The sequence below is a fragment of the Oryctolagus cuniculus genome, chromosome 4 (genome assembly GCF_964237555.1).
Source record: "Oryctolagus cuniculus chromosome 4, mOryCun1.1, whole genome shotgun sequence".
Taxonomy (NCBI): Eukaryota; Metazoa; Chordata; class Mammalia; order Lagomorpha; family Leporidae; genus Oryctolagus; species Oryctolagus cuniculus.
Window position 1 is genome coordinate 13,058,178 of NC_091435.1, and position 143,746 is coordinate 13,201,923.

Sequence of the window (143,746 nt, forward strand, 5' to 3'; positions counted from 1 at the left end):
AAAACACAAGCACGGGGCAGGCATGTGGCATAGTGGGTAAAGCTGCTGCCTGCAGTGCTGGCATCCCCCATGGACGTCAGTTTGAGTCCCAGCTGCTCCACTTCTGATCCAACTCTCTACTATGGCCTGGGAAATCAGTGGAAGATGGTCCAAGTCTTTGGGCCCTGCAACCATATGGAAGACCCAGAAGAAGCTCCTGGCTCCTGGCTTTGGATAGGTCTAGCTCCTGCCGTTGCAGCCATTTTGGGAGTGAACCAACAGATGGAAGATCTCTCTCTCTCTCTCTGCCTCTGCTTCTGCCTCACTGTAACTCTGCCTTTCCAATAAACAAATAAAGCTTTTTTTATTTAGCTTCCCCAAAGGCCCAAACAGGCAGAAGGAAGGCCCAAGCCAGGAGGCTGGAGGGAAATGTTTGATCCCAGGTGGGTGGCATGGGGAGGTGAGGAGGTGGGGCTGCATTAGCAGGAAGCTGGAACTTATAAGCCACTCAAGAGGCTTCCACCCTTAGCTTATAGTTCTGTGCAGATCAACTCATTCCATTGAGGGAGTTTCACCACAGAGTGGCTGGAACAATAACCCAGCGTCAGGCCCAAACTTCAGATTCTAAACAGAAGCACCTGTGTGGGACTAGGATTGCTGAGTCACCCTCCCAGGACAGGAAAACACCTTCCAGGTTACTACAACCCCCACAGCACAGCAGCACGACAGGCCCCTTGCCCAACCCAAACCACACCAGACCTTGGCGTTACTCGGTGCCCGCCCAGCACAGAGAGGGCCAGGTTGCTGCCACCACCTCAGGACATGCCGCTCAGCAGAGCAGCCGGCGAAGAGGTGGGATATCCCAGTGAGGCTTCCTCGGCAGTGATGAATAAAGCTTAAAAAAATAAATAACACAAGCACACTGAAAATATTGTATAAAACTACCTTCAGGGGGCTGGCACTGTGGCATAGCAGGTTAAAGCCCCGGCCTGCAGCACCAGCATCCCATATGGGAGCCAGTTGGAGTCCCAGCTGCTCCACTTCCAATCCAGCTCTCTGCTATGGCCTGGGAAAACAGTAGAAGATGGACCGAGTCCTTAGGCCCCTGCACCTGCATGGGAGACCTGGACAAAACTCCTGGCTCCTGCCTTCAGATCAGGACAGCTCCAGCCTTTGCGACTACCTGGGGAATGAACCAGCGGATGGAAGACCTCTCTCTCTCTCTCTCTCTCTCTCTCTCTCTTTCTCTCTCTCTCTGTAACTCTTCCTTTCAAATAAATAAAATAACTTTAAAAAAAAAAAGGGCATTGCTTGACTAGGTAGGATTTCTTTGGGCCCTGAATGTACTTTATCTGACACTATAAAGGTGGTAGAAATCATTATACATGTGTCCAAACCCAAAGAGAGTACACCAGGAGAGAATTCTAATGAAAACTACAGGCTTTGGGTGACAGTGAAGCACCATTATAGATTCAGCACTTGTAACAATTGCACCACTCTGGTGAGGCTGTGCATAAGGGGGTGGAGGTGCATATGAAAAATCTCTGTACCCCCTGCTCAGTCTTGCTATGAATCTAAAGCTGCCCTAACAAATGAAGTATTTTAAGAAAATAAAATAAAATTACCTCTAGGCAAAGTGCATAAGATACCTATGAAATAAAAATTAACTTGGTGTATATACTTGGGTCCCCTAACCCCAAAATATCTCATTTGGCACGTTAATATTCCAAAATCTAAAAAAAAAATCCAAAATTCTTTTGGTGCAAGCATTTCAGATAAAGGATACTCAGTCTGTATATACATATGCACATGTCACTTAAAAACAAAATTGTAACATTTCATAGCCAGCAGCGTATTAAAAGAATAATACAAAAAGCTCATGCTATGAGTGTAAAGATGCTTCAACATTAAGAATCTATTAAAGTGGCTGGCGCTGCAGCTCACTAGGCTAATCCTCCACCTGTGGCGCTGGAACACCGGGTTTTAGTCCTGGTTGGGGCGCCGGATTCTGTCCCGGTTGCTCCTCTTCCAGTCCAGCTCTCTGCTGTGGCCCGGGAAGGAAGTGGAGGATGGCCCAGGTCCTTGGGCCTGCACCCACATGGGAGACCAGGAGGAAGCACCTGGCTCCTGGCTTTGAATCGGCACAGTGCGCTGGCTGTAGCAGCCATTTGGGGGGTGAACCAACAGAAGAAAGACCTTTCTCTCTGTCTCTCTCACTGTCTAACTCTGACTGTCAAAAAAAAAAAATCTATTAAAGAGATCCAAGTAAAAACGATATGATTGTGTTAATAGATGTTTTAAAGACATTTGCTAAAATGCGGTAGCCATTCATGATAGCAAATCAGCAAAAAGAAAGGTCTTAAAGCTGACAAAATGTGTTAGCAACCTGAGCAAGCATCATTTTATGGGACAAATATTACAAATGCCTCCCTCAAAAGTCACAGAGAAAGCAAGATTGCCATTCAGTATTGTACTGCAGGCATCAGATAACACATTAGACCAGGAAAAGCTAATACTATGCATTGACAGTCTTTGGATAGATAATCAAGTCTATACATGAGTTTGCACTTCACAGTGTACAAAAGATTTCCATAAGCAGTGGGAGATCAACTGTGGCCCTCACAGTAACCAGGTAGGAGGAGAACAACTGTTGTCATCCCAGCTTCAAGAATGAGCAACCTGAGGCTGATAGACTGTAGGTTTCCCTAAAGACATGTAACTGGGAAGCAGCGATGATGGAACCAAGCCCAGGTTTGCTTACTCTTACCTTCTACACGCCAGGCATTCTCAGTAGACACACAGCCACCTCACTGCTGCCAGTGACTAACACCACCCCAGCCACTCCTCTATTCCCCTTCCCCGTTTTTAAAAGCATTACAGAGAGAGAGGGAGAGAGACAGAGCCCGAGAGAGAGAGAGAGAGAGAGAGGTCTTCCATCTGCTGGTTCACTCCCCAGATGGCTACAACAACTGAAGCTGTACCAGGCCAAAACCAGGAGCATGGGACTTCATGCAGGTCACATGGGTGGCAGGGGACCAAGCACTTGGGCCATCTTCTGTTGCTTCCCCAGGCACATTAGCAGGGAGTTGGCTTGGAAGTGGAGCAGCAGGGACCCAAACCAGTGCTCATATTGGATGCGGCTTAACCCTCTGTGCCACAATGCCGCCCCCAAGGTTGTCACTATTATTATCAACCCCTCTTGCTTTAGAGATGAGAAAACTGAGACACAGACATTGCCAAGTTAACTCCTCTAACATAATTTTAGTAAGTGACAACACCAAGATTCAAATCCAGCAGCTGGCTCTGGTCTTGGCAATTAACCAATACTTGGAGTGTGCTTAAGCTAATGCCCTGATTCTTCCTGTAGCTGAAAGCAGAGACCAACCTGCCGTGTGTGTGTGTGTGTGTGTGTGTGTGTGATACAAAATTCATATCACTTGGCAGGCACTTGGTGTAGCAGTTAAGACCCAACAGGAAATGCCCACATCCCATATCCAAAGACCTGAGTTCAAATCTCTGCTCCATTTCCAGTTCCAGAGTCCTGCTAATGCTCATCCTGGGAGGCGGCAGGTCATTACTCAAGCATTTGGTTCCTGCCTTCCAGGTATGGGACCCAGATCTGAGCTCTTAGCTCCCAGCTTTGGCCTAACCTAGTCTCAGCTGTTGCAGACAATTGGGGAGTGAACCAGCAGCTGGAAGCTCACGCTCTCTCTCTCTCTCTCTCTCTCTGCTTCTCAAAAAATAATAATAAATGAAGATAACAAAGATAACATCAATAATAGAGAAAAGCATTAGTTTTCTTTTCATTCAGTTGTTTCGATACTGCATGAGGCCAGAAAGCAGGCAAGGGCTTAACACACACACACACACACACACACAATCTGCTTAGAAACATCCGTTTTGTTCAGTATCTGTTGTGCTGCTTCCTAAAATTAGACTTCACCCACAGAAATAAAGGAAGCAGTGTTCTCCCCAGCGTGCTTCCTTCAGCCTGTGGCCCTGTGCGCTAAGTAAGGGTCTTACCCAGTAGAACCATAAAGGGAAATCAGAGACATCTCTGATTGCCCAGTTAGGAACCATACAGAAGTGAGTCATCTCTCACAGATCTGCCTGTGGAGTTTACCCGTCAGCCCCCCAAACCTCTTTTATGTACACTAGTTCATTTCTTGCATTGGAGGTCTCTGGTCCCTTTCCATCCCCCAGGCTGCTTCTGGGCCTTGCTGCAGTACCTGGAGAAAGGCTGCTGACACTCTGGTTTGGTACAGCTTTTCCCTAGGCTCATACATTTGTGAGTGTGGAGTTAGACCATCACAGCTCCATAGACATGTGCACCTGCTACAGATTACCCAACAGAATTACTCGACTTTGCACAACTGTTCCTTCCTCCTGGGATACTTTTCCTAATCTTGTGCTTTCTTTAAGGCCTCGCTCACCTCTTCCAGGAAGCCCTCCCTCAGGACATCATCACACGGTAGAACCCAACCGAAACAGAAGCTCTTCCATGTTGTAATTTTTGTCAGACTCATTTGAAATTGCAAGCTCCGTGAGGGTAGGAATCTTGCCCCATTCAGATCTGTGTCTCCACTGCCTTTGGATTAAGAAATAAATCTGTATTTCAAGTTTTACAGTTTGTCATGAAAATCAAATGTCAGTGTTTCAAAGCTAGTAAAAATACGTTATAGTCTGTCTTTAAACTAGAGTTGAAAGTGTGGGCATTTGATATAGAGGTTAAGATGTTGGCTAAAACACCTGTATCCCAAGTTGAACTGTCTGGTTCCATATACACCGCCAGCTCCTGACTCCAGCCTCCTGCTAATGCAAACCCTGGGAGGCAGCAGTGGTGACTCGAGTAAGTGAGCATCTGCCGACTACATAGGAGAGCTGGACTGAGTGCCTGGCTCCCAGCTCCAGCTCAGTCCAGCCCCATTGCACTGGCGCTGGAAGAGTGAACCAGTGCTTGGGAGCGTTTTCTCTCTCTTCCTTTCTCTCTCTCTCTCTCTGTCTCTCTGACTTTCGAATAAATAAATCTTTTTAAAAGGTTTAAAATTGTTAATTTCTATAAACATTAAACTATAGATAAAGGTACCTAATAAGCAATTTATAATATTTCTAATAGGGACATTATAAGTAATGTTTATAAGGTATTAATTGAAAAATGGTCCTTTAGCATTAGCAATATATAATGTTATCAGAAGATTTCCTTACATTTTTGGTGTAAAAAAAAACTATAAGTGCTCAAAAAATCATGCAGACAGTGATCGGAACAGGTGTCTTTTAGTTGATGATATCTCTTTAATAAAGTGATTCTTAGACAAAAAAATATCCAAGGAAACCGGCTTAAAAGAGAAGTCTTCAAATGGATACTCTGTGTAGGGGAAAGGGAAGAGCGGAGATCTGAAGGATTCTGATAAATGGGCGGAGGAAGAATCAGGAAGGAAATGTCATCCGGGCTGGGATGGTAATAATGTCACTTTGCAAAGAAAGTCAATGAAAATGTCACAGATAAGAAGCACAAAATCTGTCAATCTGAATAGTAACATACATTACAGATTTATGAAGCGGTGTCATTGCATTATAAAATGATGGGAATTATGTCTAGGGGAGACAGATTCCTGGAGTGGCAAGAATTGCAGGAGCATGCTAGGATCATTTTGAAAAGCTGTAAGACAAATTGCCTAAAAAGATCTGTGTGGACAGAGGCCCTGGAGAAAGCAATTCCACTGCAAGAACTAAGTGTGTGATAAGTCCAAGACAGCCACTGTCTAATAGATCACTGTAGAATATCAAACATCAGAACATTAAAAACACACACTGGGGCCGGTGCTGTGGCAGAGCAGGTTAAGCCACCATCGGCAACACCAGCATCCCGTAAGAGCGCCAGCTCGTGTCCTGTCTGCTCCACTTCCAACCCAGCTCCCTGCTAAGAGTCTACAGCAGATGGTTCAAGTGCTCGGGCTCCTGCCACTCATGTGGGAGAACCAGATGATGCTCCTGGCTTGTGTCTTCAGCCTGGCTCAGACCTGGCCATAGTGGCCATCTGGGGAGTGAACCAGCACGTGGAAGATTCTCTCTGTCTCTCTCTTTCCCTCCATAACTCTGAGTTTCAAATAAATAAATTTATAAACACACACACACACAGACACACCACCTGCCAGGCTGCTGAATCGCTTCTGTGTTGGCATGCGCCCCAAACTCTTTCCCTCAGGGGCATCTCATAATGCTTTTGACCTGACCCATCCCAACTCTTCTTGAATTCCTCACAAGCATAGATTTAGGAGACAAGTACCCAAGAGTAAGGAGGTGAAACACAGTCATGAAAGAGTGGAAAGCAGCTGGTACAAGCCAGGAATTGATACCAGTACCCAGGAACTGCTCTTCTCCAGGAAGTATCAGCAAGGTGGGGGCGGGGCCAACCCAAAGCTTTGATCTGATCCTGGGGGGGGAGGAAGTACTACTTTGATCTCAAGGGAGAACCCCTGACCAGAAGTCATGTTTGGGGAGAAAAAGGAGCCTCCTCAAAGACAAGAACCAAGCCCCAAATTTCTTGGCAGGCATGGGCTAACCAGTAATAGTCTACAAGTGATATCACAACAGGTTAATGATAATAAAATAATTGTCTCTCATCTGTGGTTAGAGTGGATGAACAGTTTTGTAGGAATCATTTATACTTGTTACCCAGTAGGAACAAGGAAGGAAATAGCCTTTTTGAACTTATTTTTATTATTTATTTATTTATTTATTTATAAGATTTCTTTATTTGTTTGAAAGGCAGAGTTCCAGAAGGAGAGGGAGAGACAGAGACAGAGAGATCTTCTAGCTGCTGCTTCACTCCAAAATGACTTTAATGACCAGAGCTGACCAGGCCAATGCTAGGATCCTGGAATTCCATCTGGGTCTCCCACGTGGGCGGCGGAGTTCTAAGTTCTACTGCTTTCCCAGGAGCATTAGCAGGGAGCTGGACTGGAAGCGGAACAGCTGGGACATGAATTGGCACCCATAAGTGATGCCAGCACCACAGACAGTGGCTTAACCCACTGTACCACAACGCAGGCACCTCTTTAGATTTATTTTTATTTTTATTTTTTTATTTGACAGGCAGAGTGGACAGCGAGAGAGAGAGAGACAGAGAGAAAGGTCTTCCTTTGCCGTTGGTTCACCCTCCAATGGCTGCCGCGGCCGGCGCGCTGCGACCGGCGCACCGCACTGATCTGATGGCAGGAGCCAGGTACTTATCTTGGTCTCCCATGGGGTGCAGGGCCCAAGCACTTGGACCATCCTCCACTGCACTCCCTGGCCACAGCAGAGGGCTGGCCTGGAAGAGGGGCAACCGGGACAGAATCTGGCGCCCCGACCGGAACTAGAACCCGGTGTGCTGGCGCCGCAAGGCGGAGGATTAGCCTAGTGAGCCGCGGCGCCAGCCTACCTCTTTAGATTTAAAAAATGTAGAATTTCCTTTCTTTAAGACCTTAAATTCCAAGTATGTATCTAAAAAATATGTATTTAAGAACAGGAGTCAGTAAACTATTTGTGTAACGAATATTTTATGTTGTGTGAGCTGATTATTTTCTGCTGTAACTACCCAACTCTGCCTTTATAGCAGCCAGAGACACTATGCAAATGATGGAGGTGTCTGTGTTCCAATAAAACTTTATTTATAAAAGCAGTCTATAAGGAGGATTTGGCCACAGTCATACCAGCCCATGATCTAAAACCCTGTATGAGGGAGTGGGTGTTTAGCCTGGCAGTTAGGATGCCCACTTTCCCTAGCAGGTACGTATGTTCCATGCTGTGCTCTCGCTCCTGACTCCAACTTCGTGCTAATGCAGGCCAGGGGCTGGCAGAGGGAACAGCAAGTGACTGGATTCCTGCCACTCACATGGCAGACTTGGATTAAGCTCCCAGGTCCCAGCTTTGGGCGCTGCCCAGCCCTGGCTACAGTTCAACTACTGCAAGTATTCCAAGAGTAGACCAGTGGGCAGAAGCTCTCTCTCTTTCTCTCTGCCTCTCTAAAGATAATAATAAAAAAAAAAAAAAAACCTGTGGTCCTAATTTTTTAAAATTAATTAAGTTAATAATTAATTAAATAAAATAAAACCCTCTATAAAACACCTTCTAACATAAAAACAACACTTTGTGACATAAAATATTCTTCTGTATAGAATACTAAATATTCTATACAGTAGGAAAAGACGAACTCGATCAAGATGACATGTTAGAGGAGATACACCTAAAGTAAGAACTTTTTTTTAAGGTTTATTTATTTATTTGCAAGGCAGAGTTAGAGAGAGAGGTTCCATCTGCTGGTTCACTCCCCAAATGGCTGCAGTGACTGGAGTTGGGCTGATTCAAAGCCAGGAGCCAGGAGCTTCTTCCAGGTTTCCCATGGGAGTTCAGGTCCCAAGCACTTGGGTCATCTTCCATTGCTTTCCCAGGCCATAGCAGAGAGCTAGGTGGGAAGTGGAGCAGCCAGGGCTTGAACCGGTGCCCATATGGGTTGCCGGCACCACAGGCAGAAGCTCAGTCCACTTTGCCACAGCGCTGCCCCCTGAAAGGGTGATAGCAGCAGGGGAAGGAAAAAGAACATATTTGCTTATTTTTTAAAAAACCAGATACATAGGGGCTGGTGCAGCACGTAAAGCCACCCCCTGCAGTGCCGACATGGCTGCAGTTGCAGCCAATTGGGGAGTGGATCAGTACTCTCTCTCTTGCTCTCCCTCTCGCTCTCTCTCTCCTTCTCTCTGTATGTAACTCTGACTTTCAAATAAATAAGTCTTTAAAAAAAAAAAAAAAAGGTACATAGTGCTTAGAAGTAGCAGGTTCTGGTCCAAATGATAGAGAGACAGACTTCCGGCGAGGTAGACAGGGATGGAGGTGCATCTGGAGGTGAGTCTCAGGACCTGAGAAAAATCCAGCAGTCAGCTTGTGCGCAGGCTGTCGATGCCAAGTGCTAGGCCCCGTGATCAAGCTTTCTCTGTGCTGTTGCAGCTCACCTAGGTAACAAGAATTCCATGCATCTTGGCGAAATGCGGCAATGTGTTCTCTGTTGTGAGCCCCAGTTGGAACTAAACAAAACCCTCTCCTGGACCAATCACTAGAACTTTCCCTGTTTACAGCCTATTAAAAACTCCTGTCAACAGTCTTCAATAGCTCTCTCCTTCAGGAACCACTCTTGGCATCGCTGCGAGCTTTTTTCGTTTAAGTTCTCGGCTTTCTTTCAATAAACAACTTCTGCTTTACACACTCTTCCTAATCTGTGCTCCTCATTCTCTTTGGACACGAGACACGAACCTGGTGGAGAAGAGGAATTGTGCTAACTGCAGACTCCTCTGACACAAACATTTTATAAATATGGGTCCTTAGCTCCTTGAATTCTCCAAGTGACCCATCTTACAGATAAGGAAGTTAAGGCTAGCTAGTGTGCCCAAGATCACAACACTAGTAGTGAGGGGGAAATCCACACAAATGCCAAAACAGACTCTCACAGAAACACTAGAAGACACCATCAAAATTCTCCCTTGAGAACTAAGTAGGCGTACACACTTGGTACACAAAGTTGTGATCTTAACACACTGCCCTCCGTCTCCACTGCAGATATCTCAAATGCAATTGTACATCTCCAAGTGCTTTATTACTGCTGTTCACTCTCATGAAATGCTTGTGGTTTTGCTTTTTTTTTTTTCAAAATGCAAGTTTATTGAATAAAGCTGAGAAGAGCAGTAAACAGACAAAAAAATGCATCCACCTAAATAAAAAATGTACGTATTTGCAAAGTTCGGTAACTGTTTTCATATGCAGGGGTTATGCACAGGAAAAGGTTGGTAGTATTCTTGAGAGATCTGGAAATACTAAAAACAGTGAACAGACACAAACACATCAAGGTTCAGCTCTTGGCCAACAAACAAACCTATGCAGTCCCTGCAGAGTCACACCTTCTGGATCCGGTTCCTCCTTGCAGGCGCAAGCACGTTGCCATGTCCTGTGTAATGGTTCCAGTGACCACCAATGGTGTCCAGCTGCAGCGCCACGTCTGGACGCCCCGTCACACACAGGACCATCCACCCATCGGGGCAGTACACTTCTGAGAAGGGGAACATGAAAAGCCCCAGTTCTGCTCGTTAAAAATGTGAATGGAGAAAAACAAGTAGTGTTTGTGCCACATGGTGCAGTACTTTTACAGAGTATGTTTAAGGCCATGGCAGTCTATAAATTAAACTGGATTCCTTAAAGAACCTGCTGTTGACTACACTCTGAGCACTCAACACAGGAGGAGATGCACAGTCTACAAAGTGCTGTTTAACACAAAAAACAAAATCACACACAGTGCGAGGCAACGTGGAAGCAGGTGTCCCACCGGCTTTCCTACTACAGCAATCTACTGTGACAATCCTGCACAGATGAACCAGTGTCAGAAGTCCCTTTATGGACGTGGAGATCACCAACTACAATGTGGATTTGCTTTAATGTTGTTGTTTGAGAGGGAAAGAGACAGAGCTCCCAACCTCTGGCTCACTGCCCCAAATGTCCACAACGGTCAGGGTTGGGCTGGTCCATCCTGGGAGCTGGGAGCTCATTCCAGGTGTCCCCACACAAGTGACATGAATGCAATCACTTGAATCGTCACCACTGCCTCCCAGGGTCTCCATTAGCAGGAAGCTGGAGTCGGGAGTGGGAGCGAGAGTCAGTTATCAAATCCAGGCTCTCCAATGTGGGACACAGGTGTCAACCACGAGGCTAAATGCCATCACTATTAGCACTCTATTATCCACCAAATATACAGAGAATACCAATTATGAAGCAGCTGTGTATGACGAAACACACCATTGATTTATTATGTGTTTTAAATATGAAAATCAGCAACCAAAAATAGGAAATGAGGAATTTTGACTGGACCTAAAATCCATTAATGATCATTGTGACCATTTCAGTTCTCCAGAATTTAGACAAACATAAAACCTGTCTCTTCACTGCTCTGGGCTTTATGGTGCTTTTTCATGTACATTAATTAATTTGAAATTAATAAATATTGTTTTGCAGACTGGAAGCCTTAAGAATCAGAAAAGCAAACTGACCTGCCTAAGGCAATATTACAAATCAGTTCTCCTGACTTATTATAATAAAGCAGCTCACTGGGAAGGAAAAGGTGAGGAGAGGTATAAAAATGCTTAGCATTCCACTGTACTTGTGTAAGTATTTTCTACTTAATATACCTTATTTATTTACATTACATGGAATTGAATTGTCAATGTACTTACTTTTTGGCAGCTAAGGCTTATCTTTTTCCATTATTGAAACTATATAGTGCAATCATTCTTTCATTCAATCAGTATTTACTCCCTTTCCTATCAATGCTAATATTTGTTATACTGCCATCTGAGCTACATTGCAGCCACATCCAACTCACAGGACAACAGTGATTATTATAAAGAAACATCAGTTCTGGAGAGTGCAATTAGGAACCATAAACACAGAAGATTCCACATGGACTCTATTAGGATACTTTCAATCCCAAATGCCAGAAAACCCAGCTTGAATCAGCTTAATAAGGAAATATGTTGGCTGTCATAACTGCAAGACCAGGAATAAGGCAGGCTCCAGGGCTGGCCTAATTCAGCAGAGCCAGTCCAGTGTCCCTAGGATCCTCTTGGCCCTGCCCAGCAAACTGAGGCTGCAGCACGCCCATGCTGGTGTCAGGATGCTTGTAGGGTATCACACGCAGAAGATACGATTGTCTTTCTCCATTTCTCTGGAACATGAAAAACTTTGTCCCCAGAACCCCTCTGAACAGACCATTTTGCATTCTATTAGACCAAAGTGTATCAGCGCCTATTCCTAAACCAACCCCTGAGCCAGAGGAAAGCTGTGTGCTGACTGGTTTAGGTCTGACTCTCTCAACAAATCACTAGGCAAGAGGACTCTATTATTCAACTTGGTTTGGATAAAGTACAGGCTACCTTTGGAGCTGGCATGAATCTTCACAAAGTCACAGTTGTGAAACAATAGGAGACAGCAAAATGGATCAAGGAAAAACATTTGTCATTGTTTTTGGTTGAACAGCCTCAGAACCTCCTGCCTATGTTTGGAATAAAAATCTGGATTTATTGCCTGATTTTAAATCCTTAGAGAAGGCAGATTCTATTTCCCATGATTGAGACTGAACATGCCAGATTTGTGACTCCCCAGGCTCTTCAACAGCTAAGTTATAGACTTGGCCACCAGGACTCAGAAGTGAGGGTCCCAAGGCAGTGGGCCACAACAGAATCAGAAAGGTCTACCTGACATGGTCTCTCACTGTGGCTGATTGGCCACGGTGTTTCTAGAACCAGAATCATTAAGAAGCTCAAGTAGGACTAATAAACGGAGGCACGGACTGAGCCCCTGGGCTAGAGAACCCCAGTTCCCTGACCTTATATTAGATCACAGACCGATAGCCTCTGAGTGAAAGAAGAACATTACAATAAGATCATACATATATAGTGGAAATCTGCATTTTGATCTTCCCTGACAACAGCTACCCCCTTTAATCAGGGTAAATATGCACTAGGGAAGGGAAATGTTTGGGTCTTTGGAGGATTATTAGAAATGTTAATTCCTATGGACGCAGAATGTCAGGGTTGTCTTGCAGTTAGTGAAGGGATTTATAACAACTAAGGCAATAGATTGAATTCGGGCTTGAGTTTGTCTTCACCAGGTTCAAGGAGCCTTCAAACCTGTATTAGTTTCCTTAACTCATAAGGGTCTAGGTGAAAGAGATACAGCAAACAGACAGTAAATGCCCACATTGGCTCTCTCTTCTCTGAGGAATAAAGGCCATATGATGATAGGTAGGGCTGGCCAAGTGTGTAAACTCAACAAGCTTTCTTAAGCACAGTGGCACATCTTAGGTTGCTCCACCGGTCCTAGAGAATTTCAGAGACTTGTAGACTTGAAAGAGGATTTGTTTGCTGTCATATCTTCATTTTAACTCTCTAGTTGGGTCCATGAAGAAAAGCAGGGGTTCTTGGGGAATGACAAGGCAGCATGAGAAATTTAATCAGTTACACCTGCTTCATTTAAGCTGCACCAATAGACAGAGCCTGCGGCGCTTGGTGTGCACCCACGCATTTACCCACAGCTCGTTTTCTCTATTCCAACACACGGAGAATACCAGAAACAGATTGTTTGTATGTTTGCTTGCTTCACCTGCCAAGAACAATTCTGTGTATTTTCCTTCCTGCAGTGTTACCTTACTTGTCTGGTGCTGCATTCTGGTTGGGTCTGTGGGAACCTTGGTCATCTCAATGACCATCAAGCAGATGCAACCCAGGGAGCTGCAGTAGCAAACACCAGGATGCCTGGGTGAGACTATTAACACCAAGGGGCAGGTAAATCTCACAAAGCTTCAGCAGATTGAGGGCAGTGGATTTGGGGCAGAGATGGAGGGAAGTGTTCCGTGATCCAGGTCATATAGGGTTCTCTTTCTAAAATGAAGAGTGAGGGGTTGGACGTTGCAGACCCTGTCACCAGGAATCTGGTATGAGATGTGTGGACCTCTGCAGGATGCTAGATATGTGTCATACCCTTGGGTGTGCTGTCTGACTTGATGGGGGACTCCAGTGACTCGAAGCTTCGAGAACCAGGGGGACTAGCAGTGATCAAGCCACAGTATAAGCAAGCCTGCCACTTACCACTTGTGATCTGCTGATATACTGAAGCCTAAGGGGGTCTCTGGCTGATTTGGGATGCAGTAAGGAACATGTGGCAAGCTCTGAAGGGAGAACCAAAGTAGAAAATCCTAGGATTCCAGGGGAAGTCAGACCTCTCAGCAAATAGCAGCCTTCAGAGACGCAGCCCTGGGGTTGCTGGGCTGTAAGGCAGCAAGGCATATGGAAAGCCCTCTGTATCTGTGTGTTCTGCATTTGTTAAAGTCTGAACAGGAGTTGGCTCCCTGAACTCAGGCATATAATTACCCCCCAAAGTCTTATGGTAACAGTTAATGGGTTAATGTGCCTTTGTAGGGCCCTGGAGAGTGACTGGATTAGATTAGTTTGCTAGGAGAGGCCCCATGACTATAAGGGCAATATAAAGGGACCATGCAGAGTGTAGGCAAAGAACCTGGTCCTGGTATCTATCTGCTTCCTGGCTCACCATGTCACTCTCACGCCATCATCCTTCACATGCCTGAACCAATGGGGACACCCAATTGTGAACCTCCAACCTGTAAGCCCAGATACCTTTTCTCTTGCTAAGAAGCTCCCCTCAGATATTTTAAAGTAATGAAAAGCAAACACGATGCCATTTTATATAAGGGACTAGAACATTCACCGATTTTACTATACATGGGGAGATTCCTAGAACCCACCCGCTGTGAATACTCAAGTACAACTGTAGTGTCAAAGAAAGAACCTGGGCTCTGAGTTTGAATCTCATTTATGCCACTTATTAGCTGTAAGGCTCTGCACCATCGCCTACTTTCTTTTGCTTCTGTTTTCCTTCGATATAGCTAGCCTCATAGTAGAGGCTTGTTGGGATAACTGACTGTGCTAATGCTTGGAAAGTGTTTGGCACAGCTCTAGCACACGTTAGCACTTAATGAACATTACTCATTGGAGCCAGTCTGTTGAATGAGCATAAATCATGCCCCAAACAAAACCTGAACTCTGTGTTTCCCTCTTTAAGTTCTCTTCAGTAGAGTCTGCCACAAGTCTGGCAGAAATTCTACTAGGTTCCAAAGCTTTCTACTCATTGCTAGGTAATAAATGAGTCCCATTAAGTCATAGGTAGCTTCAATTTAGTAATTAGAATATCAGAACACCAAACCCCACAGTGTTAGAGCTTCTCCCTTCCCCACCTTTTTGGCTGGGAGCCTACTGTAGAGAAAATGTCCTGGCCTTCCCTCTCTCTGTTCATGTCTTCCCCAACTTGCCAGTCTTTGGTGCAATGGCACCAGAGTGAAGCACAGGTGCAGAATGGGGAGAGATTAGGGTCTAGGCCAGCTCTAACTCGGCTGTTGGCTTCAGCCTTGGTCTTGGGCCTGGTGGACACTTATAGAGATCTCTCTCTCTCTCTCATGTTTTGTTGAGCTCTTCAGAGGTTCTCTTTTGGGTTCTTTTCTCCTCTCCCTTTCTTTAACCACAAAGCATGCACCTATTCTGAGGGGTCTCCTGCTATTCCTTCTTGCGAATTAGAGATTCTAGCAGGGACCACAGCTACTCTTAAGCCCTTGACCACTGACCGGTCCTCCTCTAGTGGGGAAGGTTATTCTCTTCCACAGCTTTGGGAGGAACACACATGGAGCAGTGAGGGAGGAAGGGGACACCTGCCTAGCCAGCCGGATCAGCCAAATCAACCGTGGTGATCCATGGGGTGACAGATGTCACAGCCAGATTGCCCTCACATCCTATTCCTTCTTTAATCCCTGAGCAGCCAGTGGCCAGCTCCAGCCTCTCTCTGCTGAAGTCTGTAGGTGGCCATTCAGGGTTGAGTGGAAGAGAGAGCACAGTGGCATGGTTCCTTGGGTAATACTCAGCATTACTTTTCTTCTTCACCCTGGATCCCAATGTCACAGCACTGGTTATGCCACCAGAGCGTACCTTTTCTCACCCTCTGGATTCCCTAGGAACATGGCTGTAGAGCCCAGGGGCCAGCATTGTGGCACAGTAGGTTAGGCTGCCACCTACGACATCCGCATCCCATATAAGTTCAAATTCTGGCTGCTCTACCAGCTCCCTGTTAATGCACCTGGGAAAGCAGCAGATGATGGTCCAAGTGCTTGGGTTCCTGCCACTCTTGTGGGAGACCTGGATGGAGTACCAGGCTCCCAGCTTCTACCTGGCCCAGCCCTGGGCCATTGCAGCCATATGGAGAGTTGAATCAGCAGATGAAAGATCTCTGTCTCTCTCTCCCTTTAACTCTGCCTTTCAAATAAATCTTAAAAAAAAAGGGGGGGGGAGGTGGTGGTGAGCGTCCAGTACACAGCCAAAAGCTATGCCTTGAAAGTCACAAAGATGAATTGGCCATGGTTCCTTTCTCAGATAGGCATAGACATTGTCCTCTATTCTATCACGCACTGCCTAGGGACATGGCACACTCTCGCGTCCCTTGTTAACTTGGGTCTGACATGTAGAGCAGTCTTACTGTGACTTGCTGTAAAACTAATGGCCCTGGGGGTTATGGACGTGGCTGGGACTCCTGTTCTTTAAACTGCATGTTCCAGATGGCTTCGCCTTTGTGAGTTCTGTGTCACTTGTCAGTGGTCACCTCTTGTGGCTGTCAGCTTGCAGGCTCTAATAACCTCCTTTGGCATCCTGCTACTTTTAATGTGCTTGGATTTAGAAGAAAGACTCAAGGTGTTGTAATTGTCAGATAATAATACTAGGAGTGAATGCCAAGTGGCTGTCTAGGACAAGCATGATCTTAATGTGTGGACGAGACATTTATTTTGACTGCCCAGTGGCTTATTTCTGTTTGTTTAAACAGGGCATCAGGCATCCTGTGTGGCTGCTTATAGATGTTTTTGTTCATCCCTTCATCATTTAAAAAATATTTTTGCTTTCACACAGGTGCTCGGTCACAATGCTGTATGTTGCCAAAGAGAAATAAACTTTTAAACACTATATTTGTGCTGGAGTCAGGAGAAGGCCTCTGTTTTAGCAGCTTAGCCTCCCCTCTAACTTATTGAGAGGAGATCTTAACTCAGAGACAGCTGGTTTAACAGTTGTGGGCGGGGGCAGGGAATCAGCTTACTAAATGCAGACTCCTTCTCCAAGCTAAAATAACAGAAAAGGACCAGTACTGTGGTATAGCGGGTCAAGCTGCTGCCTGAAGCACCAGCATACCATATGGGCATCCATATCAGAATGCCAGTTCAAGTCCCAGCTGCTGCACTTCCCATCCAGTTCCCTGATAATGTGCCTGGGAAAGCAGTGGAACATGGCCAAAGTCCTTAGGCCCCTGAACCCATGTGGGAGACTGGGAAGAAGCTCTTGGCCTCTGTCTGGCCCAGCTCCGGCCACTGCAGCCATTTGGGGAACGAACCAGCAGATGGAAGATCTTTCCCTCTCTTTCTCCCTCTCCCTGCAACTCTTTCAAATAAAATAAACCTTTAAAAAATAAATTGAGAGCCCCATAATTTTAAGCATGGCCCAATTAACAAGGGCAATTTTTCCTCTGCTTCAGGTGAAGCAAACCGAAGGCCCTGGGCGTTGAGGCACCAAGCATTTGACTAAGGATTGCATCTCCACATGGGAACCTTTTCTATCACATCATTTATGTGGGCTGAGTGAGAGGGGTGCTGGTTAGAGCACAGTGGCCAGCAGCTTGGGGGCAAAAATTATTTTCAGATGTGGTTACTTACCCTTGAAATTGTTCGAAAGCAAACAGACTAGTAACATACTGTCTTGAAGGAAATGTGTTGGGGGAAAAAAAAAGCCGCGAACCTGGCAGGACCCTAAGCCAGTGATTCTCAGCAGTGGCTTCACTTCACAATTGAATCCCCTGCGGGGCATTGCCTTTTTTTTTTTTTTTAAAGATTTATTTATTTATTTGAAAGGCAGAGTTATAGAGGGAGAGGGAGAGGGAGATGAAAGAGGGAGTGGAGAGGGAGAGGGGGAGAGAGGGGAAGAGAGAGAGATTTTCCATCCACTGGTTCACTCTTCAAATGGCTGCAATGGGTGGGGTTGGGTCAAAGTCAGAAGTCAGTTTCATCCAGGTCTCCTATGTGAGTGGCAGGGGCTCAACCACTTGGGACATCTTCCACTGCTCTCCCAGGGAGCCAGATTGGAAGTGGAGCAGCTGGGACATGAACCGGCACCCATATGGGATGCCAGTGTTGCAGGTGATGGCTTAACCCACTGCACACACAACACTGGCCCCACCTGTGTTGAAAATCACTGACACCTGGGTCCCTGAGGCTCTGCTTTCATTGGTCTAATGCGTGACCTCATGTTAAGCTTTTCAAGTCTCTATGTGGCCAAGTTTGAGAATACCACCTTAGGGTGGTTTCTTAGGTCAGAAATCACATTAACAAAAAGATTACGAAAGCTGTGTACAGTAGTCCCCTCCCCCCAGATCTATTCTGAAGCCCCCAGTGGATTCCTGAAATCATGATACACCAAACCCTATATACATGATGTTTCTTCCCATAATGCTCTCCTAGGATAAACTGACCTTTTCACCTAAAGGAAGCACTTGATGGGTACTCTTTGGCATCAGTCACTCTTGCACTGTGGCCCTTTATTAAGTAAAATAAAAGTTACCTGAAGAGGAGCACTGTGACACTACGTAGATCTGATCATGGGACAGCTACTGGGTGACTGTGGGGCAGGCAGCCTATGCAGCGACAAAAGCATGACTCAGGTGCCAGGCGGGACAGAACTGCATGGCATGAGACTTCATCACAGTACTGTTTCTGAAACTTTCCATTTAATATTTTCAGACTGCCACTGACCGCAGGTAACTGAAACCATGGAATTTGCAAAACCACTGCTAAGAGGGGACTGTCGGATTACACAGCACATATATCCTCCCTTGTTGGGTGAAACGGGAAGAAGGAAGCAGGGAGAGCCATCCAAGAGCAGAACTAGGGGCTTCTGGGTCAAGTAGGCATGGAAATAACACCAAAGTAGGTCAGGGAGCCATCCCCATTCCCATCCAGCAGGTTCGACACGCGCTATGGACCAGCAGCTGCTGGGTTTTCCCCATCCTCTCTTTCTCAAATGGGAGTTTTTAATGCACCTATTGCGTTCCCTTTCCATCATATCTATGGGAGTGTTGGGAGCAGATAATTCAGCGTTGAGCTAGATGCAACCAGATCATGAGGAAGCATGTGAGAACCTGACGGAAAAGATGCAGCGCCAGGCCGTCACGCTGACACATCCGGATCAGGGTTTGGAGCTGTGCCCTTTGGTTAAAGAATTGTTCCCATAAGCACAGGACTGGGGAGTTGGCTGGGAGCTGAACTCCGTTCACTAGTTTTGTTTAGAACAAGAGAAGACAGAGCTTCGTATAGGACTGCACATGATCTGGTAGAGAGAAAAGTTGATGCAAATGAGGAAAGAGATATACCAAGCAGGAAAGGCAGGCTAGGATCCACGGCACAAGTGGAGGAACAAGGCCTTGGAAGGGAGCAGGTAGCTCATATGCAGTAACAGGAGACAAAGTGGAGTCTGCACACAGGCTGGTGAACAGGTGGACATGCTGGTGAGAGCCCGAGGATGTTCTTCAATGTTTCAGTTTCTCAAAGAAACGGAAATCAAGTCATCATTTGAAAGTGAGACTAGAGGACGTGTTGGAAGCATGAGCAGAGAGGGAAAGGTATAAAATAACTGGGAGGACAGAAGACTGGATGAACAGGGGAAATGTCATGTTGCTGGATTTCAGGGTGAGCCCACTTGAGACTGACAGTCATGAACACCAACGGAGAACCAGAAACCTCAATCAAAACACCCAAGAGGGGCCGGCGCCGTGGCTCACTAGGCTAATCCTCTGCCTGTGGCGCTGGCACCCCGGGTTCTAATCCTGGTTGTTCCTCTTCCAGTCCAGCTCTCTGTTGTGGCCCGGGGAAGGCAGTGGAGGATGGCCCAAGTCCTTGGGCCCTGCACCTGCATGGGAGACCAGGAGGAAGCATCTGGCTCCTGGCTTCGGATAGGCGCAGAGTGCTGGCCGTGGCAGCCATTTGGGGGATGAACCAACAGAAGGAAGACCTTTCTCTCTGTCTCTCTCTCTCACTGTCTAACTCTGCCTGTCAAAAAAAAAAAAAAAAAAAAAAAAAAAAAAAAAAAAAAAAAACACCCAAGAGGGTTGGTTTGTTCTCCAAAGTTGATGAGCTTATGCAAAAGTATGAAAGGAAATGCAAACAAACTAGATTAGTCAACATACTGAATTAAAGCAAAGCAGGGAAACTTACACTCAGTGATTTCAAAACATCTTATACAGGTACAGCGCACTGTTCATGATTGAGGAAACACAGGCGTTCAGAACAGTCACAGGCATGCAGCTACTGAAGTTTTGACAGAAGTGCCAGTGCAGTTCAAAGGAGGCAGAATGAAGTTTTTCAACGAAGGAGAATGGAATATTTTTTAACAATTATTTATTTGAAAGGCAGAATTACAGAGAAATGGAAAGACAGATTTTCCATCCACTGGTTCACTTCCCAAATGGTCCCAACAGCCAGGACTGGGCTAGGCTACAGCCAGGAGCCAGGAGCTTCATCTCAGTCTCCTACATGGGTGAAAGGACCCAAGCACTTGGGCCGGCCTCTGCTGCTTTTCCAGGTGCATTACCAGGGAGCTGGATTGAAAATGGAGCAGCCAGAACTCGAATCGGTGCTCATATGGGATGCCAGCATTGCAGGCGGCTGCTTCACCAGGTATGCCGCGACACTGGCCCCTGGAACAACTTTTTTTTTTTCTTTTTTTTTTAATAAACCTTGGGGGCTGCGCCATGGCACAGGTTAATCCTCCGCCTGCGGCACTGGCATCCCATACAGGCTCCAGTTCTAGTCCCAGCTGCTCCTCTTCCGATCCCGCTCTCTTGCTATGGTCTGGGAAAGCAGTAGAAGATGGCCCAAGTCCTTGGGCCCCTGCACCCATGTGGGAGATCCGGAAGAAGCTCTTGGCGCCTGGCTTTGGAACGGCGCAGCTCCGGCTGTCTCGGCCATTTGGGGAATGAACAAGCGGACAGAAGACCTTTCTCTCTGTCTCTCTCTCTCACTGTCTGTAACTCTACCTCTTAAATAACTAAAATCTTTAAAAAAAAAAATAAACCTTGAACCACACTTCCTATGCACACAAAATTTATTTGAGAGGAATTATCAACCTAAATATGAGCAGTAAGACTGCAGTGCTTCTATCTTAGCACACACCAAGATTCCTTAGAACACAAAAAAGGTTTTAAATAGAAAATAAATTAATAATTTTATTCCATAATAATTATGATCTTCAGGGAACTTTTGCTTCTGGTCATAAGGTAGTAACAGGGTCCCCCCCAAAAAAACTAGAAACCTGGAAAACACATGGGAAATAACAATTTTCAGACATTGGAAAAAAGGTTAATTATTGACAAAAATTAGAATGATAAGGCTTCTCATGAGAAACTATGCAAGTCAGACAATGATAGATGAACACACTTAAAGTACTGTGGGGACAAACCTTGTAAATGTAGAATTCTGTACCCTCCAAAAATAGCTTTCAAAAATACACAGGAGGGGCTGGCACTGTGGTGTACTGGGAAGCTGCCGCCTGCAGTGCCGGCATCCCATATGGGTGCTGGTTCAAGTCCAGGCTGCCCCACTTCCGATCCAGTTCTCTGCTATGGCCTGGGAAAGCAGTAGAAGATGGCCCAAATCCTTTGGCCCCTGCACCGGCATGGGAGACCCAGAAGAAGCTCCTGGCTGCTGGCTTCAGATTGGTCCAGCTCCAGCCATGGCGGCCACTGGGCAGTGAACCAACAGATGGAAGATCTCTCTGCCTCTGCTTCTTTGTAACTCTGCCTTTCAAATAAATATATTAATTTAAAAAAAAAAAAACAGATGTACAAGGATACTTCAAAAAAGTTCATGGAAAAATGGAATGAAAGGATAAATTTATTTTGATGCAAAAAATTTTGAAATCAATACAAAAGAACTTCAAAAAGTTTGTGGAAAATGTGTATTAGAAAAAATGTATGGTTTTCAAAATATTTTTTGTACCAAAATAATCATTTAATTTTGTGTTTCCACAATCTTTTTTTTTTTTTTTTTTGACAGGCAGAGTTAGACAGTGAGAGAGACAGAGAGAAAGGTCTTCCTTTGCCGTTGGTTCACCCTCCAATGGCCGCTGCAGCCAGTGTACCGCGCTGATCTGAAGGCAGGAGCCAGGTGCTTCTCCTGGTCTCCCATGGGGTGCAGGGCCCAAGCACTTGGGCCATCCTCCACAGCACTCCCTGGCCACAGCAGAGAGCTGGCCTGGAAGAGGGGCAACCGGGACAGAATCCGGCGTCCGGAACGGGACTAGAACCCGGTGTGCCAGCGCCGCAAGGCGGAGGATTAGCCTAGTGAGCCGCGGCGCCAGCCTCCACAAGCTTCTTGAAGTGCATGCATAGAAATAGAGAACAACAATAGGCACAGTGATTACAGAAGACATAAGGGCATAATATAAAGATCATACATTGCATGTGAAGTGGTATAAATTTATTTGAAAGTGGATTTGACAGCCCTAAAGGCATTCGGATCCAGCTGAAAAGCCCATGAGAGTATTTCAGGCATGGAAAGCCAAGACACTCTGGCAAAAAAAAAAAAAAAACAAAAAAAAAAAAACAAAAAAAAAAACAAAACCCTAAATGAAAGATCTCAGTGAGTGAGATCCCAGTGGAAAGAACAGGTCTTCAAAGAAGGAGGTACCTTTCTCTGAAGGGAGGAGAGAACTTCCACTTTGACTATGACCTTGTCTAAGTAAGATAAGAGTCGGTGAACTCAAAAGGCTTCCATAGCCTTGGAAACTCATGACTGGAGCATAGGGAGATTACTGATGCCATAAACAGGAGTGTCAATTTGTAAAGTCAACAACAGGAGTCACTGTGCACTTACTCCTCATGTAGGATCTTTGTCCTTAGTGTGCTGTACATTGAGATTTAATGATATAACTAGTACTCAAACAGTATTTTTCACTTTATGTTTCTGTGTGGGAGCAAACTGTTGAAATCTTTACTTAATGTATACTAAACTGATCTGTATATAAAGATAATTGAAAATGAATCTTGATGTGAATGGAAGGGGAGAGAGAGCGGGAAAGGGGAGGGTTGCAAGTGGGAGGGAAGTCATTGGGGGGGAAAGCCATTGTAATCCATAAGCTGTACTTTGGAAATTTATATCCATTAAATAAAAGTTAAAAAAAAAAAAAGAAAGTGGATTTGATAACTTAAAGCTGCAGAGTGTAAGCCTTAGATCAATGACTACAAAGAGAGATACATGTACTAAGCTCCTGAGGAAAACTTTAATACTAGGAGACAGGCTTTTGGTGTAGCAATGAAGATGCCAGTTAGGATGCCTGTGTCCCACACTGCAGTTCCTGGGTTGGAGTCTGGCTCCCGATTCCAGCTTCCTATTAATGCACACCCTGGAGGCAGCAAGTGATGGCTCAAATAACTGGGTCTCTTCTACTCACATGGGGTAATGGTGTTGAGCTCCTGGCTCCCAGCTTTGGCCTGGCCCAGCCCTGGCCATTTTGAGTATCTGTGGAGTGAACCAGTGGATAGGAGATCTATCTGACTGTCCACATCTCAAATAATTTTTTAAATACTAAATAATAGAAATTTCTATGCCAAAAGAAGACATATAGGAGGAAAAAAAAACAGTGAGGAGCAGATAGGAAAAATAGGAAACATGTATCAGAACAGTAGATTTAAACTCAACCATCGGGGCCAGCGCTGTGGCACAGCAGGTTAAATCCCTGGTCTGCAGCGCCGGCATCCCATATGGGTGCCGGTTCAAGTCCTGGCTACTTCACTTCTGATCCAGCTCTCTGCAACGGCCTGGGGAAAGTAGTAGAAGACAGCTCAAGTCCTTGGGCCCCTGCACCTGCATGGGAGACCCAGAAGAAGCTCCTTGCTCCTGGCTTCGGATCAGCTCAACTCTGGCCATTGTAGTCATTTGGGAAGTGAACCAGTGGATGGAAGACCTCTCTTGCTTTCTCTGGCTCTGCCTCTCTCTGTAACTCTATCTTTCAAATAAATAAAATAATTCTTTTAAAAAATAAACTCAACCATACTGATAACTACATTAAATGTGAATGGTCTAAATAATTCAGTTACAAGTCAGAGTTGTTAGATTGGAATAAAATCCAAGGCCCAACTGCATGCTGCCCATGAGAAATCCATGTTGACTGTAAAGACTCAGGTAGGTTAAAAGCAAAATGATGGAAAAAACATAGCATGCAAATACCAGCCACGAGAAAGTCAGAATGGTTCTATCAATAGCAGACAAATCAGATTTCAGAACAAAGAATAATGTTGGAGATACACAGAAAATTACTCAACGATAAGAGGGTCAGTTCATGAAGGAGAAATGATAATCCTAAATGTGTATGGACCTAACAACAAAATATTGACAGAATTTAAAGGAGAAATAAATGCATAATTACAGCAGAGATGTCAAATCTCCTGAGTAATTAGCATAATAAGTAGGCAAGAAATGAATAGGGATAGAGAACTCTTATATGCTATTAACCAACCTGATCCAAGTGACATTAATAGAACATTCTACCTAACAAGACCAGGGTAAACATTAATTCAAGTGCACACATACAACAACCCACTAAATAGATCACAGGCTGAGCCACAAAACACGTCTCAATTAGTGATCAACCACAGAAAGATATTTGAGAAATTCCTAAATGTTTGGAATTAAAAGAATATACTTCTAAAAATAATTAAGAGTGAAAAATCAATAAACCTGAAAGTACACAAACAATACAGCTAATCAATTAAACTGAAAGCTGTTTCTCTGAAAATCAGCAAAACAGATGAATCTTTAACTAGACCTAACAAGAAAATAAATAAAAGAGAAATTACCAAAATCAGAAATGAGGACAAAGAAATGAGGAATCTCACCACAGACTAAAAGACAACATCATGAAAAACTTTATGCCAAGACATCAACAACCTTTAAATGGACAAATTTCTCAAAAGATAGTAATTATCAAAACTATCTAAGAAATAGAACACCTGGAGAGCCATATATTGATTTTAAAAAACTTAATTATTAACATGAAACCTTCTTATAACAAAAACTATAGGCCCAGGTGGTTTCACTGGTGAATTTTAACAAAGTCTTAAGGAAGAAATATCAGTTCCACAAAACTCTTTCCAGAAAATAAAAAATGAAATACTTCTCAAATCAAGCTACCATGACACCAAACCCATTCCAAGAAGGCACAAACTACAGACCAATATCACACATGAACATAAGAAAATATTTTTAAGGGAATCATTGCAAATTAAATCCAGTAGTACATAAAAAGGGAAATATCTCATGTCCAAGTCAGTGTATTCCAGGAATGCCAACTGACTTAACATTCTAAAATTAAGCACTATAAGTCATCATGTTAACAGAATAAAATACAACAATCATATGTTCATCTCAATGTATATGGTAACAGCATTTGATAAAATTCAATATTCATTCATGATTTAATAGAATAAAAATATTCCCAGGGAACTACTTGAAGGAAACTTCCTCAACCTGTTACAGGGCAGCTAAGGAAAACCCTCAGTGAACAACACAAGAAATGGTGTAAGAATGTTTTGCTTTGGAGATCAAACACAAAATAAGGAAGTCTATTCTCACTGCTTTTATTTGTAACACTGTAATGGTGGATTGGTCAGTGCAAACGAGAAAACTAAACAACAGACTTACACAGTGGCTGTCTTTATTCCCAAAAGACATAATCACATCCATAGAAAGTCTTGAGGAAATAACTTAAAAAAAAAGCTCCTAGGACTAATAAGCATATACAAGATTGCAGAACACAAGATGAATATACAAAGTCAATAACATTTCTCTATTAGAAACAAATAACTGGAAATAAATTTTAAAAACAATATAGCACACCAAAACATGAATTATCCTGGGATAAATTTAGCAAAATATGTGCAAGACATGTTGAGATCTCAGCAAACATTGCTAAGAGAAACTGAAGATCTAAATAAATAAAAAGATAAATTGTCTTCACAGATAAGAAGACTTAATATCTCCCAAACTGATTTATAAATTCAATGGAAACCGAATCAAAATCTCAGCAGGCTTCTTGTGTTGTCTTGTTTTCACTTACCATTAACAAGCTGATTCTGAAATTTTCAAAGAAATTCAAGATTATGGAATCATAAACAGATTTTTTTAAAAGAAGAACCATGTTGGAGATTTACACTAATAGATTTACTTGAATTACCAGAGAAATTAAGACATGTGGCATTTATATGTGAGATGGACATATAGATGAAGGAACCACAGTACAGAAACAGATCCACACATGCATGACCAATTATCAGCTTTTTCAACAATTAGTGCTGGGACAACCGGATATCCCATTGGTGGGGCTGGGTGGGGGACGACAAAGCTCCACATTTACTTCACATCATATGCATAAATTAACCCAAAATATGATACAGACCTCAACATAAATGCTAGATCATAAAGACTCAAGAGGAAAAATGAGAGGGAACCATTTAGTACTCTGTGGGTAAACCAAAATTCTTCAGTATGACAGAAAAGCATAAACAACAAAAATTCTTCTATTCATCAAAATTAAAAATATATGGCAGGGCCGGCATCATGGCTCAATAGGCTAATCCTCTGCCTGCAGCACCGGCACACTAGGTTCTAGTCCCAGTCGGGGCGCCGGTTCTGTCCCGGTTGCTCCACTTCCTGTCCAGCTCTCTGCTGTGGCCAGGGAGTGCAGTGAAGGATGGCCCAAGTGCTTGGGCCCTGCACCTGAATGGGAGACCAGGAGAAGCACCTGGCTCCTGGCTTCGGATCAGCGCAATGCGCCGGCCGCGGCGGCCATTGGAGGGTAAACCAACAGCAAAAAGGAAGACCTTTCTCTCTCACTGTCCACTCTGCCTGTCAAAAAAAAAAAAAAAAATATATATATATATATATATATATATGGCAGTAGGTGTTTAGGCTAGCAGTTAAGACACCCACATCCCACTTGAGTAGCAGAGCACCTGGTTTCAATTCACTCCTTTCCCAACCCTGCTAATAGGCACCCGGGAAGCAGCAGGTGAAGGCTGCAGGGGTTGGGTCCCTGAGGCCAATGTGGCTAATTTGCATTTTGGCCTCCAGATTTCAACCCCAACCCAGATTCAGCCATTGTGGCCATTTGGGGAGTGAACCAGTGGATGGGATTGCTGTCTCTCTGTCTTAAATAAATAAACTATTTTTAGAAATTGAAAACATCTTTTCAAAAGAAAATGAAGGCCGGCGCCGCGGCTCACTAGGCTAATCCTCCGCCTAGCGGCGCCGGCACACCGGGTTCTAGTCCCGGTCGGGGCGCCGGATTCTGTCCCGGTTGCCCCTCTTCCAGGCCAGCCCTCTGCTGTGGCCAGGGAGTGCAGTGGAGCATGGCCCAAGTGCTTGGGCCCTGCACCCCATGGGAGACCAGGAAAAGCACCTGGCTCCTGGCTCCTGCCATCGGATCAGCGCGGTGCGCCGGCCGCAGCGCGCCGGCCGCGGCGGCCATTGGAGGGTGAACCAATGGCAAAGGAAGACCTTTCTCTCTGTCTCTCTCTCTCACTGTCCACTCTGCCTGTCAAAAAAAAAAAAAAAAAAAAAAAAAAAAAAAAAAAAAAAAGAAAATGAAAAGGCAAGTCACAGACTGGAAGGAAATATTCCCAATATGTGTACCTAACAAAGGGTTGAATCCAGATAAATAAAGAACTCACACAATCCAATTAGATGACAAATGATCCCTTTTTTAAAAAAGGGTAAAAGATTTGAATACACATTTAAGAAAACAAAGTGTATAAATAGCCAATAGACACTTGAAAAATACTCGAAAACAACACAGGGTGTCAGACTGGGGGTGGGGGGAGCTCCAGGAGGAAGGCATTTACCTGCTTTTGCTCACCCCACAATGCCTGACCATAACAGATGCTCATATTTATTTTGTGAATGAACAAAGGGCAAGTGTTGGATTGGGATACCCCAGTTCCAGAAGTGACATTTTCACTTAAGACTGGATTTTTAAAGCTTATTTATGTATTTATTGATTATTTGAAAGGCAGAGCAAGAGTGAGATCTTTCATCCACTGGTTCACTCCCCAAATCCCTGCAACAGCCAGGTGGTGGGTGGGCCAGGCTAAAGTTGAGAGCCAGGAACTCCATCAGAATCTCACACATGGGTGGCAGAGACCCAGGTACTTGAGCCATTATCTGCTGCCTCTCAGGGTGCACATTAGTTTGAAGCTGGATAGGAAGTGGAGGTGGGATTCAATCTCAGGCATTCAGAAATGGGATGTGGGCAAAATAACCTGCTGTACCACAATACCCACCATATCCCCCTTTTTAAAGTTTATTCTTTTTTGAAAGGAAGAGCAAGAAAGAGCACCCTATCCAGTGGTTCACTTCCCAAATGCCCACAATTGCCAGGGATGGACTGGGTTAAAGCTGGGAGCTGGGAACCCAGTCCAAGTCTCTCATGTAGGTGGCAGGAACTCAATTACTTGACCCATCACCTGCTGCCTCCCAGGGTCTTTTCTAGCTGGAAGCTGGAATGACTTTCTAGAAGCAGGAACTCAAACTCAAGCACTCAGATACAGTAGGTGGGCATGCCCAGTTCCTTCCCCCATCCTTGCCCTGGCCCCCTTGCCAATTCCTATTCTTAGGTAAGATAGGAAATGGTCAAGATAAAATGTTTTCCTTTATTACTGACTCATAGGCTCACTGTTGTACTCATGACCACAATTACCAATGCATACTTTCTTGCATGATTTTTGAAATGAGTTTACTTACTATAAAAAGTAAAACATTTTCTACAGGGAGTCTGGGAAGTACTGAAAATTTAAGGAAAAATGAAGAATCCCTAAAAGCCCATCACCCAACTGCCACAGGCTTGTCCTTCTTGGAATTCCTGTTTTCTTCATTGTCCCACTATCCTGGCATCAACATAAGGTGCATGAGACAGAGGCTGTCAAGAAAAAGAGGTGGGTCCCTTGGAGATGGAAGGGACATATGTGGAATTTCCCAGGAGGCAGTTGGAAAGACAGTTCCAAACCAACAGAGTTGAGGTCCCTAAGTGTGGAGGCAGAGGAAACACAGAAGTGTAAGGTGAGCAACAAAGAGAGGAGAAAGCTGGTCGGAGAAAGAAAGCAGACCAGGGAGAACGACGTCTCATTCAACATATTTTTATACTTATTTTTATTCAGAGGATATAGGAAATATTAAGAAGAACTAATTTTCCCCTGGATCCTGATCTATACATGTCCTCTCTCCATGTTCTCTATACCTGGGGATTGTAGCCAGCTCCTTTCAAGAAAAGGTTCTGACATGTGAAGGGCACAGAATTTACCAGAATATCACTTCTTGAAGGCCATCTTTTCCATCCTCTGAGTAGGGATTTGACCAACTTCTTTTCAAATGTCGATGTTTAGAACAGCTCTTCAGTGCTGTCTATTTTCACATCCACATCATGAACAAACGGATCTGTTTAATTCCATGTTCTTTGGAAGAAGGTAAGTTTGCAAGTGGATAAAATATCTTGCTGATTTTTGTCAGGCACATCCATTTATGATCCTCCTTTTCAAGAGGCTGCATCCCTACTGGTTCAAGGTCTCTAATCACAAAGGACAGTTTTTCACAAGCTTTTTCACTTGCCAAAAATTTCCTATGGGAAGATCTGACTCATCTGCCTGGAGAGGTAGAGGTGGAAGTCCAGCAGCAGCTGTGCAAATGGCTGCCAGATGTCCCAGAGCAGGTAGAGGTGCAGCTGTCTTCAGAATGGAAAAATGCTAGAGAAAGCTGCCCAGGTGCCCAAAGTCTCGCTGATAACACAGTCTCCAATAGCTTGTAAAAGCTTCCTCCTCAGCACTCTCAACAGAAAAACAAAACCACCTTACCCAGAAAAGAGCCTCTTACATCTAAGTTATCTACCTTAAACACTTGGATCTTAGAAGTCAAATCTTGTTCTTTGTGCTTTCAAACCTCAGCAGGCTGATACCCAGAAAAATATCATTCCCTCATTCAAAGATCATTGCAGAGCTCAAAACTCAACACCTTCCCCAAAGACCTTTTCCAACCTCGAGACTTTATCCTGGCCTTAGGCCAAATCAATTCCCCGATGCACAGCAGGAAAGAAGACTGCTTGTATGAACTGGGGAGAGGGGGAAAATCTCATTGGTTTCTGGGTCCCTTTTTAAGTTCCACCACGGTGCACAGAAAGAGGTAGGAGTAGGCAGGACCACATGGTGTGAAAATGCTGCAATGCTTTTTTTCAAATAGCAATACAAGCTACAAGGTAAGAAGCGCCACAGTGCATCATGGGAGCATTTTTTAGTGGGAGATGTTCAGACCAGCTGGGAGGAGAGCAGGAACGTTCTTTAGCGTGGATCCTGGCACGAAGAAGGTTCATCTGAGACAAAAAGGTAGTAATAAGTGATGAACGAGCAAAACAAATGATGTCCCAACATCAACTAGGTGCAAATCATGCCTGCCTACAGGGAGAGGCAGGGAGGGCTCTTCTGTGAGAACAAAGGCCCAGTGTATTCGTTTCTTTAAGAAGTATTTATTATTATTTATTTGAAAGGCAGAGGTACAGAGAGGCAAAGGCAGAAAGAGAGAGGTCTTCCATCCACTGGTTCACTCCCCAGATGGCCACAATGTTAGTAAAATGGTGCCATCTTCCCAAGCCCAGCCTGGCTTACTAGAAGTCAGATGACCAAATGGCCCAATTGCAAGCATCAGCCCCACCCCCACCCTAACGGGATTCACCGCTCCCACTTCCTTACCTCTGCAAAGCTATACGAGACCTGTTCTCCGAATACAGGCTGCTGCTCTCTCATGCACGGAGAGGCAGCCTGTAAGGTTTCCTCCACCCGACAATAAACCTTTTCCCTTACTCCAGTGTTTGTGTTTTGTGGGGACCTTCCCTTTCACAGAACAGCCAGAGCTGGACCAGTCCAAAGCCAGGATCCAGGAGCTTCTTACAGGTCTCCCACACAGGTCACAGGCCCAAGGACTTGAGCCATCTTCCTCTGCCTTTCCAGGTCATTAGCAGAGAGCTGGATAGGAAGAGGAGCAGCCAAGACTTGAACCAGCACCCATATGGGATGCCCGCACTGCAGGCAGTGGCTTTACCCACTATGCCACAGTGCTGGGCCCCCATGTTTGTTTCCAGATATATCCAGCTAACCACACAACTTAGATTGTGTCCTGGCACTAGGCTGGAAACATGCTGTAGGTATCTTGGACTGCAACTGGTAGACAACAGGGACCTAACTCTTTGAGCCATTACTACTTCTTCACAGGGTCTGCATTAGAACCAAGCTGGAGACAGGAGCTGCAGCTGGGGATCAAATCCAGGCACTCCACCAGAGGATGCAGGCATCTTCAGCAGTGCCTTAACAGCTCAGCCAAGGGCACTGTCTAACGCAACATGGGTAGTGCTGAGGATGACAGCATGGGTTTGGAAATCATAACTCATGGGGGAGAGAGAGTAATAATGCAGAGATAGAAAGTGAACCTTGGGGCCAGTGCTGTGGCACAGTGCACTAAACCTCTGCCTGTGGTGCCAGCATCTCATCTGGGAGCCGGTTCTAGTCCCGGCTGCTCCTCTTTCAAATCAGCTCTCTGCTGTGGCCTGGGAAAGCAGTGGAAGATGGCCCCAGTCCTTGGGCTCTTGTACTCGTGTGGGAGACTGGAAGAAGCTCCTGGCTCCTGGCTTCGGATTGGCATAGCCCCGGCTGTTGCAGCCAATTAGGGAGTGAACCAGTGAATGGAAGACCTCTCTCTCCCTCTCCTGTGTTAACTCTTTCAAATAAATACATCTTAAAAAAAAAAAAAAAGTGAACCTCAGCATAACCATCTGGGGTCTGTCGCTCTGGGAAATGATTAAGGGTATCTTTCTTTCACCTTAAAAACGAAACAAAACAAAACAAAAACAAACAAACAAAAAAAACAAGCAAAGTCTTGCAGCTTCCTGGTGTCCTGACAGCCAAGTTTCTGTCTAACGTCTCCTGCCTGCCTTCCCCTCTGCAAAGCTCAGCGGTTCAGCTTCTGCGCTTGCCCTCGCCACTCCAGCCACATGCAGGATGACCTCCACGACTAAATGCAGCAGGCACCTTCTCATTCTGATCTTGCTGTGCGTCTCCCAGGCCTTTCTCCACCTCTTCTTACCCCTTCCCTACCTGCCTTCCCACGAGGACACCCAGAGGTCTACACCCTCGAAGCCATCTCTCTTCACTCCACACCTGTTTACCCAACTGCCTCCCAGACATCCTCCCGCACGTGTCCCAGGGGCAGCTCAAACTCCACCGGCCCCAGGCGGAACTCACCAGGCTGTGTGACCTTGGGCAGGTTACTTAACTGAATGAGGACTCACTCCCTCAACTATAAAACCAGGGCGGGACTAATAGCCACCTCCCACAAAGCTTGAGGCAGAGATCAAACAAAAGACAGACTAGCATGCCAGGCAGGCCCTGGCACCGGGTAACCGGTCCACAAGGAGTCACCATTACTCCGCCTTCCCTCCAACTCGCGTCTTGCACTCCATAAATTCCCTAGGTGGCCGCATACACCACAGCCTCCGCCACTCCTCAGCCCAGAAGCCCTTGGCATCCTCCTTGACAATCCCGCTTCCAGGGGCCAGGGCCGAACCCCCCCCCCCCCCCCCCGCGCCACTCCTCTGGGAACATTCAGCACAACCCCATCTTTCTCAAATCTTTCAGTGACACCCGCCCCCCACCGCCTTGGGGATAAATTCCAAACTCTGATGAAGGGCAAAGACCCCCTTAGGGCCTCATCTCATGGCTCCCCCCTCTCTTAATCCACCTGACAGATCTCCTCCCTCCTCCTCCTCCAGGTAGCCTAGGTCCGAGCTACCTCCTCCGGGAAGCCTTCCTGGACTTGCAGTCGGGTATCTTCTTTGTTCCCCAAGGCTCTGCTAACCACTCTGATAATTATCTGCTCGTTAGCCTGCCCTCTCTCCGCTACACTGAGGTGTCCGTAGGCAGAAACACTCATTCAAGTCCAAATCTCCCAACACCTCCTACGGTGCCCGGCCAACAGCAAGGAGAGCGAATTAAGGCCCCGTTTCCGCCAGCGAGGAACCGACTCGGTTCCGCGAACCCACTCCTCCCCGCGTGGCACACGGCCGCCCCGGGGCCCCCTCAGGCCTCTGTGGAAACCCAGCCCCGGCGCCTCAGCCGGAGCACAACCAGCCGCGCGGACAAGGGCGGTCGCGGGGCCGCCTCGGCGCGGGCTGTTCCTCCGGCGGAGCGCACGGGAGCCTGCCCATGCTCGCCCGGCGGGCCGGCGTGAGGTCCCTGCGCCCTTTGTTCCAGGCCGCGGAGCGCCGGCGGCCCCGCGTCCGCAACGACCGGCTCACAAAAACGCACCCCGGCGGCGCCGCGCGGACGCAACCGCTCGTCCCCGGCAGCCCGCGCGCTCGCCGGCGCCCTTCACCGGGGCTCGGCGCCAGCGCCCCGCAGCCTCCCGGCCCGCGGGCACCGCCGGCGGGAAAGCGCCCGGCCTCCCGGCGTCACGCGCCAGCGGCCGGGCGCGCGGGGCGGGGCCAGCGCGGGCGGGCGGGGCGGGCGGGGCGGGGCGGGGCGGGGCGGGCGCCCGGCACAGGAAGCGCCGGGAGGCCCGAGCCGTCCCAGGGTGCCCCGCGCGGCGTGGACTCGGGCCGCTGCCGCCATCCCGCTGGCGAGAGGGAGAGAGAGGAGAGAGAGAGAGAGAGGCCCGCCCGCTCGCCGGCCGGGCCAGTGTGGGCCAGTGCGTGAGGGCGCGGGGGCCGTGTCAGCGAGACGCAGGGCGCAGCCGCCGCCGCCAAACGGACATGTTGGAGCCCAGCGCCGCCGCCGCCGCCTCCTATTCCTCAGCCAGCGAACGGGACTGAGTGCGGGCCCGCCACCCTCCGCCTCTGCCTCCGCCGCCTGCCTCGGCCGCAGCCCCTTCCTGCTCAGCCTCGGGCTGCGCTCAGCTCGTCGCCTCCCCCCAAGCCCCTAGGCCCGGCCGGTTCCTCAGCCCCGCTCCGCCGCGGCGCGAGGTCTATGTGACCGGCGGGCCCGGAGCAGCCGCCGCCGCCGCAGCGCGAACATGGACGCCGTCAACGCCTTCAACCAGGAGGTGAGGGGTGTTCGGGGGCACGGGGTGCCGGGCCTGCTGCGGAGCCGGGGCCCGTTTCTCCCGCCGCCGGAGGTTTAAAGCTTGGGTCCGGGTGGGGACGCTTCCTGTCCCGGTTCCGGGGCGTCGGGGCCTGCGCGGAGCGGCCTTGTGGCCCAGGAGCGGTCGGGGCGACCACGGGAACTGACCCCACACCCCTCCCCCACCGCCCACCCCGAGGGGGCACCGACCTGGGGCCGCCCTCCCTCGCCCGGCCTCGGCTCCTCGAACTTCTCCCTCTATCGGATCCCGGCGCGCTCGCTCGCTCGCTCTGCCCCGCTGCCTGCTCCCAGCCGGGTGAAAGGCTTCGCGGTGCCGGGAGCCGGCCGGAGCGCGGAGCGCGGGCGGGCGTGTGGGGTTGGGGGCGGGGAGCGGGAGCATCTGCCGGTCGCGGGGCCGGCGGAGCGGCGGCCTGGGCTCTCCTGTTGCTCTGGCCGCGCGGCGCGTCGGCGCTTGGACTCTGATCCCGGGCGGCGGAGGGCGTGCGTCCCCCTCCTCCAGGAATCACACACTTTGGAGATGGAGTTAATAAACGCGGGGTGGCGGTGGGGGGAGGCTCCGTATCTTTCCAAGTTGCGAGCGTAACCCTCTTACAGGCTCTGTGGCCCCAGCGTGACACTTAACAAAGTTGAATGGGAGAGTACTTGCTCCGCCTTGGTCGGCGGGAAAGCCGGCGTTGGCCTCCCGTTCCCCACCCTCGCACCTTCTCCCGAGGTAGTTAATCCCAGCCCCCTCCTTCGGGAACATTTGCATGTGAAAACCTCCCAAAAGCGGGAACCAAGCTGCCTGCCCTTTTTAAAGTTCTCGGGTTGGATCCCTAATCGTTCCAGGTGCTGCTTTTGGAGGGCAGAGTGGATCCGACCCGTTTATCCGGTCGATTTGGGGGGAGAGGGCTTGACCATTGATGCTTTAAAATGCGGTTGCAGAATGGGAAACCGTCGTCACGGGTTGAATTGGATTATCCTCCTTTTTCAAGTACTAAAGAAAAATCAGATGTAGTAGTTCGAGAGGTGTTGATGCGGCCTTAAAAACTTGCTGCATCTTTAAGTGAGATATACTATAGTTCCACTTGTGAATTTTCGTGCCATAATTTTCCTACCGATTTGCAGTGACGTAATAAGGGACCCTTAGTTGTGAGCAGTTGAGACCATTTATTGCCATACAGATTATACAGAAAATGCTTTTTCTTCCGCTGATGGGTACATGAAAAGTCTTAAAGGTAATAATTGGGACTGCTATTGGACAGTGTCTTGTAGAAGGTGAATAGTGATGATTTTCAAAATAAAATATTTCCTGATTTTTGACTGCCAGGGACTTTGGGATAATGCTGCATATATTTCAGGGTTCAAAGTTGAGTTTGTTTCTTAAAGGTAAAGTTTACTGGAATGTTGGCTCATTGAGGGCAGGGAGTCCCCCCTCTCCTCCCCACCAAAAAGCCAGCACCCATCTCACCGTAGCAGGTGCCTGACAGATACTTGAGTGAGTGAGAATTAATGCAGATAACACAAGGATTGTTAAATGATTTCAAGCAGATTTTTCTCACAGGTTAGAAACTTAACTATTGAATGTTTTTAAATGAGTGAGGCTGCTTTTAACTGTATCCTTAGGATCAGAAATGTTTAGTTCTGGTTGAGGTATTTTTGAGGTTGATATCAAGCACATTAAACAGAGTATCTTAATCCTGAAAAAGTTTTTACTTTTGAAAAGCCAAAGTTAGGATTGGTATTGGCTCCTTGAAAAAAGAAATGCTATTGTGACCTTTCTTTTAAATGTCCGAAATGAGCGTTTTATTGTTCATTATTCATTTTCATTTCTATTCCTAGTGTATATGAATTCAGATTGCTTTTACTTTATGTGTATGCTGCGAGTGCACCTCTCTTGCTAAATTGCAAGTTTCTTTTAGAGCAGTTATTCTAACTTTAAAACCCATCTTTTTGTACCTGTTTGAGTTGTCGTGCTTTTCTGCCCTTTATCAGATATTATTGGTCCGTTCCCAAATCATTTTCATTTGACATACTTTTGAGAGCCTGCTCAGCTGTACAGCTGTATCCTGAATACTGAATACAGAGACTGCAGGTCCCTGTCACTGAGGTGTCTAATCTAAGGACTGAATACATAGGCAAATAACTTTAATAAGTGTTAGAAGAGCTTCCTTTGGGACCCATGTAATGTGCTGTGGCATGACCATGGAGGATCAGTGAAGACTTGGGGAGAGAATGTATCAGTTTCCCAAGTTTTCAATAATATTTTTGTTTAGACAAAATGAGAGGGAGGAGGGGAGACAGCACACAGCCCCTGCCCCCATCAACTAGTTGGGTCCCTAGCTGCCCACAGTGGTTCTGGGTGTTGGGTGGCTGGCACAGAACTGGGAACTCAGTTAGGTCTATCACATAGGTGGCAGGAACCTTCAGCCACTTGAGCCATCACTGCTGTCCTCCAGAGTCTGCATTAGCAGTAGGCTGGGGCCAGAAACCAGGCATCCTAAAAACCAGAGGCTTAACTGCTAGGCCACCATCCTCTGTCAGTTTTGGCATCTTCTGTCAGATATCGGCAAGTTAAGAAAGGGAGATTGAAGGGCAAACTGAGAAATAACTAGTAGTTTGTTTCCTGAGCCTGCTGGAAAGTAAAGGTGGTAGTTTGGGGCCTGACAGTTTCAGATCTATCTCATGTGTTTGAATTCCTTCTCCTTTCCTCCTCCTCTCTTCCCCCTTCTCTTCTCTTCCCCCTTCTCTTCCCCCTTCTCTTCCCCCTCCCCTTCCCCCTCCCCTCCTCTCTTCTCCCCTCTCTTTTAGATTCATTTATTTGAAAGGAAGCACCACAAAGAGAAGGAGAGAGAGAGAGAGATCTTCCATCCTGTGGTTTGCTCCTCAAACGGCTGCAGTGGCCATGGCTGGGCCAGTTTCTATCCAGGTCTCCTGTGTGGGTGCAGAAACCCAAGGACTTGGGCCATCTTCTGCTGCTTTCCTAGGCACATTAGCAGGAAATTGGATTGGATGTGGAGTAGCAGAAACTCAAACTAGAGTCTGTATGGGATGTTGGCATCGCAGGCTGTGGGTTAGCCCAGTGTGCCACAGTGCTAACCTCAAAGGCTTTAAGTAGTAGAGTGATATCAGAACTACTCGATTTATAGTGTTGCAGGAGGCACAGACTTGAGGAAGACTAGCAGATTGGGGACTGAGGTAGGAGAGGTTAGTAAAGCCTGAACTTGACAAGTCTGTAGTGGAAATGGAGAAGAGGGAATCCTTGGCTTATGGTAGGGTATAGACACCTTTTGCCCCTAAATACTAAGTCCTAAGAGAATAGTGATACCATTAATGCAAGTCAGGCAGTCATTAAAGGTATAGTTAATGGAGAAGAAAATGTTTGATTTTTGAACAGGTTGACATGTATCAAATAGTCATATGGAAATTTTTGGCAAGCTATTGGACATCTAGAACTCAAACTTGGAAGCAGCCAAGAGATAGAAAGGAGATGACCAGGAAGCACTTGGATGCACATGGGAGAAAATTGAGAAGGGGGAGAAAAAGGAAATCAGAACATTTATAGCCTGACACTTTGTATATCCAAAACATTAACTGCAGATTTGTGTCTGCTCCATTTCCAATCCAGCTCCCTGATAACGGGCTGGGAAAAGCAGCGGAAGATAGTCCCACAACTCTCTAGATGCCCAGTTATAGATGAGGAAACTGATTTCCAAGGAAGTTAAATAATAATTCACCTAAGGACATACTGCTAACTGATGATAGAGCTAGGATTTGAGTGCAAATTTCTCGATCGCAATTGCTCCCTAAAGATAGAATTTTGCATGATACCAGAAGAGTCATTGTAAGTTAAAGACTTCAGAAAAGGATACTGAAGATTTTGAGATTAATAAAGTTTTAGTTGAGAGATGATGGGCGATGAGGAAATATGAGGTAGCAGATAGTCTCTTTGGAAGTTTGGTTTTGAGGGAAAAGTTGCTACAAGGATAGAAAGAGGAGAGAGCAGGTAACAATGTAGAGTGCGCTGGTGCCAGGCAATTCATGGGCTTTTACTGTGTATGCAGGGATACATCATAAAGTTCACCGAAAAGTGGACTTTAGAGATCATTTTGATAGAAAAATTTGAAATCCATCCATAGGTTTTGTCATAATACACATTTTGCATTAATTGTTTTGGATACCCCTTGTATTGTAAGGTTTTAGTTTTAGTGATGTTCAAACCTTGGTCTCTATTAGATTGATAGTAGAAGCTTGAGCATTTGGAGGGAATGGGGTTTAGAAAAGCAGTGTCAAACAAACAGCAAAGAGGCTGTGGTTAATTTGGAGCAAAACTAGATAAGAGGAAAGAGAAAGATCAGAAGCATAGGTAAAAGGAAGTCTGTCTTTGATACACAATAAGAAAGGTGAGATTTAAAAAATTATTTGAAAGAGTTACAGAGAGAGGGAGAGATGCAGAGAGAGAAATCGTCCATCTGCTGGTTCACTGCCCAAATGACTGCAACTGCCAGGAGCCAAGAGCCTCCTGCAGATCTCCACCATGGGGTAGCAGGGGCCCAAGCACTCAGGCTATCTTCTGCTGCTTTTCCCAGTCCGTTATCAGGGAGCTGGATTGGAAATGGAGCAGACACAAACCTGCACCCATATGGGATGCCATCAACTCAGGCAATGGCCTCACCAGCTATGCTACAAGGCTGGCCCCAGTGTGTTTTGTTTTGGAAGATTATTTATTTGAAAGATAAGAGTGACAAAGGCAGAGACACAAAGTGATCTTGTGTCCTCTTTACTCCTCAACGTGCCCACAACAGCCAGGGCTGGGCCAGGCTGAAGCCAAAACCAGGAACTCAGTCCTGGTCTCCTACATGTGTGGCAGGGACCCCAGTTTGGGCCATCCTCCAGTGCCTTTCCAGGTACATTAGCAGGTAGCTGGATTGGAAGTGGAGTGGCCTGGACTGGAACCAGCACCGCCAAGTGAGATGCTGGTGTCAAACAAGTGGCAGCTTAACTCACTGTATTGTACCAGCCCCAAGAAAGTTGAGATTCTTAAATATTTAACAGGATATTTGGAGAATTTTTGCAGCAAGGCATTATATTAAGTGTTGTGAAAGATCAGAAGATGAATGAAGCAGAATCAGGGATCAGTTTTGCAGTTAATGTTTTTGGTCAGTGACTGATGCAATATATGAAGGTGGTCTCAAGATTGCATTGCCTAGTAGCATTGTAGCTGTTTGTGTTAGTGTGTTCTGTGGTGTTCACACAACAATATAATAAACGTTGAGTCTTTAATTCTGTTTATATACTTAATGTGAAGAGTATGGTGTTGGTAGAATGAACAAAAGTTATGGATTGGAACTCATTGTATTTTTAGCCTTTATTCAGTGTTCCCTTAATCCAGAAGAATGTCTTGCCCATCCCACTTTTTTGCACCACCTATAATTTTATTTTAAGCTGTTAATTAAAATGCAAAAATAGTACAGAGGAAAGAATTGACAGTTGTCCTGCAGTGTGCTTTTTTGGCTCAAACATTAACACTTTAGATTTAGTTCCTCTTTTGCTGACAGACTACAAGGAACTTTCTCAAACGTTATCTCCTTGTGTACATGTAAGAATTTCTCTAGGACGAGTCTTTTCAAACTTAGTTTTTTGACCCCTTTAAATTCATAGAAGTTCAGGAGCACAGATTTTTTTGTTAATTACTATTTGTGGGTTTTATCTACTATTTGCATAGCTTAAATCGAGAAATGTACTTAATTCATTAAAATATTAAAATAAAATTGGTAAAATAGTAATTATTAAATAATTACAGATTATCATTACACATTAGCATAAATATAATTTTTAATGAAAAATAATGTTCCAAAACAAAAAATTAGAAGAGTGGCATTGTTTTTCATTTTGCAAGTTTCATATGAACTTTGATTTAATGAAACCTTTACTCTCACATCTACTTTTCCATTCTCTTGTAATAACACATATCAGGTAGCCCTTGGAAAATATTATTTTATAATATACTTGTGAGAAAATTAATTAAAAAGACAGGAAGTGTCTTAGTTACATTATAAAAACAGTTTTGACCTTAGAGACAACTGAAAGGGACTCAGACTCTGAGGGTTCCTTAGATTACTTTTTGCAGTATTGAGGTGCTGAAGTGATGCACATTTAAAGCTGTGGTAAAAACAAGAAGAAAACATACATAGTAATTTACCTTTAAAATCGGACATAAATTATACTTTGTAAATATTTAATGTACTAATCAACTCTGGAACACTTATCCAGTTGGACTTTCAGTCTTGACCCATTCCCCTGACCAAAAGGAACAGTTGAGTTCTGCATCTCAGTGGGGGATTTGCTGCCCTCTACTATTTTCACTGTAAATTGTTATGTGTGGCTATTAACATATTTGACTTGTTGATGACTGTCTTGTAGAGTTTAGATAATCTGATGAGGATGCCTTGTTAGATAAATTTTTTAACCTGTAATTTTATTTATTTATTTTGAACATTTCTTCTCTAAGAAATGCACAAAGAATTCAGAGTTCTTATTGTGGAAGAGTGTGGAAGAAGACTAGGTGAACAGTTAAAGTAAAAATTGGAAATTGTTCTTGTCACCATGTTGTGCTGTTCCTTGGAATTTTTCTTTTCTTTTTTCGTTCAAGAGACAAGAGAAAGCTCAGGAGACTCCCAAATGCCTGCAATGGCCAGGACTGAGCCAGGCCAAAGCCAGGAGCTGGGAGAGCAATCTAGGTCTCCCACAAGGGCAGCAGGGACCCAATTACTTGAGCCATCACTTTTTGCCTCTCAGAGTCTGCATTGGCAGGAAAAAGGAATTAAACCTAGATGTTCCAATATGGTGTATAAGCATCTCTCTCTCTCTCTCTCTTTTTTTTTTTTTTTTTTAAAGAGAGAGAGAGAAAGGACTTCCATCCACTAGTTCACTCCTCAGATGACCATGACGGCCAGAGCTGAGCCTATCTGAAGCCAGGAGCTTCTCCCAGGTCTCCCACGCAGGTGCAGGGGCCCAAGGACCTGGGCGACCTACTGCTTTCCCAGGCCGTAGCAGAGAGCTGGATTGAAAGTGGAACAGCTGGGGATTTAACCCATTGTGCCACAGCGCTGGCCCCAAGGCATCTTAACTACTAGACCAAATGCCTACCCTTCAGGAGTTTTTGGATAATTAAAAGTTAAAGTTTTCTTCCTCTTGAATCTGAGGAAATTCTTAATCTCTTTCAACATTAAGTCTTTTTTTGGTTTGTTTGTTTTTAAGATTTTCTTTTGAGAGATAGAGTTACAGACAGAGACAGAAAAAGGTCTTCCATCACTGGTTCACTCCCCAAATGCCCACAGCAGCCAGAGCTGTGCTGATCCAAAGCCAGGAGCCGGGAGCTTCTTCTGGATCTCCCACATGAGTACAGGGGTCCAAGCACTTGGGCCATCTGCTGCTGCTTTCCCAGGCCATAGCAGAGAGCTGGATGGAGAGAGGAGCAGCCGGGACAAACCAGCACTCATGGAATACCAGTGCCACAGGCATAGGCTTAGCCTACCACACCACAGCACCAGCCAGAAGTCTGGTTTTATAGTGAAGTCTGGTTTTATAAAGAATTAGCTGGCTCTTCAGAGCATTCTCTAGCATCATTTATTCCTGATGTTCTTTGTGAAAATATCCCTCTTTTTAGACTACAATTTTGTTGAATATTTTGTATCAGAAAAAATTACATGCACAGTTAGCAAGGGATTGAGAAAGAGATAGGGGGTGGATTTGGTTACTGAATCTTATGAAACAGAATTCAGGGGGCCGGCGCTGTGGCACAGTGGGTTAAAGCACCAGTCGGCAGCACTGGCATCCCATATGGGAGACCCGGAAGAAGGTCCTGGCTCCCAGCTTCGGATCAGCACAGCTCCAGCCGTTGCAGCCAGTTGGGGAGTGAACCAACAGAAGGAAGACCTCTCTCTCTCTCTCTCTTGCTCTGCCTTTCTGTAACTCTTGACTTGTCAAATAAATAAATAAAATCTTAAAAAAAGAATTGAAGATAAAACTGTATGTAATAATAGGAAATTGTATTGGTTTGTTTTACTTTTCCCAGATACAAATTGCAGGTTATTCTCTGCTATTGATCATAAACCAGTGTAATTTACCTCAGCATTCCAGGTAACTTTTCTCTAGATATCTTCACACATTCACATCTGATTTTAAATAGATGTTGGTAATATATGAAATTATGAACCTTTAGTTTTACTCATTACATTTGTTGAGACAATATGCTAAGTCATTTTTAATCCTACTTCAGAGCAACAACATACTGCTTTAATGATAAGTTAAAAACAAACTGTATTAGGTTGTCAGGTAAATAGAATAAGCACCCTACCTGTTAACAGTTCAAAATTTTGATAACATTGGTGGTTAATTAGTATTGTATTCTTGCCAAGCCACAGAAAAGGTAGAAATGGGTAATTATTAAATTTGCTTTAGGATAGGTCTTACTGGGATCTGTTTTGAACTTAGACTAAGAACTATATTTATGTGTTTAAAGAAATATTTAAAGTATAATTAGCAGTGTATTGCGATTTGTTTGAGAACTAGAAGAGATTTCACAAACAGTATTATAATTGTACCTTCATCTTGTTTGGTATTTGGTTTATTGATTACATTTCAAAGAGCTCTTCACTTGTAAAGACAGAGATAACTTGCATATAGAAATCTTGATACTCTAATGAAGCACTCAACACAGTAGTAAAGAATTAGAAGCTAGGGTATTTGCAGGAGTGGGGCAAATTCTTTTTTTTTTTTTTTTTTTTTCTTTTTTGACAGAGTGGACAGTGAGAGAAAGAGAGAAAGGTCTTCCTTTTCCGTTGGTTCACCTCTCAATGGCCACCAAGGCCGGCGCACCGCGGCTCCGAAGCCTGGAGCCAGGCGCCTTCTCCTGGTCTCCCATGCAGGTGCAGGGCCCAAGGACCTGTGCCATCCTCCACTGCACTTCCGGGCCACAGCGGAGAGCTGGATTGGAAGAAGGGCAACAGGGACAGAATCCAGCGCCCCGACTGGGACTAGAACCCGGAGTGCCAGCGCCACAGGCGGAGGATTAGCCTTGTGAGCCACAGCGCTGGCCTTGAGCAGATTGATATAAATCTGCATGCACCTGTAATCCCAGTTGAAAGATACCATAGAACAGTGGTGCAATAAATATATTGACATCCAGAGCTGATTTTTTTTCAAATACACCCCTTCAACAGAATTGTCAGAAATAATAAAATGAATAATAAAAGTGTCCAGAAAAGAAACTTGATTTTTTATACATGTAAACACACAGAATAATACCAGTTACAAAAAAAAAAATTGTAATGGGGGAAAAGTAGTTAATACTTGTGAAATGCATTAGTATGTTTTTTCGAAAAGTAAAATAGTATTCATAACTGGTCTGTCAGAATAATGAATGAAATTAATATTACGGGTTTTTTTTGTTTGACAGGCAGAGTGGACAGTGACAGAGAGAGACAGAGAGAAAGGTCTTCCTTTTTCCGTTGGTTCAGCCCCCAATGGCCGTTGTGGCCAGCGCACCGTGCTGATCCGAAGCCAGGAGTCAGGTGCTTCTCCTGGTCTCCCATGCGGGTGCAGGGCCCAAGCACTTGGGCCATCCTCCACTAAACTCCCGGGCCACAGCAGAGAGCTGGACTGGAAGAGGAGCAACCGGGACAGAACCTGGGACAGAACCCGGGGTGCCAGCGCCGCAGGCGGAGGATTAACCTATTGAGCTATGATGCCGGTTTATTTTTAAGCCTAAACTTACAAAGATTTGTCAATGACCATTAAAACAGATCTTTGCATAGTTGTATTTCCATTCAGTAGACAGTTATAGCTAGGTTTATTAATCTGCCTTATACTTAAAGAACACTTTTTGTTTTAATTATAAAAAGTTGCACAGTGAAGCAACAGATGTACAAATGATGAGGAAGGCTTCGGCATAAGGTTATGTTTGGCAGGCATTTATATAGCAGCCTGTTTCACAATACATTCTGAAATCACAATGTTACCCACCATGTTTATGATTCTAGTGACTTTGACATATTTCTTCCCTCAAAAAATTTCTCTGAAAGGACTTTTTCCACTCAATGTAAATTTCTGTCATACCTAGTAAACACTTTTTTTGTAAGTGTCTACTTCCATGCACTTTGTTGTTTAGTAATGAAATTCTCTAAAGGTTCTTTGCTTTTACAGCTTTGTATTCTACTTTTTATTTGTTCAAGGTTGATTCTGGCTGTTGGTAAATATTTGTACCAGGAAAAAATACATCAGGGAAGAAAAATGGCACCCAACTATCATATTTTAAATGCACTGTTTATCACAGGATATATACTGCAGGGTCAAGTACAGGCGGAGCCTGAGGAAAATTCAAGAGTCCTGAAACTTTCTGCGCTGACTCTCCAAATGAGCAGGGAATCCGCATGAGTGGGGAACTGACCATGTGACTGGGAAGTTTCCCAACAAACTTCACTCAGAATTGATAGCTTATTAAAGGATATGTAATAAAAATGCAAATTTGACATTTATAACGTTAAAAATTCAATAATAACCACAGCAATAATTTAAAACTTAGTCTCGGGCTAGCGCGGTGGTGCAGGGAGTTAACGCCCTGGCCTGAAGTGCCAGCATCCCATATGGGCTCCGGTTTGAGTCCCAGCTGCTCCTGCTTCCTATCCAGCTCTCTACTATGGCCTGGGAAAGCAGTAGAAAATGGCCCCAGTTCATGGGCCCCTACACCCGTGTGGGAGATCCAGAGGAAGCTCCTTGGCTCCTGGCTTCGAATCTGCGCAGCTCTGGCCATTGCAGCCAGCTGGGGAGTAAGCCATTGGATGGAGGACCTCTCCCCCTCTGCCTCTGCCTCTACCTCTCCTCTCTCTGTGTAACTCTTTCAAATAAATAAATCTTTAAAAAAATAAATAAAACTTAGTCTCTCAGTCAACAAAGTATTTTGGGGGAAAAGAATGTTTTATCCCTTATATTACTTAGAATTGTCACTGCTTGATGATAAAAGAACAAACTGGCTAAACATTTTATTATAGCTAGAGTCCCAAGCCAGTTTACCTAGTTGCTGCCTGCAGACATTACCCTATGTACATGTGCTGTGAATAAGAGCAGTAGTTGCCAAACCATATTGTCTAAGTCTCCCTCTAGAATAGCACCAGTGTATCTCTCTGCACTTTACCATGGGTTTTTCCGCTTTGTTTCTTGCTGCCGACTTTGTAAGGGCTAAGTCTTAGCTGAAGTAGAATTATAATACTCTGCTTAAAAGAAATGAGTAGGGGCTGACATTGTGGTGTGGCACATTAGCTGGCATCCCATATGGGCACCTGTTCGAAGTCCAACCGCTCCACTTGCGATCCAGCTCTACCTGGGAAAACATTGGAAGATGGCCCAAGTACTTGGGTCCCTGCAGCAATGTGGGAGAGCCTGATGAAGCTTCTGGCTTTACCCTGGCTCAATCCTGGCCTTTTGCAGCCATTTGGGGCATAAAGTAGCAATTCTAAGATCCTGCTTGAGGCTGGCACCGTGGGGCAGTAGGTTAATCCTCCGCCTGCAGTGCCAGCATCCCATATGGGCACTGGTTCTAGTCCTGGCTGCTCCTCTTCCAATCCAGCTCTCTGTTGTGGCCTGGGAAAGCAGTGGAAGATGGCCCAAGCGCTTTGGGCCCCTGCACCCACATGGAAGACTGGGAGAAGCTCCTGGCTCCTGGCTTCAGATTGGCACAGCTCTGACCGTTGCTGCCATTGGGGAGTAAACCAACGGACGGAAGACCTTTCTCTGTGTCTTTCCCTCTCACTTTCAGTAACTCTACCTCGCAAATTTTTAAAAATTTGCCTTCCATGTAAGTAAATCTTTAAAAAAGTAACATAAACTTTCAGTAAGCAAATAAAATAATCTTTAAATTTTAATGGCCCTGTATTACCTGGTTCACTCTAAATTGAAATATGCTGAATATAAGTCACTTTAGAAAGGACAACCAAATTTGGGATTCAGTTGGAGATATATCAAAATCTTTCTAAAGGGCTGTTATCGTTGTCTAAGTTTAAATATATAAGGATATATTTGATAAAATTAATGTAAACTTTTTTTTTATTTTTTTATTTTTTTTTTGACAGGCAGAGTGGACAGTGAGAGAGAGAGACAGAGAGAAAGGTCTTCCTTTTGCCGTTGGTTCACCCTCCAATGGCCGCCGCTGCAGCCGGCGCACCGCGCTGATCCGATGGCAGGAGCCAGGATCCAGGTGCTTTTCCTGGTCTCCCATGGGGTGCAGGGCCCAAGCACCTGGGCCATCCTCCACTGCACTCCCTGGCCACAGCAGAGAGCTGGCCTGGAAGAGGGGCAACCGGGACAGAATCCGGCGCCCCGACCGGGACTAGAACCCGGTGTGCCGGCGCCGCAAGGTGGAGGATTAGCCTATTGAGCCACGGCGCCGGCTCAATTAATGTAAACTTTTAAAAATTCATTTGTTAAAAATATATGAGCCGGCGCCGCAGCTCAGTAGGCTAATCCTGCTACCTGGCTATGTAAATTTTGTGATCTTGAACCTAATAAGTTATCTTTAGTTTTGAAGTGATATTTTAAGAAGTGATCCAGTGATGGAACAGTTCAAGGGAAGGACAGGAAAAGAATCCTGCATGTGCTCATTAAACAACAACCAGGTGCCAGCTAATGGGTTAGGGTTTTGCATGTCTTTATGTTCTCTGTATTTTAAAGGTAAGAAAACTAGATGAGCAACTTATCCTTAATGTTAGATTTTATAGAAAGGAAGATGGCTCAATGAGTATCTTATACATTTGAAGTTGGTAGTCCCTGATACCATTGAAACAGTACTTAGGGAAGGATTTGTCAAAGAAAACAGTTTGGCTAAATTTTTAAGTCATCCACAGTAATAGCATACACAGTCAGTTGTTTTTTTTTTAAAGATTATTTATTTGAGAGAGTTACAGAGCAAGGGGGAGAGAGTTCTTCCATCTGCTGGCTCACTCCCCAGTTGGCTGTGAGCCAGGAGCTTTAACTGGGTCTCCCACAAGGGTGGTGGGGAGCCAAGCACTTAGATCATCTTCCACTGCTTTTCCCAGGCACATTAGCAGGGAGCTGGATTGGAAGTGGAGCATCCAGGACTCAAACAGATACCCATATGGGATGCTAGCGTTATAGGCAGTGGCTTCACCTGCTGTGCCACAGCACCGGTCCTGATAGTTGTTTAAAACTTAAATTTATGTGGTTTTTTTTTTTTTGAGTGGTTATACTCAGCAATTTGAATTTTTAATTTATGGATTTTAGAAATGCTAACTTTTCCGGCGCCGTGGCGCACTAGGCTAATCCTCTGCCTTGCGGCGCCGGCACACTGGGTTCTAGTCCCGGTCAGGGCACCGGATTCTGTCCGGTTGCCCCTCTTCCAGGCCAGCTCTCTGCTGTGGCCCGGGAGTGCAGTGGAGGATGGCCCAAGTGCTTGGGCCCTGCACCCCATGGGAGACCAGGATAAGCACCTGGCTCCTGCCTTCGGATCGGTGCGGTGCGCCGGCCATTGGAGGGTGAACCAAAAAAAAAAAAAACTTAAAAAAGTGCTAACTTTTAAAAAAAATTTCCCTCATATCATGTGATTTTATATTCTGGAACCAATTTTTATTTCTTCTATTAAAATCTAGAAGGAAATATTTATTTCACAAAAATATTTCGTAGCCAACTTTGAGGGTACACAGAAGTTCACTATCGAGCATGATAAATGTGATCTTGAAATCTGGGCACCTGTGCTAGTGAATTAAAGCAATAGCAAGGATATAACACTGGGCATTTCCTAAAATTCCCATCTGCTTATTTCTTGAGTAAGGAGAGGGAGGAGCTATGGGCTGATTGCAACTCAGTGTATCAAAATGGAGGTAAGGAATGGAAAATGACCCATTGCTACATACTGGAGCTAAATGGGTTAAAAGCCCTGGTAAGGAGATTGCAACCTTGGGTCTCAAAGTGAAAAGTTTGAATGGAAATTGTAGGGGAGGAACCAATGAGTACATTAGGCTTACTTTATAGAGTAAGTCATAAATTAACTGCCTAGAAAATTAGATCAGCAAATGGTAACAGGTCTTGGGTAGAAAGAGAAATAATGCTGATGAAGTTTAAACTATTTGCCATATTCCATTTTCCTAAAGCGCATAGAAATTTAAGTAGTTCACCTAAAATGGTTTCATTTCTAATATTATAATTTTGCCCAAAGTATATATTTGTTTTGTAAAATGTTTCTCTACATTCTGAAACTAGAGTAGTTTTAGCAATAAGCGTTTAATGTAGTTGTCTCCAGGCAATAATTAGATGGAAAAAGTATCTTTTCAGAAGATCATTGGCTTTTGTTAAAAAATTTAGTGAAAGGTTTCATAAAGTGTTTATGTGTCACTAATAAACATTAAAGTTGTGTTGAATTTAACTCTTGGTTTGATTTGAGCTAGTGTGTCTGATAACATTAAATCAAATGGTTGAAACTCTTAATATCTGCATGTAATAAGGAGATTGGGTGCCTGCCAACGTGTTACAGTAAGTATAGTTTTGGGAAGAATCTCTATTTTTTTCCTTTAAATTAAACTTTGTAATTAAATATTAATAACAGAAGCTTAAGGGAAAATTGCTTTGTCATCTTGGAGGTCATAATAGGAAAAGAAATACTGGTTATAACTAGTATTATTCATTACAAAATAAACTTAAAGACAGCAAATTTTAAAGATTCAAGGGAAAGAAAGATATAGATAAGTATCTCATTGGGAGTAATATAAGAAGGAAATACTGCTTGAGGAATTTAAACAAAAAAAAGTATGTAGCCTTTTACTTTTTGTCATTACCTTGAAATCCTAATTTCAAAAACAGGAAAAGGCATATTCTAGAATATACCAGTTTGTGATTTTCTGTCAGTTCTGTTAAATGGTTTGTTTTATGAATTTCAAGAAATTGCTTATCACTAAGAGCCAAAACAGACTCACAATTTATAACAAGTTAAGCTTCTTGCTGTTGTAAAGTGTATTATGTCTTTTGAAGAGTATATACCAGAAATTTCACTGATAGTGGATATGGCTGCAATGTGAGTAAATCAGAAAAATATAGGCAGGATGAGAGTACTGGGGTTTAGCTGACTGGCAGTAAATCTCCAAGGAATATTACTTAAAATAATCCTACAAGTAGGATCATTTTTTTAAGTTTTTGCCTGTTGTTTTGATTTATTTATTTTATTTGAAAGGCAGAGTTACAGAGAGGCAGAGATAGAGAAATCTATCCACTGGTTCACTCCCCAAATGACCGCAGCGGCCGGAGCCTGTACTGATCTGAAGCTAGGAGCGCCTTCAGGTCTCCCACATGGGTGCAGGGGTCACTTGGGCTGTCTTCTGCTTTCTCCCAGGCCACAGCAGAGAGCTGGATCGGAAGTGGAGCAGCCAGGATGCAAACCGCCACAGGGTCTGCCCCTCATATTATTTTGATTTTTTTTTCTAATTTTATGACTTGTAGGAAGGCATACAAGGTGAATGCATGAAATTTATAAGATGATTGGAACAGATACACTATCAAATAGCAGAAAATTATTTACACACTACATGAATAGATTGAAGGGGCTGTCAAAAACCAACACAAAGACAATATGAAGATGTAGTTTGATAGAGATCCCTGTGAAAACAATCTGATGATTTTTGTTGATTACACATGTGAGTAAACAAAGAATAAAGTGCTATTTAAAGAAGTAATACATAATACTACCACCCCCTTCAAAGACATCCATGACCTGGTTTCTAGAAGCCATGAGTATGTTACCTTATATGGAAAAGAGACTTCGGGGATATGATTAAGTTAAGGGTCTTGAGATGGGTTGCTTAGGTTGGGTTATTTGGATGGACCCTGTGTCATCCCAAAGAACCTTATTTATACAAGAGAGGCAGGAGTCAGAGAAGGAAATAAGACAATGGAAGAAGAGACCAAAGAGGGGAAAAGATGCTATTCTACTGGCTTTGAAGATGGAGCAAGAGACTAGGAGCGAAAGTTAGGTAGATACCCTGTAAAGGCTGGAAAGTACATGGAATGATTGTTGCCTAGAGCCTACAGAAAGAAATTAGACACCTTGATTTTGGGCTAGTGAGATTCTGACCTGAAAACTTTGTTGTTCTTAGCCATGTGATCTATCATAATTTGTTACCATAAAAATAGAAAACTGATTAAAAAGCCAGTTCATTCTTAGATCACATTAACACCAGAGTACATCTGAATCCTGCACATATTGGGATGTCATAATTCAAAGAAATTAACAAAGATAATCAGATCGAGAACCCTTCATGTTTAAGGAAGGCAGGCTGGTTTGGGTCCCAGCTGCTCCATTTCTGATTCAGCTTCCTGCTGGTGTACCTGGGAAAGCAGTGAAAAATGGCCCAAGTACTTGGGTCCTTGCCACCCACGTGGGAGAGAGACCTGGAAGAAGCTCCTGGCTTTCGGTTCATCCCAGCCCTGGCTGTTGGGGAAATGAACTAGCAGGTAGAAGATATTCTCTGTCTGTCTGTGTCTTGCAAATAAATAAATCTTTTTAAAAAACATTCAATGACGATGAGAGGAAAACATGCTAGTTACCTTCAAACATTTTATCATAAAGAAAGATGTAGTTCTCAAGGGATAGAATTAGAACAGGAAAGGTAAGGTATCAGAAGGAAGATTTGGGATCAGTAAAAAGAATACTGTAGGGACCAACGCTATGACATAGAGGGTAAAGCTGCTGCCTGCAGCACCACATCCCGTAGGTGTCCTGGCTGCTCATCTTCCCATCTAGCTCTACAATGGCCTACGAATACAGTAGAAGATGGCCTGAGTCCTTGGGCTCCCACATCCTTGTGGGAGACTGCAAGAGGCTCCTGGCTTTTGGCATCAGATCAGCCCAGTTCCAGCTGTTTCGACCATTTAGTGGAAGACCTTTTCTCTCTCCTCTCTGTAACTCTCAAATAAGTAAATTAAAAAAAAAAAACAACAACAACACTGTCACCACTAGAGCTGATCAGTTGGAAATTATTAAGCCTGTACAGCTAGAGGATCTCTGCCAGATATAGTACAAGCAGTTCTGACTTTGATTCAAGTACTAGATTCAATACAAAGATCTCCTTTTTAAAAAATTTTGATACTACAGAGCCAGCGCTGTATCATAGTGGGTTAAGGTGCTGCCTGTGGTGTCAGCATCCCAAATGGGCTCTGGTTTGAGTTCTGGCTGCTCCACTTCTGGTCCAACTCTGCTATGGCCTGAGAAGGCAGTAGAGGATGGCCAGGGTCCTTGGGCCCCTGCACCTAAGTGGTGAACCCAGCGGAGGCTCCTGGCTCTGGACCAGCCCAGCCCTGGCAGTTGTGGCCATTTGGGGAGTGAACCAGCGGACATAAGACCTTTTTCTCTGCCTTTCAAATAATAAATAATTTTTTAAAAGAAAATTGATACTGTCATTTTGCTATAAAGATATCTCTGGCATTTGAGTAGTAGATGGAATAGAGAAAAGTTATTAGTAAACCATAAAAGTTTCTGCATGTGTATGAGAGAGTGTATGAGTATTGCTTATTTACTGTTATGTATCAGTACTGGGCCAAGAGATTTATATACAGTCAATATTTAAATCTAACAACTAAGGTGAAGTGAGAACTGTTAATCCCCACTTTTTCAAATTTTAAAAAAATCTTAAAAGGTGAGAAGTTTCTTACTGATCTGGATTGAGTTTGCCCCCCAAAGTTCCTATGTTAGAAATTTATGTTGGAAATTTTTTTAAAAAAATATTTATTTGAGAGGTAGAGAGAAAGGTCTTCCATCTGCTGGTTCACTCCCCAAATGGCCACAACAGCTGGAGCTGTGCCGATCCGAAGCCAGGAGCTTCTTCTGGGTCTCCCATGTAGGTGCAGAGGCCCAAGGACTTGGGCCATCTTCTGCTTTTTCAGGCCATAGCAGAGAGCTGGATCGGAAGAGGAGCAGCTAGGACTAGAACCGGCGCCCATACAGGTTGCCGCACTACTGGAAGATTAACCTACTGCGCCACAGTGTGGGCCCCTATGTTGGAAATTTAATCCCCAACGTAACATGTTGAAAGTGGGTCTTAACAAGAGTTGATTAGGTCATGAGAGTTCTGTTTCTCTTGAATGAATGAATTCTGTCATCAAGAGAGTTGGGCTGTCAGAAAAGCTTTTGGCCTCCTTCTACCATGGGATGGCGCCACACAAAGGCTGTCACAAGATTCAACACCTTAAAATTGGACTTCCCAGCCTCCAGAACAGTGAGATCTATTTTCCTTGTTAATTGCTAGTCTGTGGTGGTCTGATATAGCAACACAAAGCAAACTGAGACATCTGTCAGGATTTATGCTACTGTGAATAAAAAGCAGGGTAGTGTGTCACTTTGACTAATCCCCAAACCCAGTCCACAGGTGTCAGGCCAAATGTCCTTATTCCCTAATTTCTCTTGAAATTCTTTTCTAGTATAAGAGACCAGACTAGATGCTTTTTCATAATTTTGAGTACTTTTTATCTTGGTCTTCTATATATTGTGCAGCAGGATGGCCATCGTGTTTAGACTTTCTTATAGTCATTCAGCTAATGATGAGGTAAAAAGCCAAACTCAAAACTACTGGCAAGTATTAGCTTTTCCTAGTGTACTTAGGCCTTCTAAGAGGTTCTTGTACATTTTGGGGGCTGCTGTTACTCTGTACAGGGGGATTTCATAGTTTCCTCTGGCTGGGATGGTGAGGGGATGCTGCAGTGAGTCATGTTCGTTGTACACATGCCCTGTGCTGGGTGACATGCTAGGGGTAGCATGTATAACATTACTTGCCCAGAGTCATTCATGTGGCCAGGCCCAAATTGGAAATCAGTTCTTTGGGACTCTCCAGAATATTACAAAGTCACTTGTTTTTCACTAGTAGATTTAGTTGGGATTATGTTAAATTTTAGGATTTTCAGACTTGATATATAAAGCTGATAATTTTTCCCCCTTGGTTGTGGTTTGTTAGCTGAACTTCAGTGTTGGTCAGAAATAATTAGAGCCTGAATTATCACTGTGTCTTGTGTCTACTCTGTGTATACCACTGTATATTGTAAACTTGATGAAAAAAATGATTTTTTTCCAGTGTGACAATGCTGCTTTTTTGTTTGTGCCTAAGAAATATGTTAATGGTTTAAAGGAATTTGCACGTTATTGAAAGGTGACTGGCAGTCAGTTTGAACCTTATGTTCCTCATTTCTATACTAAAACATTTTTCTCCTGACTCAGTGGCTTTCATATTTTTTTTACTACAGTCCATACAGTAAGAATTATAATTTACACTGAGAATTTTATAAAACAATACAATCAGCCCTTCTTACCCAAGGACTCATCCAGTGGTAGTAGATTACCAGTGGTAGATTATAGATATTCAGGAAAAAAAATCAGCAAGTTTCCAAAAATAAGACTGGTGCTACTCCAAGCAGTATGTGGAATCCATTTAAATATGAAATTGTAAAGACGGTTTACCATTTCACAGATCCTCTGTCTTAGTGCTTGTCATTTGGGCATTGTTCATTCTAAGTCTCAACTGTGTGCGGTGTAGTTAAAGTACATAGGAGAATGTGTGTAGAGTTATGCAAAAACCGTGACATTGAATATAAGGGACTTGAGCATCTACAGATTTGGCTACCCACAGAAGTTTTTATTTGTTTTGTTTTTGTTTTTAAGATTTATTTGTTTGAAAAGCAGAGTTAACAGGAGAGACAGATCTTCCAGCCACTAGTTCATTTCCCAACAGCTGGGGCTGGGTGAAGCCAAAGCCAGGAGCCTGGAATTCCATCTGGGTCCTCCATGTGGGTGGCAGGAGCCTAAACCCTCAGGCCATCTTCTGGTGCTTTCCCAGGTGCATTTTTTTAAATTTTTTAAATTTATTTTTAATTTATTTATTTGACAGGTAGAGTTATAGACAGTGAGAGAGAGAGAAAGAAAGGTCTTCCTTCCGTTGGTTCACCCCCCAAATGGCTGCTACGGCTGGCGCTGTGCCGATCCGAAGCCAGGAACCAGGTGCTTCTTCCTGGTCTCCCATGTGGGTGTAGGGCCCAAGCACTTGGGCCATCCTCCACTGCCTTCCTGGGCCACAGCAGAGAGCTGGACTGGAAGAGGAGTAACCGGGACTAGAACCCAGCACCCAGGTGCATTTATAAGAAGCTGGATCAGAAGTGGAGATGCCAGGACTCAGACCACAGCACACATGGGATGTTGGCATTGCAGGTGGCAGCTAAACGTGCTGAACTACAACGCTCCCCACAACCCACCATGCTCTCTAGTAGATCTTGGAACAAGGATACCAAGGGACTACTTACCTGCTTTTACTGTGTACAAAGCTGTTTTATTTTTTACTCTACACTAAAAGCTCTGTTACCACACAGAACTTATTTTTACAGCTTTTTAATGGATTTCAACTCAGTTTGAAAAACACTGCTCTGGAATGTGTCTGGAATTCTTTTTCAGCAAAATTACATGTCATGGTAGTACCAAGGTTTATCAAAAGTTTGTGGAAAAGATGTTTATTTTATTGCAAAACAATTTTAAAATTCATGCACAATTTTTGTTCATAATATACACCTTGTGAGCCTTTTAAAACATTTTTTAACATAACTACATAGTCAATATTACCATCTTTATTATCTGTACCATTCTTTGATAATATAGTCTAGGTAATTTCTTTATTGTTTGTATTTGAAAGAACTCAGATTTGAAAATTGGTCAATTATAGATCAAATTCTACCATTTAGTTAGTTTTATGACATAGAACAGGTTCTTGCATCCTAGTACCTTCATCTGTAAAATGGGCTTATAACATGTAACTCACCAAAAAAGCTGTTAGTATTTCTGTCCAAATGTACATCGTCAGTGTACATGGTTACCAGTAAAGTGTATCAATTCATATCAGTTTCAACACCATGTTTAGGTCTATGTCCAGTGAAGACACTGATGAATTTGTGCTCAGAGAAGTCAGTAAAATACTAGTAACTGGGGCCAGTGCTGTGGCATTAGCAGATGAAGCCACCTCCTGCAATACTGGCATCCCATATGGGTGCCGGATTCAGTCCCGGCTGCTCCACTTCCAGTCCAGCTCTCTGCTATGGCCTGGGAAAGCAGTGGAAAATGACCCAGGTCTGTGGGCCCTGCACCCATGTGGGAGACCTGGAAGAAGCTCCTGGCTTCAGGTGAACGCAGCTCTGGCCATTGCGGCCAACTGGGGAGTGAACCAGCGGATGGAAGACCTTTCTGTATAAATAAATCTTAAAAAAATATAATAAAATACTAGTAACTTTGAGGGCCAGTCTGTGGCACAATGGGTTAAGCCACTGCTTGCAGTGCCAGCATCCTGTATCAGAGTGGCAGTTCAAGTCCCAGTTTCTCCACTTCTGATCCAGTTTCCTGCTGATGCACCTGGGAAGGCAGCAGAGGACGGCCCAAATACTTGGGCCCCTGCCACCCATGTGAGAGATCAGGATGGAGTTCCTGGCTTCTGGCTTTGATTGGCTGCCATTTGGGTAGTGCATAGTGGATGGAAGATCTCTCTCCCTCTCCCTCCTTTTCTTCTTTGTGTGTCTGCCTTGCAAATAAATCTAAAAAGTAACTTTCATTGAACTTTAAAAGGTAGGGTTTTGTTTTTTTTTTTTTAAGATTTTTATTTATTTATTTGAGAGGTAGAGTTGCAGACAGTGAGAGGGAGAGACGGAGAGAAAGGTCTTCCTTCCGTTGGTTCACTCCCCAGATGGCTGCAATAGCTGGAGCTGCGCCGATCCGAAGCCAGGAGCTAGGTGCCTCTTAACCCATGTCTCCCACATGGGTGCAAGGGCCCAAGGATCTGGGCCATCCTCCACTGCTTTCCCAGGCCATAGCAGAGAGCTGGATTGGAAGAGGAGCAGCCAGGACTAGAACCGGCGCCCATATGGGATGCCGGCGCCATAGGCGGAAGATTAACCTACTGCACCATGGCGCTGGCCACCAAAAAGGTAGTTTTTTACAAGTGTTGATAAAGAACAACAGAGAGCATCTCAAAAGAAACCTAAATATTGTGGGAGCTTTGTAATGGTAACAGGTAAAGGACACAAGGATAGTCAGCTATAAAGCTTTGAAACATGGCTCTGTCTATGGATCAGACATTGAGCTTGCCAGTTATGAAGGTCTCTTACTTGTTGAATGAATGAAAAAATAAGTCAAAAATGCATTTCCGCTTCCCTACTTGCTATTTCCTTAACCAACTAGAATTCAGAATCATTTTTTAAAAACTGTTATTTGCAGCCACCAAATTACCAAACTGAATAAATAAGGTTTGGGTTATATACTAATTATCCTCTTATGACACTGCCAAGTGCTTTTAATTTCTAGGATTCCACTTTGTCCTATTTTTTGTTTGTTTATTTATGTGGCCCCTTCTTTGCTGCATTGGCATCTTTGGTATATACTAGGTAATATACTTGTACGTTCCTGGTGCTCCTCCTACAAGCTCCTTTTCACCTGTCCTCATGGCTTTGATTCTACCACCTTTTAGTTCTACTCTGGGCCTTTCTTCATGTCCATGGTCTCTTCACAAATTTGATCAATTGAGCAGCATTGTATTAGTGCTGTTAAGTGTGAGCTTTAGAACCACAGCTTTTTATTTCAGATCATTCTTGGACATCAGCTAAAATATTTAAATGTTTTTGAATATCATCTCAAAGCAGATACCTTAATTAGATACCTTAATCTGCATGAATGATTAGATAAAATAATACAGTGTACCATTTAACTCACTGCTGCCTGGACATAGTAGGCACTCAAATCTTGGTTCCCTCTTCTCAAGTCTTCTTTTTTAAGATCTATTTACTTGAAAGGCAGAGTTACAGAGAGAGAGGCAGGGAGACAGAGAAAGAATGGCTGGGTCTGGGTCAGACGGGAAGCCAAGAACCTGAATTATTTGTGAGTTTTTGGGCAAGATTTTATCTTTTCTTACAGTTAACAGTTTTACATATGTTTTTATTCTAGGTTCATGACTTTTCTTTGCTATATTTTCAGTAATATGATTTTTCCAGTTTTCTAAGTGGTGATGCAGGTATGTAGAAAAGCTTGTGCAGATTGTTAAACTTTTAGTTCAAGTCTTTTTTGTTTTTTGTTTTTTAAGCTCTTCTCACTTATGGACATGAAACCTCCCATCTCTAGAGCCAAGATGATTCTTATCACTAAAGCTGCTATTAAAGCTATTAAGGTAAGAATAAAATAAATATATATTTGAATGTTTTTGAAATTTTGAAAATGTTGTTAAACTTGAGAATTAATCTTGTAAGTTAGTTCATACCTGAATTAGAGTACTAACCAGCTTCTCCTGGCATCCCAGTGATAATACTATGCATTTGCACTGTGCTGTTGTTTTACATTTTTTTCCTCTACTTTGTTTAATTCTTGTAGTAGAGTATTGGTTTCATTTATATAAGAAGAAAAAAAATTCAGGCTCCATGGAATTAAATGTTACAGAAGGGCCAAGAACAATAGAAACTGCATTACTTAGTTCCAATTCCATTGTTCTTGGCCATTCTGTAACATTGCCTAATATCTTGCTTTATGAAAGTTCATTAATTAAAAAATCCAAGGACCTTGTATTTGAAGCAAGTTTTGTGGTTTTCTATTGTAGATAAATCAGATTTGTTACTTAAAATATTTAACTGTTGATTATAAATTGTTTCTCATGGTTCATTCAACACTGATAATTATTCAGACTACAAATTTCAAGGCTTTGAGTATTTTCTGATTATAGCAACTGTAGACATGTGTATGCTGGGAAGTAACTGTTTTTTCATTCTTTTCAGCTTTATAAGCATGTAGTTCAAATAGTAGAAAAGTTCATCAAAAAGGTAACTATTTCATGATTAACTGTTTATGAGTATTTCTAATTTACTTTGTAAGTTGTAATTTGGTTACTTGCTTCTAAAGGCCACTCTATAAAAAATTAGTCACTAAAGGTTCATTTTAATCACTGGAAATTTAAACACAAATTTTTAGCAATACCATTGATGGAGTGCTTACTTGGAGCTTGGCACACCACATAACATGCCTCACAACTTCTCTTTCTATTGGGCAAGACATTTCTCTGAGCCTTACATGCCTGCTCTACCCTTTGTCCCATCTACTTTGTTGACATTTAACTCACCTTTGACAATTTTATATGAAGTTGCTTTGGGAAGTAACACTGCTTCCATCAGAATTAGGCCATTGTTCAGTTCTTAGTATGTTGTTCTATAACTGAGTAGCTCATGTAGGTCTTAGTAGAGGGCTGAGAATGGAGACTTAGAGAGCTTGGTCCCTGAAAAAGAGTTGTGCCATGCAGCACATTCTGATAAATATTGTGGAGACATCTCTAATCCATGGCCTTTGCACACTGACTTGGGGATACAAGTTAGAGCTCCAGCAAAAAACAAATGTCAATAGAAGAAAATCAAGGTACAAATAAGTAAAATGGAAAACACAATTTAAATTACCTCCATACCACTGTATATGATGGGCCTAGAATGACCTTTCCTTTTATTTATTTTATTTTGAGTTTTTATTTATTTGTAAAGCAGAGTGACAGAGAGGAAAGACGGATCTTCCCCTGGCTCAATCCCCAAATGGTCGCAGCATCCCAAGCTGGGCCATTGGCTGAAACGAGGAGCCTGGAGCTCCATCTGCCATGTACGAGGCAGAGCCCAAGCACTTGGGCCTTCTGCTGCTACTTTCCCAGGAACATTAGTAGGGAGCTGGATGGAAGCAGAGCAGCAAGGACCAGCCAGTGCTCTGAGAATGGATTCTGGCACCCTAAGTAGTAGCTTAACCTGCTGCATGTGACGCTCATCCCCCTTTTGATTTTTATTTCCTGGGGCCAGCGTTGTGGCACAGCAAGTTAAGCTGCCACCTGGGGTGACAGTATCTCATGTGATCACCATCTCCTGCAAGTGCCTCTTCAAGTTTCCACTGCTCCACTTCCAATCTAGCTCCTTGCTAATGTGCCTAGGAAAACAGCAGGAGATGGCCCAAGTGCTTAGGCCTCTGCTATCCATTATTTTCTTGATGTGATGTTAAAATAAGTTTTAAAGGTAAAAATTGTCTTTTTGAGCAGGATAAATCGGAATAGAGACTGTTATAAGTGATTTTGTATGAAAGTAGCTTAGGGGTTGATAATATTGTATGTTAGGTTGATAATGTTGTATAAAGAGGGATCAGAAAAGTAAATGTTGGGGGGTCTAGAGTATCTATCAAGAGGATGATAGAGTGTGTAGACCTGTGGGGTATTTAGCAGGTTACCCAACTAGATAACTGAAATACTTCAGTAGTTTCTAAATAGTCTCTGGATTAATACATAAAGTGTATACATGTGAGATTAATAGGTGTCAAATTGTGATTTTACTTTTTTTATATTGACTTTGTATCTTTATCTTTGCAGTGTAAACCAGAGTACAAAGTTCCAGGATTATATGTAATTGACTCAATTGTGCGACAGTCTCGTCATCAGTTTGGAACTGATAAAGATGTTTTTGGGCCAAGATTCTCTAAAAACATAACCGCCACATTCCAATATTTGTATCTTTGTCCATCTGAGGATAAGGTATGGTTTATAATGTTTAATTAAATCTTGTATTCTTAGGGTTGTTTTTGTTTTTGTTTTTTTAAGATTTATTTGTTTATTTGAAAGTTAGTGTTACACAGAGAGAAGGAGGAGAGGGAGGTCCCCCATCTGCCAATTCACTCCTCAGTTGGCTGCAACGGCTGGAGCTGGGCTGATCCAGAGCCTTGAGCCTCGAGCTTCCTCCGGGTCTCCCTTGCTGTTGCAGGAGCCCAAGGACTTGGGCCATTTTCCACTGCTTTCCCAAGCCACAGCAGAGAGCTGGATTGGAAGTGGAGCAGCCGGAACTCGAACCGGTGCCCATATGGGATGCCAGCACCGCAGGTGGTGGCCTTTCCTGCTATGCGACAGCGCCAGCCCCAGTTTTTTGTTTTTAAACCTACTTTATTTCTAGAAACATCTTCATGTACTAAGCTCCATGAGTTTGAAACAAAACCCAGATTTTTTTGTAGCAGTCATTTCATATTTATTTATTTTCTTATGTTGTCCTTCAAGGATGTTGTACTGTTGAGACAGGAAAGGAACCAAACGTATAAAATCAAAGAGTGGAGTTGTAGTTGCCAGGAGCTGTTAGGAAGGGAAACTGGGAACTTGGTAATCAATGGGAATAAAGTTTTAGTTAAGCAAGAACAACAAGGCAGGAATGTTGATCTTGTGTTGAATGTTCTTACCACAAAATTTTTAAAAATTAAACATACGAGGCCGGCTCAATAGGCTAATCCTCTGCCTGCGGTGCTGGCACACCGGGTTCTGGTCCCGGTCGGGGTGCCGGATTCTGTCCCGGTTGCTCCTCTTCCAGGCCAGCTCTCTTCTGTGGCCCGGGAGTGCAGTGGAGGATGGCCCAAGCGCTTGTGCTCTGCACCCTCATGGGAGACCAGGAAAAGCACCTGGCTCCTGGCTTCGGATCGGCGCAGTGTGCCGGCCACAGCGGCCATTGGGGGGTGAGCCAACGGCAAAGACCTTTCTCTCTGTCTCTCTCTCACTAACTCTGCCTGTCAAAAAAAAACAAACAAAAAAAAACAAAAAAACAAAAAAAAATATTAAATATACGAAAGGAGCATCATCTTGGCTTTAAGGAAGAAAACAGTTGAAAAGAGGCACTTGTGTAATTAACAAGGACATTCTGCAGAATAGAAAGTCAGTACTGATCTCAGATTGTTGCTTCTTCTGGAAAGGGGCCAGGGATTTATTGTGAGGATTAAATGGTGTTCATTGCCAGTTAGGTCACAGCATGTAATTCTTCAGTACACATGTAGCTGGTTTGACAGTTTGCTATAGAGAGGTAGAAAAACACGACAGCTATAGCAGCTGGCAGGAGAATCACACTGGCACGCATACTCAGAATGTATCTTAATTGTTATATTCATCACATTTTTCTTCTTTTAATTCTTGAAGATAACTTGTTTTGTTTATGTTTGTGTATATTTTAAAAATATATTTACTTGAAAGGCAGAGTTATAGAAAGAAAGAAGGAAAGACAGAGACACAGATCTGCCATCTGCTGGTTCATTCCACAAATAGCTGCAAAGGCCAGAGCTGGACAGATCTTAAAGCCAGGAGCCAAGAGCTTCTTCCAGGTTTCCTTCATGGGTTCAGGGGCCCAACTTGAACCATCTTCTGCTTTCCCAGGCTTATTAGCCGGGAACTGGATCCGAAGTGAAACATCTGGAACTCGAATGGGCACTTATGAGATGCCTGCACTGCAGGTGGTGGCTTAACCTACTACGCCACAATGCCAGCCCCAAGATAACTTTTTCTTGTTTGTTTGTTTGTTTTTAATCAGTGAGGGAGTTTTTTTGTAACCATAAATACAATAATGTATTTCTTTTTATTCTCTAGGTCTGTATGTGTTTCTTAGTCTAGATTATACTGCCAAAGAAAGTTTAATCAGTAATTTAAATGGGATATAATTCTGATATATATGTTTCCTTTTTTGGTAAGAAGTATAACAGAGGAAATATGCAGTATTTATTTACTAATGTTTTTGTGTTTTCTCTCACACAATAGAGTAAAATAGTCCGTGTGTTGAACCTTTGGCAAAAAAATGGAGTGTTCAAAATTGAAATTATTCAACCACTTTTGGACATGGCAGCAGGAACCAGTAATGCCGCCCCAGTAGCAGAAAATGTTACCAATAATGAAGGTATAATCACATGTATCTGTGAGCTTAGATGATACAATTATTGGTACATGAAAGATTTTGGAGTCTATATTGGTGGAATTTTCCCATTAAGAAGGAAACTTGAGTTTTCATCTTGGATGCTATGATTTTCTTTCTATAATTGTGTTTCTAATAAAAACATTCCCTTCTGGTACTTGATATAATATACTCCAGGACCACACACTATACATATTATATACTTTATTTTGTTAAATTGGGTGAAATTTTACTTAACAAAGACACTTAATGGGGTTTTAAAATGAGAAATTTGTAGATTAACATTTTCTTGGGCGTTAATGCCCTTCTCTTTTTTAGGCTCACCTCCACCTCCAGTAAAAGTTTCTTCTGAAACCCCACAAGCCACTCCAAACTCCTTACCAACTGTCCCACAGTTGCCCAGCTCTGATGCTTTTGCTGCTGTGGCTCAACTGTTTCAGACAACTCAAGGTCAACAGGTAAAGCACCTACTCAAAGGTTAAGTTGTTAAAAAGGCTAGGAACAGTTGTCAGTTCTGGTTTTCCATTTCTCATGGATGAGCACATTCAAGGTAGAAAATGTCTACTTTTCAGCTAGAAAATCTTTCACTAGGGAGACAGTGACAAAGATAATAGTGAAAATGAGAAAGTAAAAAACAAGGGAATAACATGCTTAGAAATAGCAATACTCCTTTGAAAAGAATTTCAGAACTACGAAGTGGCCAATGTTGTTGTTCATAATTCTAGTATTTCTGATTGATTTCAGAGTCGTTTCGAGTAGAAAGGTTTTTTTTGTTTTCTAGAAAACATACTTACTTTGTTCACAATTCAGTGTGTTTTCTCTTCTCTTTGACCATCATTTTATATCACTGGGGTTGTCAAGATGCGTTTTTAAAGTTGTGCTGTGCAGCTTGTATCTCTAATGTATTCATTCACAACAGACTTAACCATTAATAAAAAGTTGATGTTTTTTCCCAGGTTTACTCTGTACCTATGCGATTTGAGTCACCTTTAAGGTTTTTTTTAGTAAATTAACTTTTGATACTATGATTATACTTTGTTGTGTGGTTTATCAGTTTTCCCGTTCTTTAAGCTTCAGCAGATCCTTCAGACTTTTCAACAACCTCCAAAACCACAGTCTCCCGCCCTTGACAATGCTGTGATGGCTCAGGTTCAGGCTATCACAGCTCAGTTAAAGACAGCTCCTACACAACCACCTGAACAAAAAGCTGCTTTCCCCCCACCTGAACAAAAAACTGCATTTGACAAGGTACGCTTCTCTCACATAACCCACCCCACTGTTTATATCAGGCAACTTGGATTGTGGGAGTTAGCCCTTCTATAAGCTTCTTTGTGGACTGTTCATTTTGTTGTTTGTGATTTGAGGGCTCTCCCCCACCCCTTGACATCAAAGCATTGATTATTTTTTCTAGTTGGAAATGTAAAACATGCTCATTTCTGCTATTTCTCAGAGTGAAGAAAATAAACAAGGAAACTCTGTTAATTCCCATACTTGGAGATTACTGCTAACATTTTGCTTTATGTCTTTTCAGATTTCTTAGGATATATGCTTTTCTTCAATTGGTCATAATCTGTACTTGCTTGTTTAGATCTTAATACTCTTGTCTCTTTTTGTTATTGAAGTTAATGGATTTAGATCTGCATTGTCACTGAATGCATGTTAATGGTATTCCATTACCTGGACACGATACGGTTTAAATCTCATTCCCCTGCTGATAAACATTCAAGTTGTTTCCAGTTTTTTGCTGTTAGAAAACATTTCTGTATCGGGTTGGTTCGGTATGTTTCAGCTAATGTGTAGGGTCTTCTGATTCTTTTTCGTTCATGAAACTGCCATTAAGGAAATGGGTAAGCATGAGCATGCACAGCCCAGATCATCTTCCCATTAAGATTTTAATCCAAACAGCTACACTCTTGTTGATTTTATGTTCTTTCTGCTTCTGGAATTTTATGATTATATGAAGTTGATTTTTCAAGTTTTACTGCAAAAATATATAGAAGTAGGAAATTCATAGAACTGTATCTTTCATTTCATTCATCATCTTAAAATTTGATTCTTTCTAACATTCTAAGATAGAAGAACCTTATTACCAGTGGTCCCAAAATACTAGTTTTCATTATATCAGTGATTTATGAAAACTATTTATTAAAGATTAATTTGTTGCATAAAAAGGGAATGCATGCTTGTAGAGGATATAAAACAAAAGTACAGAAAGATATAAAATAAAAAATAATTGTAAACTGCTTTGAACAGATTTGTTTAAATATGTTCTTCTACACCTATTTCCTTACACATGTGAAAATAAATTCTTGGATATATAGATTTATTAGTCTTTTGTTCTGTGCCATAATTAGAAGAACTCTCACTGTATTTAAAAAGAACCATATTTTCTTCTTGTAGCTTCATATTTTTGTTTGTTTGTTTAGTACCTCTGGACTCTTAGAATATGGTTCAAGATAGTTAAATTTTAGTACTTTATAGCCAGCTCTTCCATGCTACTTTTTCGTATACCAGATTCCGTGTGTTTATGTCTATCTGGAAGTTGTTCTGTTCTACTTACATATTTATTTATGCATCATACCAGTTGAAACCCTTAAATACTATCTTGCATTTCCAGATATCCCTCCCACTTGCTCTTTTTTATACTCTGTTTGGCTTTTTCTTGATCATATGCATTAGTCAGGGATCTCCAAGGAAACAGGACCAGTATTTATATCTAAAGGGAGGTAGGTAGTCAGTCCATTAGTAAGAGACGCCAGGGAAAGGGAACCAATATTTACATTGAGAGAGGGGTATCCAGGGAAGCAACCATTGTTTATATCTATGTAAAGAATGAAAGGATGGAGATGGATAGTCAGGAGGAAAGAAGGTAAGAGAGGTTTTTTGTTCTTAAGGAATTGACTCATAGTTGTCAGTTCTGGTAAACTGACGTTAATAGGACAGGTCAGCAGGCTGGAAATTCAGGTAAGAGTTAACATTATAGGCCTAAGTCTCAGTTCCACAGGGCAGCTGACTGGAAACTCAGGCATGATTTCCATGTTTTGTAGTCTTGAGAGATGCTTCTGTGGAAAACCTAAGTTCTTGTTCTCAAGGCCTTCAGCTGATTGGTTGAGGCCCTCCTGTAATGACGGGTAATCTGCTTTATGTAGATTCTGCTGATTTAAATGTTAATGTCATCTAAAAATTACATTCACAGCAACATCTAGATTAGTATTTTGCCAAATAACTGTCATATGAAGGATGTGGAACAGGCATTGTGGTGCAGCAGGTTAAGCCATCACTTCAGACACCTGCAACCTATATTGGAGTGCTGGTTCAAGTACTGGCTGTGCTACTTCCAATCTAGCTCCTTGATAATGCATAGGGGGCCGGCGCCACAGCTCACTAGGTTAATCCTCCGCCTAGTGGCGCCGGCACACCGGGTTCTAGTCCTGGTCGGGGCGCCGGATTCTGTCCCGGTTGCCCCTCTTCCAGGCCAGCTCTCTGCTGTGGCCCGGGAGTGCAGTGGAGGATGGCCCAAGTGCTTGGGCCCTGCACCCCATCGGAGACCAGGAAAAGCACCTGGCTCCTGGCTTCGGATCAGCCGCGGCGGCCATTGGAGGGTGAACCAACGGCAAAGGAAGACCTTTCTCTCTGTCTCTCTCTCTCTCTCTCACTGTCAACTCTGCCTGTAAAAAAAAAAAAAAATAATAATAATAATACTGCATAGGGGACTCCATGGGTGATGGCTCAGATACTTGAGTTTCCTGCCATCCACATGAGAAACCTGGCTGGAGTTCCTGTCTCCTGGCTGTTGTACCCATTTGGGGAGTGAACCAGCTGGTGGAAGATAAATCTCTACATTTTTCCATGAACTTTTTACAAACCCTTGTGTAACCTAGCCAAGTTGACAGAAAAAATTAGCCATTGTAACACGCTTTTTTCAGGTGAACTTTAGCATAAATGTTAAAATTACTTTTTTTTAAGATTTTTTATTTTTACTTATTTGAGAGGTAGAGTTACAGACAGAGAGAGGGAGAGACAGAAAGGTCTTCCCTCTGTTTGTTCACTCCTCAAATGGCCGCAACAGTCAGATCCGTGCTGATCCAAAGCTGGGAGCCAGGTGGTTCTTCCTGGTCTCCCATGTGGGTGCAGGGGCCCAAGCACCTGGGCCATCCTCTACTGCTTTCCCAGATCACAGCAGAAAGTGGATTGGAAGAGGAGCAGCCGGGACTAGAACTAGTGCCCATATGGGATGCCGGCGCCACAGGTGGAGGATTAACCAACTGTGCCATGGCACCGGCCCCATGAATTTGAATTTGAAGTTTAATTTGGGAAGCACTGATAGCCTCACATACAGGCTATATTTTTATAATTTCCTTTATGTGTGTCATATACATTTCATCTTTCATGCTTAGATTTCTAGTTTTTGTTTTACATTTTTATTTTCATTTTCTTTGAAAAACAGACCCACAGAGATTTCCTATCTGATGGGTCACCTCTCAAGTGCCTGTAAGAGCCAGGGTTAGGCCAGGCCAAAGCCAGAAACCAGTAACTCCTTATCTGGGTCTCTGTGGGTGTGGGAGGGATGTGTGGGATGTAGGCTATCATATACTACTCCCAGGTGCACATTAGCAGGAAGCTGGACTAGAACCAGGCAGTCCATTCCAGGTTGCAGGCATCCCAAGTGACATTTTAACTGCTGTGCCAAATGTCCACCCTGTTTGTTGTTTTTGTTTTTATTTTTAATTTATTTGAGAAAGACCTCCTATCTACTGGTTCATTCTCCATATGTTGACAGTAGAGCAGCCAACTGCCAAAGCTGAGAAATAGGAATTCATTTTATCTTCCACATTTGTGGCAGGAACTCGATTTCAAGAGTCATCACCACTCTGTCCCAGAGTCTGCATTAGCAGGAAGCAGGAATTAGGAGTTGGAGGCAGGCATTGAACCCAGCCACTTCAATATGGGGTACAGGCATCTTGACTAGGGGCTTAACTGCTAGACCAGACCCATGTTCTGTTAGTTAGTGTTTCATAGTACTTTTCATGTGGCTTATGATGCCATACAAAAAGACTATTAATTTTGATTTTATCTTTCAGATATTAATGTTGATTCTCTTGAATTTTCTAGGTAGCTATTAAATTTGAATTTTTGTCTTCAAAATCTGGGCTTATTTGTTTTTCTTTACTGGTGGCTAAGACTTCCAGAGAAAAATTGAGTAGAAGCCATGATAGTAGGCATTTTTAGCTTGTTAATTTGAATTACAGTTCCTTTAGTATTTCATCTTAAAGGATTGACCAGTATTTGTTAGTTATACCAGCTTTGGGGTGGAGCGGAATCTGTTATTCTTTTGACTAAAATGGTCTCTTTTAAGCTAATTGCTGATGATAATTTTTCTACTTCAGCTGCTTTACAGATTTTCAGTTACCTCAAAAAAAGCAACTAAAGGGGCTGGTGTTGGAGCATGGTAGATTAAGCTGCCCCTTGCAACACTGGCAGCCTATATCAGAATGCTATTCCACTTTAATCCAGCTTCCTGATAATGTGCCTGGGAAGACAGCACAGGATGGCCCAAGTGCTTAGTACCCTACACCCATGTGGGAGACTAAGGTGGAGGTCTGGCTCTGCCCTGGACCAGTCCTGGCTGTTGTAGCCACTTGGCGAGTGAACCAGTGAATGAAACATCTCTGTCTCACCTTCGTTGTCTTTCATATAAATAATTAAATTTTTTCCAAAAATAAATATCCTGATTTTCATTTTTAAGTTAAAGTTTCTAGTCATCCGAGTTTAGCAGTAAAGTTTTAATAAAGAAGCTAGTGTTAATGGGCATGAAATTCCTTTGTGCCCTGGTCCTATATTAGTATTTTTTTTTTAAAGATTTATTTATTATTTTATTTGAAAGGCAGAGTTACAGAGAAGCAGAGAGAGAGAGCGGTCTTCCATCCATTGGTCCACTCCCCGGATGGCCACAATGGCCGGAGCTGTGCTGATCCAAAGCCTGGAGCTTCCTCCAGGTCTCCCACACTGGTGCAGGGACCCAAGGACCTGGGCCATCCTCCATTGCTTTTCCAGGCCATAGCAGAGAGCTGGATTGGAAGTGGAGCAGCCAGGACTCGAACCTGTGCCCATATAGGATTCTAGCAGTGCAGACGGCGGCTTTACCTACTATACCGCAGCACCAGCCCCTTATTAGTATATTCTTGAGCAGTTATATATGGATATTTTTCTTTATGCACTCATAGTGATTGAATAAAGCAGTCCTTTTTTTGTACATTTTATAGATGGCTGAAAATGTACACACCCATTGACACCCATTTTCATGCACACAGAGTTTATACTCTAGGTAGATGAATATTAGAAGAAAGTATTAGTTAATTATGAAATAAGTGGAAAATAAGTCAAAAATGGTGCATTTTTATATCTTTCCTAAAATGGCATTTTTGTGAAATTTATTTGTGAACCAAGGTTCTCAGAGTCATGTAGAAAAATAAGATTGTATGCAACAGCGTGGTGGGTTATAGATGATGGTAAACATCTGTTGTTTAGCATTTTCTATGCAGTGAATCACAGTCGGAATTATAAAATGAAATATTGACGTCCCTATTCCAGAAGCTGCTTGATAGATTTGATTATGATGATGAGCCAGAGGCTGTGGAAGAATCAAAGAAAGAGGAAGCTGTTGCTGCCACCACTGCAGCCCCTGCTGCCGTTGCACCTGCTGCCGTTGCACCTGCTGCGCCTGCCACCACAGCCCCTGCTGCCACAGCGCCTGCTGCCACCTCTCCTCCTCCTCAGACACCCTTGTGGGTTTCAGATTTTTTTCTTTTTTAAATTCCTGGACAGATAGGAACTTAAGTAACTTAAGTTAACATTTAAAATTTTCAGTGGAGTCACTGTTTTGTATGACGGTGGTGTTAATAATCTTTCTTCTGAATGGGAAGAGGATCCTGTCAGAATAAAAAGTGACTTTTGCATTTGAGATAATACTGAGTATATGAATTAATTATTGGCAAATGCATGATTCGGCAAAATGTTGATTACTTATGATGCCTGAATAACATTCATTGTACGTCTATAGTATACATTTTATGATTATTCACATTTTCAGCGGATTTCCTGGAGATGCCATGCAGCAGCCAGCATACACGCAACATCAAAATATGGAACAGTTTCAACCTCGAATGATGGGAATGCAACAGGATCCGATGCACCATCAGGTACAGGCATTTTTGTTGTGACTCAGTTTTGGTTTTTGTTTTGTTTTGTTAGATTTATTTATTTATTTGAAAAAGTTACATAGAGAGGCAGAGAGGTCTTGCATCTGCTGGTTCACTCCCCAGATTTCCACAATGGCCAGAGCTGCACCAATCCGAAGCCAAGAGCCAGTACCTTCCTCTTGGTCTCTCAAGTAGGTGCAGGGTCCTAAGGACTTGGGCCATCTTCTACTGGTTTCCCAGGCCATAGCAGAGAGCTGGATCGGAAGTGGAGCAGCCAGGACTCAAACCAGTACCCATATGGGATGCTGCTACTGTAGGCGGGGGCTTTACCCACTTTGCCACAGTGCTGGCCCTGTAACTGAGTCGATCTGTTCATTAGAACACACGGTTTACACTTCACAGATCACTATTACGTAGCTGTATGATCAGCCAAGTAGCACTACAGTGCTACTGCAGTAATTATGTCTTTTACAACAACCCATGGGAAATACTCTAGTGTAGCCTTAACTTACTGAGAAAGCTCTTTAAGTATGTTCATTTTTTATTCATATTGTATTTGATTAGTTCTGTAGAGTTGGTAATGTGATAAGATGATTTTATTTTCTTGTTGAATGAAGTTTTAATAGTTATTTTATGAGCCTCTTTAAAATATAAAGAAAACCTATTAAGATGTTTCCAGACAATTACTGAAAGTTTAATAGTAATTTAGAAAGAATAGTTTGTAACATTGTAATTACAGTTTTCTTTGTTTTGATGTTTGAATTGTACATGCAGAAATGTTAGGTTATAATTTGCTTTCATTGATATTTTACTTGAAACCTAGTGAAAACAGACCATTTGCAATTGTAGTTCTAAGTTCAGCCTGTCACACTGCATTCTTATGTAAATGAAACTATCTTTTAAGTATATAAAATAAAACCTATAAATAATTTGGAAATTCTATAATTTTTAACCATATACTAGGGCTTGTAATGGTTCTTTGGACAAAGATTGTACTTCTAAAACTTTTCAAGGAATGTTGAATATCATTGTAGTTTTTCCTTGATTAGAGTTTATTGAAGATATTTTAGTTTTACGTAAACTTGAATTTTTCCAGATTATTGGTAGCTGCTACTTAAAATCTGCTCATATACTTTTTTTTTTTTTTTTAAACGAAAGGTTCCACTTCCTCCTAATGGACAGATGCCAGCGTATGGACTTCTTCCTACAGCATTTCCTCCCATGGCTCAGCCTGTGATTACTCCACCTCCACCAGTGCAGCAGCCTTTCCAACCTACTTTTCAGGCACAAAGTGAACCACATACGCAGAAGCCACATCAGCAAGTAAGATTTCATTCTGATATTGATGATCATTATGGTTTCCTTGACTTACATGCAGATTCCTGTTTATTTGCTTTCTGTTTTCATTTCATTTTTTTAATAGGAAGAAAGTCCTTGGACTTTTTCTGTGCTCCAACTTTTTACCTAGTAAATAGATGTACTACTACCAAAGTCCATAGAGTTCTGAAAGGATAGTGATGTGTATAGAAGGCTTAACCAGTGCCAATTCCCCATGTTAGGTGTTGATTTATTAGAATTATATGCAATTTACTGGATATCCAGAGATTTCTTCTAATCCTCTGAGCTGTATTAAAAAATTTTTTTTCAATAATGGCCAGGATGTTACTAAACTAGTTATTTGGTCCTAGGTATAATATCAAAAGGCAAGAGGTGGTGTGTTGGTTTTTTTTTTTTTTTTTTTTCTCTTTTCCACATTCCTCATTTCATGCTTGTTTTTGTTTTATTTCAGGAAATGGAAGTAGAACAGCCTTGTATTCAAGAAGTTAAACGGCATGTGCCTGATAACCGAAAATCAAGATCTAGGTCAGCATCCAGGTAATTTATAGAAAATGTTTTTCCAATCCTGTATGTCTTAAAAACATGGAGAATTAAATCAAATGGTATTCTTTTCAAATATTTGAAGTGTTACTATATAACGAATCCAAGGTTAGTCCTTCTAAACCACATTTTTTCCTTTCATTTGAGTTACATACATAGTGTTAGAATTATATATTCAAAGTTTCTTTACAACTAACCAAAGTGGAAGCAGAGCAGTGCTGCTGTGGATCATGCTTTTCAGTTGTTTATGTATGAAAGGAAGCAGATGATGTAGTTGGGTCCCTGCCTTGCACATGGAGACTGAGGTTGAGTTTTTTGGTTTCATTAAAGATTTATGTATTTGAAAGCAGAATGACAGAGGAGAGATGAAGATATCTGCCGTCTACAGGTTCTTTCCTCAGATGCTCACAAATGGCGGAGGTGGGACTAGGCTAAAACCAGAAAGATACCTCAGTGATGGAAATTAGCATCTTAAACTGCAAGGGCATAATTTAGAGTAGTACCAGGGATACTAAAGACAAAAACAAGAGATGCTTTTATAAATTGGCAGTGTTACTTATTTCATCTATATTCTATAATGCTTTCTAACTCATACATTTTTAAAAAATCTTTTAGGATTAATTTCCAGCTATTCATGTCTTATGTAAACAATGTTACTTACCTGTATTTTTTCATACTAATTTATATGCTTATATTTTCTACTTTATCTCCATGTGTTATCTGTTCTCTGTCCTCATGAAAATGTCAGGTCACCAAAAAGGAGGCGATCTAGATCTGGGTCTAGATCTCGGAGGTCTCGTCATCGACGTTCTCGATCTCGCTCCAGGGACAGACGCCGGCATTCTCCCCGCTCTCGGTCCCAGGAGAGACGGGATCGAGAGAAGGAGAGGGAGCGAAGACAAAAGGGCCTTCCTCAGATCAAAGCAGAAACTGCCAGTGGTAAATAAACCTTGATAGTCAAACTTTCTGCTTATAACTGTTAGAAAAGCCATAAATGAAGTATTGTGTCTGTTGATTTTTATTCTAAATACTGCTTTATTGAGTCTTACTTGTTGATGCATTCATGTATGAGTTTGTTTTTGAGGGGTGAGAGGTGTAAAGGCCAGCTATAAAGCAGGCATAAGGAGAGGACTGAACCAACAGTAATGAGTGATAGCTTGTCTTACTTTTGTATACTAAAACCTAGCTCTGCTTTATACAATGGATAGGTTGTCCAAGATCATTATTACTGAGCAATTTACCATTTGCAGAATATACTAGCTTGCAGTATCTCCTGAATCTTGCTGAATGTTTTCAGAATATACTTAGTGCAATGTGCTTCTGTTAAAAATTTCGTGATATGAGGAGTCCTCAAAAAGTTCATGGAAGTCTATGCTATGAAAAAACTATGCATGGATTTCAGTTTTTTGGTTTTTTTGTTTTTTGGTTTTTTTTGTTTGTTTTTGCATCAGAATAAACTTACTGTAACATATCTGAATAGGGATCTAGTTAGAGAGAGGCATTAAGACATCAATTTGAAAATAATTCCAATCAGAGCAACATGAATTCTGCTAAAATTGAAGAACAGACATCAGGTTTATGTTGTAAAACTTCGGTGAAAGAAAAGTGAAATCATCGATATTTTTCCAAGTTTATAGGGTCAAGGCCCCCAAATAAATTGGCCATTTCCAAATATATAATTCATTTCAGCTATGACATCAGTTTGCAAGGAAAACATAAATATTGTTTGTGTGCTAATTGAAGATTGACCATTAACATCAGAAACATGAGCCGACACTGTAGACATCTCAGTTGGTTCAGCTTATGCAACTGTGACTGCAAAATTAGAGTGGAACGAGCCTCTGCTCAATGGATGCCAAAACTATCTTGGGAAGATCAGTTGTGGACAAGAGCAGATCTTGGAGTGGAAATTTTGATTAAGTGGGGTCAAGATCCTGAAACATTTCTTTGAAGAATTGTAGCAGCATATGAAACATGGCTTTACAATCAGTAGCTACCAAGAAGTGGAAGTGGTCTTGTCAAAGCAAAAGACGACCTGTCAGGAACAGATGTCATGATAGTTATTTGGGAAGAGTGTCCACATGTTTTGCTTGTTGGCTTTCTGAAGAGCCAAAGAAAAATAATACATGCTCGATTATGAGAGTATTTTCAAAAATTTACCTAGTGCCTTCACAGAAAAATATCCGGGAAAGCTTCCCCAAAGAGTTATCCTCTACAATGGCAATGGTCCTGGCTCAGTATCCACCTCTTTTTTTTATTTTTTATTTTTTTCATATTTGTTTGAAATGCAGAATTGCAGAGATGGCAAGTCAGAGTTTACATCTGTTGGTTCACTCCCCAAATGACTACAAACCGCCAGCGTTGGGCTAGGCTGAAGCCAGGAGCCAGGAACTCCATCTGGGTCTCCATCTTGGTGACAGGGACCCAGAGCACTTAGGCCATCTTCTGCTGCTTTCCCAGGTGCATTAGCAAGGAGCTGGATCAGAAATGGAACAACCAGGACATAAACCAGTGCCCATATGGTATGCCAACATTGCAGGAGGCAGCTTAACTCACTATGCCATGGCACCAGCCCCTTTTCCTAATCTTTAAAAGTCTTTAGGAACCATCACTGTGGTGTAGTGAGTAAAGCCATTGTCTGTGGTGCCAACATCCGTATGGGCTATGATTTGAGTCCTGGCTGCTCCATTTTCAATCCAGTTCTGTGCTGATGTACCTGGGAAAGCAGCAGAAGATGGCCCAAGTCCTTGGGCCCCTGTACTAACATGGGGAACCTGGAAGAAGCTCCTGTCCCCTGGTTTGGATCAGCCTAGTTCTGACCATTGCAGCCATTTGGGGAGTGAACCAAGAGATGGAAGATCTCTCTCTCTCTGTAAATCTGCCTTTCAGATAAATACTTAAATCTTTAAAAAAGAAGAAACTCCTGGCTCTTGACTTCAGCCTGGCCCTGACCCAGCCCTGCTGCTGTGGCCATTTGAGGAGTGAACCAGCAGAGAGAAAATTCCTCTGTCTCTCCCTCTCTGTAAATAACTGACTTTCAGATACATAATCTAGAAAAAAATTTTGTTTAAGTCTTTAAGGGCACTCATTTTTCATCAGTGTAAAAAAAAAAATCATGCATTAACATGATTGAATTCCCAGGATCATCCATTCATTAGGAATACACTGAATGGCTGGTACTGTCACTTACAAAAGTGTCTTGGACTTTGATAAACTTCATGTTGAGAAAGTTTATATTTTTAATTTGTCTTCTTTTAAAATTCAACTTGTTCATTTTTTTAATATATTTTTATTTGAAAGGCAGAAATAGATCTCCTATTTTCCATTTCACTTCCCAGATGCGAACAACAGCCAGGGTTGGGCCAGGCCAAAGCCAGGCCAGCCCAAAGCTAGGAGCCAGGGACCCAGTCCAGGTTTCCCACATGGGTGGCATGGAACCAACTACTTGAGCCAGCACCTGCTCCCTCTCAGAGCACATGTTAACAGGAAGCTAAAATGGGGAATGGAGCTAGGATTCAAACCCAAGCAATCACAGACGGGTGCAGGTATCCCAAGCAATGTCTTAACCACTATACTAATGCCTGTACCTGATTTTTATCTTTAATTCCATTTTCCCACAGACTTTGTGAAGTCCCCTCATATTAAGGCATGTGTAAAATTTGTAACTCTTTTAAGGCCTGTTACTTAGGTGCATCTGCATAAGAGAAAAGCTACAAACTCATGAGTTAGAAAAGGACAATTGCATGTAGTGAAGAAAGCAGTGAAATGTTGGTAAACGAGAGATTTGGGTCCACAGCCTAGTTCTGCTGTTCACTGGCAGGGTAACCATGGACAAGTTACTGCTTCTCTGGCTTCTAGCTTTCACTATCCTTGTTCCATTTCTGAATGTTTTAGAATTTTCAAATGTGTATGGGATTTGCTGTCAAATATTTTGAGTCATAATTTAACTCATGCATATCTTGTGTAAGAAATTTTTTCAGGTACTCTGTTGCTCATTGTCAAATGTGAACAATTTTATGATTACAATTTATTTTAAGTTTGCAGTACTACACTCTGGGTAGGACAGCTGGACAAAAGGACTACTCAGCAGGATGTTGCCAGTCTCTTAGAAGAGTTTGGTCCAATTGAATCCATTAACGTGAGTATTCCATAACTGGATAGATGCGATATATGTCATCTCACTTGAGATTCAAGTAGCAGTTTATGCAGCTTAATAGAAGATGTGGCTAGACGTCAGGTATTCTGAGTCCATGTTCAGTATTTTCTGCATTTAACTTTTCTTGGATAACCAAGTTTTAATTAAAACCCTTTTGTAGGAATATCTTTACATAACCTAGTTTGGAAGACTCAACTGTCAGTTGAAACCAAAATTGAATTGCCCAATTATAACAATTTTTTAACCTTAGCTTTTGGAGCAGCAGGGGGTAGGATGGTATTCACACAAGTCACTTAGTATTATGTCTTATTGCTCTTTGATTTTGTTATCTTTCGTAATGCTAAATTTTTTGGAGCAGATGATTCCTCCCAGAGGTTGTGCCTATATCGTAATGGTTCATAGGCAAGATGCTTATCGTGCGCTGCAGAAGCTGAGCCGAGGAAACTATAAAGTGAACCAGAAATCCATAAAGGTATGGTTTTATAGACCTTACTGCTAATTTTTTAAAATATTTGAAACTATTGTATTTATTTTTAAAAAGTATAATTTGAGGCTTAGAAATAGGTGTTTTTTTTGTTTTTTTTGTTTTTTTTTGTTTTGTTTTTATGTCGACTTGACCCTTTAAGACAAACAAAATCTCTTGGTCTGGCCCTGCCAAGGCTTCTACAGGCAAGACTTAAAATTTAGTAAATCTGCAGCAGGCTAAATTTTAAGTTGATAAATTTTGCATGGCCCGCAAATGATGTTTCTCACAACTGCCCTACAAGAATTATTATGTTTAATTAACATGAAATTTTAAATGTCAGTTAACATAGGATTTTTTTTTATGTGCATGGGTTCCTCAAGCATAGTTATCAGTGCTTTAAATATTATGTCATTTAGTAGTATCTTAAAAATAAAAAATACTTGGCTGTTCCTCATTTTATTTTTAAAGTTTGCCGCTAATCTTAGAATTAACTGAAAAATAGTTACCAGAAAGAGGGCAAAGGTAGAGGTATCATGGGTGGTATTCTCATTAGGAACCAAAGTCTGTGCTTCCTCAGTGTCCTTAATGCCCCATTCTGCTCTTGATTACACTGCAGAAGGATTTTGTCTAATGTTGAGATACCCACAGACCTTGAGCAGTAGTCCTCAGAATATGGGGCTATAGAAGAAACTAGCCTTTCACTGATAAATTTCTTCCTTTTCTCTGAATTTTATGCTACCTGATTTTAGGATAGGTAGAGGTGAGGGAGTTGTTAAGGAGCAGATGTCAGTGAAATTTTCATCCAGGGTCCAAATGGGACTGAAAGGGAACCAGTTCCATAGTGAAAATAAGACTTTGAGTGAGATTCCAGTATAAATCTGGCTTAGATTGTTACCTGTTGCCAAAGTTGGAGAAGAATCATCGAGAATAATGAAATCTCAAGTCTTAAAAACTTCTCTCTTTTGTTTTATATTTTCATAAATGATGAAATAGATTGCCTGGGCCTTGAACAAAGGAATAAAGGCAGAATATAAGCAGTATTGGGATGTAGAACTTGGTGTTACATATATTCCATGGGACAAAGTCAAGCCCGAGGAATTGGAGGGATTTTGTGAAGGAGGAATGCTGGACAATGACACACTTAACCCAGGTAAAACACTGTTACCATTTCTGTTGCAACTTATTTATTTGCTAAGTGTAATGCATGTAACAAATCAAATGTCTTATTTATTCTTTGCATTAAGAAAGTCTCTCCATTTTAAAATAATGGAAAAAATAGAGTAAGTTAAAAGCTGTCTTTGACCTTATGCAATTTAAATCTATAGGAAGAGATGCAAACACAGGTGAAATGATTACTGATTATGTGCTTAACTATTCATTTCAGAATTAAGTAGGGCTGATCTGGACTCCCTGAGAAAACTAAGCAGATCCAATCAGTCTTAAAGTCATTGGTATCATGTTTTAAATCCAGCACTTAGTAATAATTTCTTTCACAAATTTTCAGTGTCCAGAGAAGCAATCATAAAAAGCTGTGTAAGATGAGGAGGTGCAGTTATTTGTGGGCATGGATATTAAAAATGTTAGATTGACAGATTGCAGTTTGAGAAATGGCATCAGATTGTACAGGAAGGACCTGGAGAGTTGATAGCAGGAATAAGGAAGAGTATAGGGTGGCATAGAAAAATAGATGAAAATAAAGGAAACTTTAAGCAGCAGTTGGTGGTTTGGGAGCCAAAAGGAGGTAAAACAATGTCATACTATTCCCACATCCTACCTCCTCCCTCCGTAAAGCCTTCGCTTAATGATAGAGCCAGGGTTCTGTTCCAGCAAACAGGTATCAAGGGCCTTCTGTATGCCAGTCATCTGAGAGGCTATAGACCAGGTTAATAAATAAGACAATGAAATCATGGACCTTGTGGTGCAGTGGAGGGTTTATAGAAGTTTATAGAGGAGAATCTGATGGAAAGCAGCCCCAGAGGACAGGTCAGACATTCTGTTTTCACTTGAATAGATGATAATGTGAAAATAGATTGAAGTTTATATGTTATTCTTTAATATTAGGGAAAGGTTATTCAGGAAATGTTAGGTATCTTTTTAAAAATACCGGAATCCAGCGACCAGCAATGTGGCATAGCAGGTTAAACTGCTGCCTGTGACACCAGCATCCCATTTGGGTGCTGGTTTGAGTCCCAGCTGCTCCACTTCCCATCCCTCTCCTTGCTAATATACCTGGGAAAGCATCAGAAGATGGCTCAGGTATTTGGACCTCTGCACCCACATGGGAGACATGGAAGAAGCTGCTGGTCTCAGTCTGACCCAGCTCTGGCCGTTGCGGACATTTGGGGAGTGAGCCAACAGATGGAAGATTTCTCAAAAAAACTTAAATCCAAATAAGACATACTTGTGGTAGAGAACGTAGGCTGTAAAGATGGGTTGAATGCATCCCTGCCACTTACTAGGAAAGTGACCTTTGCCACATTACATTGTCTTTGCTTTCCTCATTTATGAAGTGGGAATATTAATGCTGCCTACTTAGAGGTCATTAAGAGAATTGATTAAGTTACTGTGTACAGGTGGTTAAGGCAGTGCCTGACACAAAGTAAATTTTCTTTTATGTGTCTTATAGTGTTAATCATTAAATAATTGCTAATTATAACATTAGCATAGGAATTTATTTAATATGTGAAATAAGCATTTTTCATTTTTGGATTTAAAGTTGTAAACTAAAAATGGTAAACTCTTATTGTCACATTTCGTTAATTCTTAATAGATTGGAAAGGAATTCCCAAGAAGCCTGAAAATGAAGTTGCTCAAAATGGAGGTGCAGAAGCATCACACACAGAACCAGTGTCACCCATACCTAAACCTTTACCTGTGCCTGTTCCTCCTATGCCTGTTCCTGCACCTATCACTGTACCACCTCCACAGGTGAGGATATTTAAATTTAAGTGAAAGATCCCTTTATAAATCTTACTGTTGATGTACACTTAGATTAGTAGTCAACATGAGCACATGAATGCCCATACAAGCTTTTCATATTTTGATATCCAGTCTATTACTTATAAACTCTTAAACAGTTCTTTTCATAAATGTTAGTAAAACTGGAATATATTACTGTTTTATTCCATGTATTACCTCCTGATGTCCTAGGTATGAGATGTGAATTTAGAAAGAGAGGGGTTACTTCCCTCCCCTGCACCCCCACCTCAGCGACAGCTACTTTTTTGAGGGAAAGGGAGTTTCTTAATCTTTATTTCAAGTGGTACCATCATGAAATGTTTAATGGATGATTGAAAACTAATTTAGAAGACCATGTAACGTAAAGGTGTATTTATATGAAGTCTTTGCTGTCAGGTCAACCAACCAGTTCCTTAAAGGGGGAAAAGTCCAGATTCTGGTAGATTTGGGTTTGATTCCCAACTCCCATTATTTTTGCTCAACAGTTTGGTTTTGGGTGTGTCCTATCTGTAAGTGTGTAAATTCCCTTTGCTTTTATTTTATTGGCTTTAGTGTTTATCCCGTATCAGAGTTGTTTTGTGGGTAAAATGAGGATAGTGTGCTCAACATGTTTCCTGCTGAATAATGAAGAACCTTTTGGTGAAAATTAGAAATAACTGTCCCATATTACAGTTTTGTGTGTGTTGTACTAGAATTTTCTTTCACTACCTTACTTACTCAGGTACTCAAATTTTTATCGGGGAGCAAATGTTTAACCTAGCAGTTAAGGTGCCTACATCCCAAATCAGAATGCCTGGGTTCAGTTCCTGCCTCTGGTTCTTGACTTCAGCTTCCCACCAGTGCAGACCCTGGGAGGCTGCAGTGATAGCTCAAGTAATTGGATTCCTGCTGCCCATGGGAGGTCTGAATTGCACTCTTGGCTCCAGCCCCAGACTAGTCATGTGTGGGCATTTGGAGAGTGAACAAGGGATTAAAGGTCCTCTCTCTTCCTCTCCTCTCCGCTCTCTTCCCCTCTCCTTCCCTCTTCCCTTTCTTTGTGTCTGCCTCAGATTTAAAAGGAATCGTAAACAAATCTGAACTGTCATAACACTGAGTTGCCTGATCTCTTGATTTTTCTCCAGTGGAAAATGATATGGTTTGGTACCTGCTTAGCTGTGGTATTTTTAAAATAAACTCCCCAAATTGGCAAACTCTTTAGTTGACCTTCTGGATATGCCTTTCCAGTGCAGGTTCCAAGGAATATTCATTTAAAGTAGCCTGAATAATCCTTTCAAATCTCTTTTTTCTTTGTAAAACAATAGCTAACATTTTGGGGGAATTTGTTAAGTGTATGTGTCAGGCACTAGCATTTAGCATGTATTAACATTTAAATCCCCATCGTCATGTGAGGTTGGCACCATTTTCCAGTTTAAATTGCTTGCTCAAGGTCACACAGGTAGCTGAGGAAGGGACAGACAGTAGGGCTGTAGAACCTGTAGTCCTGGCCTCTAACATAGATTGTCAAGTAGCCATTCTTATAGATGTGTTTTCCAAAGTTATTTGAGTAGAGGGTGGAATGTTTTAAAGTATATTGTGCTTTCAGAACACCCGTGAATTCTGACACAACTCTGAGACACAATGCAAATTTGGTAGCAGAACTTTGATTTCTATCATTTGAAGCAGGTACAAGTTTACTATTATAGGTGTAACAAACACAAATTTAGAAGCATCTGTTTTTTCAGTAAGAAGATACTTTCTTCCTCTCTCCTCACTATATGGATGGGGGGAGGGTGGATAGATAAGTGGCTTCATTTTTTTTTCTTCTTCACTTTGTAGGTCCCACCGCATCAGCCTGGTCCTCCTGTAGTTGGTGCTCTCCAACCTCCCACATTCACACCTCCTTTGGGAATTCCCCCTCCAGGTTTTGGTCCTGGTGTTCCTCCGCCCCCTCCTCCTCCACCATTTTTGCGCCCAGGATTCAATCCAATGCATTTGCCACCAGGTACACTAAGTTGTTTGAGAAAACATTCTTTTAGAGCCTGAAGTGTAGAGATAAAGCAAACGGTTGACATTATTTTCTTATTCTAGGTTTTCTTCCTCCTGGACCCCCACCTCCTATAACTCCGCCAGTATCCATTCCTCCTCCTCACACTCCACCAATAAGCATCCCAAACTGTAAGCATGTTCTTCCTTTGTGTTCACTGGTCCTCTTGAGCTGGGGGTAGGAGGGAACTCCACGAACCAGGAATAGGGTCTGTAGTATGGCAGAAGAATGTTGACGGGGGCATAAGTAATTATTCAGCTTCACATGTTGATGTAATTATATTCCTTAGCTACTATCGCTGGTATAAATGAAGACACTACAAAAGACTTATCTATTGGAAATCCCATTCCAACAGTGGTGTCTGGGGCTAGAGGAAACGCCGAGTCTGGTGACAGTGCGAAAATGTATGGCTCTGCTGTGCCACCTGCTGCACCCACGAATCTGCCTACCCCTCCTGTCACTCAGCCTGTTTCACTTCTGGGTAAGTTAATTCTGTTTTTATCATTTTTGTTCCTCCCTACCTCCCAGTTAGGTGTTTTAAAAGCAGTGCAAATTTTGGTAAAATGTTTTCCAAGGCCAATATTTTTCTTTGAGGAATATCTTAAATATGTACACTTGGTCTTTACCACGATACAGCCTCAAAGATGAAAATATGTTTGTTTGCTTTGAATAGAAACTTGGATTTACATTTTTAATTTGATACAGAATAATGCTGGATATCTATGCAAAGGAAGTGCTATAGAATCCATGATTAATGTAACCCCTGATTCTTGCCAGCTTTAAAAGAGATATCTCTCTGACTGTGTTAAGTTGGTTGGGGTTTTTTGGTTTTTCTCTCTGTCTGGACTGGTTTTTTCCCATCTGATAACCCTGGGCTGGCAGAGAAGTCATCTTTGATGCTTTGCAGTAAATGGCTTTGTTTTCTAAGTGACAGTTGCAAGCCTGAGAAGCCAATTTGCCCTGGTCCTTCAGGTTTCTCCTGCTGGGCTTTCTCTGTTACACTGTTTCCCCGTACTCATGCTGCCAGGAAGGGAAGTGTAGGTTAGGTTGTTTACACCTTTTAAGAAGGCTTTCCCTTACTTAAAGTACATCGGATACTACAGTAGACGATCTTTTACTTAATCAGTCGTTATATTTGAGATTGTAGTAATTAACACTTGATTCTCCTAATGGAGAATTAATACTTCCTAAAAATTGTAACATTCTAATTCTTTGAGCCTATTGTGTCTTTAAGGTGTGTGTGTGAATACATATTTGCTTTCTTAATTTTGGGATTTTTGAGAAAAGAATCTATTAGTTATTCTGAGATGTTGGACTGTGGGATGGGTGTTGCTTTGTAATAGGGGGTATTTACTTTTCACCTATACTTTCAGTAATGTTGGAAATTTTTTTATTTTGTGCATGTACCATATTTATAATAAAAATCAATTGAATTTGAAATGGCATACTGTATTGCTGCCCTAAGACTGAAATTAGTCTGATAATAAACTGTTTTCCTTAATGCACAGATTGGGCAGTGGTAAAAGTAGCTTGAGCTTAAAATTTGTCAAAAGTAATACACAGTATTTGTAAGATGGAAAATAACTTGATTAATGAACAAATTCTTTACAAGGTCTGTGTTTTAGTAGGACGAAATGGGCTATGAGCTGCAAGCACTAGCATCTTTGTCATGCCCTTTTTTTTTTTTAATATTGATAATAAGATTGTTTTACCAGAATCAGAATCTGAATCAGGTAGAATTTTGTGATCAATGCATTTCCTCCACATCCTTTCTACCCCACATCCCCCAGATTATGATTTCACTTTCAGTTGAAAGTTGCTAGTCTAAGGACTATTTACAAAGTTGCATGCATTTGTACTATTTCTCTGGCTTACTAAATTCATTGAGTGAAGATTTCATGATTCTCAGAGTTTAATAAGAAGACCCTGTCTTTTGTTTCTTACTACTGATCATAAAATTTAACCTCTGCTTCAAACATCTGAAACAAAACAAAACACAGGTAAAAAATTATTAAGCTTGAAAAATAGGTTAGAGACAGCATTGTGCTAGACAGGCAAAGAATGAGTAAGAACAGATAGGGATCAGAGCTCTGAAATAAAAGCAAGCAGAATAGATGGAAGTTCTATAAGGGACATGTGCAAGATGTGTTAAGAGAGCAGATGGGCAGTTCTCAGTGTGGGACTGTTTACACTCTACCTCTGATGATTATCTTTTTGTATGACTATTAAAATAAAATTCTGAAACCTAAAGTTATCACAAATCCAAAAAGTAAAGTTTGATATAAGATAAAACTGAAAACTGATTAAAATAAATGCTTTAACTAAAATGCAGTTTAATTCCAAACATATGAAAGCCTTCTGTTTGCCTTCATTTAAAAACCGTGAAAAGACTTACTACATAAATTTTGACCCTTTTAAAAGAGATTAGTTTTTTTAAATGTATATGCAGATAAAAGTGGATTTATCCACCACTGACCACAGTCCCACCCATTTGATGAGGGAGTATGGTGGTGGCTGTGCAGTGGTGAAGGGTCAGTAGTAATGCAGGGGTTTTGTTGCTGTCTCCTACTCGACGGGTTCTAGCGCTGCACTGCTTGATGTCCTGCTGGCACACTCATGTTTTTTTTATGATAATAAGAGGTACTCTTAGAGTAACCATTAAGTCTAGAAGTTGATAAGAAACTTCGGTTTCCTCAGCTGTGAAGGGGAATAAAAATGAGGCTGACACACCAGGGTGTCGTGGTGACTCAGTGGGCAACACATAAAACACCAGACACAGAGCCTGCCCCAGGGTAGGCGCTAAGTGAACAGTGGGTGCCCATTTCAGGTAAGAAATGTCCTGGGTTATCCTTAGAACTAAGAGAAGACTGCCTATGCCTCACAATTTTAAAGCCGTATTACTGTAGCTGGGATTCATTTTAAACAGTATTTGTTGGCAGACAGGAAGCAAACTTACCAGGAAAGGTGTCTTGACATACTTGCACCAGATGTTTTCAGGGTAGATTAGACCAAATCGTAAGTTCATACATGTTAAAGATCCATCCACTGGCTTATTGAAAATACGTGTGTGTTAGTCAAGGTGCTGTTTCATTGTATCTATATTCCCATTAATAATATCCAGTAGTTTTCTTATAAAGGAAAGTAAATGTATCTTGAGACGTGAGTTCTTGGATCTTAATTTCTGAAATATGGCAGTATTTTTAAAGTAACAAAGGTCATATACACATTCACATTTCTAAAAATTTGGTAGTGAGACCTGGTTATATTGGGAAGAGGCAGTGGGATGCCGTAAAGATGGTTTGGTTTAAAGATTTTTCAGTATCATCAGACTTACGTATGGGTGTGAGTTTGGGAGTAATGACTGCCAGTTTCTGGAGGTGGGCTGAGCTGGCCTTTGTTGAATTTAGAGAGAACTCAACTTCTGTATTTTAGAGATTTTGATTCTTTTATTAATACTGATAATCTGAAAATATAAAATTACTTATAGAATACTTGTGCAATAAGAGCTCACTACTTGATTTTAAAGAAATCTGTTCTTACTACCTCACAAGCCAAAATAGCTAGAATAGGTGGTGGCTCATAAGCAAAAGGTAACATTCTCCAGTTGGTCCTTTAGGGGAGACAGAGTATTAAAGATGACAGCAACTCAGTTCATTCTCTTTACTATGTAAGTGTCTGTAAGAACTCTTTTCAAATACGTTTGTATAATATGTATCTCTAATATGTATACAGTATATTTTTATTTAAAAGTTCATTGTAAATGTGAATTTTGGGTTACTTTGGTGTTGAAAACAATAAAAAATTTTAAAAAATGTTTGTTTGTGTTACCTATATCTACTGTATTACCAGGATGTCCAAAATATATTTTCAAGCAAAAATTGTTCTAGCTTGAACTCGCACCTTTTGTGGGGCCTTAAGACCCCTTCTTGACAAATACACTTAGTATGAAGCAACTTCCCTGACATTTATTGCTATGCTACCATAGATGATGGTATAAATAAATAAGAATTGTGTGTTTTTAAGATCGTTTCCTATTTATTGGTAGTTTTTATAACCACAAATTAGCGAACTCTGTGCCGAGTTGTTATGCACTGGTGTGATGCACTGTAGTCCCTCCATGGGTCCAGTAGTAGGCATTTGAGTTGGTGATTCCATATTCACATACCTTAAAAAATGATTGTGCACAGAATTGGTTGTTTAAACAGGTGTGGTTTTTGTCCTTTGTGCTTAGCTAAGTTGATCCCTAAAAATGCCTAGAAAATGAAAAACTGCATTGGCAATTTCAGTAATTGCATTAAACTAAATATTTGATTTTTGGTCATTTTAGTTTAATTGTTACTTTTTAATTTTTATGCTCTATTTAAAATTCTATAATTTTTAATAGTGATTTTTTAACATTTACCTTACAACATTAGAGCACCAGTCTACTAGTATACTAGTCACTGACATTGAAAGGAAAATTCTAGAAAGTAGTTTCAAAAATATGACTAATAACTAATTTTTTAAAAGTTTGTATTTTAGTTTTTTTATTCTGAATTTTATTATAATGTTTGGTTACATTAAATTATAAGCAGGAGGGCAGTGTACCTGGATTTGGTTTGGTATCCAAAAATTTGTTGGCTCTGTCTTATGAAAGTGTTCTTTGAAAGCTTTAGGATATTTGAATTAGTTCTCCATATATTGCATCATTTTGTTGCACTAGTATTACATAATAGAAACAGTTCTTAAACACATTACTTTAACTTAGTTTTACATAGTTCCGTGGATACGTCGGATAATTCAAAATCGTGATCAGCTCACAGCAGATGTTTGCTTTGGGTATGAGTTCATGTATGAGTACATTATATTACCTCAGAAGGTGAAGCACATCAAGCAAAAGGTGGAGAGGAAACTTGAAAAAGCTTGAAAGTGCTTATCCTCTTCTCTCCATGTGCCCTTGGTCTGCTATAGAATGCAACCTGAAGAATTGTTTTTTAAGAGATATAGAGAGGTCTTCCATCTGCTGGCCCACGCCCCCAACTGTTACAACAGATCCCCAACGTGGGTACAGAGTCCCACTTGCTTGGGCCATCCTCTAGCACTTTCCAGGCATCTTAGCAGGGAGCTGGAGCAGAAGTGGAGCAGCCAGCTCAACCCACTATGCCACAGTGCAAGCCCTGAAGAATGTCTTGTAAATTTAAATCTGAGGGACATCTTGAGGAAGATGGGAGTGGCAGAAACTTTAAACTCTTGATTGAGTTTGGGTAGACAAAGATACTGTGGTGATGAATTTCAGGTAAGATTTTTTTTTTTCCTTCCAGCAAACATTGAAAAAAAAAAGTTGACTACAGATAACCAAATTCAGTGATAGAAAGTTAACTGTACACTTCACATCTTCAGTGTTACTGAAACGTAATGTATCCTTATACTAAAAATAGGTGAGACGTCTCAGTATACCTCTATCATATATTACTGAAAATGCAAATATCTCAAAGATTTGCTGACATTTTAAGCCTGATATTTCTGTGTGTAATCTTAATGTATAATGCAACCTGAAATATGCATTCTGTCATTATTTGAAATGTGTTCTTCCCAGATTTCAGAACACAGTACTTTTTACTATAAGAATCATTGGAAAAGATTTCCAAAATAAGTATGCCTAAGTGTTACTAATTGTTCAAACTAGGCAAAGGAAATACACGTGATGGTTCTAGTGGTTTTTTTTTTTTTTAAGGTCTGAAATGAGAAAAGGAAAAATACTTTTTGCTGATTAAAAATTACGTGTTTTGCCTAAGGGTTTTGGGCATTGTGGAAGACAGATGAATGGTTGATAGATTTTTTTCTACTTGTGAGAAATTTCATTTTAGATTCATGTAAAATGCCACAATGACATTGTTTTGGAACTGCAACTAGGAGCAGAAAATTGAAAGAAAAAGGCAACCTTCCTCAAAGTTCAGGTCCTCCTAGATTCACTCTGGAAGAACTCACCCTGGGCAGGAGACCCGGACCTGTGGCTTCAGTACTGGAACTCTCCTTGATGAGTTTGCTCATCACCTCTGCAACCATAGTCCACACATTCAGAATATATCCCGTTCAGTACCTGCTGGGTACCAGACAGGTGTCCTCTGAATACTAGACATGAAAGTGAACAGAATAAAATCTGCCGTCCTGGAGTTTATATTCCTATAGGGACTTAGATAATAAAAATTCACATGGAGATTCTTCCATGAAGACGCTAAAGCAGAGCATGGTTAGGGGATTTAAGGCTGTCAGCTGGGATGTGCCATTTTAGTTAAGACAGTCTGGGAAGAGTTAACATGGAGAAAGAAGTCTGAATAGAGAAGAGGGGAAGCCATGTAAATACAGAGAGGCATTTCTGTAGAGGGGAGAACTGGAGTAAGGAAGCATGAATTCAGAAGGAACTTGGCTTGTTTGAGTGGCTGCAAGGGGCTGGAATGGAAGAGAATAGCAGGAGATCAGTATAGAGAAGGTTTTCAAGGGCACAGGTATGAGTGCAGTGGGAGGTGGTGTAGGGTTTGAATTGTACTGTGACCTGATTGACATTTTTAAGGCACTACTATGGCTGTTCTGCAGAAAACCGTAAGAGTTGCTGAGAGGGCAGGGGAAGCTGTGCTTGGATGCTGCTGCAGCAGATGAGATGTGAGCTAACACCTCCAGTTGGGCTGGTCAGTGGAGGCGGTAAGTGGTAGGAGCCTGAGTGTCTTAAAAGATAGAGCTTTCAGAACCACTTTATTACTTAAATAATGTGAAAGAAAACAATCAAGATGACTTCTCTACCTGAGCAGTTGGTAGAGCATAATTGGCCGTTCCTGAGACGGCACAAATCTGCAGTAGGAGAGAGTTTGGGGAAAGGATATCAAATTAAAATATTGGATATTTTATATGCCAAGGTGTAAATGTCATGTAAGCAATTGAACAAAATCTAGAGATGGAAATTCTGGTGGTGTTAGCAAATAAGGGAAACGTGTAAAGCCACACAGTGCCAGCCTGTGAGGTTATCTAAGGAGACATACATGAATCATGAAGTGACCCTCATTTTACAGCTGGGGAAACTGGAGGATAGGAAGATGAAGTAACCTTCCTAAGGTCACATAGCGGGAGTTGCACAGCTAGAATACAAGATAGCCTTACTCCAACTGGAGCCCCCTTAACCACACCCTATGCTGCCTTAGCCAACAGAGGGTGGTGAGAAGGCACAGGCAATAGGCTAGGGTACAAATGTAGAGGGATATGTTCTGGAAGCCACTTGCAGGGGAATTCTGGGAACACGGGAGAGAGGACATGACATTCATAGGTCAAAACAGCACTGAGACTTGTCAGCTAGGTTTAATACAAGTAAAGACACCCAGTGAGCTTGAGAAACGGAAAAGTTTCACTGGAATGATGGTTCAAAAGCCCGATTCTACAGAGTTAGGAGGGAGTGAAAGATGAAGAAATGGCTGTGATTATGATTTTGAACACTGCTGAGATGTGCTGGAGATGAAAGGTGAGGGAGATTTTTTTAAACATGGGAAAAACGACAGCATCGGGAAGTCAGTAGTGGGGCGGGTTTGGCTGCAGGAAAGAAGGGGATATGTACTAGCTTGGTTCTGTGGGGAGAGGGGGAGGTGGAATAAAGGGTTTGGAACACATGGTCACAGAAGGAGTAATATGGAAGCTGATGAAATTGAATAAAACATATGTTCGTGCAATGGAAAGAAAGCGCTTACACATGCTACAACATGGATGAACCATCAAAAGAAGATAAGCCACATGAATGAAGCAGGTCAGAGGACCGCATACCGTGCTTCGACATGTGTGGAGTGTTGAGGATAGGCAAGTTCGTGAAGACAGACCGTAGGACGATGTGGCTGCCTGGGTTTGGACCTGGTGGGGATCTAGAGATGATTGTGATGGCTGAACACACTTAGATATACTGAAAACCATTGAGCCGAGCAACATTCCTGGGTGAATTACAGGCTGTGTGTGTTCTGCCTCACCAAAGTTGTTAGAAAACAAACCAGTTAAGAATAGACAGGATTAAGAAACATGAATATATGAAACATCCCTACGATGTGAGAGTGAGTTCGCTAGGAAAATATGAAGTTGCTGGCCAGAATTAAGGGCATTCTTGTGCTTGTAGTTAAGAGAAATGTCAGCAGAGACCAGTCAGTATGCTGGGGGAACGGAGGACCAACCCCCAGCCATGTTCAAGAGGAATTTGATAGAAGCACTGCATTCCAAACCTATTTGAGGTTTTTCCACACAACTATGGTGAGGGAGATCCGTGGATTCCGAGGCAGGTAAGGAGGAATGCAAGGACACTGTGAGTCTGGTGGGATTGAAGATTGTACAGGCAAAGGGTTCCAAGAGAGGAAGGACGTGGAAAGAGGGGGTGGGGGTGGGAGAGTAGCTCCTAGCAATCAAGAAGGGAAGTCATGCAGTCACTGGTGATGAAACGGCCTAAGGCGGGGGCAGAGTGAGGGACAAGGTCATTGGCCAGAAACAACTGACTCCTTGCCTTTTCTCTGCCCTCCTTCACCGTCTCACAAAGCACATCCCTCTTTTTTTTTTTTTTTTTTTTTTTTCCTTTTAGCACTCTTTTTAAATCAACTTTATTAGCAACTGTGACCTTTCTTGGCCACATGGCGCCATTAGTTTATGTCAGTATTTGTCCAGCTGTCAGCGCTTCCCTGTAGAGATGAAGAGTGCCAACCTTTCCATTCCTTTGTTACATTTAATAGTTACGTATTTTTTCATTTTCTCATTGGAAAAGGGTGAAAACAGGCTTTGACTGAGTAAATCTGTATTCAACTAACTATGTGGTAAAATCTCTGAAAGAGGATATTATTTTCAGGTCCTATAAGAGGGGAGTTTTTTTCCCACTGTAGTCATATTTGGCTGCTTTGATCTGATTTTTTTAAGTGACACATAACTATACATTTTATGAGGCATAATGTGATAATTTGATACCTGTGTTCAATGTACAATGATCAAATCTGAGTAATTAGCATTTCTCCTTGAATGTGTATCATTTCTTTGTGTTTGGAATCAATGAACTTCTGCTATTTTTGTAACAGTTGTCTTTTCTTTATGAAATCTTCCAATGAACTGATAAATTGGTTGCTTCCACAGTCCTAGTGTCTTCAGTTTTGTTTTGTCTCCCGTCTGCATGCACTCTTCTTGACAGAAAGCAGCCCTATTCGCGTGCTTATTTGCATGCTGCTGAAATTGCAGTTCCTGCAGGACTCCAGCCTAGAGATCCCTCACACACACCCAACACTCCCTGTATCTATTTAACTTGTTCTTAACTTCACGTAATCCCAAATACCTTTGCTAATAAATGGCACTGGTATCCTCCCACCCTTACTTTAAAAACTTTAAAATATTATGTATTTGAGAGAAAGGAAGCTCCATTAATTCATTCTTCAAAAATCCACAAGAACTGAGGCTGAAGGCGAGGGTTGGAACCACAAATGAGGTCTCCCATTTGGGTGGCAAGAAGCTCAATCACTTACCTATATAGTAGGAAGTTAGAGTTGGGAGCTGGAGCTGGAGGTCAACCCCGAGGTACTCTTGTGTGGGATGCAAGCTGCTTAACCCATCAGGCTAAATCCCCACTCTAATTTCTGAGGTCCACTGTTTGGATCATTGTAGGAAATAACCTGTTGTTTTGAGTTATAAGCCCAGTATATTAAACTGTTCAAATTTAAATTTGGACATTTGGGACTATCATTTCTTTGGTCTGCCCTGAAGCCTTGCTGTATTAGGAATTTCAAGGTCTTCTCAGATATGTTTCCCAGGTCTGAGCTTTTGGGTTTTGCGTGTACGCTGGTGAGTTAGCATGCAACTCTTACCTTCTGAGGGCATGGCAGCCCAAGCCCCTGTGACTCAACTTGTCTCCCAGCCCTGCACTGGCACCTCCATCCACTTACTTGCTGAGAGGTGTGTTCATCTCTTCAACCCTGTCATCCTGCCCATTCAACATCTTAAGTCTGTTGCTAGTCCCTGGCACTTCTAGTCCTCTTGTCACTGTCTGGATTAAGAGCCCAGATGCCCTCCAGGCTCCTACCCTCCTTGGCTCACTGCACAAATGGGACCATTCATCCCTGCTCAGAACTCATGAATGCTTTCCCCTACTTCAGAGTCCAGGTTCCTTGTCATGCCGTAAAGGCCTTATTGAATCGCTCTGGCCCACCTCATTCGCCACAAAAACCTCTTCCTTTGTGTTTTGCCCAGTTTTCAGCCAAAGTCATTCTGTCGTTTTTGTGAACACTTCACTGCTTCACCTTGCTAAGGTTTTTCAGAAGCTGTGACAAGCAACATCCCCCGGTACTCACGGTGGCCTAGTATGTTATCCCATTCCTCTGCAGCCCATCTCCCCTCTGCCTTAGCTCTCTGGTTCACACACCAGCTTGTGTCACTTCGACCTTTGTGTGGCCACACGGGCCTGTATCTTAACCGTCAGCATTTGGAATTTGCTTCTGCTAGACTGTCTACTTTGAAGAGAGCAACCAGGTTTTATTTGAATCCCCAGCCTATTATGCAAAAAATGTTAAGTCATATTAACTTTAGAAAACTTGTCAGTGCATTGCATATCCATCATGCTTCCAGAGAAACTGAGTAATTACCTTGAATGCCCATTTGACTAAATAACTCACTGTATTCCACTGGTATATGCATAATGCCAACTCCCCTAATGTTTCAGCTAGCATACCTACCAAAGGCTTCTGCCACCTGGTACATATATAACTTATTAGAAAAGTAATATGTGTTCACTATAGAAGTGTAAAAAACTACAGAGAAATCCATAATCTGCTTTTAAAAAATTGTTCAGATAAGTTTTTAAGTCATTTCATAATCGCTGTTGGCACACAGATTATTCTTGCTATAATCCAAAACTATTGCTAATTTTATAGCTTCTTCTTTTTTTTTTTTTTTTTTTTTTTTTTTTAAGACTTACCTATTTGGAAGACAGAGCTTCAGAGAGGAGAGACCGTGACTGTGAGGGCTTCCATCTGCTGGTTCACTCCTAGGATGGGGGCAGTAGCCAGGGCTGGTCCAGGCCAAAGCTGGAGTGAGGAACTCCCCTGGGGCTCCCATGTGGGTGCAGAGGCCAGAGCATTCAGGCCATCTTTCCCAAGTGCATTATCAGGGAGCGGTATCAAGAGTGCAGCCCACAGGACTTGAACTGGTACTCCTCTGGGATGCAGTGTCACAGGCAGCACCACAGTGCCAGCCCCTGTCATCTGTGTCTGTGTTCTGAAGGCCACTTGGGAATACAGGAATATTAGGGAATAAGTTTTGGTGGTCCATAAAGCGTTTAAAGGTAAATCTAGCCGGATGCATCTTTCAAGCATGAGACTTAAAATGCAAAAGAGGGTTTGTGAGTGCACAGTATTTTAAGCAAACCCCAAATACAAATATCCACATATATGGAGTAAATGAAGTAGACAATTTTTTCTTTGTGAAAAATATGGTGCTTTGTGGAAGGTTCAAGTATGTGACTCAATAATATTCAACCCTGTTAAATCAGTCTGTATATACCAGTGGAATATAGTGGGTTACTCGGTCAGTAATAAAGTCATTATGTATATATACAAATGTGTGTATACCCTCAAGCCAGGCAGATGGCCTTGTGTCCTTAGGCCACTGTCATCGGTAGTTGAAACCAGGGCATCATGGGGAGATAGGACTGCCACTCTAACCTATTGCTCTGCCAAATTTGCTGTTTCCTTTTGAAAACTCAATTCTCATGTTGTAAGATACATTGAAATCCTCTGATTTTTTTCTTGGATTACTTAATAACTGGCATTGGCACCAGAATGTGCAACACTGGCCTTCTTAATAGGATACACATATTCCACTTCTAATAAAAGATTATGGGAAAGTGAAGTTCAGTTTGTGTATTGGGACTGCTATTGAAAGGTTGTACCCAGCATGTATAATGTACATTGTTTGTTTTGAGTTAAAGCCCATGAATGCTGGGACTCTTCCCTTAAAAAGTGGAAGCAGGGACATGTCTTGGCTGCTTCGGTTGTCCAAGTTTATGTGATAGACTCAGGAAATAGTCACTGAACATTATGAACAGTGTTTCCCTTGGCCACTGAGTTCATTTTGATCAGAGGAATGGTGTAGGTGGTGGTCCTGGTTGTATCCCTTGCTGGGAGTTTGTGATGGGCTGAGCCATTACCTCCTGTATCCATCTCAGTGGCTGGCGAAGGGCTGTGCTGATCAGCAGTGTTCAACCTTGGACCTGACATTCACACGCTCAGTGGCTACACGATGGTGGGTATTGAGGGAACAGGGGGAATTGAGATGTTAACGATCAGAAATGAAAAATGTTCATTTTTGTAGTTAAGTAGTTAGTGATAGAGAAGATGTATCCCCTTTAAACAGATGTGTGCAGTAATCATTGCAGCAGTTAGCCAGGCTGTACACTGAGCTCACTCTTGGGTATTTTATCCCATTTGACCTCAGCAAGCGACAGGTATTATAACTAGGATCATTTTATAAGCCACAAATACTGAGGCACATACCCAAGAAAACTCCTGAGTAAGACTATCACCAAGTTGGTTTTGACATTTTTAAAAAGGGTATTTTGTTTGATTCAGTGCTGAGGCAAGTGACCCTTCATGCCAAAGTTACAGACTGGTGGTGTAAGTACTTTTCCAGGTCCACATTAGTGGTTACCATCTGACAGAACAGTATTGAGCCATATATTATGAACAGCAAAACTGAAATAGAAATTCTTGTTTATCAAAGTAGTATGAACTTTTTATCCAGAAACTAAGGAAGCATACAGGATTTGTTGGTTTGGTACAGCAGGAGGGAGGAAGAAGTTGTAAAATCCCAGAAATAGGAAGGTGCTGGGGAAGATGAAAGGACTTAGAACTAAAGTCCCACATTGCTTTTCTGTCAGTGTCATGCAAGCATTTCTCTCAAGTTGCTGACTGGTCATCATAACCCATCTCTTGCTCAGAGACCCTTCTGCAGTACCTGGATCAGTAGCACATTCTGACAACATCTGGAAGGTTTTCCTTTACCATAGAATATGTACATTTGTAAAGAAAGAAATGGAGACACGGTGACGCCTTTGTCACTTACCTGGTGATCCGCAGCACGTCCTTACATCTTTCCCTCATAGTTGGCAGTGATGGGTTGTGAACCTGAGTGACCTTCATGTCAAATGAGCAAACCCTTGGGGAGTGGGAGAAATAAAACCAGGATATCGCCGTTACTTTGAAGAATGAGTGGAAGGTGAATGGCTGAACACTCAGCATTATTCCGCAGTCATGTTGGCCTAGGCAGGTTACAGGTTGTGCCGTGTGTTGAAAAAGGAACCATAAGACATTTGTATGGGGGTCTTTGTGTTGTAAATTATTTGTTTAAATGATGCGTGAGATGCTTTAATAATGCAGACTAAGTGTAGCATGGGATTAACCCTGGATTTTCTAGGTCCATGACCTAGTCCTAGTAGTCAAGACAGAGTGGGCATTTGACCTACTGGAAGACTTGGTGCTGGTTAGGATGCCCACGTAGCGTATTGAAGTGCCTGGGTTTAGTTCCCAGCTTTAGCAGCTCATTCCAACTTGCTGCTTTAATAGACCCTGGGAGACAGCAGTGCTTAGGCTTTCAGTCCCTGCCGTCCACGTAGGGAGCCTGGATGGAGTTAGCAGCTCCCAGCCTCACTCAGGTGTAGCCTAAACCATTGCAGGCGTATGGGGAGTGAACTGGGAATTGTCAGCACCCTCTCACTCTCGGATTTAAAAAAAAAAAAAAACACTTAGAGTCTACGATTTTGTAAGAGTGTAGCTGAAATCCCATTCAGTTGATTGACATAGTTATGCCAGTCCCTGGAGTCCGGGGGACCTGGCACCTTCTGTTTCTCAAGTGTGTCAAGTGTCAGGGGCAGGAGAGGGGGGAATTGAGGGGCAGAGCTCCCAGTGAAGGTACCAGGAGAATTTGCCATACTCTTTGAAAAAATTGGTATAAAAAAGTTTTCAGCTTGTTAAAGGCCTCTACCCATAGAAGATACTTGAAAAACGAGCCCTGGGCTATGACTGGGGCTGTGACAGGCTGGCAAACATCATGGAATTGGAAGAATCTGGGTTGACTTTCATCTCTTTGAACTCCTCCACAGGAAACAGCTCAAAGTAGAATGACACCTTGCGTGGCGCTTACATTTTTACTACTGTTGTCTTGCAGGCACTCAAGGAGTGGCCCCTGGCCCTGTGATCGGGCTCCAGGCCCCATCGACTGGTCTTCTTGGCGCCCGCCCCGGCCTGATCCCGCTCCAGCGCCCTCCCGGGATGCCGCCGCCTCACCTGCAGAGATTTCCTCTGATGCCCCCGCGCCCCATGCCGCCACACATGATGCACAGAGGCCCACCTCCGGGACCGGGGGGCTTCGCCATGCCTCCACCTCATGGAATGAAAGGCCCCTTCCCACCACACGGCCCCTTCGTTAGGCCTGGGGGAATGCCAGGGCTGGGGGGCCCAGGGCCAGGCCCAGGGGGTCCTGAGGACAGAGATGGGAGGCAGCAGCAGCAGCAACAGCAACAGCAGCAGCAGCAGCCGCCTCCGCCACAGCCGCAGCCACCGCCGCCGTCACAACAGCCGCCCCCAGCTCAGCAGCCACAGCCGCCGCAACAGCAGCAGCAGCAGCAGCAGCAGCAGCAGTTTAGAAATGAAAACAGGCAGCAGCAGTTCAATTCAGGTAGAGACCAAGAAAGGTTTGGAAGAAGATCTTTTGGAAATAGGGTGGAAAATGACCGGGAACGGTATGGGAACCGTAATGATGATAGAGATCATAGTAACCGTGAAAGGAGAGAGTGGGGAAGGAGGAGCCCTGACCGGGACAGGCACAGAGACTTGGAAGAGAGAAGTAGACGCTCTAGCGGGCACCGAGACAGAGAGAGAGATTCTAGAGATAGGGAGTCTCGTAGAGAGAAGGAAGAAAGCCGAGGAAAGGAGAAGCCCGAGGTGGCAGACAGGGCAGGTGGGAACCGAACCATTGAGCCTGCCGTTAGCCAAGTGGGAAATGTAGACACTGGTGCAGAACTTGATAAGGGCGAGTGCGAGTCTGCAGTTGTAAAACCTCCTGAAGAGTCACCTGCTGAGGCTACCTCATCCGTTGAACCCGAAAAGGATTCTGGCTCAGCAGCCGAGGCTCCTCGTTAGAGACTGGAACTTGTGGATATGACAGTGACGCGTGGAGTGTAGAGCTTGGGGTGTACAGATGCTGTATTATATTTGCTCCTGCTACATCACAGCCCCACAGTAGCCGGTGGGGAACTGTAAGCAATTTGATTGCTTCCCTTCTATTTAAAAATAGCCACAAAATAACAAAAAATACTGAGAATATGAATAAAATATTACCCCTTTTGCTGTAACTTTTTAAAAGTTTTGACTTTAAAAAGTTTACAAATCGTAATTAGAAGTGCTATTTTTTTTTTTTAATTTAAGACAAGGTAATGGTGAAAGCTCCTCAAAACAATAGGGATGTTTTTAATAAACTCTATTTTCGTAACAAACTTTAATGTGTGCTATTCTTCCTACACTGCACTAAGGTGGGGAAAGGATTGTTCACCATCAGTTTGAGCTGTTGGACTTACCTGATGGAAGTAGACATTTTTTATGTAGTTATTTTCAAAATTCGTTTGTAATGCTTTTGATTCTTCGCATTGCAATCATACAGTGAAGGCTAGTGGTTTTATGTTCATTGAAAAGCTTGTGTTTGCAGTTTAATCAAGGTTCCCCGCCCACTGGCTTTATCATAAATGTTGTCCTTACTTGTAAAGAGTTTGTTGGGGAAAAGCTGGACCCCCACATTACACCTTGTACTTACCTGATCGCCTGGGTATTATGTAGACAATTGGTTTTTGTTTTTTTTGTTTTTTTTTTACCATCCCATTAAAATCTTCAAAAGGGTAAAAAAATCAAGGTTAACATTTGCAACTAAAAGGTTTTTGTCTGATATTCTGAATGTTTAAGGACTTAAATGTAACTGTTTCCTGTGAGCCTTGCCTGTTGCCTTTCTTTGCCACCTTTGCACTGCTGGGGAGAGGTAGACCAGACTTTCTGCCCCGTAACATGCCTTTCACCTGTTTTGGCGCAAATTTAGGGGGTTAAACTAGGAGAAAGAGTTGTTAACCTAAGAACTATCACACAAGGACATCCAAAGCCAAATCAAGCCTGACAGTAAAGCAGCTTCATAAACTGCTGTCCCAGTGCCACCACCTGTGTCACACCTTCCCAAGGATTTATGGCCTTTCTGAAGCTTTTTCTCCAAAACTGTTTTTAAAGCTGTCTTGGTGTCAGTGTACTGATAAGCAGTTAACTCATTCTTCACCCTCACCCCCAGGCTGCTTTATTGCTTTGATTTTAAATAGTGCTGTGCAGTTTTTCCAGGGAAACATTCTACCCAGGGCACTGTTCCTGTACTCCTGACTTTAGAAAGTAAGGGAAGGTGTGTGGACTGAAGTGCTAAAACCTCTCCTGGAGAAAGTGTTAAAAGTCCGAACTGAAACTGCTTCTGAAGAGAAACGTCTCATCCGTGGTGTGGAGACTGAGGATCCAAGGCCGCCATTTCCAACTGGAAAGTACTGACACCACCCTGTTTGCATGTGAAAAACATACTGGTAGCGTACAGGCCTTACCCGTGCAAACAGTAGTGAGCCTGTTACTGTTTGTAAATACCCATTTTAACCACTCACTATGAGCACTTATTCAGCAGTTTAAAGAACGAGAACATGCTACTGTCAGTCTACCTTGAGTTTTTCTCTAAGTGATTTGCTATATTGCATAAGGTACGTGGTATATTTCTGAACAATCAGGATGGTCACTTGTTCCTGGAGCAAACCTCTAAAATAGAACATGTACCATTCTGGCAGGTAGAGAAATTAGCCTCAAATCTCCTTGCTTGCAAACCAAGGCTGCCACCTGCCTTTCACAGGTTTGCTAAAGACTATCTACTTTAAAGAATAAACTTTCTTAAGTCCTTTACATGAATGAAAATGCGAAGTGACTAAGCATTTGTAAAGTAAAGCTAGCATAGACAGCCTATGCGTCTGAGCTGTGCCTGTGGGGTGCTATCAAACAGTATTACGAAATCTGTTCCACTCAAGCTCGGAGTAAATGAGGATCAGCGCTAACTCGGGTTTTCAGTTTGGATTCTTTAATAGGCTCGAAAGAAGTGCCACACAGTGTTTATTCACAGGGCTGCAGAACTGAATTCAGACAATCAGTGTACACGCACGGGTAATTAAGTCTGGCAAAATACACACATCATTCAAACAGACATTTTAATTGAATATGAGTTTTATAAAACCATACAAATCTTCCAAGGATTCAGAAATCAGTTTCACCACAGGTACTGAAAGCAACTTAGGAAACATCACTGCATGACACTTGCAGGTGACAGTGTTTAATGTGCATCAGGTTACATGTCTACAACCAGCAGGCTAACAGATGAGCTCCTGGGACTCAGACCACATGGCAGGAATGTTTAGGGGGCGATCCCAATGACACCACAGGCCAAACGACTGCCGGCGTTCCCGGTCTTTGTACTCTCGTCATTTCCACCTTTGCCCAAGTCGTCTTCTTTCTCGTGGACCTTTAAGAAATATTAAGAACGTGTAACTGGGCTATCAAGTAATTAACACCTCTTCCCAAAGACTGTATGAACGTCAATGTCAAAAATCATCTGCCGAGCAGAGGAACCGCTAACATTTAATTCATCAGTTTAAAAGGAGCAACTACTACTCCAGGCTCACTCTGGGTGGAGCAATGACATGCCAAATGCTAGGTAAGCGTTGCACTCTCTCAAAACATGGAAAACCACCATTTATTACAGGCTACACCACAGCTCCTACTCCTCCATAATAAACTTAATAACCTTAGCTACAATAGTCATAAAAGTACAAATTGCTTTTTAAAAAAAGGCAAATGAAAGTAAACATGTCAAAATTTCATGCCTAATGAACGTCACAAGTCTATAAGAATCCTAAAAATAAACCATTCAGCAACAGTACTTTAAATTTTCTGTTCATCTAACATTTTTAAGTGATTTCCCACTTCACAACTATGGCTGAAGAAAATCCTGAGAGTGACCTGAAGGAAGTGACAACAATGTCCCGCCCTCAGGAGCAGGCGAGGTGCTGCAGATGGCGACCTCAGCGGTGACAGCCTGCAGCCCTGAGTGAGTGCTAATGCTGACGTCCATCCCGGAGTGTGGACCCAATGAGATGTCCTGCTTAACTACAAGGAAGGAGACCAGCTGTGGCAAGATGTGGCCAATTCAAAACTAATGACTGGTTCTGTTTCCCCATTCAGATCTAGGATGACCAGTGTAATCCACGTCTTACCACTACAGTGTTATTAAATGACCGAAATAAATTACTTCTAAGCTTTCATCCAGTTTTCTAACCTGCCCCAACAGCACAATGTATTTGGACCTTTAGAAAACAAACTATTAGGAAGCTGTGGAAAAATACACGACTGAGTGTTAGAAGAAACTCCATGCCCACCCGTACTACACGCAAACTTACCACCAGCGTGCGGCCAATGACGGACATATCTCCCGAGAGTGAGATCACAGAATCTTCAATTAACACATCAGCCACACCATTGCTGCCTGCAGTCACATTACCCAGGTCGCCCACGTGCCTAATGTTGAAGAAGCATCAGAGCAATCAGGACGGCCTTCCACTTAACATCAGGACACCGCATGGGCTAAATTAAAACTTTACTAAGTATATGAGGGTTGGGCTAAATGGTGTAGACAGCATGAAAGACCCACTTCCCCAGCTTGATATAATTTTGGAAACAAACTAAGTAGGCATTCTAGACAGTTCTTCAATCAAGGCTTCAAGTCTACAAAGTACCTCTGATCTCAGTGGTCAGTTACCAAGGGGTAAACTCAGTGACTGAGTTATGTTCAGTAACTATTGCCCTCAGACCTCTTATAAATTAATCCTTGTCTTGTTGCATCTTCCTGAAAGGCGTTCGGAGGACATTTATGTACAAATGGAATCTCATCAGTTTTCACTGTCACATTTTTACCTGCAAAATCTTCCTGTTTCAGAATGCTGATTTATTTTGCTACTGGCTGACAGTACTGTTACTCATGGCATTTCCTGTATTAGTTCCCTTTGGCACTTGTATTAGTTCTGTATTCAATAAATGCTACAAAACCAAATTGCTTTAAGTGTCCCCATTTGTCAACTCCTTAGCCCAGGGCGCCAGCCGGCTGCTGCAGGAGGAGGGTGACCACTTATCCCAGCATGCCATTTCCTAGCAGTGTACCCGACCAACCCGATACCCATCGCCGTGGACATCAATGCATTAATAACCATGCATCTTGCTGCTCACCTCTCTTCATCCTTCGGTCCCCCATGTTTTTTGGATAGAGGATTAAAGTGAGGGCCTGCACTCGTACAGCCTATTTAAAAGAGAAAAACAGCTAACTTATGTGTCAACATGCCAAACTCGTAATCATCACCACTGCTGAAATCTCCAGCACCAACCTACATCCTGACTTCAGGACTAACAAAATAGGAAGCAGCACTTTAGCATAAACAATGTGAGCACGCAGCAGAGACGTTTGTTTTTTGTTTTTTGGTTTTTTTTTTTTAAAGATTTAGATACTTGAAAAGCAAAGTTACACAGAGAAACAGAGTGAGCTTCCATCCACTGGTCCACAAATGGCATCAATGCCAGGAGCTTCTTCCAGGTCTCATGTGGGTGAAGGAGCCCAAACACTTGGGCCAACCTCAGCTGCTTTCCCAGGCCATTAGCAGGGAGCTGGATCACAAGTGGAGCAGCTAGGACTTGAACCAGCAACCATATAGGATGCTGGCATCATAGGCGGTGGTGTAACCCCCTATGCCACAGCACTGGCCCCAAAAGACCAAGTTCTAACTACAGTCTGACACTAGCAAAGTTAACACCCTTTTCTAGACTTTGGCCTCTTTGGTAAGGAGGCCACATTGATCTTCAACAGCCCTTTTATTGTTAAAACCCCAGGGTCATGACCCTAGCTTTTAAGAAGGTAGCATACCCAAACCCCAAAAAATTCACTGCCCCCACAGCATACATCAAGCAGCTCTCCTATCTGTGACTTGGTGCAAAACAGCGCTTTGTGGCCAAGGGCCAAGGCTGCTGTTGTCACCCACCTCCAGGGGGCAGCATTCTGGCTGTATCCAGTGTAAGTGGCACTCCTGTGTACCAGGGGATGCCCCTCACACAGAACACAACACTGCAGTGTGGCAGGTCCTTTCTTGACATGGCTTGGCTTAGCAGCCAGTGGCAAGTTTCCATTGTGCACCCCACAGCTCAGACCCACAGAGACACAGACAGGCAGCTTGTAAGAAGCAGCACAAGTCAAAGCTACACAGTACCCACCAAACCAGGAACCAAGGTGGAGATTTTTAGTAATTACTCAAATAGGTAAATCAGTATGCGGAACAAAATTATGTGACAATAAAAGCAAATTTTAGCAAAATGAATCAAGTTCTCATACTAAGTCTGTTAACTTCAGATTATTCAAACATGGCAAAAAGTCACTAAATGAAATTAAACACAACAGACTTTTGTTCACTTGCTTCCAGTCTCCAAACAGGGAAACTCACTCCCCAAGGCACCAACAGCCAACATTCTAAGTTACTCGTCCCACTCAGGTCTTTGTGTCGGGGGGTAGAGCTATTATAAATGTAATGCAACCAAATGCAAACCCAGGACTTGAAGCACCATCCTCAAACCCAGCTTATAAATCACCTGGGAGTGTTACCAAAGGATAAGAAAGGAGCCAATTCTGTTTGTTTTCTAATTTTCCACTGCATTGTAAAAAACAGAAAACAAAATCTCATGAAGCTGTAACAGACACTCATGACTGAAAAAATAAATAAATAAATAAATAAAACACAACTCCTTCCCCTTCCTTTCTGTACTCCAGGAGTCAAAGAACAGCTTGGGAGCTGATCTCCTTAAAGCTGACTTTAGCAGCATTTAAAAAAAATAAACTTGTTCAAGTTCTTACTGCTCAGGCTGACTCTACTGCATCCTTGTACCTTAGCTGGCTGGGTCACCAGAGCAGCACACTCACCTTGTGTATTATCTCCAAACTGGTGGACATGGAATCCGTGCAGGCCTTCGGTCAGTCCTGTTATGCGTCCCTTGACCACCACGGGCCCTGTTCCCTTTATTCAAAAACAAAGTGTGGCAAGTCAGAGAAAGCAGCTGCTTCTCCACAGAGCACACGGCCGATCCACGTTCCCAGTCACAGCAAGGGAGAAGTCTGTGTCCTCTCTGTGGCCCACCACTTTGTAGCCTGTGGGCCTCCAGCAGGTTGCTTACCTGCAGCACGCAGTGCGTTCTCACTAACACTGACTGCCCCGGAGTCCTGTGGCCAGGTCGGCATGATACAGCAGATACGAAGCTCCCAGCAGAACGCACCCCAAGGTCAGACTTACACTGGGACCGAGTGCTCTGCAGGGCCCCTCCCGATGGGCACGCGCTCATTTACAAGATACCTCTGGGTAGGCTGTGTGTGCGTGTGATGAGTCTACGTGTACCCATCAGACTTTTCAGTCCAAAGAGTCTATGTCACCATACGCTCAACTCCTGGCTTTCTTCATGGACACGCTCTTTCCACACAGCAAACACTGCATACAAACATGCCTTTGAGAAAGAAAAAAGGACCCAGCAAAGGTCCAGCTGGCTGCCCTGGGACCCGTTCTCCACTCTCACTTGGTGGGTATTGTCAATTTCCATCACAGTCATTTGTGATTGGCAGCCAGAAAATACCCTATCCCACAGTCCCCAGAGAGACCAGGTCTAGTCTAACCAGAGAGACTGTTTTAAGTATTTTTAGGCAATGGAGCCTAGATTTAAAAACTCCAACACAGGAGAGAGTGACGACACGCTAAGGCAGGTGGGAAACCTGCAGCAAGATCTCCATGCAGGCCACGGTGCTGCGTGGCCAGACACAGAAAACCAGGGAAGCTGCTGTTACCACTCGTTGCCCAAAGATCTCGGGGACTATACACACGCACAGCACCAGCTCCACACCATCACTCACTCACACACACACACACACACACACACACACACGGCTCTCCTTGTTTTTAGCTTGGTTTGCTTTCCAAGTCGACAGTAAGACGAGGCACGAGGCCTTGAGCTCAGAAGAGACCCTGGCTCAAAGTGTCTGTCCGGAAGACTGCTCCCCTTTGTTTTCCCTTGGGGGAACAGCAGCTGCACTTCTCCCCAGGACCACCTCTGGCTGTGGCCGCACTTTGAACAGTAGCAGGCAGACAAGGGCAGATTCTTCCAGACCGCTCTGCACACGCAAGGCAGGCGGCACACGAAGTCGATCCAGAGCCGCGGGGTTACAATCCTACAGGGCGCAGGCTGCCGCCCTAAGCGAGGAAGAGAGAGGGGCTGGGAGGCAGACAGGAACACAAACGGTCCAGCAGTGCAGTCCTCGGCGAAGACAGGCACGGAGGAGCACACACCCAACCGTTTCAGGAGCTAGGAACCAGGACTGACCGACCAACCCACCGCGATTTTTAAATGTTGGCAACTAACCTTCAACACTGAATAGGCCAAACCAAATACAGTTTATAGCCAACTGATTACTTCTGCCTATCTGTAGTGCTGGAAGACCAAACTCTCCAGGGGGCTTTATCAAGTGCAAAGGGCAGCACCCAAGTGAAGTCTGGAGCTGAAACCAGGAACCGTGCCAGACACTGGGGGAAGGTGCAAGACTGACAAGCTCCCAGGCCCACCCCCAGGGCCCCTTCCTGCTGCGAGGGATCGGAGGCTCTCCACACCTGTGACTTCCCTGCAGACCCAAACAAAGCCAGGCAAGTGAAACGCAGCCAGACGCACTCGGGCCAGACCCCCTTCCTCGGTGTGAAGCCAGTTCATGAAAACACAGGCACTTGAACCCACACTCATCCCTTACTCTCTCTCTCTCAATGCCTAGGCTCAGTGCAGGAGTTTCCCACAACTTGAGCTTGCGGGGACAATCTTATCACAAGCACCTTCCTTGTGGAGTTTCTGATAACGAGTATCTCTGCAAAAATTGCTGTAGAGTCTTTATTTCCCACGATTTGTTCTTGGACCCACTGAGCAACCTCAATGTCAAAGCCACTCTGCAGAGAATTTGGCCAAAGGAGTGCTCCAAAAACAGGTAAGAGCCAGTCTGACTAAGGTATAAGCTCCAGGTTTCTGCAACTTCCAAATCCCCCGGCCTCCGGAGTGTTAATTCTCCATCTTAGGTGCACGGTAAAATCACCCTGGAAATTCAAAATAGTAACACTCAGAGCGCACCAGAGCAAATTAAGACAAAATTGGTCTGGGGCCGAGCCCTGGTATCTGGGTTTTTTGTTTGTTTGTGAGAATCTGCGCTCTGGAAAATTCCCAAGTCAGATGTCCGGCTTTTGCAGTTTTGAAGGCAAAAAAAAAAAAAAAAAAAAAAAAAATCGTTTTCCAAGGCCATCCTCTTTGCCTTCGCCGCCTGACCACGACCTGGCTCTCAGGCGCCAACACGCTGCCGAAAATAAAGTCACGCTGGGCCGCTGCGGCGTGTTCGACCAGTTAAACCTGTAGAGCTGGGACAATGACCCTGGGACTGAGGGGACGCCGCGGGCCGCAACCGCAGACCCCGGACCTAGAGCGCGGGAGCCAGAGAAGCAGCCCCAAGCGGGTAACGGACGCGGCGACACCCACGCGGGCCCGGCCGCACGCGCCACGCCTGGATCTCGGGGTGGCGGCGGGGGGGGGGAGCCCACGGACCCCCGGGCGGCAAACGCAGGGCCCCGCGCGGGTCTCCACCTCGCCCTCACAGACCCCGCGGCGGTCGGAGCCCGCGCGCCAGGCCCGGGCGTTCCAGTCCCGCACCCCCGCCCAGGCCCGGCCCGGCCCCGCCGCCGCCGCCGCCGCCGCCGGGGCCCGCCCGGTGACTCAGCAGTTGGCGGGCGGGTGCGCGCGGGCGGCGGTGCGGGGCGCCGCGCGGCCAGGAGGCGGAGGAGCCCGGTGGCGCGGACCCCGGCCCGGCGCGGCGGCGGCGGTGTGGCGACCCCAGCCCCGGCCCGGCCGGCGGCCCTGTCCCCGGCGCTTCCTGCCAGCCCTTGCCTTCTGCTCGAAGTGGATGGTGCCCTCGACCGGGCCGTCGCCCTTCAGCACGCACACAGCCTTCGTCGCCATGACTCCCGAGCGGCGCGCTCCGGTGCGGGCAGCGAGGGCGGCGGGAGACGCTGCAGGACGCGCCGACGCAAACCGAGCCCGACGCGCCCCCGGCTGCTTTATAGGCCGCCGCGCTGCGCCCCGCCCACCCTGGCCCTGAACCAATCGCCGCCCGCGCGCTCAGCCCGCCCCCTCTACGGCGGCCTCGGGGCGCGAGTGGCCTGGGATGACCGGGGGCGGGGCGAGGCCGCGCGTGAGGAAGCCGCCGGGACCCTGAGGGGGAACCCGGCTCTCGGACCCGAGTGGTGTGGCCGACGGTGGCGGTGGCCCGAACCGGGAGACCGAGGAGTACGTGTTATGCCGAGAAGGTCTGAAGTCGCTCCGTCTAGAGACGTTAGCAACAGCGGCTGGCGCTGTGGCGTAGCAGGTTAAGCTGTGGCCTGCGGCGCCCCTGCTGCTCCGCTTCCGATCCAGCTCCCTGCTGATGCGGCTGGGAAAAGCAGCAGAGGGTGGCCCCAGTGCCTGGGCCCCTGCACCCCTGTGGGAGACCCGGAAGAAGCTCCTGGCCCCTGGCTGCGGCCTGGCCCAGTACTGGCCATGGCGGCCATCTGGGGGAGTGAACCAGCGGATGGGAGAATTCTGTGTCTCTCCCTTTCTCTTACGCATGACTTTCAAATACATAAATCAAAAAAAGAAAAAAAAAGGAAATTGGATTAACTTAAGTGGATGCTTTCTGTAGTTTCCTTTTTTTTAAAATCTTGGGTTTTTTTTTCTTTTTAAGATTTATTTATTTGAAAGACAGGGTTAGAGAGAGGTAGAGCCAGAGAGAGAGCGAGCGAGAGCGACGTCTTCCATCCGCTGGTTCACTCCCCAAATGACCGTAATGGCCAGAGCTGGGCTGATCTGAAGCCAGGAGCCAGGAGTTTCCTCAGGGTCTCCCATGCGGGTGCAGGGGCCCAAGGCCATGAGCCATCTTCCACTGCTTTCCCAGGCCATAGCAGAGAGCTGGATCAGAAGTGGAGCAGCCGGGACTGGAACCGGCACCTAAGAGATGGCGGCCTTGCAGGCTGGGGCTTTAACCCACTGTGCCACAGCGCTGGCCCCTGTAGTTTCTGGTTTTTGTCTGTTTTTAGTTGTTGTTGTTTTTTTTTTTAAGGTATACTTATTTATTTGGAAGAATGAGTGATCTGCTGGCTCACCACCCAGGTAACCACCCAGGGACTCCGTCGGGGTCTCCCTCATGGGTGGCAGGGTCCCAAGCCCCTGGGCCCTCCTCTGCACTTCCCCAGTGCGTTAGCAGGGAGCTGGGTAGAAGGGAAGCAGCCTGGACTTGAGCCGGCGCCCCCTTGTTTGTGGTTTTGTCGTGGTCAGTACAGCCTGACCTGGTTCATAGTGCCTCTGGCATGGTTAGAATTCTGCATTCTTAGTTGCCATGATGGCAGGACCACACAACCTTAAAGACAACAAAATGACATCTGTTTGGCTTCCACATAGCTCCCCTGTTTCCTTCCATCTGGCTAAGGCCACATCACACAGGCAAAGGGTAGATGATTAAATGACCTAACAGCGCCTGCATTCAGTAGGAGAGGTAAATAGTACATACGCTTTTCATGCAAAGTGTTCCAGAAGCATGAAGCGAGGAGAGGAGACCAGTGTTGTGGGACAGCAGGTTAGGCCGCAGCCTACCACGCCAGCATGCTCTATCTGAGCGCTTGTTAGAGTCCAGGCTGCTGTACTTTGTGTCCAGCTCCCTGCTAATGTGTCTGGGAAAGCAGCAGAGGAGGGCCCCATTACCTGGGCTCCTGCCAGCAACGCGGGAGACCCGGATGGAGTTCTTCGCTCCTGGCTTCTGTCTGGTTCAGCCTCGGCCACTGCAGCCATTTAGGGAGTGAACCAGCAGCTAGAAGATCTCTATTTCTCTTTCTCCTCCTTGTCACTCTGCCTTTCAAATAAATGCTTAAAAAAAAAAAAAAAAAAAGCAAGCAGAAACTAGTTTGTTTAAGAATCAACATATGTTTACTTGTGCGCTTAAAATGTTTATATAGGAGACTCTGGGTACTTCACAGGAGTGTGAATTAAACTTTTACTAGTGTTCTTCTCTTAGAATTTCACATGGTGGAAATATGTGCAACAATATGGCTTGGATTTTCTAAGAATAAGAATCTTCCCCATCTGGGCCAGCGTTGTAGCAGCACAGGAGCTGAGCTACGGCCTGCGATGTGGAAATCCCACATAGGAGCCAACTCAGTCCCAGCTGCTCCCCTTCCCATCCAGGTACCCTGCTGATGTCCCTGAGAAAGGGAGCTGGATCAGAAGTGGAGCAGCTGGGACATGAATCGGCACCCACGTGGGATGCTGGCATTGCAGACGATGGTTTAACCTCCTGCGCCATTTGCCAGCTCCGGGATTTACTTTTTTTTTTTTTTTTTAAGATGTATTTATTTATTTGGAGGCAGAGTTACAGACAGAGGGAGAAACAGAGAGAGGTCCTCCATCTGCTGACTCACTCCCCAAATGGTTGCAACAGCTGGAGCTGGGCCCGTCTGAAGCCAGGAGCTTCTTCCAGGTCTCCCATGTGGGAGCAGGGGCCCAAGCATTTGGGCCATCCGCCGCTGCTCTCCCAGGCCATTAGCAGAGAGCTGGATCGGAAAAGGAGCAGCCAGGACTGGAACAGGTGCTCATGTGGGACGCTGCGGCTGCAGGCAGAGGTTTAACCTACCACGCCACAGTGCTGGCCCCAGGATTTACTTTTGAGCCAGACAAAATCCTAAGGCCTAATTTCAGCCCGCTGTGAAAGAACCAAGAACAGGCTGCTCCAGCCATGTTTGGGGTGCACTTCTGTGCATTTGTTTTATTTATTTAGACTGTTGGACTCTCCACTAGAGAAACACGATTCGCATATTTTGTCATCCTCTAGAAAGTGTGCATGTTTGTAATTTTGCCTGTGGTTCTTTCTGGTGTTCTGCAGGTGCCTGGAACATGCTAGGCCCTTGCATAAGCACACAAATGCCTGCCAAAGGGCCTTTGCCCTGGGCCGAAGGTTCTTAGGGTTCAAGGAAGTTCGAGAGGGAGATTTCGGTTCATTGTAAACGTGCCAGGAGAGCAGCCCGCAGATACAGAGCAGGGCAGCAAGTCCCTTCTACGTTGAAACATTCAGACCAAGCTGGGCCGCCCAGTGCTAGGGTCCCCAAGAGGCTTTACGGCCTGCAGGATCCCAGGTGCTTTCTTGGTCTGCCCTCATCCCTGGCCAAGGAGGTCCCTGGCCTTGCCCAGCACGCTTCGAATAGTGCTTCTCCGTCCTTTCTGACACAGCACAGCCAGATTCCCACCCAGAACCTTGCCTCTGCTCCAAGACCACGGTCAAGGAATGTAGCTCTGAGATATTTCACAGTGCAGTGGCTCTTAGTGTCCGTGGGGGCTTGGGTCCAGGACCCTGCTGATAGAAAATTCCATGCATGAAATATAAATACAAAATACTTACGAATATAACATTACTTAAATATTATAGTACTAATAATATGCTATTACTTTAATACTAAAATAAATGTATTTATTATTTTTAATTAATTTATTTATTTGAAAGAGTTACAGAAAGAGAGGAGGAACAGAGAGAAATCTTCCATCACTGGTTCACTTCCCAGATGGCTACAACGGCCAGGCTGGGCCAGGCCAGAGCCAGGAGCCAGAAGCCTCCTCTGGGTCTCCCACATGAGTGCAGGGGCCCAAGCACTTGGGCATCCTCTGCTGCCTTCCCAGAAGTATTAGCAGGGAACTGGATTGGAAGTGGAGCAGCCAGGACTCATTGAACCAGCTCCCATATGGGATGCTGGCACTGCAGGCAGCAGCTTAACCCACTGTGCCACAGTGCTGGTCCCAATAAATATATTAATATAAAATGCCATAGAATTTGTCCATAACTTTTACATCATCTCTACATTACTCAGAACACCTAATAAACTGTCCATGCTATGTAAGCTGTTGTTACACTGTATATTGTTTAGAAAATAAGGGGTAGAAAAGTCCATTTGTGTTCAGTTCGGATGCATTTTCTTTCCTGAATTTTTTCCATTGGGAAGTCCGTTGCTGTGAATCCACAGATTGTGTCCTCCTGGTGCAGGGGACATGGCCTCAGCACTGCTGTTTTGTGCCGGATAGCTGCTTGTGGCGGAGGCTGTCCTGTATAGGGGCTGTCTCATAGCTTGCTTGGTGTCTCCCTGAACATGCAGTAGCACCCTTCCCCATGCCCCCCAAGCCCTGACAACCAAAATTGCCTCCAGACATTGCTGTCACCCCCTAATTGAGAACTGCTCTTGTAGGACCCCAGGATTCCCTGCCCAAAAGGCCCTGAACCTGAATGGGCCAACCAGGAACTGTGCCCTGTGGTCACATAGGTAGGCTTGCCCCCAGGCTCCTCCCCAGTGTGCCAGGGGGCCAGTGCCAAGGAAAAGGGACAAGGCCAGGGGCAGGCAGCCACCTCCCCCCATGAAACTCAAAGTCCAAGAGTTCCGAATCTCAACCTGCCTTCTGGGACTTGGTGGATGTGTATTTGTGAAAGCAGGAAGCTAGAGTCTGCTTTATTTAACTGTGTTATCTGGATTTGTGACATCTAAATGTTTAGCCTGAGGTCTGAGGGCCTCTGTGCTCTTCTCTCAGCCTTGCCAATGTCAGGGTGGGTTATTTAGTCCAACCGTGATGTTGCGTGATCCTGTGTCCTTGGGGTGCACCTGCTCCGTAATCCAGCCACAGAGTCCTTGTATTTCAAGCTGTGATATCAGTGACCAGAGCACTCAGAAATGTGCTTCTGAGACGTTCGCTCTTGGGGCCCACGTTGTGGTACAGTGGGTTAAGCCGCTGCCTGTGATGCCAGCATCCCACATCCAAGCACCAGATCAAGTCCCAGCAACTCCATTTTGGATCCCTCTCCCTGCTAACGTGCCTGGGAAAGCAGCAGAGGATGATCCAAGTCCTTGGGGCCCTGTTACCCACACAGGGGACCCAGACGGAGTTCCAGGCAGGTTTGAGCCTGGTCCAGCCTCAGCTATTGTGGCCATTTGAGGAGTGAACCAGTGGATGGAAGACCTCTTTCTCTATGTCTTTCCCTCTCTTTCTGTCACTCTGCCTTTCAAATAAATAAAATAATTTTTAATAAAAAATATTTCTAAACCACCTAATCACTTCTTAAAGACCACACCTCCCATTATCACTACAATGGCAATCAAATCTCAGTGTGGGAGTGGGCATTTGGCAAATCAAAGTGCCTGGGTTCCAGTCCCAGCTCCGCTCCCACTTCCAGCTTCCTGCCGATGTGACACTGGGAAGCATCAGGTGATGGCTCAAGCAGCAGGGCCTTAAACTTGTGTATATATTTTTAAAGATTTATTTTATTTATCTGAAAGACTTACAGAGAGAGGTAGAGACAGAGAGAGAGAGGTCTTCCTCGCTCCCCAAATGGCCACAACGGCCTGAGCTGAACCTATGTGAAGCCAGGAGCCAGGAGCTTCTTCCGGCCTCCCATGTGGGTGCAGGGCCCCCAGCACTTTGGCCATCCTCTGCTGCTTTCCCAGGAGTATTAGCAAGGAGCTGGATTGGATGTGGAACAGCTAGAACTCGAACTGGTGCCCAAATGGGATGCTGGTACTGCAGGCCAGGGCTTTAAGCCACTGCACCACAGCGCCAGCCCCTGAACTTGTGTATATTTTTAATACATGCATTACATTGCTGTAAGATACCTAAGAAATGGACGGCTTACCTTGGCACTTTGCATCACATGAGCAAAATGAGCCTTTGTTTGGATGAGCAACTGTAACCACGTTTCTGTTAGACCTGGTCAGGAGCAGTTCCTCCCTGAGAGACCAGAAGCCCCACAGGAGGTTTAGCAGGGACAGATTTGCTCCTGTGTACCTGCAAGAGTGGTAGATTGGGAGGGAGTGGGCGGAGCCGGAAGGAGAGGCCATGTGGGAGACAACGTAAGGGCCTTGCCTGAGACTGTCACCGCAGGGAAGAGAAGGGAGAATGGACAGAACCCCACGCTCTAGATGTGCAGGGTGAAAGAGAGGAGGCCAAGGGCAGCCCCCAGGCTTCTGGCTTAGGTGACCCGGTGGACTCCGGTGCGATTCACCAGGGGAAGCAGGAACAAGGAGCTGAGTTCAGGACACACAGCATCTGGGGCTCCCAAGGAACCTGGGAGGGTGCAGCAGATACAGACCTGAACCTCAGGCTCATTCCTGCATCTGAGCTCCATGCTAAACTTCACATGCATGCCATTCAGTCGTAACGGAAAGGTCGTTCTCTGTTCCCTTTAAGGGACACAGCTTTTGTTGTGGTCCTCTACCACGTTGGGTGGGCGGGGGCCTCACCAGCCATGTCACCCTGAGTCTGTGTGGTGCAAACTATCCCGTTACAGCAGTGAGTCATCAACTTTACTGTACATCAGAATCCACCCCGCAGGCTTGTTAAAACACAAATTGCTTCCTCAACATCAGTAGTCATCAGGGAGGTGCGTATCCAAACCACAGCGAGATACCATTTCACACCTGTTAGGATGGCTACTCTCAGAAAGCTAAGACATAACAAGCGTTGGCAAGGATGGAGAAATACAGGAAACTTTGTACACCATTGGTGGGAATATACACGCAGCCATGATGGAGAGCCACCACAGAACCCCGTAACCCCTCTGCTGGTGTGCACCCAAAGGAAATGGTATCAGCACTTCGTAGAGATGTCTGCACTCTTATGTCCATTGTAGCATAGTTCACAGCAGCCAAGACGTGCAAACAATGGAAGTATCAACAGACAGATGAATGGGTAAAGAAATTGTGGCATATACCTCTTCCAGGCCAGCTCTCTGCTGTGGCCCGGGAGTGCAGTGGAGGATGGTCCAAGTGCTTGGGCCCTGCACCCCATGGGAGACCAGGAGAAGTACCTGGCTCCTGCCATTGGATCAGCGCGGTGCGCCGGCTGCAGCGCGCCAGCCGCGGCAGCCATTGGAGGGTGAACCAATGGCAAAGGAAGACCTTTCTCTCTGTCTCTCTCTCTCACTCTCACTGTCCACTCTGCCTGTCAAAAAAAAAAAAAAAAAAAAAAAAAAAAAAAAAAAAAAAGAAAAGAAAAGAAAAAGAAAAAGAAATTGTGGCATATAGGAGTCCGCTTCAAAAAGTTCACGGGCTGGCACTGTGGCACAGCAGGTGAAGCCACGCATGTGATGCCAGCATCCCGTATGAGCGCCGATTCAAGTCCTGGCTGCTCCACTTCTGATCCAGCTCCCTGCCAATGTCCCTAGGAAAGTAGTAGAAGATGACCTGAGTACTTGGGACCCTGCCACCATGTGGGAGACCCACATGGAGTTCCAGCCTCCTGCTTCGACCTGGCCCAGCCCCCAGCTATTGGAGGCATTTGGAGAGTGAACCAATAGATGGAAGATCCTCTCTCTCTCTCTTTTTCCATCTCTCCTTCTATCTCTGTAACTACCTTTCAAATAAATAAATAAATCTCTTTTTTTTTTTTTTTTTTTTGACAGGCAGAGTGGACAGTGAGAGAGAGAGACAGAGAGAAAGGTCTTCCTTTGCCGTTGGTTCACCCTCCAATGGCCGCTGCGGCCGGCGCGCTGCGGCCGGCGCACCGCGCTGATCCGATGGCAGGAGCCAGGAGCCAGGTGCTTTTCCTGGTCTCCCGTGGGGTGCAGGACCCAAGCACCTGGGCCATCCTCCACTGCACTCCCTGGCCACAGCAGAGGGCTGGCCTGGAAGAGGGGCAACCAGGACAGAATCCGGTGCCCCGACCGGGACTAGAACCCGGTGTGCCGGCGCCACTAGGCGGAGGATTAGCCTAGTGAGCCGCGGCGCCAGCCTAAATAAATCTCTTTTTAAAAAATGTTCATGGAAAGTATAATTAAAACTGCTTATTTTGTGCAAAAAGCTTTTGAAATCCATGCATGTTTTTCTTTTTTTTTCTTTTAAGATTTTTCCTTTTATTTTTTAAGAGTTACAGAAAGAGAAAGAGAGATACAGAGAGAGGGAATCTCCCATCCACTGATTCACTCCCCTAGATGGCCCAACAGCCAGGGCTGGGTCAGGCAGAAGCCCTGAGCCAGGAGCTTCATCCAGGTCTCCCAAGTGGGTGTCAGGAGCCCAAGTACTTGGGCCATCTTCTGCTGCTTTTCCCAGGCCATTAGCAGGGGGCTCGATCAGAAATAGGACAGTCAGGACACTAACTGGTGTACATATGGGATGCCAGCATTATAATTGGCCACAATGGCTGACGCTGAGCCGATCTGAAGCCAGGAGCTTCCTCCAAGTCTTCCCATGCGAGTGCAGGAGCCCAAGGACTTGGGCCATCTTCCACTGCTTTCCCAGGCCACAGCAGAGAGCTGGATAGGAGGTGGAGCAGCCGGATCTCGAACCAGTGCCCAAATGGGATGACAGCACTGCAGGTGGTGGCTTTACCTGACACATTTTTAATAATATTCATTTTCTGTGAACCTTCCGAAGACCCTCATATACACAGATTTCAAAATATTTTTGTGGGGGCGGAGCTGTGGTGTGGTGGGCTAAGCCTCTGCCTGTGGTGCTGGCATCCCATATGGGTGCCACTTTGTGACCCAGCTGTTGCACTTCCTATCCAGCTCTCTGCTATGGCCTGGGAAAACAGTGGAAGATGGCCCAAGTGCTTGGGCCCCTGCACCCGCTTGGGTGACTCAGAAGAAGCTCCTGGCTCCTGGCTTTGGATCAGCTCAGCTCCGGTTATTGCAGCTATTTGAGGAGTGAACCAGCAGATGGAAGACGTTTCTCTCTCTCTGTGTCTAACTCTACCTCTCAAATAAATAAATAAAATCTTAAAAAATATATTTTTGTATCAAACTTATTTTTAAGTCCATTTTACACCAACTTTTTGAAGTATCTCATATATGCAGTGGATATTATTCAGCCTAGAAAAGGAGCTATTGCCATTTGCAACAACATGCATGAACTTGAAGAACACTATGCTAAGAAAATGAGCCAGACCCAGCAGACAAAATGCGGCATGATATTACTTAAATGTGGAGCCTAAAAAAACAAAGTTGCATCCATGGAAACCGAGTAGAATGGTGGGTATTGGGGGTGAGAGGGAGGACAGAAGGAAAGGAGGAGCTATAGGTAAAAGGATGCAAAGCTACAATTACATAAAATGAATGGGTCTGGAGATCTAAAGCACAGCAGAACTATAATTAATAATAATGGACTGCAGCTCTCTGCTGTGGCCTGGGAAAGCTGTGGAAGATGGCCCAAGTCCTTGGGCCCCTGCACCCACATGGGAGACCTGGAAGAAGCTCCTGGCTCCTGGCTTCAGATCAGCGCAGCTCCGGCTGTTGCGGCCATTTGGGGAGTGAACCAATGGAAGGAAGACCTTTCTCTGTCTCTCCCTCTCACTGTCTGTAACTCTACCTCTCAAATAAATAAATAAAATCTTAAAAAAAAAAAAATAATGGATTGAATGAGAGGTCTTGCAAAAGTTGGTGGGAAATGTGTATTATGAAAAAACACGAATTTCAAAATGCTTTGCACCCAACTATACATCTTTCCATTCCATTTTCCATGAACTTTTTGAAGTGACTTCATATAATGATAATTCAGAGTAGACTTTTTCAAAAGATTTATTTAATTTATTTGAGTCATATAAAGAGATAGCGACACAGAGAAAGAGGTCTTCCTTCTGCTGGTTTACTCCCCAAATGGTCGCAACAGCCAGAGCTGGGCAGATCCAAAGCCAGGAGCCAGGAGCTTCTTCCAGGTCTCCCATGTGGGTACAGGGGCCCAAGGACTTGGACCGTAAATCCACTGCTTTCCCAGGCACATCAGCAGGGAGCTGGATGGGAAGTAGAGCATCTAGAGACTTGAACTGGTGCCCATATGGGGTGCTGGCACTGCAGGCCAGGGCTTTAACCTGCTGCACGACAGCACCAACCCTGAGAGTAGATTTTAGGTGCTCTTAAACACATACAAAGTTAACCACAGAAATTGATGAATCTGTAAATTTGCTAGACTGTTGTAATCATTTCATTATGTATATGTATATCAAAACATGTACTTTTTTTTTTTTTTTTTTTTGACAGGCAGAGTGGATAGTGAGAGACAGAGAGAAGGGTCTTCCCTATTGCCGTTGGTTCACCCTCCAATGGCCGCCACGGCTGGCGCGCTGCGGCCAGCGCACTGGGCTGATCCAAAGGCAGGAGCCAGGTGCTTCTCCTGGTCTCCCATGGGGTGCAGGGCCCAAGCACCTGGGCCATCCTCCACTGCCTTCCCGGGCCACAGCAGAGAGCTGGCCTGGAAGAGGGGCAACCGGGACAGAATCCGGCGCCCCGACCGGGACTAGAACCCGGTGTGCCGGCGCCGCTAGGTGGAGGATTAGCCTAGTGAGCCGCGGCGCCGGCTAAAACATGTACCTTAAATATATATAGTTTAAAAGTTGATAGTGGGGGCCGGCGCCGCGGCTCACTAGGCTAATCCTCCGCCTAGCGGCGCCAGCACACCGGGTTCTAGTCCCGGTCGGGGCGCCGGATTCTGTCCCGGTTGCCCCTCTTCCAGGCCAGCTCTCTGCTGTGGCCAGGAGTGCAGTGGAGGATGGCCCAGGTGCTTGGGCCCTGCACCCCATGGGAGACCAGGAGAAGCACCTGGCTCCTGCCATCGGATCAGCGCAGTGCGCCGGCCGCAGCGCACCAGCCGCGGTGGCCATTGGAGGGTGAACCAATGGCAAAAGGAAGACCTTTCTCTCTGTCTCTCTTACTGTCCACTCTGCCTGTAAAAAAAAAAAAAAAAAAGGTTTATAGTGGAGAAGGAGTTGTGGTACAATAGGTTAAGCCACCACTTAGGATGCCCATATTCCATATTGGAGTGCTGTTCCAGCCATTTGAGGAGTAAACCAGCAAATGGAAGATCCTGATCTCTCTCTCTCTCTCTCTCTCTCTGCCTCTCCTTCTCTCTGTGTGTAACTCTGACTTTCAAATAAATAAATAAATCTTTAAAGAAAATAGTATGACCTATTAAAAAAAAGTTAATGCAGGTACCATGCTTGTTGCACCTCAATCACAAATTTGCTTTGAAATAACAGATCAGAATTTCCTTTGATTGCAATTCAAACATTTGAAAACCAGAATATCTAATTATCTGCCCTAATTATTATGCTCTAGACAAAACATCCAATGTTTTCCTTACATTCCTCTCCCACAAGTCACTTTGCACAGTTCTTGGTACTGGGTTTCATTTCACTGCTTTTAGTCTTCTGAAACACATGGCAATACTTGAAACTTATTGGTGCTTTTCTTGGTCAAACTAGAAAGACAAAAAGAACTGAAGTATATTGGAGCTGGCACTGTGGCATAGTGGGTAAAGCCGCCGCCTGCAGTGCTGGCATCCCATATAGATGCTGGTTCAAGTCCCAGCTGCTCTTCTTCCGATCCAGCTCTCTGCTATGGCCTGAGAAAGCAGTGGAAGATGGTCCAAGTCCTTGGGCCCCTGCACCCACATGGGAAGACCCTGAGGAAACTCCTCAATCCTGGCTTTAGATCTGTGCAGTTCTGGCCATTGCAGCCAATTGGGAGTGAACCATCAGATGGAAGACCTACCTATCTCTCTCTCTCTCTCTCTCTCTCTCTCTGTCTCTGTCTCTCTCTCTGCCTCTCCTTCTCTCTCCGTGTGACTACAACTTTCAAATAAATAAATAAATAAATCTTTTTTTTTTAAAAAAGAACTGAAGTATATTGAAGTCATTCAAATGCACTCAAACTACAGATTCCATATAAATTACTGGTATCGAGGCAGAAAGAAAAAGACTCACAACTAATATCATAGGTTATCGAAATTATTGGTCTATCTGAGCACAGAATCGTTTTCTCTACTATATAGAAGTACTAGCAAGAATAGTAAAAGTGATTATGCCTAAGTTGATTCTTTGCCATAGTCCATTGTTATCCTAGCATTCTCCAGTAGATCCCATCCATGATATAGGCAGTAACTGCAGCTACATCTGAATGGTTCACTTTTTTTTTTTTTTAAGATTTATTTTTATTTATTTGAAAGAGTTACAGAGAGGTAGAGACAGAGAGAGAGATCTTCCATCCGCTGGTTCACTCCCCAATTGGCCACAACAGCCTGAGCTGCACCGATCCAAAGCCAGGAGCCAGGAGCTTCCTCCAGGTCTCCCATGGGGGTGCAGGGGCCCAAGGGCTTGGGTCATCTTCTACTGTTTTCCCAGGCCATAGCAGAGAGCTGGACTGGAAGAGGAGCAGCAGGGACTAGAACCGGCGCCCATATGGGATGCCAGTGCTTCGGGCCAGGGCTTTGACCTGCTGTGCCGCAGCGCTGGCCCCGAATGGTTCACTCTTGATTCACTCTGAGCTCCCCTAAGATCCCTGTCTCTGCATTCTCTTTCAAGCTGAGAACACTTATACATTAGACATATCTCAGCTTGGCCAGTCTCTCTCTCCATTCAGATAGCAACGTCCTTACTCCTCTCTTCCTTCCTCACCTCTGGAATATCATGTGCACACCTCTGTCAGACTGCTAGGGTGGATCTTCTGGGCCAGGGGAAAGGAATTTGGCAGTAGGGTTGAGCCAACTTACTAAGGTCTGTTGTTAACATTTCTCACTCCTCAGAATTTTCTGCCATGGACGTCCAAAAAGATTCCAGCGTCAATGTTGGGTTACACTTTTGGGGTGAGTCCACAGCAGTGTGGTTACATCTGTTAGGTGTATGGCTCCCAGGTAAAGCAGTGTGGACTCTAGTTACTCCAGACACAGAAAATGCAGCCTCCAACATAAAGAGGTGAAATGAGCCAATGTCTCCATCACAAATATTTTATCATTAGCGTTTCTTATTAGCATTGATAAAGAACTGTATTCATCTAGGCATCTTCATTCATTTTTAAGTTTTATTTGAAAGGCAGAGCAACAGAAAGAGGGAAGAAGACAGACACACACACAGGGAGATCTTGCATCCTCTGGCTTATTTCCCAAATGGCCGCAACATCTGATGCTGGGCCAGGCCAAAGCCAGGAGCCACGAACTCCATCCTAGTCTCCCACGTAGGTGGTGGGGGCCCAAGCACTTGGACCATCTTCTGCTCCCTCCCCAAGTACATTCGCAGGGAGCTGGATCGGAAGCAGAGAAACCAGGACTCAAATCAGCACTCCCGTATGGGATGCTGGCATCACAACCAGTGGTTTAACCCACTGTGCTACAGCGCTAGATCCTATCAAGAGGTCTACAGTTACAAAAGTTCCAGTGGGCCAGGGGTTGTGCGTTGGGTTAAGCCTCACCTTGGGAGGCCCACATCCTGAATCAGAGTGCCTGGTTCGAGCTCTGGCTTCTCATCTAGCTTCCTGATAATGCGCCTTGGGGGCAGTAGATGGTGGCCCAAGTACCAGCCACATGAGACTCAGATGGAGTCCTGCTTCCTGGCTTCAGCCTGGTCCAGTCTTGAATGTTGCCAGCATTTAGGGAGTGAATCAACAAATGGAAGACCTCTCTCTGTCTCTCCCTCTCACTGTGTCACTGCCTTTCAAATAAATCTTTAAAAAGAAAAAAAAAAGTCTGAGATTACTTTAGGTATTTCCTTCAAGTTTATTTACCCATTCTCTCAACAAATACTTGAATACCTACTATGTATTCACCATATAGGTTATGAAAATAAACAAAACAGATGAAAACTCCAACATAATTGACCCTACATTATTATGAATTATAAAGGACCAAGTAACATAAGAATAAGTGCACTAGAGAATAAAATTCAAGGATAGAATAAATTTTGTGCTTCAGGAGTGGTGGAATTTTTTTAAAAAAGATGTATTTATTTACTTGAAAGTCAGTTACATAGAGAGAGGAGAGGCAAAGAGAGAGAGAGAGAGAGAGGTCTTCCATCCGATGGTTTACTCTCCAATTGGCCGCAACAGCCGGAGCTGCGCCAATCTGAAGCCAGGAGCTTCTTCAGGGTCTCCCACGCGGATGCAGGGGCCCAAGAACTTGGGCTATCTGCTGCTGCTTTCCCAGGCAATAGCAGAGAGCTGGATTGGAAGTGGAGCAGCAGGGTCTTGAACTGGCACCCATATGGGATGCCAGTGCTTCAGGCCAGGGTGTTAACCCACTGCACCACAGCACCGGCCCTCCCCCCCTTTTTAAAAAAGGATTTATTTAGGTGGAATTGTTTTAAAAGTCTTATCTTGGAGCCAGCATTGTGGTGCAGTGGGTTAAGTCTCCACCTGCAGTGCTGGCATCCCATATGGACACCAGTTTAAGTCCTGGCAGCTCCACTTCTGATCCAGATCTCTGCTAATGGCCTGGAAAAGTAGTGGAATATGCTCCAAGTGCTTGGGCCCCTGCACTCATGTGGGAGACCGGAAAGAAGCTCTTGGCTCCTGGCTTTGGACTGGCCCAGCTCCAACCTTTGTGGCCATTTGGGAAGTGAACCAGTGAATGGAAGACACCTCTCTCTCTCTCTCTTTCTCTCTCTCTCTCTCTCTCTCCCCCCCCCCTCCCTCTCCCTCTCCCTCTTTAACTCTGCCTCTCAAATAAATAAATCTTAAAAACAATAAAAGTGTCATCGGTGGGGTAGGGGTTTGTTACAGAGGTTAAGAAGCCTGCATCCTGTGTCAGAGTGCCAGGATTCCAGTCCTGGCTCCACTCCCAGTTCCGGCTTCCTGCTAATGTGCACCCTGGAGGCAGCAGGTGATAGCTCAAGTCCTTGGGTCCCTGCCACCTGTGTGGGAGGCCTGAATTCTGGGCCCCAGCTTCAGCCTGTCCCTGTCCCTGCTGTTGAGGGCATGTGGGGAGTGAACTAGTGACTGAGAGCCCAATTTGTCTGATGTCTGCCTTTCAGATAAGCAAAACAAGTAAATAAATAATTTGAGACAAAGGCTGTGTTCCCCAAGGATCAGTTGAGGCGTCCATTTCCCCCATTGTTATTATAGTCACTCTCTGTGGCACAAAGATGACTTCTACTGACAGAGGAATGTACCAGCTAAAAAAAAAAAAAAAAAAAGAGAGAAACAGAGAATTGTTGCTCCCCCTCCCAGAGGACTTTTTTTTTTCCAATTTTAAAAATCTTTACTAAGATAGAATTTACACATCATTAAACTCTCCTACTAGCTAGCAACTGCTACAGTGCATTATAGAGCATTTCCTTCCACCCAGCAAGTTTCCTCGTGCCCTGTGCTTAATCCCCTCCTCCACCCTGTCTTAATTCATCTGGTGCTACTGCTATTACAGAATACACAGACTGGGAAGTTCACAGTGCGCAGCAGTCCCGGCTCACAGTGCTGGAGGCTGGGGGATGGCCTCAGGTGAGGACCTCTGCTCAGGCTGGATCTCCCCATGGCAGAGGGGCAAAGAAAGAGAGGGTGAGGGGCCGGCGCTGTGGCGTAGCAGGTAAAGCCGCTGCCTGCAGTGCCGACATCCCACACGGGCACCGGTTTAAGTCCTGGTTGCTCCACTTCCTGTGCAGCTCTCTGCTATGGCCTGGGAAAGCAGTAGAAGATGGCCTAAGTGTGTGGGCCCCTGCACCCACATGGGAGACCCAGTAGAAGCTCCTGGCTCCTGGCTTCGGATCGGTGCAGCTCCAGCCATTGCAGCCAACTGGGGCGTGAACTAGCGGATGGGCACAGACCCCTCTCTCTCTCTCTCTCTCTCTCTGCCTCTCCTTCTCTCTCTATGCAACTCCAACTTTCAAATAAATAAATAAATCTTAAAAAAAAAAAAAAGAAAGAAAGCAAGAAAGGGTAAGAGAAAGCAAGGGGCAGAACTGGCAGCATCAGACCCCCCTTCTACTCCGTGCTGATCCATCTAGGAGGGTGGAGCCCTCGCGATTGATCCACCTCTCACAAGCTCCAGGTCTCCGTTGCCTTGGGGATGAAGTTTCCAGCACGTGCTTTGTGGGGGACACCCTCAAACCACAGCACACCCCAAGCCCAGTCATCACTGAACGACTTTCTGTCTGTAAATTTGCCCTTTGCGGGCGTTTCACATAAATGGAGCCCTAAGATACACAGTCTATGGCACGTGGCTTCTGTCATTTAGCAAAATGTGTGTGATAGCCTGCGGTCTGTGTTCCCTTCCTGTTTTGTGTCTAAATTGCATGGAAATATGGCAGATCGTCTTTCCACCCACAAGGTGGGCTGAATTCTGCCCACCCCACCGGATCCCACCCCTGATCCATAGGTTGAAGTCCTAATCCCCAGTACTTTGGTTTTCTTGTTTGTTTGTTGAAGATATATTTATTTGAAAGGCAGAGTTACAGAGGGAAAGGGAGAGACAAGACAGAGAGATCTTCTATCCACTGGTTTGCTCCCCAAATTGCTACAACAGCCAGCTCTAGGCTGGGCCAGAGCCAGGAACCAGGAACTCCATCTGGGTCTCCCACATGTGTGGCAGGGCCCCAGCACCTGGGCCACCTTCTGCTGCCTTCCCAGGCACATTAGCAGGGAGCTGGATTGGAAGCTGAGCAGCTAGGATTTGAACCAGCAGGCGGTGGCTCCATCTGCTGCACCACGACACAGCACGTTTTGATTCTTCTTCTAGCTTCCAGACATCCAGTCCCCAGAACTGTGAGATAACAATACATTTCCATCCTTTAAGCTGCCCTGTTTGGGGTACTTGGTTACAGTACCAATTAGAATCTTGGGGTCAGCATTGTGGCTCAGTGAGTTAAGCCGCTGCTTGTGACATCAGCATCCCGTCTTAGAATGCCAGTTCGAGTCTCATCCTGCTGCACTTCCAATCCATCTCCCTGCTAATGCACCTGGGAAAACAACAGAAGATGGACCACCTGCACCCATGTTTGAGACCTAGAAGAAGCTCCTGGCTTTAGGAGTGAACAAGTGGATGGAAGATCTCTCTCTCTCTCTCTCTCTCTCTCTCTCTCTCTCGGCATTCTGCCTTTCAAATAAACTAAGTATTTTTTTAAAAAGATAAATTTATTTTAAAAAATTGAAAACCATGCATAGTGTTTCTGTAATACACACTTTCCATGAACTTTTTTTTTAAAAAAAAGATTTATTTATTTATGTGAAAGGCAAAGTTAGAGAGAGGCAGAGGCAGGGAGAGAGAGAGAGGTCTTCCATCTGCTGGTTCACTCCTCAAATGGCCACAACAGCCGGAGCTGCGCCAATCAGAAGCCAGGAGCCAAGAGTTTCTTCTGGATCTCCCACATGGGTGCAGGGATCCAAACACTTGAACCATCCTTTACTGGTTTCCTAGGCCATAGCAAAGAGCTGGATTGGAAGTGGAGCAGCTGGGACTTGAACCGGCACCCATATAGGATGCCGGCCCTGCAGGCGGAGGCTTTACCCACTATGCCACAGCGCCAGCCCCTCCATGAACATTTTAGACCCCTATATGCAATCTGCAAAGACTTATGGCTTCATTTCTCTTTGGTTTACTTTTAAAACTTTTGTTTCATTTTTTAAAAAGAACTTCTATCTGCTGATTCACTTCCCAAGTGTCCACAACTGCCAGGACGTGGCCAGGCCAGAGCCGGGAGCCCAGAATGCCACCAGCTCTGCCTTGGGAGTGGCAGGGACTGAGCACTTGGGCCATCATTTGGGCCATCCCAGGATGCATTAGTAGGAAGCTGGATCAGAAGCAGAGAAGCTGGAACTCAAACCAGCTTAACCCACTCCACCACGACATCTGCCCCCTGACTCTATTTGTCCTTTAACTCTGTCAGTTTTGCTTCACATTTTCAAGGCTCTGCATTTAGATCCGTATATATTCATGATATAGTCATGATTCTCATGCTTTCTGGACATAGTGGCTTTTAAAAAATTATTATTTCCAAGTGTTCTCTTTGTTTCCAGTAATATTTCTTGCCTCAGAGTCTGTTTTAGCTGATACCCATGCCAGCTCTCTTACGATTACTGTTGTCATAGTCTACAAGTACCTTTTTCCATCATTTTACTTTCAGGCTACTTGTGTCATTGAATGTTAAGATGTGCCTCTTACAGACTGCCTGGAGCTGGATTGTGCCATTCTTATCTAATCTGAATCCCTTTTTAAAATTAGAATGTTTAGACTTTGTGATACGCTCCTGAAGCTCATGGGTCGCCAGGGAGTCACGGACAAGAAGCTGCAGAGGCTATGGCTGAGTCACCCTGTGATGCCAACCCTCTCCAGGGCCTGCTGCGGGCTGTGGCCCAGATGAGGGAGCTGGTAACCGAACCCTGCAGCCAGCTGGTGCAGCGGGAGGCAGAGGACAATGGCACACCCTGGACAGTGCAACCAGGATGACGAAGAAGATGAAAATAACATAGATAGGAAACCTCGTTCAGGTGGATCAACTGCAAAATGACCCAAGCCATCGCATTTTGAAATTTTAGGAACTGCTGCTCTGTCCTCATTATGCTCCACATTGAAAGAAGATTTGCTTGGGAAAGCATTTCTTTTGTTTCCCAGGTCACTTTTGCTAAGGAGAAAACTGTTTCCACTGAAGAATGATAAAATGAGTGTTTAGAGGTGAAGTCCAGGGGCTGGGGCTAGTCAACCAGTGGATGGAAGGTCTCCCTGTCTCTCCCTCTCTTTCTCTGACTCTGCATTTCAAATAAATATTAAAAAAAAAAAAAGACATCCAGAGATGGCACCACTCCATGAACATGGAACGCTATTCTGATGTTTTTTGCATCTTAAGAGCGCCAGATGGCACGCGTCTCTGTGCTGTGATATGCCGTATATGCAAGTACATATAAGGCCTTAAACAATCTGTCAGTGGTAACCTGGGTATTTCCCCTCTTTCTCTAGCCATGCTTTGTTTTTACCTAAAAAGAGATTATCAAATCTTTTAAAAATATATATTCCCAAAATTAAAAAAAAGAATGTTTGGATTATTTGCAGTTAATATAGTTAATACTACATTTCTATTTATACTTACCATTTTGCTAAATTTTTCTGTATGTCTCCTGTCTTTATCTATGTTCTTTTTACCCATTTTTTGTGCTAAGTAAATATTTTTAACATACTATTTTAATTCCTCAGTTTTTACTACTTTTTTTCAGAAAAAGATTTATTATTTGAAAGGCAGAGTTACACAGAGATCTTCCATCTGCTGGTAGGCAGAGAGGAGGATGACCCACTGCATAACAGCCTCTTCTCGGCAAATAGTCGGCAGCACCTAAGCCAGTCTGGAAAGAATTCGCTCAGTCTCTTAGGAAATACACTACTGCAGTCCCAAGAGCAGTGCCCCCGACCCCATCAGCCTCCCACTAAGCCCCGCCCCTTAAAGGTCGCCTCAGCTGTCAGAACCGGGACAATGGGGACCAAGCTTGCAACACTTGCAAGGGGCAAACCACATCCAAGCCACAGCAAGAGCCTCTTACATCACCCCCCACATATTGACCATCTCCAGTGCCTTTCGGTTCTTCCTGACATCGGAATTACTATTTGATGTCATAAGGGATGTGAGGACAAGACCGAGTGCCGCTGTGCGTGGGCACCACCGCTAGGCCAACCCCAGCAGCTCAGCTTCTCGCACCGCGGGCTGTCCTGCCGCAGCAGCGCTTCCACACCCGCAGGCTGCAGGAAGCAGGGGAAACCCCGAGGAAGGACTCCTCGGCCTCCGCTGCTCCTCCCCAGAATTCGGCAGGTTCAAGCTGCCGTGCATCTCAGACTGTCTCGTGCCTTTGGTTGATTCCAAAGCACGGAACAGATCGCTCTCACCCACTTTGTCCGGCTTTGCAGTCACTTTCTCGGGGAGAGGACTCACTGGCCTTTTTCCTGGGCTGCCCCCAAAGCCTGCTTGCACCCTAGGTGCTTCTGACGTGGCAGATCTGGGGGGCAGCTGGATGAGAGGCTGCAGGGAGTTCCCGGGGAATGCCAGCACCGCTGGTCCAGAACCGCCTGTCAGAAACCATTGCTTCATAGAACTCAGCTTCTTTTAGGTATTGAAGCAAACCGGTCAGACAGGGATTCACTGTGAGGACATGTAAAACTTTATCTTAATAAATTATCTAATAGGGAAGTTCAGAGATTTCTTTATGGGAGATTTTTTTTTTTTTTAATTTTGTTTAGTTTGAGAAGGAAGGGAGAGAGAGAGAAAGAGAGAGAGAGACAGGGAGAGATCTCCCATCTGCTGGTTCATTCTCCAAATAACTGCAATGGGACAGCTGAAGCCAGGAACTCCATCCAAGTTTCCCACATAGGTAGTAGGGACCCAATCACTTGAACCATCACCTGCCACCTGTCAGAGTCTGCGTTAAAAGGAAGCTGTAGGGGTCAGCGTTGTGGCATAGTGGGTAAAGCTGGTGCCTGCAATCCCAGCCTCCCATGTGGGCACCAGTTCATGTCCCCACTGTTCCACTTCCAATCCAGCTCCCTGCTAATGCACCTGGTTAAGCAGCCAAAGATGGTCCAAGTGCTTGGGCCCCTGCACCCACGTGGGAAGCCAGTAGGGCTCCTGGCTCCTGGCTCCGGCCTGGCCCAGCCCCTGCCATTGTGGCCATTTGGGGAGGGAACCAGCAGATGGAAGATCTATCTCTGTCTCAGTCTCCTCACTCTGTAGCTCTGACTTTCAAATGAATAAATAGATCTTTTAAAGAAGAAAGAAAGAGGGAGGGAGGGAGGAAGGAAGGGAGGAGCCTAATATTGTAAATGTTAGGTTCAAGCAAGTCCTTTCCAGGGAGACTGTGTTCAGCCCCAGGCTGAGGGTCCTTAATGCAGGTGACCCAAAACCACACAGGTGGGCGAATTTATCTCTGTCCACAGTGTCAGCCTAACTGACACAACAAACAACAACCGGAGGAGAGACACAGACTCTCCAAGGAACTCTCGTATTCACTTGGGAGTAGCAGAGCATTGCAGTGGGAATGCGTGCGCAGCAGTGAGCCGCGGGCACAATCAGCGGCTGGGCGCAGGGAAGTTGTTGAAGGCAAAAAGGAGGAAGTGGTTGCATCAGGAGCTGTGTAGCAATAATCTCTGGCCACAGTGATTGAGAGCCAGGTGACGCGCGTCTCAGGTTGGCTCGGCGACCTTGCAGAAAGTGCTTTTTGCCCGCTGCTCTGGTGACCTCTACACGAGGTCGTGGCTCCGGCTGCGTCTTGTGTGAGTGTTGCTGTGTGCGTGGGAACCCTCCCAGAACCTTGATTCGTCTATTTTGGATGAGGTTGACCCAGGCAACTCCAGTGTGATTCTGACAGCTTCCATATTCCTTTCGCAAGAGGGAGTCTCAGTCACACCAATGTCTCGCAGTGGTCCCGTCACAAATGCTGGAATCTTGGCCGGGGCCGTGGCTCTCTTACTGGAATCCTCCAAGCTCTGCCGCTCTCCTCCAGAACCACCACCCTCAGGTTGCGGGGATGCCAGTCCATCCAGCAGGTGATTGCTGGGTCTCCGCCCCTTCCCATTGTCCTGCTCTGGGATGGGCACGGGCGTGTGTTGACGGAGGGCAGGCAGCAGCGAGAAGTGGCACCCGCTTATCCATGCTGTGTCATCAGTGTCCTTATTGGTTTCTGCTGCGGAGACCGGGTCCGGTCTGGTTCTGGACGGTGACATCTGCAGTGAGACTCATCCCTTCCACTGCCCTCTGTGTCTGACCATCTGCCAGTTGCTTCTTCTGAGTCCCCACCTTTCCCTGCCCCACCCGGCAACCTGGAGCCCACAGGCGCTAGGCACATGACAGTTAGGGCTCCTGGGACTTCCCTATCCCGACACCTCCCTCTGCATGCAACTGCTCAGCCCCCAGCCGCCGTATCAAAATGTCTCCACCTGGGCAGCTCCAGGCTCTGCCCCTCCTCCACCCACTAGTGCTCCTGAGGTCCTAGAACATTCCATTGCTATCAGTGTGTTTCTAACTCACACCTTTGGAACTCCAGACTGGGGAAGGGAGGCTGCGTGTGGCCCAAGCAGCATGCTAGCTCTGCAGCTCTCTCCTTCTCCTCTCTGTCCACCGGGGACGATCTCACACCTCAGCTACATCGAAAGACACAGAGGGCTGGGAGCGCCCAGTGACTCAGCCCGTGCCCTGAGTTTCTGACTCAGCAGATCTGGGGTTTGTGACTTTCAAACAAGTCCCTAGCAGACGCTGGCACTTTGTTCAGCCTCCTCCCTGATTCGTGCTAGTCCTGATTTATAAACTTGATCATCTTTTTGTGAGACTTGATGCTTTGTTTGTGCAGGGTACTAAAAGCACTGAGAAAATCTTCTTTCAACACAAAGGTTTCTTTTTTTTTAAAGATTTATTTATTTATGTGGAAGTCAGAGTTATACACAGAGAGAAGGAGAGAGGTCTTCCATCCGATGGTTCACTCCCCAAATGGCTGCAGCGGCCGGAGTTGCACTGATCCGAAGCCAGGAGCCAGCAGCCTCTTCCCAGTCTCCCACACTGGTGCAGGGGCCCAAGGACTTGGGCCATCCTCTATGTTTTCCCAGACTGTAGCAGAAGCCTGGATCAGAAGTGGAGCAGCCTGGATGCGAACCATCACCCATATGGGATGCCAGCATTGCAGGCAGCGGCTTTACCCGCTATGCCACAGCGCCGGCCCCAACACAAAGGTTTCAAAACCATTGTCTTCTAAGGAAGGGTGACTAATTTATGGCCTAGACTGGGACACTTTTGAGGGAAAGATGCCACTAATAATACTGCAAGGCCACAAGTGTGAGGGGCAGGCATTTGGCAGAGACATTAAGACACTGCATGGGAGCCAGGCACTGTGGCTTAGTGGGTTGAGCCCCCACCTGCAGGGCTGGCATCCCTTATGGGCACCGGTTCAATTTCCAGCTACTTCTAATCTATCTCCCTGCTAATGGTCTGGGAAAGCAATGGAGGATGGCCCAAATCTTTGGGCCGCTGCACCCATGTGGGAGACCCTGCTTTAGCCTGGCCCAGCACTGGCCATTTGTGGCCATTTGGAGAGTAAACCAGTGGTTGGAAGATCTCCCCCCGCCCCCCCCATAACTCAGCCTTTCAAATAAATTAAAAAAAAAAAAAGATACTACTTAGGATGCCCACATCCCATTCTGGAGAGCCTGGTTTGAGTTCAGCTCTGCTTCTGATCCAACTTCCAGCTAATGAGTACCCTAGGAAGCCACAGAAGGTGGTTCCAGTACTTGGATCCCTGCCACCAACATGAAGTCCTAGACTGAGTTCCTAGTTCCTGGCTTTTGCCTGGCCCAACTCTCAATATTGTAAGCATCTGGGGAGTGAACCAGCTGATGAAAGACCTCTGCCTTTCAAATAAAATGAATGAATGAATGAATGAATGAATAAATATTAAAAAACAGAAGACCATAAGTATGGATGAGATTATCTCAGGCAAACCAGGATATCTGATGGTCCCATGCTAAGGCCTCAAGAAAATCATCTTTGAAACTCAAAGCAGTTACTGATTTAAGATGACCAGCCTTGCCTGGCCTTGGACAAGACCCGTAGCTGAAACTTATGGTGTGCCAGGAAATTGAGTTAAGAGGGAAAAAAACTACAGCAGCTTAATATTTTCAAAATACCATCCCTCGGGGCCAGTGCTGTGGTATAGCAGGTAAAGCCACCGCCTGTAGCGCTGGCATCCCATGTGGGCACCAATGTGAGTCCCAACTGCTCCTCTTCTGATCCAGCTCTCTGCTGTGGCCTGGGAAAGCAGCAGAAGATGGCCCAGGTCCTTGGGCCCCTCACCCATGTGGGAGACCCAGAGGAAGTTTCTGGCTCCTGGCTTCGGATCGGCCCAGCTCTGGCTGTTGCAGTTATTTGGGGGAGTGAACCAGTAGATGGAAGACCCCCCCTCTCTGTCTGCCTCTGCTTCTCTGTAACTCTGTCTTTCAAATAAATAAATAAATATTTTAAAAAAATCATCCCTCTCATGTCTGCATGTACCTCAAAAAAAAAAAAAAAAACCCATGGAAAATGAAATTAAAGGATATTTATTTCAATAACAAAAATTTTGAAATCAATGCATAGTTTCTTTTCTCACATGCATTTTAATTAACTTTTTGAAGGTGGCTCTATGCATAGATTCCAATTTTTTTTACCCAAATCTGTCTTTTAATTCCATTCTCTGCACATTTTCTGAAGGACCCCTATGTATTTGGAACGATCCACCTTTAACCCCAGAGACACTGAGCAGCTGAAAACCCTTAAAGCAGTTTGCCTTTTGCTCCGGGCACCAGCCCCTACCAGCTCGCTCACCACTCCCAGATGTCCTTAGTTATTCCTGGGCACACTCAAAGTGACAGCTCACGTGTGCCCACAGACCACAGTGCCAGCTGCAGCCACAGGTGGCGTCCGTCTTGTTCTTCCTCTTCTGCTCTGGCTTCTTGTTCCCACCCGTCATTCACAGGGCCAGGTGGGGAAGTTTCACCACGACTGCTGTCCATCATAAGGACACCCAGTCCCACCCGAGGGTGCTGTCTGCAGGTACTCCCTGGTTCTCACAGCTGGGGTCTCTGCCAGGCAAGGGGGAAGGCCTCCCCCCAGCCCCTGCCACACTGGCTGAGGCATTTTGAGATGGGATTTCCTCACTTGCTTCTTAAAGCAGCTTAACTGGTACGCAACGTAAGGGGGCCACGCCATCCTGTCTCTGTTCCTGGATACGTTGCCTAGATACACTGAAGAAGAAACCCCGAAAACGTTCAGGGCAGTAGATGAAGATACCCACGGCAAGGTCAGGGCAGTGCCGGCAGCAGGACACCTTCTGGTGCCAATGCTGTGTGTACTGGAATAAGAAACTACTGGTTTGGACCCAGGTCACTGTCCTTGCTTTCCCAGAGAGGTCAGGTGTCTCACACGGCACTGGTAACGGCACCTGCGGCTCTCACCGCCATATGCTCTCCTTTCTGCTCCCAGCTCCCCATTCATGCACAAGACTTTCCCTTGGCCCACTGCTATGTCATTGTGAACACACGAACACCTGCTCTCAGGTCAGGCAGGTATCATTGTTCCCATTTCTAAACAGATTTTTAATTATAGACTCAGGCAGGTGATCACCACCTGGAAATGGCAAAACCCATCCTTGAACTCAGGTCTTCTGAATTTAAGACCAACACTGTTTCAACCATACCAGGGAATTGTGGAGTCTAAAATGACGCCTAGGAGCTGGCATTGTGGCATAGCAGGTGAGGTTGCTGCCTGCAGCAATGTCAGCATCCCATATGGGTGTCAGTTTGTGTCCCAGCTGCTCCACTTTTGGTTCAGTTCCCTCCTGGTGGCCTGGGAAAGGCAGCAGAGGATGGCCTGGGTGCTTGGTCCCCTGCCAACATGTGGGAGACCTGAGGAAGCTCCTGGCTCCTTGCTTCAGCTTGGTTCCATCCTGGGGTGTAGACCAGGGGATGGAAGACCTCTCTCTGTCTCTCCTTCTCTCTCTGTGGCTCTGACTTTCAAATAAATAAATACATCTTTTTTCTCTTTTTTTATTTATTTATTTATTTATTTATTTATTTATTTTTGACAGGCAGAGTGGACAGTGAGAGAGAGAGACAGAGAGAAAGGTCTTCCTTTGCCGTTGGTTCACCCTCCAATGGCCGCCGCGGCCAGCGAGCTGCGGCCGGCGCACCGCGCTGATCCGATGGCAGGAGCCAGGAACCAGGTGCTTCTCCTGGTCTCCCATGGGGTGCAGGGCCCAAGCACCTGGGCCATCCTCCACTGCACTCCCTGGCCACAGCAGAGAGCTGGCCTGGAAGAGGGGCAACCGGGACAGAATCCGGCGCCCCGACCGGGACTAGAACCGGGTGTGCCGGCGCCGCTAGGCGGAGGATTAGCCTAGTGAGCCGCGGCGCCGGCCCAATAAATACATCTTTAAAAAAAATAAATAAAAATAAAGTGATATCTAATCTGTTCTTACTTGATTGTTCTAATTATGCATATTAAATATGAGTAAAGTAAATCCATATCCTAGCACACTCCATGTCTTGCTTCACACTGAGTGCCAGGGTGTTAGGTTTTTAGGGTTCAAAGGAGAGGAGGTGGCTAGTTAAAGTGAGAAGACTGTATTTTAGGGAGAACAGAATGGGGGAGCAAGGTAAGACGGAGTGGGGTCGAGCCTGCCCGGATAGAGGACAGGGGTTTGAAGCCAGGCTTTATTCTGTTGGAGCAGCAGGCAGAGTCCCTTTTTAAACTCCTTGTTGGGGGAGGTGCAGAGCGCCACACGGGCCCTGATAAGGGCAGAAGGGCTCTTACCGTGCATTGTCTTAGCACTTTGGAACGTCCCAGGTGCGGGGGATTTCTGGAGCAATCAACATTCTACTATCAGCCTTTAGACTTGTCACCTGTGCCCGGTTCCATCAGGCCTGGGGGTTGAGGCTCAGTGCTCTCACACCAGGTCTCTAAGGCATATTTGGTTTTCTTGTTTTTACAAGAATCACATTTTCTCCCTGTGCCACTTGAGGGACTCTTCCCCCTTCTGATGTCCTTACAACGTGTATTTTGAGTTAACTTTCCAGCCCATTGATCAAGTGCTGTTTTTATTACTCTTGGCAATGAACCAGTATTGAAATCTATAGTGATCCTGTGACACCTGCACTAACTTTCCCTAGAATGGAATGCTGTGTTTATCTTCCTGTGAAGCTCTTTATTTGCATGGGAATAAAAACTGAATCAATTTGAAGTGAGAAATCCAATCCATTTTTACAAAAGCAGACAAGTCTAACCAGTTCAACAGGGCTCAAATGTGGTTCTTTCACAGTGGAATATCCTGTTTTGTTTTGTTTTGTTTTAAGATTTATTTATTTGAAAAGCAGAGTTACACGGAGGCGCGGGGTGGGGGTGGGGGCGGTGGCTTCCATCTGCTGGTTTACTCTCCAGATGGCCGCAATGGCCTGCAGAGCTGGGCCGATCCAAAGCCAGGAAACTGGAGCTTCTTCTGGGTCTCCCATATGAGTGCAGGGACCCAAGCACTTGGGCATCCTCCGCTGCTTTCCCCTGCACATTAGCAGGGAGCTGGATTGGAAGGAGAGCAGCCAGGATGCCGGCACAGCAGGCGGTGGCTTTACCTGCTATGCCACAGCACCAGCTGCCCTGATTGCTTTTAAAATGAGAAATGTTGTCAATAAGCAGGCTTTTTCAAAGAGAAAATCATATTTCAAATGTGTCTGAGGCCTGACTATGACAAAGTGTGTTTGAGGTGAAAGATGATTTACCCTCCAATGCATTATTATTTATGAACATTTTACAGTTAAAGAGAACAGCCTCACCACCTGGTAGATCTGGGGCCCAGTGTCGACTGTTTACTCTCTGATGTTCTGCGGTCTCAGTTTCCTCCCCTGCAAGGTTAAGCGTTAGCTAGATGTACAGGTTTCCTACTGCTGCAAAACAAGTTATAACAAACTTGGCAGATTTCTTCCCTCATGTTTCTGGAGGTCAGAAGTCGGATGGGGGTCTCGCTGGGCTAAAATCAAGGTGTCAGCAGCCCTGTGCTCTTCTCTGGGGTCCCTTGGAAAACTCACTTCCTTGCTTCTCCAGTACCTACCTGTGGTCTGCTTTCCCTTCCTCCACCTTCAGAGCCGAAGCAGGAACCACCGAGTCCTGCTCACGCTGCGTTGGATGCGGGCTCTCTTCTGACTCCTCCTCTCACTTTCAAGGACCCTTGTTATGGTGCTGGGCCCACGCAGATACCCTAAGATCAATTCTTTATTTTTAAGGTCAGCTGACCAGCAACCTAAATTCTACCTGCAACTTTAATTCCCCTTTGTCATGTAACCTAATGTATTCACAGGTTCTGGGAATTAAGGGTGTGGACAGCTTTTGCAACCATTATTCTGCCTACTATGTCAGATAATCTCTAAGATCTTTTCAATTAAACATTTTATGGAAAAGAACTAATAAAATTGTCTTCTTTTAGCTTGGCTTTCGAGAGCAATGAATAAAACCCAAACTGCTGTACCTATGGAAGGCAATGGGATATTTTATTTGCTTAAATTTTATTTTGTTTTTGAGAAAGGAACTATGTTCATACAGTTCAAAATCAAAACATTGTTAAAAAATAGAGTGGGAATGGGTATTTGGCTCAATGATTTAGTTGCCGCTTCTGAACCCGTATCTCGTATTGAAGTACCTTGTTTAAGTCCCAACTCTGCCTTGCAAGTAAATGAAAGTTTTAAAAATTTAAACATTTTGGCCGGCGCCGCGGCTCACTAGGCTAATCCTCCGCCTTGCAGCGCTGGCACACGGGGTTCTAGTCCCGGTCGGGGCGCTGGATTCTGTCCCGGTTGCCCCTCTTCCAGGCCAGCTCTCTGCTGTGGCCAGGGAGTGCAGTGGAGGATGGCCCAAGTGCTTGGGCCCTGCACCCCATGGGAGACCAGGAGAAGCACCTGGCTCCTGCCATTGGATCAGTTTGGTGTGCCGGTCGCGGCGGCCATTGGAGAGTGAACAGCGGCAAAGGAAGACCTTTCTCTCTGTCTCTCTCTCTCACTGTCCACTCTGCCTGTCAAAATAAATAAATAAATAAAATTTAAACATTTTTAGAAATAATACAATAAATGCTCATATTTCATCTCTAGTATATTACCATTTACAAAACAGATTCATTGATTTACTTGAATGGCAGAGTTATATAGAGAGAGGGAGAGACAATTACCAAGAAAGAACTTCCATCCACTGGTTCACTCCCCAAATGGGTCTCCCGTGTGAGTAGCAAGGGCCAAAAAAATTGGGTCAACAATCATTGCTTTCCCATGCACATTCGCAGGGAGCTGGATCAGAAGCTGAGTATTGGAATAACCAGAGTAATCCCAGGGGACTCAAACCTGTGTCCAGATGGCTTAACCCGCTGTACCCGACGCCATTGCCGTTTTTTTAAAAAAAGATTTATTGATTTATTTGAAAGTCAGGGTTACAAAGAGAGAGGAGAGGCAGAGAGAGAGAGAGAGAGAGAGAGAAGTCTTCTTGGTGCAGAGGCCTGAGGTAGCACATGACAAGGACGAGCAGGAATCTATGTCTCTCCTTATGAAGCCAATGTGATTTAATCATGGGCCCAACCCAGCAACTTTATCCAATCCAATCACTTCCCAAAGGCCTCATTTCTATTTTTTTTAAAAAATCATTATTATTTGAGAGACAGAGAGACAGAGAGAGAGAATCTTCTATCTGCTGGTTAATTCCCCAAATATCTGCAACAGCTAGGGCTGAGCCAGGCCAAAGCTAGAAGTCAGGAATTCCATTCCGGTCTCGTAGTGTTAAGGCAGCTGGGTAGATATGAGCCTGTGTGTGTAAGAGGGGATGAAGAAAATGGGAAGAAAAAGTGAGGTGCAATAGAATGAGGAAACAAGTCTTGAAAGCAGGACCTCGCCTCTGGTCTGTCCGCCTTCATCCCAGGTGTTCTTTATCAAAAGGAATTCACTGAATTGAGGGAGTAAGACAGCTGGTCCCACAAGATCATAATCATTGGACTGAAGGAGTCACTTTCTTCAACAGATAAGAACTTCGGTGGCCAACATTGTCTGGAGGAGTTTGTTTAGGGGAGTGCCACATCTAAACATCCCCACCCACACTTTTCCATGGGGAGCAACCGAGACTAGACTAAATTACTGGAACTGCTAGGACAATTCTATGCATCTGATGGCGCTGAGAGAGAATAAGCAACTTCCACACAGCTGCCTCACCAATTGGACTAATAAGCTGCAGGAGCTGATCCTGCTCCTGATTGGAGGAGAGCAGCGTGCTCGGTGTGTGGGCAGCAGAGCACGGATTGGTAGAAGAGGACTATAAAGGAGGAGAGAGACAACATGCACCAGGAACATCTGAGCAAGCCCTGAGCAACCCCTGAGAGAGCCGGCCGGTGGGGGTGCCACTCCTCCACGGAGGCCGGGGGGACGGCAGCAAATCTGGGAAGGGCCTGGGAAAGAGAACAGCACAGGGTCCAGTGTTGTTCCTCCGCGAGTGGGGGAGAGACACTTTTCCAGAAGAGGGGAGAAGAGACAGAGGACCCAGACTCATGTCCATAACAACCCCAGTCTGCACGCACACTGGGCTCTCAGTCCTTTATACCCACCGGATCTATCAGCTGTAGGAGTTTCTAGCGCTTCACTTTTTTTTTTTTTTCCAATAAAATTTTTGCTAATTGCCTTCTTGTGTGCTCATTCATTGGCCACATAGTTTGTCTTCGATAGAATAAGTTCCTGGGGTTTGAATCAGCGGTAACAGTAGGGACCCATCCATGTCAGCCATCATCTACTGCTTCCCATGTTCTTCAATGAGCATCTTTTTCTTTTTTTTTTAAAGATTTTATTTATTTGAGAGGCAGAGTTACAGACAGAGAGAGCTCTTCTGTCCACTGGTTCACTCCCCATATGGCTGAAACAACTAGAGCTGGGCTAATCCAAAGCCAGGAGCCAGGAACGTCTTCCGGGTCTCCCACATGGGTGCAGGGCCCCAAGCACTTGGGCCATCTTTCATTGTATTCCCAGGCCATCAGTAGGGAGCCAGGTTGGAAGTGGAGCAGCTGGGACTCAAACCGCACCCATATGGGATTTCAGTGCCACAGGCAGAGGCTTAGCCCACTGTGCCACAGCACCAGCCCCTCAATGGGCATCTTAACATCTGACCAAACACCTACCCCAGACTCCAGTTCTAAACACTATAATTGGATTGATTTTCTGCCTCTTAGTACCATTAACATAAGACTTCAGAGACCAAGCTTTCAACACGTAGGCCAAACTAACATCCAAACTAGAGTGTCTACCAATATGAGGGATGAAAAAAAACCTCATTTTTAATTTCCATTTCTTCACTCTTCATGCAAATAGGCACATTTTGATGTATTTCTTGATTCTGTGTTAGTTTTTAAGTTGTCATTTGGTTCCTCTTCCCTGTCGGGCTGCCAGTCTGCTTTTCCTGCCTTTTAGATGCCTTACATGCATATTTCTTAGCTCACGATCTTTGCTTATGTTCTCGCTTCAAATGGAACTTGATCTTTCATGTGAAACTGAAGCAACAGATTATGTGAAATTATATATCAGCAATGAAGGGGTATTATCTTTGCAATGTTGAAATTCTATGAAGCAGCCTTTGTGTGTGTGTGGGAAGTACTGAATAAGATTATGATATGCCCAATGGGTGCAGTTTGTGGGTGTACACACACACACATACACACACGGCTGTGACGAGTGCACAGGTTGCACGAGAATAAGTGAGTGTGAAAGCATGTCAATGAGTGGGACTTTATAGGAATCTGGCCAGGTAAAAACCCCTCCCTCTGTTAAAAGAGAAGCCTTCCGTTAACAAACTGGCGGTACGTACTTAACAGACCTCTGCCCACTCTGACTCTTCTAAATACAGACTCACTTTTAACCTGGAACGAGTCCCCCTCCTGCGGCCGTAGAGGAGAATGGGGTGGGGTGGGGTGGACCTGTGCATGCCCTCAGAGTGGGTGTGTCTTTAAAGAGTGTGGATGGCTTGAGGGGCAATGAGTTCTCACCCACCCACCCCCCACCTCAAGGCCCCTAGGGTGCAGGTGCTGTCTGCCAGGAAGAAAGACCGGATACCAGGGCACGGGCTGCAGGCATCCAGGAAGTGGCCAGTGGAGGGCAGAGGCATTGTGGGATGGTGGAGGGCTCCCACCCTTCACTTTTGCTCTCTGTTCACCTTAATTTTCTCCCTGAACTAGGACAAAGGGACTATACGCTCCTTTTGTAAAGTTTTAGAAGCGAATTACAGGGGCTGGTGCACCAGGTTAAGCATCTGCCTGTGACACCGCATCCCGTAGGAGTGCTGGTTCAAATCCTGGCTGCTCCTCCTCTGATCCAGCTTGCCTGGGAAAGCAGTAGATGGCCCACATGCTGGGGCCTCTGCCACCCACGTGGGAGATCTGGATAGAGTTTCTGGCTTCTGGCTAGGACCTGGTCTAGCCCCAACTATCAAGACCATTCAGGAGGCCGGCGCCGCGGCTCACTAGGCTAATCCTCCGCCTAGCGGCGCCGGCACACCGGGTTCTAGTCCCGGTCGGGGCGCCGGATTCTGTCCCGGTTGCCCCTCTTCCAGGCCAGCCCTCTGCTGTGGCCAGGGAGTGCAGTGGAGGATGGCCCAGGTGCTTGGGCCCTGCACCCCATGGGAGACCAGGAAAAGCACCTGGCTCCTGGCTCCTGCCATCGGATCAGCGCGGTGCGCCGGCCATTGGAGGGTGAACGAACGGCAAAGGAAGACCTTTCTCTCTGTCTCTCTCTCTCACTGTCCACTCTGCCTGTCAAAAAAAATAAATAAATAAAAAAAAATTAAAAAAAAAAAAAGACCATTCAGGGAGCGAACCAATGGAAGATCGCTCCCTGTCTCTGTCTCTCCCTGTCATTCTGGTTTTCAAATAAATAAAATGAATCTTTTTTTAAAAGTATATGGACATTCAGCTCGTTTAAGTGCTGTTTGGGCCCTTCATTTAGGAGAGAAAAGGCTCAGAGCTGTCAAATCAACTCTTCTCACACATCCATGTGAGCACCTGGAGACTTTGTGAATAGCACAGGCTCCCATACAGGGGTTCACGACTCGGGCATGCCTGGGATTCCACATTTCCAACAAGCTCTGTGGACTGCCCCATTGTGAGTAGCAAGGGTTAGTGGCCTGCCTGAGGCTGCCCAGCCGGGACCAGAACTCTGACTTGCCACCTCCCACTAGGTGGACTTGCTCTTGCCTTTTTCTTTCAGCTGATGTTGGCCACTGGTGGCAGATCAGAGCCCCGCGGAGGGGGCACTCCGCCCGCGTTGCCTGTGACCGCCTGTGTTGCTGGCTAAGTTCGATGCTGATGTGGAAAATGGTTTATTTCAAAACCACAGCAGATGATTCTGTTGAATCTCAGCCTTCAGTAGAGCCATGCTCCCCCCCCCCCCAGCACTTATGCAACCTGTTGTGTAACAGCTGCATGAGATGATGGCGTTGTTCCTCTGCAAGGAATTTGCTAGAAAGGAGCCCTCCAGATAGGAAAGGCATTCTTTCTTTCCTCTGAGAGCTGGGGCCGGAGGGAGCCCTGTTGATGCCACTGAGGGCCCTCGGAGGCCACCGTGGGTCTGCGATGTGCCGGGCACCATCCTTCAGGGTGCTCCGTGCCCCGCTCTACAGCAATGCTCTACCCACCTCATTGCGCCTCACCCTCACAACTGCCCTGGAGGGGAGGCCTCATCCACCCCTTACGCGGATGAGGAAACGGGGGCTCCAGCTCACTAAGTTTGCATACCTGGAACTCAGAGCTTTGTCCCTCGGATGCCAGAGTGATGTGGGCAAGGGTATATGAATCTCGCTCCCAGTTCTCGTCTTACACAAAGATAAGATTACTAAGTGCAGACACAGGAAACAAGCACAGAGTGAGGTAGGGGTGGTGCCTATAGACGTGAAGGCGCCTGGCGATTCTGACTTCCATGTGGAGCACAGAATCCGTGCTCCCATGGTGTCCTCCCTTGGATCCTGGAGGAAGCAGGTGCATTCCAGGAAAGCGGGCTCTGTGGTGGATGCGTAGGTTACACTGGGGTCTTGCAGAGACTTCAAGCTCACACAGACCTATCTAGCTGCCTGCCTATTCATATCACATCAAGAGTCCTTGCTGTGTGCTGACGGTTAGGGGCAAGGCTTGGAGGAAGGCCCGCCCTGGGAGCCTTCCAAGTGGTTCCAGTGCGGCTGCCTGAGGCCAGCGGCCCCTCAGGTGAGGTTGTCATTGTCTTTACTCTCCTGTGACTAAACTTCATTTTATCTTGAACACTCATTCCCAAGGTGGGGAAGCTACATCTCAGGCAGTTTGGTTAGTTTTGGTTAATTCCACATTTTCTGGGGGCAAGTCAGGGCCTCATTAACAAGTTCAAGATTTTGCTTTTATTATTCTTTTCTTTCCTCACAGAAGCTCTTTGTATAAATTAGCCTTTTATTTATATGAGAGGCAGACAGAATGATTTATTCCCCCTAAATGTCCATAACAGATAAGACTGGGCCAAGGCCAGAGCCAGGAGCCAGGAGCTCAATGCCGGTTTCCCAGGTGGGTGGCAGGGAGAGAACCGAGAACTACAACATCTCCAGCTGCGCATTGGCAGAGCACTGGAGTGCAAACTCAGAGCCAAGACTGGAGCCCAAAGCCTTGAATGTAGTATGTGGGTGTCTTAGCCTCAAGGCTTAAGGCCCACCCTACCCCAGAACCTCAACATTTCTGGCTCGTTCTCGTCCTTCAGTCTTTATTTAAAGATCGCCTTATTATTTTTTTTTAAGATTTATTTATTTATTTGAAAGGCAGATTTACAGAGAGGCAGAGGCAGAGAGAGAGAGAGAAAAGAGAGACAGAGAGAGAGAGAGATCTTCCATCCGCTGGTTCACTCCCCAGATGGCCGCAATGACTGGAGATGCGCCGATCCGAAGCCAGGAGCCAGGAGCTTCTTCTGGGTTTCCCAAATGGGTGCAGAGGCCCAAGGACTTGCGCCATCTTCCACTGCTTTCCCAGGCCATAGCAGAGAGCTGGATCAGAAGTGGAACAGCTGGGACTCGAACCAGTGCCCAAATGGGATGCCAGCACTGCAGGCGACAGCCTTACCTGCTATGCCACAGCACCAGCCCCTGTAGGGCCCCTTCTTTAAAAGACCACTCCTGACCAAACTAAAAACACCTGCTCAGTCACTGTGTAGCAAGCACTCTCTCACTCTGTAGGCAATGGCCACGTCTGATACTGGCTTCTTGGCCATTTTTGTCTTTTCTGTCTCCCCATCATCACTCTGACCAGGAACATACTTCTCTCGATTCCATTCTTATACATTAAATAACACCCATTGAGGCTCAAGTTCCCCAAATTTTGAGTTTGGGGTTTATTTTGCTTTTGTCCATAGAATCAGTAGGAAGAGCCAAGGAGAACAGAAGTCGTGGAAAGGATAGAGCATGCGCTTGGGCGACCAAAGAGAGGAGCCTGTCCCCTCCCGTGGAAGACAGCCTAGTGGTGTAGCGAAGCTGTGGGGTGATGGGGTGCTGTAAAAACGCTTTCTCCCCTTCACTCCCAGCTACCCCGCTCCCCGACTCCCCTGCCTCCACCCTCCCGCAGGCCGGCTAGACCAGACCAGACCAGTCTAGACCAGACCAGACCAGTGGTTCACTGGCTGTGCAGGAAGCCCCTGACCATTTGAAGAAACCACTGTGTGTTTGGGGCCCCCTCACCCCATGTCCATCTCCCTTTCCCCTCCCCCACCCCTAAATGGTAGGAATTGGCCTCATCCCTGTCGCCCTTCGCCCTGGTGTGGCTAGAACGTTTTTCCACCTGCTAACATCAATCCTGTGGCTAAGATCCAAAACATGTGTTAGGAGGTGAAACTACACCTTGTGCACAAAGTGCAAGCCGGCTTTTATCAACACAATCTCACTGGGGAATGCAGCCAGCTAGAAAGAGGTTTGTTGGTGCCTCAGATTCCTTGCTCAAAAACATTTGCCTCCTGCGGGCCGGTGTGCATTCCACATGGGCAATGGTTCGAGTCCTAGCTGCTCTACTTCCCACCCAGCTCCCTGCTAACGTGCCTGGGAAAGCAGCAGCAGATAGCCTGAGTGTTTGGGCTCCTGCACTACGCGGGAGACACAGTTAAAGCTCCTGGCTCCTGGCTTTGGACTGGCCCAGCTCCAGCAGTTGTTGCCATTTGGGGAGTGAATCAGCGATGGAAGACCTCTCTCTCTGTCTCTTCCTCTCTATAAAAAGTCCACCTTTCAAATATATGTATCTTTAACAACAAAAAAGCCTCCTGAATTGAAAATCAGCGCCACCTAGTGGTCAGAGAAGGCTATTGCGGCCACCTGCGCCAGCACCAGGGTTCCAAGTAGCACTTTTCTTCTGTATTAGATGAGGAGAGAAAAATATTGGGTGTGAATTTTTAAAATCCAGAACATACTGCAACTTTCTTGAAGAATGACCATCCTCATAGGTATTTAGGTATAGAGGCTGAGCTTTCCTGGCAGGGAACTCCCTCCCTCCCTCCCTCCCTCCCTTCCTTCCTACCTTCCTTCCTTCCTTCCTTCCTTTTTTCTTTCCATCCATCCATCATTCATCCATTTATCCATCAATCTACCCATCCTTCCATCATTTGTCTGTCAATCAAACTATCTAGGGGCCAGCCTTGTGGCCCAGTGAGCTAAACTGTTGCCTATGATGTTGGCATTCCATACTGGAGCATTGGTTTGAGTCCCAGCTTCCAATCCAGCTCCCTGCTAATGTGCCCGGGAAAGCAGCATAGGATGGCCCAGGCTCTTTGGACACTTTTGGGAGACCAGGATGGAGTTCCTGGCTTCTGGCTTCAGCCTGGCCCAGCCCCAGCCATGGCAGCCATTTGGGGAGTGAACAAGCTGATGGAAGACCTCCATCTCTCTTTCTCTGACTTTCAAATTAATAAATAGTTTTAAAAGATCTATTCATCCATTCATCCATTTATCTATTTATTTATTTATCTGGTTGTTTATTACAGCATAACATAATAGTAAAATATTAAAAATGACCACAATAACTATATTAAGAAATTGTTTGAGGGGCCAGAGTTCTTAGATTGGGCTGCTGGAACATTTGTTGGTTTGGGCACGAGAATAAACAAAATTCCTTCAAAGTTTGGCACAGTCTGGTCTGAACACCCCATCTGCCAGCCCTCGGGGTGCCCCAGGCTCTGCCTCTGCTTGACTCATCCCCAGCCCCTTACTCCTGTTTTGGGAAGCCACATACTCCTCCTCTGCCTGTAGAGAAAACCTGTGGCTCTGAGAGCCATAACTGCTTCTTTAAATGCCTGTCCTGAGATCTTCAACTTGACCATTGCTTTACCAGCTGTCATCCAGAGAACTCACTACATGTTGGCTTCGTTGGCAAGGGGGCAGCTGATATTCTGGGCATACTGGTGTGTTGAGATATGACACACATGTTACCTTTGAGACATTTGTCCTGAACATGTTTCATATTTTTGTAAGACTTTAGAACTAAATTCCAACTCAAAAAAGACATAGAAGACAAGTGAAATGATTTCATGAAGAAGCAACCAGCCAAACCCAGTCTGGAACACATCCTGCAAACAAACTAACTTGGTTTTCTTGATAAGATAATGGCGTTAAACAATGGGGAATTGTTCTGCAGTAGTCCAAACAAACCAATCTTAAAAATTGTTTATGACGATTGGAGACATTGGATATGACTGTAGCTAAGATGATATTAAAGACTTGATTTTCTTATATGTGACAAAGGAATGGTGCTTATGGAAGGAATCGTCCGTCTTAATCAGGGTTAAAATGCTATAATGCTTGTAATCTACTTCAAAATATTTCAGAAAATTATACCAGACAAAATATTCAACAAAAATGGCAAAATTTTTGGGGGGACAAGCTTTCGTTGCAGCAGTTAAGTGACCATTTCAGACACCTGCATCGCACAGCGGAGGCCTGGGTTCGAGTCCTGGCTCCACTTCTGACTCCAGCAGGATACACCCTGAGAAGTAGCAGATGACGGCTCAAGTGGCCAGGCCCCTGCCACCCATGGAGACCTGCATTGAGTTCCAGACTCTGAGCCTCATCCTGGCCCAGCCCCAGTTGTTGCAGGCACTTGGGGAGTGAACCAGCTTTGACAAAATCCCTGTCTCTCCCTCTCGCTCTCTCTCTATGTGTCTTTCAAATAAATAAATAAATAAATAAATATATTTGGGCTGGCACTGTGGCTTAGTGGGTAAAATCGCCACCTGCAGTGCCGGCATCCCATATGGGCACTGGTTCTTGTCCGGGATGCTCCACTTCTGATACAGCTCTCTGCTATGGCCTGGGAAAGTAGAAGATGGCCATTCAGTTGGGCCCCTGTACCCATGTGGGAGACCAGGAGGAAGTCCTGGCTTCGGATTGACACAGCTCCAGCCATTGCGGCCATCTGGGAAGTGAACCAGTGAATGGAAGCCTTCTCTGTCTCTCTCTGTCTCTCTGTCTCTCCCCCCACCTCGCCTCTCTGTCTGTCTGTCTCTCTCTCCCTCTGCCTCTTTGTAACTCTGCCTTTCAAGTAAATCTTTAAAAATAAAAAATATAATTTTCAATTGATTTTCTCCATTGCACGCAGCAAGCAGTCTGCGGCATGATACTAGGCACTCTGTCCTGCACCAGCACCTCTCTTAGTCTTTCACATAACCATGATGAATGTCCCGTGAATCAGTTATTTCACTAAAACTTGCCAAGTGGTAAGTGCATATGGTGATTCTTCTACATTCAGTAGCTAACATCCTTCTGTAAAGCAGAACCTTCTCCCACCACCCAGGTTACCCTGAGATACGGCTCCTTGCAGAAAGGCAAGCTAAACATTTGGTGCTTCTCTTGGACAACCAATCATCAGGGTAAGGAGCTACTTCTAATGGAGACAAATGTGACATTTGGGGGAGGGATTTTTCTTATTGTTGGGTATCATAATGAGTTCTTGGTTTTTGGCTTTTTTCACTAGTCTCAAATAAAGATGGCCTTATTTATTTATTTATATACCTTTTAACTCATAATTCCATTTTCAATTTTATCCATGTTGCTATAAAAACAGTTTCATTACTTTTTGAAAAAGATATTCCAAATCTCAACTCTTTTTTAAAGATTTATTTATTTGTTTGAAAGTCAGAATTACACACAGAGAGGAGAGGGAGAGGGAGAAGGAGAGAGAGAGATGGGAGAGAGAGAGATGGGAGAGAGAGAGAAAGAGAGAGAGAGAGAGAGAGAGAGAGAGAGAGAGGCTTTCCATCCTCTGGTTCACTCCCCAAGATGGCTGCAATGGCTGGAGCTGGGCTGATCCGAAGCCAGGAGCCAGGAGCACCTTTCAGGTCTCCCATGCGGGTGCAGGGCCCCAAGGACTTGGGCCTTCTTCTACTGCTTTTCCCCTGGCCCCCATTTGGGAGACCTGGATAGAGTTTCATGCTCCCGGCTTCAGCCTGGCCTGGTCTTCCTCCTGTGGTTCACTTTCCAAATGACTGCAATGACCGGGTTGGGCCGGGCCTAAGCCAGAAGCCAGGAGCCAGGAGCATCACCCGGGTCTCCAATGTGGGTTATAGGTCCCAATGATTTGGGCCATCCTCCACTGCTTTCCCAGGTGCATCTGCAGGGAGCTGGATGGGAAGTGGAGCAGCCAGGGCTCAAACAGGCTCCCATATGAGATGCTGGTGTCACAGGTTACAGCCACTGCTTTACCTGCTACACCACAGTTCCAGTCCCTTTATTCCTTTTTTAAAGAAGTTTTTTTCTTTTTCTTTTCTTAAGATTTATTTTGCTAATTTAAAGGTAGAGTTACAGAGAGAGAGACGGGGAAGAGATAGAAAGATCTTCCATCTGCTATATCACCGGGCAAGGTTGAAGCCAGGAGCCAGAGGCTTCATACAGGTCTCCCATGTGGGTGCAGTCGCCCAACCACGTGGGCCATCTTCTGCTGTTTTCCCGGGCACATTAACAAGAAACCTGATCGAAAGTGGAACACCCAGGACTTGA

At 44.8% G+C, this 143,746-nt stretch overlaps 2 protein-coding genes, 1 long non-coding RNA gene and 1 other non-coding gene across 8 annotated transcripts; 2 read left to right on the plus strand and 2 right to left on the minus strand.

The window, feature by feature from the left end:
• Positions 1-28,817: 28,817 nt before the first annotated feature.
• LOC103350602 (uncharacterized) lies at positions 28,818-33,179 on the minus strand. Its single transcript, XR_007924779.2, has 2 exons — positions 33,040-33,179; positions 28,818-30,056 (listed from the first exon to the last, which is right to left on the minus strand). It is a non-coding gene; the product is annotated as an uncharacterized lncRNA (long non-coding RNA).
• A 141-nt stretch (positions 33,180-33,320) lies between these two features.
• On the plus strand, positions 33,321-97,821 carry SCAF4 (SR-related CTD associated factor 4). Of its 5 annotated transcripts, none has more exons than XM_008267178.4 (20): positions 33,321-33,772; positions 56,940-57,023; positions 57,622-57,666; positions 59,232-59,393; positions 61,419-61,554; positions 61,888-62,027; positions 62,641-62,817; positions 68,161-68,354; positions 68,660-68,768; positions 69,927-70,091; positions 70,558-70,643; positions 71,395-71,585; positions 74,684-74,784; positions 75,161-75,274; positions 76,262-76,418; positions 78,039-78,196; positions 80,042-80,207; positions 80,294-80,380; positions 80,539-80,730; positions 94,437-97,821. In XM_008267178.4, exons 1-20 carry the CDS (start codon positions 33,743-33,745, stop codon positions 95,408-95,410), a joined length of 3,468 nt encoding a protein of 1,155 aa, XP_008265400.2. In that variant the 5' UTR covers positions 33,321-33,742; the 3' UTR covers positions 95,411-97,821. The 5 variants fall into 5 exon arrangements, with proteins under 5 accessions (XP_008265400.2, XP_017202706.2, XP_051715445.2 ...); XM_017347217.3 differs by having other exon boundaries at positions 33,375-33,772; positions 80,605-80,730; XM_051859485.2 differs by having other exon boundaries at positions 33,375-33,772; positions 70,558-70,631.
• On the plus strand, positions 57,292-57,349 carry MIR12095 (microRNA mir-12095). Its single transcript, NR_162734.1, is given in 1 exon segment — positions 57,292-57,349. It is a non-coding gene; the product is annotated as a microRNA mir-12095 (primary transcript).
• On the minus strand, positions 97,390-104,577 carry SOD1 (superoxide dismutase 1). The gene is made up of 5 exons (XM_070071880.1): positions 104,366-104,577; positions 101,334-101,427; positions 99,602-99,671; positions 98,779-98,896; positions 97,390-97,844 (listed from the first exon to the last, which is right to left on the minus strand). Exons 1-5 carry the CDS (start codon positions 104,435-104,437, stop codon positions 97,737-97,739), a joined length of 462 nt encoding a protein of 153 aa, XP_069927981.1. The 5' UTR covers positions 104,438-104,577; the 3' UTR covers positions 97,390-97,736.
• Between the last annotated feature and the right edge of the window lie 39,169 nt (positions 104,578-143,746).

Coding starts and splice junctions, on each gene's coding strand:
- SCAF4 (XM_008267178.4), top strand. CDS start 33,743: ATGGACGCCGTCAACGCCTTCAACCAGGAG. Junction 68,355..68,659: donor CCTCCTCCTCAGACACCCTT/GTGGGTTTCAGA, acceptor TCACATTTTCAG/CGGATTTCCTGGAGATGCCA. Junction 76,419..78,038: donor CAATGACACACTTAACCCAG/GTAAAACACTGT, acceptor AATTCTTAATAG/ATTGGAAAGGAATTCCCAAG.
- SOD1 (XM_070071880.1), bottom strand. CDS start 104,437: ATGGCGACGAAGGCTGTGTGCGTGCTGAAGGGCGACGGCCCGGTCGAG. Junction 98,897..99,601: donor GGACCGAAGGATGAAGAGAG/GTGAGCAGCAAG, acceptor CTTCAACATTAG/GCACGTGGGCGACCTGGGTA. Junction 97,845..98,778: donor TCATTGGCCGCACGCTGGTG/GTAAGTTTGCGT, acceptor TATTTCTTAAAG/GTCCACGAGAAAGAAGACGA.